Source organism: Vipera berus, assembly GCF_964194415.1.
Source record: "Vipera berus genome assembly, chromosome: 4".
Lineage (NCBI taxonomy): Eukaryota > Metazoa > Chordata > Lepidosauria > Squamata > Viperidae > Vipera > Vipera berus.
In genome coordinates, this window is record NC_138206.1 from 22138114 (window position 1) to 22260009 (window position 121896).

The window sequence follows — 121896 nt, forward strand, 5'->3', positions numbered from 1 at the left end:
CTTCTTTCTTCTATTTACTATCTAAATCCTTGAAAAGATCCCCAAAGCAAGAAAACCTCCAGAAGTGAAGGGAGGAGACTATATCCTCATTCCCTTACAGATGGAAGCGGCGAATTAATATTAAAGGAGGGAGGAAATATATTAAAATTTGATTTAAAATACTTCAGTCTGGACAAATTTAGGAACTAAAAAACTGTCAAGATTATACCCTAAACATTTTTGGGTGGAATTGTAAAAATATATAACAAAAATAACTTTTTGATTGAAAGAAAAACTGAAAAAAGAAATAACTGCTGACATCTAGTGGAGACTCAGAGAATAGAACACTAACAATAAGGACTCAGAAATTGGCAGAGTGCCAAGAAACAAAGAAAAAGTTGTTCCTTTGAATTGCAAATAACCTTGAAGACAGCTGGGAACAAAGGAAGAGCCAGCTATAAGATTAAAAAGTGTTTGAAAGAAAAAAAACACACACCTGGACTGTTGCTTAAATCTAAGAAGTGTTTATGGAAAAGAAAAACCTTGGGTTTCTGGCTAATCTTTTAGAGGAGAATCTGTAGGAAGGATTTATAGTGGCTTAACATACTGAACTGTAATTTTGACTGACTGATAAATTGACTTTTGAATTAAAACATTGATGAAAGATTATTTGAAGGGGGGAGACAACATGGATATCACATACGTATCTAAAAATGACAGGATGCCACATTCAATATTTTCTCCTGAAGGATGTAGCCTGGAAAATCAAGGGCCTCCAGAAGCAATACTTCAAGGCAAGATAAATACTTTCTAGGAGGAAATATATGACAATAGACTCAAACCACAAGGAAATCCGAAGCAACTTTGATGATTTAAATAAGCATATTTCCAATCTAAATTTACAATTAAAAAACACCCAGGGAATAACAACAAAGGCACAAATAAATCAGACAGCAGACTACAAATTAGAAGAGTATGATCAAATTGATGAAACAACAAAGGAAAAGAATTACAATTTGACAAACAGGAAAAAAATCTTCAAGGTTCTGATATAACAAGAAAAGTGGAATCATCAGGAGAACCATCTAAGTTTGGGAGATAGAAAGTATTTATCTTACTTACTTCATCTTTTGTATTCCCAACAACATTTGTAAAAATACAGGAACTGCTGGGTAGGCGGATTACATCCTTGGAAAATTACTTGGCAAAAGAAGTAGACCAGAGACAGATACAAGAGATTTGACTTGCCCTAGTAGATGGACTATTACATGAATAAACATTTGTTTGAATATGACTAAAAGAATAGAGAATTTTGAACACAAAGGGGCCTTATAATAAGAAGGATAATAGATTTAAGTAATATAGTATATTTTATAATATATGAAATGTTAAAATAGTAGGTTGATGTAACTTTTATTAATATATAAGTGAAATAAAATGATTAAGAGGATGTTATATCTAGATATTATAAGATAGATAAAAAGCATAGTATTTTTATAATGTATGATATAAAATATTGGGAGGATGTACCTAAATGGGAAAATTTGGACAGTTAGATGACTAATTTGAAGAAATTATGACTGATAAGAATTGGATTGAATATAAGGGAATTTAAGTGAACAAAAATTATAAAAATGGGATGTATGCTGAACTAATGAGATGATGGTTATGAGAATAATATAAGCTGAAAATATGTTACATGGAGAGATTATTATCATTTATATAAATTTTAAAAATGCCTATATCTAATCATTTATATATTGAAAATATTAAGAATTATATTTTGGCTAAAGTTGAAGAAGGAGAATACAAACGGGAGAAGGGAAGATCAAAGGAATGTATCATTAATTAATATATTAATTATGGAATTATCAAATTTAATTATTATTGATTTTTAATTACTTATTATTGTCCTTTTTTTCTTGTTAAAATATAAACCAAGACAACACGCTGTACACCAGGCACTGGAGATAGTTATAGTTAAAAACTAATAAAATATCTATAAAAAAAATAAAGTATCCATGGTACGATAAAATCAAAACAGTATAAGAATAAACAAAAAGTCAAGAATAGAGCAAGCCAAAAAAAATCATTAGAGAAGGCCTGATCTAATTAGAATATTGTCTAGAACAGTTCTCTTTGAGGATCTTTCTAAATGCAGTCAGGAAAAAGGCCAGACCAATGTCCATGAGGAAGCAGCTCCTCCTGGTATGAGTTCTCTATTTCCCCAGCTTGGTCCTCCAAAACTGATGAGTGGGGCATGCAGGAATGAGTTAGGCTAGGAGGATAAACAGGGAAGAAGGAGAAGGAGGCTAATTGTCAGTTGTTCATAGTGTTTCTATTGGCTGCAGAAATGTTTGCCTCTCTGTATTTAGAGCTGTTCCAAATTTGTCATTGGCACATTGGATGTGTCAAATGGGGGTTTAAGATTCTTCAGTCGCTCCTGTTGTAGTTTCCACTCTGGGGGTTTCTACCAACTTTGGGGGCTAGCAGGGAGGTGAGAAAAAAGATCCTGTGTTTGATCTTGTCGTCTTCCAGTAACTAATGAGATCATCTGAAAATGGAACTGTAACACTGTATGTCTACAACAGCAGTTGTAGATGTACTACAAGCTTTCTCTGAGAAGGATTGAAAAATCCTTGATCTGAAATATCAAGAAGGAAGATTTCAAGAAAAAAAGAAAAGTTATTTTTTTTCTGTCACAATGAAAAGTTAAGTGGGATACTAAAGTCTGCACTTTATCACCAATAAAATGGAGGACAAAAATAAGAGAGGATTGATGCATTCTGTGTGACACCTTTTTGTTTTCTTTTAGGAATCCGCATGAGCCTTCCTGGCAGCCTTAAACTGAGTGCCTTTTCTCTAATGTTTATGAATGGAATGCTGCCTGGATCTCAGTGGTACTGCTTCAGAAACAGCTGAAATAAATTGACAGCATTTGAAAGCTCTTTGGCAGTTGGATTTACAATAAAGCAGCTGTATGAGAAGATTTCAAGGAGCAACGTGGTCAAAGACCAGAGGCAGCTAACTACGTGTTGTTCCTCATTCAGACATAGTTTGATGGATTGAACACACAGCTAAGGAGATTATGTAATGAAAAGCGGTAGAATAGTCTTCTGAATATATGATCTAACAGCAGATGTGTGACAGGAATTTGTCCTTTATTATGTTGGCAAAAGGAAGCATTTGATAGGATTTGCAACAAGCTGCGTTGAATCCCTGTGAATGTGCCAAGAATCCTAGCACTGCAGAGAATCCTTTTTAAGAAATATGAACATTTCTGTTTTGTCTATACTTATTTATTGTGAACTTGGAAACATCATCTAGTGTCACAGTTCAGTATTGCCTAAGTTTATATGGAAAAACACATTGTAGAAAATGGAAAGCAGTGCTCAAGAGCCTTTTGCACCTCTTTATAGGGCAGCTCTCTGATGTTTATCTTGAACTAAATCTCGGTGGGTTCATTGCTGCCTACTCTGGAGGTAAAATAACTCCAATTTTCAATGAATATTTCTCCTACAAATAACTGCTGTTACATGCTGGTGTTTGACAGATTTTCATAATTCAGAAAAATGTCATTTATTTCAGTAAGAATGTTTTGTTAGTTATACCAGGCATTTATTATGTCAGTGAAATTTAAAGTGCTTTTTTATACATTTTTTAAAAAAGAAGTTTAAAATAAAGCCTGAAATTATAAAAGCATTTGGCCCTTTGGTCAGTGTCTGAGGATCCTAGGATTCCTTAAATTTCTTTCTTTCAAAAAAGAAGGCATTCAGGATCTGAAACTATCTGCCATTTCCAATCTTTTCCATGTCTCCAAACATGTAAAAAATATAGATCAGCAGTGGGACTATTAAAAAAAATTAGTTCTGCTCTTTAAAATAGTAGTCAAGAGAGCATTAGAATAGTTCTGGCACTTTGCAATCCTATTCCCTCCTACTTGTGGATAAAAATTGAATTCAATGGGATCTATTTTCTCAGTAGAAATCGATAAAATTGCAGTCTTAAAAGCTATACTTTTAAACCCACTAATACATAATTGAGGGAATACAATCTTATATATACTTATTTGAAATGTAAGGTCCATGAGAAAGTAGGATATAAGGTCAGACATGCAAGGCAGATAGGTATGCAAAGATCAGGGTACTATGTTAACATTATTATTGCAAAATTCATGTTTATATAATTTTTGCATGAGGAACCATATATTTATGTAAACTTTGTAAATAAACTGACATGCATTTCAGTATTCTGTAAAACTTTTGATAAAATATGTATAGAAATTTCACCTATGAAAGCTCTTTCCTAAATTAATTTTGTCATCTTTATCCATTATCGATGCTATCTATGGACAATGGTAATTTTGTATGTATAATTTACACTTTATATAATTAGATTACTCACCAGCCCACATATTAAAAATGAAGAAGTATAAATTATGTATAATATACTGTTCCTAAAACGTTTAATTCAACTAAATTCATATTGATTATGTTGCCTATGTCAAACAGTGATATATGCAAAAAGATTGAATGATTAATTATGAGCCATCAAGTTAGTGTCAACTTGATGATCACATAGACCCTTACCGGTATGATCTGTCCCTACTATGTCCCTTCAAAACTTTCAGTGGTACAGCCATTACACCCTATTCTTCTCTTTCCTGCAATCTTTCCTAACATCATGGACTTATCAGGCGAGCTAGGTCTTTGTATAATGTTTCCAAAATATGATAGTTTGAGCCTGGCCATTTGTGTTTTAAACGGGAATTTTGGCTGACTTGTGTGATAAGTTCATTATTTTTTGGCTACTGATGTTTTCTCCTGAGTCTTCTCCAGCATTCAAAAACTTCAGTACTCTTCCCTTTGTGCTTATTCAAAGTCCAACTTTAGCCTGCATGATTCTGATCTTTGTAGGTCACAGCATCTCTCTCTATTTTTTCCCCTAAGGTTTCCATTGCTACCCTTTCATGTGCAAGTCTGGCATGTTGCTTTATTACTTTATAGGTGATGAGGGATCCAAAAATGTGAAAACTATTCTCCATTTCAGTATCTTCATTGTCAGTTCTAAGACAGATTGCTGTACTAGTTATTAGTTTGGTCTTCCTTCTATTTAATCTTCCCATTTTTTCACTGGGCTCGACTTTGATTATGAGAGCTTGCAGATCATTTTCAGCTATTAGAGTAGTGTAGAAAAGGTTACTGCTGTTTCTTCCTCCAAATTTTAAAACCATGCTCATCTTATTCCAGTCCAGCCTGCTTTATTCAGCCTAGAGTTGCCTCTTAGCAAGATGGGCAGCATATAGGTTTAATCAATCAATAAATGTAAGTTAAATAAATTAGGAGAAAATATACACTTTGTCTCACTCCTTTGCCAACCTGGAGCCAGTCTGTTTTGCCCTGTTCCTTGCAAATTTGGCTTCCTGTTCTAAGTATAGGTTTCACGTAAGGGCAATGAGATGTTCTTGAATTTTCCCAAGCATGTTCCACACTATGAGAAGGTCAATGCAACTGAAAACATGGTGGTATCCATGAAATACTTGCTAACTTCTTTTTGGTATTCTTTGGTTTTATCAATTATCAATAATAATGTCTCTTGCTCCTCAGCCTTTTTTAAAACCAGCTTCAGCGTCTGGCCTTTTGCTTTTCATGTAGGTTTCTAATTTGTGTTGATTCTGTCTTCATTACTGTCTTAGCTATATTCTTCCCTACTATGTAAGCAACATTGTTCCTTGTTTTTCATGTCCCAGGTGATCAACAGGATGACCTTTTGGCTGAAAGTATCCAATTTTAGCCCATTTCAGTTCACTAATGTCTAAAGTGCCAATGTGTAGTTGATTAATTTCATCATTCACTGTATTGAGCTTTCCCACATTTATGCTTCTTATATTCTGCGTGCCCATTGCAACTCTGTCTTTGGGGCTTCAAGTTACAATTGTTACAACTGGACATCCAGCATGTTTTAATCTAACCAAGTCATATACAGCATCAATACTCCAAAAAAAAAGTCTCCCAGTAGCTTTTTCAGTGCATCTGACACGAGAAGCCCATAATTTGGCATTATTTTTTTAATCACTTTACCTGGTCTATCCAGGTGATTTTCTTAGTCAAACACAGGAATAGCTTAACATTGCCCAGTATGAAATTATACCTTTTACGTGACTTTTTAAAGGTGTATAAAATTAAATTTAAGAAAATAAATCCTTGCTACCCAACATAGGTGCCTTCTTACTTTAGCTGAGCAACTAGGCTTATCTTTATGCCTTGGGTGATCCATTTGGGATCCAGTGTATACTTTTGGTGCCCACTGTCAGCAGTGCTCTCTGCCACTGTGAAAGGGAAGAATAGCAGGGCTGGGAAACAGGTAGAAAGGGGGGAACAAAAACATATACTGACATAGACTTCTTTCAAACAAAATAGATTTTTAGTAGTTTATATGTAGAAACACAAAAGTGTGACTTGCAGCCTTGTGTACATGTTTATATATTTTTCTATTTGTTAATAAATATTCAAATAATATATGTACATCTTTTTGTCCATGAATATGGGATGCGTCAAGTTATTTTAAAACAGTGACATATCAGATGCTGTGCTACTTTGTGCTGCAACTTAGATTAACATCATTGTGGTTATAGATGAAACATGGATGAATATTTACTCTGGATGAATATCTGAGCAACTCCTCTTTCTTAAGCGCCTTAATTCTAGTCAAGCCATAAATTTGTGATCATGAGCGATAGCATAATTTTTAGAGTTTAGCATGGAAGCTGCTTGTGAACATAAGGTGAGAAGTAATTCTGACCCGAGTGCCTCAAAGATTTGCCAGTTGAGTTGAACAGGACAGAAAAGGGTTGGAATAACCAGAGAACAGCCACAGAAAGCACATTACCTAAATAGCTGCTGAGCATTAAGGGAATTCAGCAAGGGGCCGGCAGTGAAAGGGAGTCCCAAGCATTTTTCTATCATACTGAAGAGTGGCATTCAGCTAATTTGAAAATTCATAGACTCTACGTGTGCAGCAAGTGCAAGTTCTGCTGGTGCTTTAAAAATAAATACGAGAACAAGAAGTTTTATTAAACCAAATAAGGCAGCTACTTCAAGAGGTATTAACTGGGATGACCCTGTTGATTACTGGCTCAGAGAAAGAGGCAGGGGTGGGGGGGTTGCGATTGACTGGATGGAGAGCCCCCTACTCAAGAAGAGGAAGGAGAAGCACTGCTGCCACTGGTTAACGCCGGGAATCATCAACAGGTTGCCTCCAATGAGGAACAGCTGCCGCCCCCACCCGATCTGCTGTCATGAAAGGCAGAGAGAGAGAGAGAGAGAGAGAGAGAGAGAGAGAGAGAGAGAGAGAGAGAGAGAGAGGAAGCTCAGAGGAGGTCAACAAGGCTGCTGACACTGTTTTGCACTGAAATCTTGTCTTGCCCTTTGGGTTGTCTCCAACAGTTGGTGCTGCAGGTTTACTACTGATACTTAGGGTGTCGACTTGTTCATTTCAGAGCCAGGTCAGATTTTCCTGTAAAGGAATGTGTCTGAGTGTGTGTAAAAAATTTTGGCCACGTAGTCCCATGATGACCTGTCTTCTCCTCCAAAAGAAGCTTGACTACAGGTGGGAACATGAACATGGCACATCTCTGCAATTCTCTGAAGCAGCTGGGAATATTCATCAATGGATGGTAATCTTACAATCCCTGAAACAGACGCAGCTGCTTTAAAGGGCTGGAGGAAAATGCCCCATTTTTCCTCTCAAGTGCTTAAAGCTCCATTTGAAGATTGAATCCAAAGTATTGCACAATCCTATAAATTACAATTTTCTCTATATACAGAAAATACATTTTATCTTTTAGGGAAAAAATCAGATGATATTAAATTATATGAATGGACTTGAATATGAAAGCTATGCTGAAGTTGTCAACTAAGCCTGTATCACTTAAGCATATATATTTTTTATCCTGGAAAATGTGAAGTTGCTACATTATCTAGAGCCAGTTTGATGTAGTGGTTAAAGGCAAAGGCTAGAAACAAGTAGACTGTGAGTTCTAGACCTGCCTTAAGCATGAAATCCATCTGGATGGCTTTGAGCCAATCACTCTCTCTCAGCCCAACTCATCTCACAGGGTGGTAGTTGTAGGGAAAATAGGAGGAAAGAATATTAGGTATGTTCACTGCCTTGACTTACTTATAAAGTAACGGAGGTAGGAAATAAAATAAAAATAGTCATTATTAGTTTGTGAATGTGCCATAAGTACAATTTTTGCCTGTGTTGGGGGCATTATATGGCAAAGTTAAAACCCTTAATTTCTCTTTGAGCACTCACTCCAGTAGATTAAATTACTTTATCTTCCTCCTTTTCTGAGCTTCATTGTGGAGTGAGGATTACATTACAACCTGAAGCACATTCCAGTTCATTTTTTTAAAAAAGACAAAAACAAAACCCTTATTGGCTCCAGTGTGCGCTGTTGTTGAAAGAATGGGACTGGTATACTCACATAACAAGGGAGCACAATGCAGGCCTGTGTTAATAGGGTTCAAGTTAATCCTCCTTGGTTTTAGCAGCAGTGCTGGCGAAACTGTCCTTGGCTTTACAACACACTTTTGATTATATTTTGCAAGATGAAACGCTTGCAAAAGGATTGCCAGAGGTCCTACTGTGTTTCACAGCAGTAGTAAAGAATGAGACGAGAGAATATGCTCAGCAATAGCATGGGTAAGAACGAAGAGGCAACTGACAGGATAAATGGTAAAGATTTCACTCCAGTTTTATTCTGACAGCTTTGTCCTTTCACAGGTTGTGAAGTAAAGCTTGGAATTTATATCTGCACAATATTTTAAATGGAACAGATACTTTAAATACTCTCAGTGCTTCTCAACCTCAGCTACTTTCAGATGTGTAGACCGACTCCAAGAATTCCTCAGCCAGCGTGGGAATTCTGGGAGCTGAAATCCACAATCTTAAAATAGCTGAGGTTGAAAAACACTGTTCCACCTGAAACCAGGAGATGAAGATCATGACTGCCATCATGAGCATCTGGTGGAAATGATGGAGATACTGTAGATTTTATAGATGACATTGTCTTCCCCTCTTGCTTTATGGTTACTTTTTATTTATCCAGAGATTCCAGATACATAGAGGCAAGTGAAGAATTATAGTCCAACTCTTATTGTTTACTTTATAAATGAAAGGCTGTATTCATACATCCATACACCGAAACTCTAGGGTGCTTTTTTTTAAATTAAAAATGTTTTAAGTAAACTTAGAGGTCACCTAATTCCAAATAGTGGGCAATTTACACTTTAATAAGTAAAGAACAATAAAATAAAAAAGGAAATGTCACACCCATCTCAAAAAAAAACCACAACAACAACCCAAGCACATTCCACCAAAGAAATAACAACTTACCTCCAGTTCTGGGAGAACATCCAGATTTTCAAAGCATTTTAGAACAAGGCTTTTCAACCAGTGGTACGGGTACCACCTGTGGTACATTGGCACCTGGCAGGTGGTACGTGACCATCCTAGAAAAGTGGTAGCAGGGGAGGGGAATGAGCTGAACCGGTGGCAGCACCACACAAGCCTGAGCGAGAGATAGCTGGAGCTGCAGAGCTGTCAGGGCTCAGCGGAAGCACGAGGATCAGCGTCAGACTCTAGCTGGAGCTCGGCGCTGATCCTGGTGCTTCTGCTGAGCGCAGAAGAAGCGCCGATCAGCTGAAATGTTGCAGCATCTCCAGGGTCTTGTGATTTACATTCAGATGCTTGGCAACTGATTCATATTTATGATGGTCACAGTGTCCCAGGGTCATGTGAAGTGACCAAAACCTGCTACAACCACCCAGCAGACGGGGGGGGGGGGAATAAAAACCAAACACCTTCCACACACCCCACCCCCACTGCCAATCCTCAACAGAAATGCTCACAACAATGAAAACCTCAGACAGGAGGAAGAGTGCTGCCGGGCAAGCAGGCAGGTGTCTTGCTCGACTGTGGCTTGGGGGGCACTTTTTTCAGTGCCATTGTAACTCAAAACAGTCACTAAGCGAACTGTTGTAAATCGAGGACTACCTGTACTTCACTTTTTTTTTCTTTTTTTTGGTCATCAGGTTTTTGACACCTTGCTAGGCGACTGGTGGTACTTGGATGTTGCCATATCCTAAAAGTGGTACAATGGGTGAAAAGGTTGAAAAGCCCTGTTTTAGAAGTCCTAATAGAGTATGATCCCACCCCACGCAGCAGGCAATGTAATAAAGTGTCCTACCAAGATCTCACTAAGTGACATCATTTAGTTGAAGAGTATCCTCTCTACTTGATCCTACTATGACATCGTAATAGGTCTATGGTGCCTCCCCCCCACCCATGTGCTTCTCTCCAAATATTTGTAATACTGGTACTTTTACCAGATTGGCAAGGAGAATTTTTCCCTTCATGCTCATGCATGCTATGTGAATGTGTGATTTTCTTATCTTATCCCCTGATTATCAAGGCTTAAGCATTCAGACTGATGTTGTCATTGCTTCTGAATCCGAAAGACCCTTTGACCCAGCCTTTCTGGGCTGGGAACAGAGCAGCACAATGTTTTAGGATTGTAATCAATTCTACAACCAGTGGGACCCTAACCATGTCAATTGGAAATTATGAGGAGAGTAATTACAAACATAACAGCCATTTTGGTATAGAGGCTAGAAACCAGGAGATTGTGTGGCATGAAGCCAGCTGGGTGACCTTGAGCCAGTCGCTGTCTCTATTAATCATAAGAAGGCAATAGGAAACCACTTCCACAAAATGATGCCAAGAATACTATTATTGGGGCTTTTCCAGGAGACTGGCTCATAGGCACATCTATATGTGCCCTAAACTAAAGGATTTGAGTCAGACTCTTCCTGGGAAAAATAACTCCCCTGATTATTTTCTTGAAGGAGCTTTGTCCATATAGGCACAGTCTGAGATTTTTTTCAGAATCCATTTCCAATGTATGAGCCTACAGTCACTCTCATTTTGTCCTCAAACCTTTTGCACAAGGTGTGCAGGTTGATTATTTCTGAAGAACATGCTGTGGCCAGTTTCAGGTATCAAACTTAGTTTTTCTTTATTAAGACATTTTTAAAAATAAATTACAATTGTCTGGGGCTTGCATACATAGCTAGTACTTAATGAACTATGGTTCACTTCCTAAATTGGGGAGGATGTGTCTTTATGGATAATTGCTTCAGTCTGAGAGGAGATACCATTTGTACTCCTAAAAGTGACCATTGCATCTACCTCCAAAGAGACAGAGATATTCTTCTCTCATAGACAATTTTATATCATTTATTCACAGTATTAGCATTCTGTTTTAATTGTACCTTTTAACTGTAAAGACTTCCAGGACAGTTTGATTGGTGGCTTCATTACAGCCTATCTTTGATGCCTTTACTGAAAAGCAGGTTATAAACTGCTATAAGTAAGGCAGCTCTGCCAGATGCAGAGTATTTGAAGGAAGAGTGTTGAGTATAAACCAAGAAAATGAGCTGAAGTCCATTCATTGTTTCCTAATCTTTCAAATGATGTTGTTTTGTCACTAAGAGCTTTAAAATGATTTGGCTCTTTTGGAGTCAATATATACTGGCAGAAGTGGGTGCAGGGTATGGTAAAAAAAAGTTGAGATGGTGGTCACAATAGTGCAATTGATGCCTATTTTTTATGTGTGATTCATTTACTGTAATTTACTGGCATTTACTGTAATTTACCAGCTGGATATTTTTAATATCTTATTACTCAATGGAGTTGCTTCTTCTTAACACTGGTATCCTTAATAATTGAGTCTCAAGGCTGCAAGACAGAGCAAAACATCTAAATGGATCAACAATATATTCAAACTTTCCTGACTTCCTGCTTGCAGAAAAGGAACTCAAAACATGCAGAAAAGGCATCTCAAAAAGACCATGTAAAGCTGCCTTGTTTGCTACTAGCTTTAAATATGCCACCAATCCCATTTTTCTGCTTTAAAGGCCTATCAATTCTTTTTCTCTTTCTACCCATCTCCTCAATACTTAATTCCAAGGATGTCCAAACATTTGCGGCACAGCTGTTACAAAAAAGGATTGTCTATTCTCTTTTGCTTTCTGCTTATGCTATAAAGCATTGGTTACACATATAAATATCAAACATATAATTTCTTCCAGCTCGTCCAGAAGATGAATATCTTCTACAATCATGCATTACTTCATATGCAGCCTTTACACATGAATTGCAAGGATGCTTAAGATACATTATTGCTTTTGTGCAACAAATAGGATATTACCTATTCTGTTTCACAATTTTTATATACATACATGGTGCAGCCAAAGCTAGAATCCAAAGATCTGCTTTGCACTTTCTCAAAATCTGTTGGAATTTTTATACTTGTTTATTTAAATTGCAGATTCCTTCTGCTGTATCATAGTAGTCTGTTTGAAATTCTTCTACATTTTAAATATTTATTATTTATTTATTATTTATTTGATTTATATACTGCCCTTCTCCCGAAGGACTCAGGGCAGTGTACAGGGCAATAAAATACCAAAAAATACAATACAAAAATTGAAAACAGATTAAACAATTAAAAAACCCATCACCCATCAGACCAGGCCAGCTTGTTCAAATAAGTGAGTTTTTAGATCACGTCGGAAGGAGCGAAGGTCAGGAGCCATCCGGAGCTCCACCAGTAGATGATTCCAGAGGTCTGGCACGCCCACAGAGAACACCCTCCCCCTGGGGGTCACCCGTCGACATTCTCTGACCGGTGGCACCCTGAGGAGGCCCTCTCTGTGGGAGCATACTGGGCGAAGGGAAGTTGACGCCGGCCGCAGGTGCTCCCTTCAGACGTTTTGCTGTCTGAATTGACACTGTTGTCCTGGAGGGGGATAAATGAAATCTGTCCAGAGTTGCATTGTGGAGTGAGATGGGTGGCATATAAATTTATTAAATTAAATGAAGCCACAAGTTCCTTTAGATGTGTTTGAATTCCATCCACTGGCAATGCTGTTTTTCACTGCATCTAAACAGTACAATTATACAATTGCATTTTATTGTAATACTGCCTGTATTGCTGTACCATCATTTGGAGACATTTCTGAGACATTTCTTGAAAACAACAATTCTGTTTTCTGGAAAAGCAAGCTCAACATATACATTGCTTCATTCAACATTTTACAATTATTTAAGCAACCCAATGAAGTGCATGCAAAGTGCACATCCCAATAAATCTTTGTAATGAGGTGTCATACCAGGATAATACCTTTTCAACAAGCCTCAGGATGTGGCACTTGGCTTCTCAGGTGAGCAGATTAACATTTGGGTGTCATATCAAAGTTAAGCACCCCTGATAATTCAAAAGGAAAGAGGGAATTAGGATCTTTCTTAAATTTATTGCAATTGTAACCTGTTATTCTTGTTGGAGCAGCCTTCAACCATCAATCAGCAGTGAGAGAAGAAGCTGTTACTTCAAAAGACCAGTTTATCAACAACTCTTCTACTTCAAAAAGAATCTTGGGCAACGTGTTTTATTTAATCTCTCTTATTTAATCAATAGAACTAGTTTGGCAATAATGGTGCATAGACTTCATAGGCTTGTGATGCTTACAGTGTTGCTTCTCACTTAGGATCTGCTAATAAAGCTGTTGCAGATATTAAGATTTCTGTGTAATATTTGCTATGCAGAGCTTTTGGTGCTGACAAAAAATAATTTGCAAATGAAGAGACAAAATGGAACAATATGCAAGAATTACAATTACAGAATAGAATAGCACAATTAAGAAAAAAATCTAGCAGCAATCTGCTTAAATAATTAGATGTTATCATAAAATGCACAGTAATAGAAACAGTGATGTGGTCTATGTTTCCAGAAATGGGAATGTTATGCTAATCCAGCTCACTGTTAAACGTATTTTGTGGTGAGCTAACATTCCTCCAAGTGGAATGGAGGTTTTGTTTTGTTTTGTTTTTTGTTTTTAGAATATTAAGCTAGTCGGGTAAAAAGATCATATGGTATTTATTCATGTTTTTCAAACTTAACACCTATAAGATGTGTAGACTTCAACTCCCAGAATTCTTCTTGGAAGTCCCCCTCCCCAGCAGTTTCAAATTGATTCCCGTCAGTCTATATAGCAAACTTCTGCTGAAAATACATTCTAGCTTCCTTTCCTCTTATATACCAAAAGATAGCCAGCCATCCTGAAATAGAACAAGGGACCTAGAATATCCATGAGGACTAAGTACTGGCAGCCTGAAATTAAGGAGAAACTTCCTATGAGTGAGAACAATTAACCAGTGGAACAGTTTGCCTCCCAGAAGTTGTGGGTGCTTCATCACTGGAGGTTTTTAAGAAGAGACTGGACAGTCATTTGTCTGGAATGGTGTAGGGTCTCTTGCTTGGGCAGGGGGTTGGACAAGAAGACCTCCAAGGTCCCTTCCAGCTCTATTCTGCTTGATTGACTGTTGTGTGTTAAAATTCAACCTACTATTTGGATCCCCTTTACAGGTCCTGATACCAGGCAACAACCATTAACAAACCGAAGGAAGCAGCTGAGACTTTAGAGTAGGGGTGTCAAACTGACGGCCCTGGGCCGGATGTGTCATGCGCAGGCCACACCCACCCTGGCTCCGCAAAGGCAAAAAATGTCGCGATACGTCACAATATGTCACATGACATGATTGAGTTTGACACCCGTGCTTTAGAGTAAGATTTTCCACAATGCACATATCCCAATTGTTAATATTCAGCACAATGTACCTTAATTAAGAACTGGTGTAACAATACAAGTTTTAAAAGGACCATGTATGCTGATTGAGTCCCTTTCATAAATGTTTAGATGTTATTCACATTTTACATACTTATATATATATTATGGGGATGCGGTGGCTCAGTGGGTTAGGATGCTGAGCTTGTCAATCAGAAGGTCGGCAGTTTGGCGGGTCAAATCCCGAGTGCCACGTAGCAGAGTGAGCGTCTGTTACTCGTCCCAGCTTCTGCCAACCTAGCAGTTTGAAAGCACATAAAAATGCAAGTAGAAAAATAGGGACCACTATGGTGGGAAGGTAACAGCGTTCCGTGCGCCTTTGGCATCTAGTGATGCCAGCCACATGGCCACGGAGACGTCCTCGGACAAGTGCTGGCTCTTCGACTTTGAAACGGAGATGAGCACCGGCCCCTAGAGTTGGAAACGACTAGCACTCATGTGCGGGGGAACCTTTACCTTTTTATATATTATATGTGTGAGAAAGAATGACACAGTGTGTTTTTAAAATCTTCAGAAAGCCAAGGGTGGTGTAGAAGATGTTGAATGATAATTTTTCCCAGCATCTGCCATGGTGGGTAATGGCGAAAAGAGATGGGAACTAATATTCTCAGTCTCTTTTTCTTCCTTCCTGCCTATTTCAAAACTTAAAATATTTGAAGTAAAATATGTTCAAATGACTCACCTGAAATGTTATATCGTATATGTCAAATCTTAAATCCTTAGTTTTTGACATATCTCGATTCCTTTTTGATTCACAGGTAATAACCAAATGGAGTTTGCAGAATCTGTTCCCTTTCATTTCAGTTCAACTCATAAACTCTAATGAAATATTTCCAGATAGTGGAGATATGTAATTATTTCACTGACAAGGTCAAAGAAAATGACAGCATTTTGCAAAATAAGAGGGGAATGGGATTTTGAACAGGCAACAATTAATTTGGAGCAAAACAGCAGTAGATCTTTGCCCATTCACATTGTATCTCCTAGAGCTCTTTAAAGGGTCTGGCATCTTGGCTAAAGGCATCACCTTTGAACTAAGGTATGGCTTGAATTTAAATGTTCCTCATTAAACAGGATTGGACATGCCCCTTCAGAGTGATGCCCCCCCTCCTTTACACTGAAAGGATGCACTAGTGAAAATTATAGTATTTTGTAGGACAATAAATGTTACTCACTCATTGTGGGAAGCCAGAGGTTCTTCATCTTTATTTAGAAGATAGGAATAGCATCTTAACCAATAGTAAGAGTTGTCCTTGGAAAATATCATTCCTTTTCTCTGACATTTACCATTTTCCCCAAGTATTGGTATTTAGATTCTGTTTCCTGGATGCCTATGGTCTGTTTCTTTTTTAAAATTGCTGCTTGTTAGCCCTACATGGCATTAGGCCTGGTTACTTGAGGGAGTGCCTCTTTCTCATAGCATCCTGTAGGGTTGGCTCACTCTAAGTTCATCTATGGGGGCCATTGGAAGGGTCCCTTCTCTGTTACAGCAATTACCTTCTAGGTATTCTTAGGTTCCCCAAAATCCAGCTGGCCCTCCACTCTACTGTTGTGTAGCTGAGAAGATCTGGCTCTTCACCCAGGCTCTTTAGCAAAGAACAGTGTCCATGAGTCATAAAAGAGCCAAGGTTGCCTACCCCTGCACTAGTGCATCCTTTCAGTGTGAAGGAGGGGGGGCATCAAGCCATACCTTAGTTCAAAGGTGATGCCTTCAGCCAAGATGCCAGACCCTAAGCTGATTAGAATCATTCCTCTCTCAAGGCATACATGCTATAAGCTTTATTACACTTGCAATCCTTCATCTTTATCTTTTAAGTTTTATTTACTTTACAGATAGTCTTCAACTTATAACTGTTCATTTAGTATAGTTCAAAGTTACAATGGCACTAAAAAAATGACTTGTGACTGTTTTTCACACTTATGGCCATTGCAGCATCCCCGTGATCACATGATCAAAATTGAGATGCTTGGCAACTGACTCATATTTATGACGGTTGCAGTGGTCATGTGATCACCTTTTGCAACCTTCTGACAATCAAAGTCAATGGGGAAGTCAGATTCACTTAACAACCAGGTTACTAACTGAACAACGACAGTGATTTTACTTAATACCTGTGACAAGAAAGATCTAACTGGGACAAAACTGCAACTGTTTAGAATATTAAAGGTAAGGTAAAGGTTCCCCCACACATGCGTGCTAGTCGTTTCCGACTCTAGGGGCCGGTGCTCATCTCCATTTCAAAGCCGAAGAGCCAGCGCTTGTCCGAGGACGTCTCCGTGGTCATGTGGCCGGCATGACTAGACGCCAAAGGCGCACGGAACGCTGTTACCTTCCCACCGTAGTGGTCCCTATTTGTCTACTTGCATTTTTACGTGCTTTCAAACTGCTAGGTTGGCAGAAGCTGGGACGAGTAACAGGCGCTTACTCTGCTACGTGGCACTCGGGATTCGACCCGCGAAACTGCCGACCCTTCTGATCGACAAGCTCAGCGTCCTAACCCACTGAGCCACCGGCTGCTAAGTCTTTGAACAAGAGAAAGCAAGACAGAATATAAATTGTGTAGTTCAGGTATAAAGAATGACCATAGGTTCAACTACTCTGTGTCTACGAACTATACATCAAATGCTCTGCTTTTGATGTGCAGAAAGTAATCCTGCCTCTCCCCCACAAATTCAGTTCCCATAATCCAATGAAAAAAGTTTCAGTACAGTAACATCAAATGGAACATAGGTCTTCATAAAAAAAAACACAGCTTGTAGCATGTATGCCTTGAGAGAGGAATGATTCTAATCTGCAGAGATTAAAAAAAAAAGCTGATTCCAGCTTAGAGGGCAACTCATTCATCTCAGCCACGGACTGAGACATATCATAAGGCAAACTATAAAACATTAACTGTGCTTCAAGAGGATGAAAAGGTGTGTTTGCAAAACACAGCTGTGTTTTATTTACCTAGTTCGGTGGACCCCATTCCTCTTCCTTTACATTCAGTTTATTCAAAAGAATCCAGAAGACAGCCCGGCTAAAGGGGCAGAAGGTAAATGTAAATACCTTTGAAGCTTTTGGTTCTGCTTCCCACCCCACCCCTCTGGATTTATCAGTAAGCCCTAGTCATGAGGAGTTAAAACAGGAAAGGTATAATTACTCTTCTGTCTCTATAATCCATCTCACTCAAGGTGCAATTGGTTTCTACTGTGTGGCATGTAAATTGCTAGTTACAGAGGTTTTAAAAAGTGATCACATCAAAGACTTCTCCTTAAAGGGATTCCTTCGAAATTAGAACAAGAATGAAATTATTCTTATTTATTTAAAGGCAGAACTAGATGTGATGAGTAGCTGTTCTGGGGGGGCAGGGAGGCCGGAGGGGAAAGAAAGAAATCTAGAGCAGTAATGGGCAATTTTCTTGCACCCAAATTAGGCGAAGCTAGTTTTTTTTCTTAAAAACAAACAAACAAACTGATATAATCAGTTGTTATCGTGTCCCCCAAAATCAGAGAGGCCAATGTTTTCTTCACATGGAGATAGAGGTCAGAGGATTTAAGAAGCAAAATGTGTGCCTTAAGTGGCCTAGTGATGTTGACCATCATCCAGCATCTCTTTGCTCCAAACTGCTGGGGATCAGAATTTTTTTAAGGATAAAATAGGGATTTGAAGCTTCTGCAAGGGTATAGAATTCCCTCTTATCTCTTTTCCCCCTCCACACCCCCAAACCCATGAAGACAAATATTCGACTGGGGATAGTTGGGAGGTGCTACAAAATGAAGATTCAAATTACTATTTATGGGCAGTTTATGGATTTGAAACAAGAAAATTCTGAAAGTATCAGGGGCAGACATTGGAATACCCTTCCAGTTGATTCACTGCTATCTTGGTTTGTTCCTTTTTAATTTCACAGTTATCATTAACGTCTAAAAGCATGAATGATTCATAGAGACCTTGCTGTCCTTTGATCATGGTTGTTTTCCTGCAGATGTTTCATTACCCTACCAAGTAACGTCTTCAGTGTTAGAATGGAGTGGGGTTTGCCCTAGAGCCAGAAGTAGAAAAAAAATATTCAGAATAATGGATCTCATCAACCTCTGCCTTACCATCTATTTTCAGGTTGATGGATAAATATATCAAGAATATATCAGGAACACCCATGGCATCCCTACTTTTAGGAATCATAACTGTAATACGTTGTCTAGGAACTATAGCACTCCCCCAAACATACGACCAAAAGTATGGATCTGCTATAAGTTAAAAAAGGGACAACTAGAGAAACAATCAACAAACGACCATCTTGCTAAAAAAAAGTGCCCCAAATCTCATGTGTTCATCAAATAATAATAATAATAATAATAATAATAATAATAATAATAATAATAATAATAATAATAATAATAATAATAATAATAATAATAATAATAATAATAATAATAATAATAATAATAATAATAATAATAATAATAATAATAATAATAATAATAATAATAATAATAATAATAATAATAATAATAATAATAATAATAATAAATCTTATGAAATTTCAGCAATCTCATTCTTGAACCTTTATAGAATCTTAAATAAGAATATCAACATGTCATATGAGAATACTAAATTCTGGTAAGTTTGTCGTATTTCAGGGTTTTTTAAAGTTTAAAAATGGGTTTCAGAGTTGTCATCCAGGGATATCACAAATATTTTGGTACTCTATGAGTGGTGTTTATGCCATAAACTGTGGTTTGTAATTGACAGTGGTTGAGTTCACAAAACAAACTAAGTCTAAACAAATAAGCATTTTTCTTCTTTAACAAAAGAGGTTGTTGCTTGAGTTTTCCATATTTCCAGCAATCAAACCACATGTGTAACTTTATTTCAGATTTCCAGCTGAATAGAGAACACGACAAAAAAATTTTTAAAGGAAAATTCACAGTGAATGCTTCACTATTTCAAATTTTATGACCACCTATCTCATTGTGATGATTATGTGCAGCTGATAGTTAAAATTTATGTTGACATTTCAATCTTTATTTATTCAACTGAACTATTTTCTTTCCCCCAAGGAAATCTATAATGCAACTATTTCTCAACTTACAACCATGTGTTTAACGACTCTTCAAAGTTACAACAGCACTGAAAAGGTGACTTACAATTGGTCCTCACACTTACAACCTTTCAAGTAACTGCAGTTATATGATCAAAAATCAGGTGCTTGGCTGAATTTATTTATTTATTTATTTATTGATGATTTATTTATTAATTGATGATGGTTGCAGCAGCCCAGAGACATGTGATCAACATTTTCAACCAGCTTCTGACAAGCCAACTTCTGACCAGCAAAGTCAATGAGGAAGCCAAATTTGCTTAATGAGCACGTGATTAATTTAACTGCAGCAATTCACTTAACTGCCAAAAATGTTGTAAAACCAGGCACAATTCACTTAACAACTGCCTTGCTTAGCAACATAAATTCTGACTTCAATTGTCATAAGTCAAGGACTACCTCTATTTTTTTTTTATTTTAATTCCATTTATATCCCACCCTTCTCCGAAGACTCAGGGCGGCTTACAAGCTTGGCAGTAGCCTTCATTCTATGTATATGCCTGCTTATTAGGGCTTTCACACACACCCCAAGCGGCATTATTACAAAGTCAGCTTAATTGCCCCCAACAATCTGGGCCCTCATTTTACCTACCTCGGAAGGATGGAAGGCTGAGTCAACCTTGAGACTGGTGGGATGCGAACCTGCACTAATTGCAGGCAGCTGGTGTTAATGTAGTAACGTTGCAAAGGACAGTGTTTGCCTCGCAATTCAGTGCCACTTAAAAAGGTATGGTTGATTTTCGAATGGAGCTGTATCGATTCTAAAATTATTTTTCAAACTGGAAAATCAACTAAATGAAGAGATTAAATGTAGCAGACCAAAGCCAGCTAACTTGGTCTCCTGTTATTCCTTATTCTGCAAACACACAAACACATGCTTGATTTATGTTCTTTCTCACAGACTATTCACAAAGACATAAAGCTAAGCAGCTGTTTAAATTTTTGCTCCATCTTTGCCTTTTGTTCCAGTGTTTAACAATAATCACTACCACCACCAGTTGGGTAGCTTCAAAGCTTTAAGCAAGAAAGAGGGGGAGAGGAAAAAAAAATCAAAGCTTTTCTAAAACTAAAAGAGCTGCAACTATTTTGAATGATTCATGAACCATAATATCCGTCCACATGTTTTTTACTTTTAGTACAGAGTGACCATATCAACCAATCTGGATCAACACATCAGCAAAGAAATAATTCTTCACAGTCCAGAACTGGTTGCCCTATATATTTATTACAAAAAAAGCTCTGAACTCTGTTGCTATCTGTCATGCTTCTCTGAAGGTTCTCTATTATGAAATCCTGCTGGACGATGGAGGGTTTTGTTCATAAAATCAACAAAATAAGCATCAAGCTTTGATGTTATTCCTTCAATCACACTCGTTTTTTTCTATCAGTGTTTCTTCCAAGAAGCTCTGAGAACATTCAATTAAGCTAATGTTCAAAGAAGGCAATATGCTGTGATCGAATACAATTTTCAGATTCTAAGCAGAATGAAGAACAGTATAAAAATGTGTTAAATGCATAAATACAACCACAGAAAAGATAATCAAATCAGTCATAGTCTAATTCAGCCCAGTTCTCATCTCTTCCAGGATCCAATTAGCATTGTATAATTGGCTCTGTTTATATGCTGAAATTAATAAAGGAGAAGTCTGCCTTCAATTCTTGATCTTGGGAACTGGCAAACCTATTGAACCTTTCAGAGTATGCCTATTAGTAACCTGGGTAAACTATGTAATTTATTTTTTGTTTAGCATAATGAGCAAACCAGGTCACTCTGTGTTGTTCAGCAAAACATGCTTAATCAAATCCTGGTTTAGTATGTTGTATAAACTTAGCCAAAATAATGCTCAGTACAAAGCCTGGATAGAAGCTTGCTGAGGCCCATAACCATCAGTTAAAAGTTAATTTTTGTAGTTATAAAAAGTCTGATTTTTTTGCACCATCAAGGCAGAAAACAAGTGGCAGCATTTATAGGGACCTAAGTAGTTATGCCTCCAAGTAGCAATAGTGTTTAGACTTATATACCACCCCATAGCACTTTAGAGCTGTCTCTGGGTAGTTCACAATGTTGAAACATTATTTATTTATTTTATTTATTTATTTATTTATTTATTTATTTGTTCTTATATACCGCCCTTCTCCCGAGGGACTCGGGGCGGTGTACAGAGTAAGGTAGGTATACAGATTGAACAATAGTGAAAAACAATAGTAAAAACAACTGAGACCCCAAGAGCTATCAGGCCAGGCCGGACTGCTGGAACAGGTAAGTTTTTAAATCACGCCGGAAGGTGCGGAGGTCGGGGGCCATCCGGATTTCGGTAGGCAAGCAGTTCCAGAGGGCTGGCGCACCCACTGAGAATGCCCTCCCCCTGGGGGCCACCAGCCGACATTCCTTGAGCGGTGGCACCCTGAGGAGGCCCTCTCTGTGGGAGCGCACAGGACGGAGGGGTGTTGACGTTGGCAGAAGGTGCTCCCGTAGGTAGTCTGGACCCATGCCATGTAGGGCTTTGTATGTCATTGTTAGCACCTTGAATTTCACTCGGAAGGCAGCCGGAAGCCAGTGCAGCTCACGGAGGAGAGGTGTGATATGGGAGTATCGGGAGGCCCCCAAAAGTGTCCGTGCAGCTGCACTTTGCACCAGTTGAAGCTTCCGAGTGGCTCTCAAGGGCAGCCCCATGTAGAGAGCGTTACAGTAGTCTAGGCAAGAGGTCACAAGTGCATGGGTGACTGTACGTAAGGCATCCAGGTCCAGATAAGGTCGTAGTTGGCGCACTAGTCGAACCCGTGAGAAGGCCCCCTTGGTCACAGCTCCTATGTGATCTTCCAGGGATAGCTGCGAGTCTAGGAGGACACCCAGGTTGCGGGCCCTATCAACAGGGGGTAATAACTCATCCCCGATGTTAAGGGATGGAATGATCTGAGTATCCTGGCTTGCCGGTACGTACAGCCATTCAGTCTTGTCCGGGTTGAGTTGAAGCCTGTTCCTCCCCATCCATTCCCGGACCGCTTTCAGGCAGCGGGACATCACGTCGAGGGCATCACTGATGCTGTTTGGAGTTGAGATGAAAAGCTGGGTGTCAGCATACTGATGGTACCCTACTCCAAAACCACGAATGATCTCACCCAGCGGTTTCATGTAGATGTTGAACAGGAGAGGCGAGAGGACCGACCCCTGAGGGACTCCGCAAACGAGAGGCCTCGGGGTCGACCTCTGTCCCCCTGCCAGCACCGACTGCGAGCGACCCTGGAGAAAGGAGGAGAACCACCGCAGAACCGTGCCTCCCACTCCCAGTCCCCTGAGGCGCCGCAGCAAGATACCATGGTCTATGGTATCGAAAGCCGCCGAAAGGTCTAATAAGACTAGGACAGAGGAATGGCCCCTGTCCCGGGCTCTCCAGAGATCATTCATCAGAGCGACCAATGCCGTCTCCGTGCTGTAGCCCGGCCTGAAGCCCGATTGGCACGGGTCTAGATAAACCGCTTCATCCAGGACCTGAGGAAGCTGATGCGCCACCACGCTCTCAACAACCTTCGCAAGGAAGCGAAGGTTGGAGACTGGACGAAAGTTATTCAATGAGGTTGGGTCCAAGGTGGGCTTCTTGAGGAGAGGTCTCACCACCGCCTCCTTCAAGGCGGTGGGGAAGTGACCCTCACTCAGAGAAGCAGAGATGACCGCCAGAAACCAGCCTCGTGTCCCCTCTCGAGCTGCATAAGCCAGCCAGGAAGGGCACGGGTCCAGTAAGCATGTGGAGGAGCTCAACCTCCTCATAATCCTGTCCACTTCCTTCGGAGTCACAGGATCAAATTCCTCCCAGATGACGTCGACAAGACTGTCCATGTCCTGTTCCTCCAACTCTGCCCAGTTGGAGTCCAGGCCGGTTCGAATCCGAGCATTTTTATCCAACAGATATTGACCGAATTCCTCGGCTCGACCCTGTAAGGGTTCCTCCCTCACCTCTTGGTTCAGTAGGGAGCGAGTCACTCTGAACAAGGCAGCCGGGCGATTATCTGCGGATGCGATGAGGGTGGAAAAGTAGTTGGATTTCGCCACCCTTATCGCTGCGAGATAAGACCTGGTGAGGATTCTTAGTCGCAATCGGTCGGATTCGGATCGACTGGATCTCCAACGGCTCTCTAGGCCCCGTCTCCGACGCTTCATCTCCCAGAGCTCCGTGGTGAACCATGGGGCTCGCTGGGATCTGCGCCGGGTCAGGGACCGCAGGGGTACAACTCGGTCCAGAGCCTCCGTGGCTGCCCTTTCCCAGGCTTCCACTAAGGCGTCCGCCGAGCTGTGAGCAGGGAGTGCATGTGGGTTCCCAAGCGCTGCCTGGAACCTATCAGGGTCCATTAGGCGCCTAGGGCGGTACCATCTGGTTGGCACCGTGCACCCACGGCGGGGGGTGGCAAAGGGGAAGTCTAGCCATAGGTGATGATCGGTCCATGACAGGGGCGTAACGGTCGTGGCGCCCCCACCGATATCATCACGCCACCGTCCAGACAAGAACACCAAGTCGGGGGTGTGGCCTCCCTCATGAGTCGGTCCAGAAATTATTTGCGACAGGTCCATGGCCGCCATGGAAGCCATGAACTCCCGAGCTAGTTCGGACGATCCTCCCAGGGACGGTAGGTTAAAGTCGCCCAAGACCATGAGTTTTGGGAATTCAACCACCAACCCTGAGAGGACATCGAGTAGCTTGGGCAGGGCTGCCGCTGCACGATTAGGTGGTAGGTACGCCAGCAGCAGGCCCAACTGCGCCCCTGGGCCGTATCTCAGAAGGAGAGACTCACACCCGGCTATCTGAGGGACGGTGGTCTCTCGCGGGCTAAGGGTCTCCCTGATGATTACTGCCACTCCTCCGCCCCTCCCATGGGCCCGAGGCTGGTGCAGCACCTGGAAACCTGGCGGGCAGAGGTCAACCAGAGGGACACCACCCTCTGGGCCCAGCCAGGTTTCCGTGATGCAAGCCAGGTCCGCGTGCTCACTCTCCATTAGGTCACGAACAAGGTGAGCCTTGTTAGCTACGGACCTGGCATTTAGGTAGACCAGCCTGAGCATAGGAGGCTGCACACCTTCGCTCCCGGGTCCTCGGGGGAAGTACAGAGGGTCGGAGCGTCTCACCGCTTGTACAGAGCGGAGATGACTCTCCCGGTGACGATACGGGAGATCAATTTGCATATTGCCCCCAACAATCTGGGTCCCCAGTTTACCGACCTCAGAAAGATGGAAGGCTGAATCAACTTTGAACCCCAATGGGATAGATTTCCAGGCTGGGGGCAGAGTTTGCTTGCAAACTGCACTTTAACCACTGCACCAACAGGGCTCTGCTGTGCTGTGCTGCCTCATTGTGGCAGGTTTGTGTTCCCAAGAAGGATCAGTGAAAAACATCAGGAGCCTTAAGCTAAAAGTATATATTCCCAGTAGGGTCACCTGAGGCCATCCTAATACTGAGGAACAGCAGTATCGGGAGATCTTGGAGGCAGATGATCACTTTAGTGACAATGGCAAAAAGCATCAGTGAATATTGTTTAGAGAAGGCAATAATAAAGCACTATATTTTTACACCCCTTCATGGATTACTGCCTTGTCGTGGCGAAGGGGCTTGCGTAATTCAATGAAGCTATGAGCTATGCCGTGCAGGGCCACCCAAGACGGACAGGTCATAGCAGAGAGTTCTGACAAAACGTGATCCACTGGAGAAGGAAATGGCAACCCACTCCAGTATCTTTGCCATGAAAACCCTATGGACAGTACCAAAAGGCAAAACGATATGACGCTGGAAGATGAGCCCCTCAGGTCAGAAGGCGTCCAATATGCTACTGGGGAAGAGCAGAGGGCTAGTACTAGTAGCGCCAGAAAGAATGAAGCGACTGGGCCAAAGCCGAAAGGACGCTCAGCTGTGGATGTGTCTGGTGGTGAAAGGAAAGTCCGATGCTGTAAAGATTTTTTCTCCATAGGAACCTGGAATGTAAGATCCATGAATCAAGGAAAGCTGGACGTGGTCAAACAAGAAATGACAAGACTGAACATCGACATCTTAGGTATCAGCGAACTAAAATGGACAGGAATGGGTGAATTTAATTCAGATGACCATCAGGTATACTACTGCGGGCAAGAATCCCTCAGAAGAAATGGAGTAGCCTTCATAGTCAATAAAAGAGTAGGAAAAGCAATACTGGGATACAATCCTCAAAATGACAGAATGATCTCAGTTCGAATCCAAGGCAAACCATTCAATATCACAGTAGTCCAAGTCTATGCCCCAACCACCAGTGCTGAAGAGGATGAAATTGACCGGTTCTATGAAGCCCTACAGCACCTTATAGAACTAACACCAAAAAATGATGTCCTTATCATCATGGGGGATTGGAATGCTAAAGTAGGAAGCCAAAAGATAACTGGAATAACAGGCAAGTTTGGCCTTGGAGTACAAAATGAAGCAGGGCACAGGCTGATAGAATTTTGTCAAGAGAATACGATGGTCATAGCAAACACTCTTTTCCAACAACCCAAGAGACGGCTCTACACATGGACATCACCAGACGGTCAACACAGAAATCAGATTGACTATATGCTCTGCAGCCAAAGATGGAGAAGCTCTATACAGTCAGTAAAAACAAGACCAGGAGCTGACTGTGGCTCAGACCATGAGCTTCTCCTTGCAAAGTTTAAGCTTAAACTGAAGAAAGTAGGGAAAAGCACTAGGCCACTCAGGTATGAATTAAATCATATCCCTGTTGAATATACAGTAGAGGTGACAAATAGATTTAAGGAATTAGATCTGATAGACAGAGTGCCTGAAGAACTATGGACAGAGGTTCGCGACATTGTACAACAGGTAGCAACCAAAACCATCCTAAAGAAAAAGAAATGCAAGAAAGCAAAATGGCTGTCTGAGGAAGCTTTGCAAATAGCTAAGGAAAGGAGGGAAGCGAAAGGCAAGGGAGAAAAACATACATATGCCCAATTGAATGCAGAATTCCAGAGAATAGCTAGAAGAGATAAGAATGCCTTCTTAAATGAACAGTGCAAAGAAATAGAAGAAAACAATAGAATAGGGAGGACCAGAGATCTTTTCAAGAAAATTGGACAGATGAAGGGAACGTTTAATGCAAAAATGGGCATGATAAAGGACCAAAATGGCAGGGACCTAACAGAGGCAGAAGAGATTAAGAAGAGGTGGCAAAATTACACAGAAGAACTATACAAGAATGAGCTTAATGTCCCTGATAATCACAATGAGGTGGTCACTGACCTCGAGCCAGACATCCTAGAATGTGAAGTGAAGTGGGCCTTAGAAAAGCTGAGCAACAACAAAGCTAGTGGAGGTGACAGTATTCCAGCTGAGCTATTCAAAATCTTAAAAGACAGTGCAGTAAAAGTGCTACACTCAATTTGCCAGCAAATTTGGAAAACTCAACAGTGGCCACAGGATTGGAAAAGATCAGTTTACATTCCAATTCCAAAGAAAGGCAGTGCCAAAGAATGTTCAAACTATCGCACCATTGCACTCATTTCTCATGCTAGTAAAGTCATGCTTAAAATCCTACAAGCTAGACTTCAGCAGTATGTGGATCGAGAACTACCAGAAGTACAGGCAGGATTTCGAAGAGGCAGAGGAACTAGAGATCAAATTGCCAACATACGCTGGATCAAGGAGAAAGCTAGGGAGTTCCAGAAAAACATCTACTTCTGCTTCATTGACTATGCTAAAGCCTTTGATTGTGTGGATCATAACAAACTGTGGCAAGTTCTTAAAGAGATGGGAGTACCAGACCATCTTATTTGTTTCTTGAGAAACCTATATGCGGGTCAAGAAGCAACAGTGAGAACTGGACATGGAACCACTGATTGGTTCAAAATTGGGAAAGGAGTCCGGCAAGGCTGTATACTGTCGCCCTGCCTATTTAACTTATATGCAGAGCACATCATGAGAAAGGCAGGCTAGATGAATCAAAAGTTGGAATTAAGATTGCCGGAAGAAATATCAACAACCTTAGATACGCAGATGATACCACTCTAATGGCAGAAAGTGAAGAAGAACTAAAGAGCCTCTTGTTGCGGGTGAAGAAGGAGAGTGCAAAAGTTGGGTTGAAACTTAACATTAAGAAAACCAAGATCATGGCATCTGGCCCTCTCAATTCCTGGCAAATAGATGGGGAAGAAATGGAGGTAGTGACAGATTTTATTTTCCTGGGCTCCAAGATCACTGCAGATGGGGACTGTAGCCAAGAAATTAACAGACGCTTGCTCCTGGGGAGGAAAGCCATGGCAAATCTAGACAGCACACTAAAAAGCAGAGACATCACCCTGTCAACAAAAGTGCGTATAGTCAAGGCTATGGTCTTCCCAGTTGCAATGTATGGCAGTGAAAGTTGGACCATAAGAAAGGCTGAGCGCCAAAGAATTGAGGCCTTTGAACTATGGTGCTGGAGAAGACTCCTGCGAGTCCCTTGGACTGCAAGGCGATCAAACCGGTCAGTCCTAGAGGAGATCAATCCTGACTGCTCTTTAGAAGGCCAGATCCTGAAGCTAAAACTCAAATACTTTGGCCACCTAATGAGAAGGAAGGACTCACTGGAGAAGAGCCTAATGCTGGGAAAGATCGAGGGCAATAGAAGAAGGGGACGACAGAGAATGAGGTGGCTGGATGGAGTCACTGAAGCAGTAGGCGTGAGCTTAAATGGACTCCAGAAGATGGTAGAGGACAGGAAGGCCTGGAGGAATGTTGTCCATAGGGTCGCGATGGGTCGGACACGACTTCGCAGCTAACAACAACAAATATTTTTACAAGAAAACCATATAGATAGAAAAATCTAAAATGATTGACAATATAATGTCAGATGATGGGCCCTTCAGGTCAGATGGCACTCAACATAAACTCAATATGAGCATGAATTCCACATGAACTCATCAGAACCATTTTGGTGTAGTGTGTGTGTGTGTGTGTGTGTGTATTGTTGTTCTGTCATCCGCAGCTATTACCAGCTTACCAGATGCTACACCAGTATGAATCATCATGCAGGATGACTGAGAGAATGAACCAACGACCACCTCCCCCCCACACGAACAAGGTAATAGAGAGGATCGTAACCTCTCATCAACGGATGCATTGGTATAGCAAGAGTTAATGAAAAGGCAGACTGAACCCATGGACAGCAGGAGAGGACATTTGACCAATGGGAATAGTGATGCCAGCACCAGAGAAGAACAACCGGCTGAGACGGCAGCAGCACATACAGAAATATCAGACGAGCAGCGGGATGACTGCACGTGGCAGGACAAACGCTCCTGGCAGGTGGAGCGAGCGGAGACAGGCAGTGGCCAAAACAGATGTCAGCAAGTCCAACAGAAATAGGAACGATGCAATTGATTACGGGAGGGCAGGGGCCAAACAGACCCGTAACACGCTCATTAACTAAACTACTGGCTTCACAGAGACTATAAGAACTTGTTTCCCAATCCTGGCTTACACTCTGACGATGTCAGCAGGTGCTGACGAAAGCTCAGTTTTAATACATTTTTAGTCTTGGTGATCCTTGTTTCTAGTTTTAAATATGAATATACCCAAGACTCACAATTTCAGGACTATTTTCTCTCTCTCTCTCTCTCTCTCTCTCTCTCTCTGTGTGTGTGTGTGTGTGTGTGTGTGTGTGTGTGTGTGCATGTGTGTCTTTGTCTGTCTGTATATATATAGAGAGACAGACACAGAGAGACAGATCATAGTATTGAGGAAGACCTGAGGATCCTTTGGAGTACTAGTGGTATTCATGAGGTGGCTAGATGAATGCCTTTGTTATTGATGTTGCCATACGGGAAAAGACAATCCAAAACTACAAAGATGGAATTACAATGGGAGCATAAAATATAGCAAATATGAACATGGGAAAGCTCACACAGTCAAATGAAACAACTATGCCTTAGGCATCAGGGAATTGAGATGGAAGGGATCAGGCACTGATCAGTCAGAATCAAACAGTTCAAACAGGATCAGTCAGAAGTCAGTTTATTACTTAGGATAAGAAAAACAAAGCAGAAATTGAAAAAGGCAATCCCTTAGGTAATCTGGTCCCAAACTATGTAGGGCAACTGCTGGCCCGAGGGCCGGATGTGTCATCAGGAAACCATGCCCACCCCAGTGCTGGCAATGGAGAAAAAGCTCTGATACATCGTGTGACATCACGGACGTTGCGAGTTTCCAAATGCTCTTCAGGGGCAACCCATGTAGAGTGTGTTGCAATAGTCTAAACAAGAGGTTACAAGAGGATGAGTTTATCACCCATCATTTTCCAAGTGCAGGAAGAGGCTGGCTAGTATTGCTTTTGTCATTATGGTAACATTATTTACTGCATACTAAATCTAAAATGATGAATTTAAAATGAATTGTACTTTTCATAAAAACCTTCTACTCAAAGAAAATACAATAGGTTTCCCAGAGTTACAGTTAGAGCCAAATTAAGTGCAAAGCATTAATGTGCTTGACTAATTGCATGACTTCCTGGCATTGTGACGGAAGCAAGCATGCATGGACACTTCTATTTAAAAAAAACAACAACAGGATCAGGATGGCAAAGAACTGCATCAATGTGCTTGAAAAAGGAGTGCCCTGCGTACATTGTTAGAAATGGAAAGGAGCCCCTGAATGACAAGCTGTAAAAACATACTTGTAAAGCTTAGAAAAGGCTTTAAGGGACAAAGTTATGTGCCTCGGGCACTCACAGAGCTTGCACTGAAAAGCTCCAGAGAAAAACGATGGCTACTTCTTATTGCAATGAGTGATCCAGACAGCATTCACCTTCTAGCCTGCAACTCAAAAGAAAAACAAAATATTTAATATTAATTTCGTTCACTCTTTCTACTCCTGGATACTTTAACAGTGCAATTTGGCCTTCAGTGTTAAATTTCCTCCTTGCTTTCCTCATTTTCATCCCCTGACCTATATACTCTGGAGTAGAACAGTGAAGAAAAATCAAATGCAAGACTTAAAACAGGGGTCCCCAACCCCCGATCTGTGGACCAGCACTAATCTGCAGCATGCCAGAAACCGGGCTGCACAAACAAGCAAAGTCCTATCTGCAGGATGCAGGCAGCAAGCAAAACCACACCCCCTCCGATCCATGGAAGAACCTCTCTCCACGGAACTGATCCCTGGTGCTCAAAAGGTTGGGGGCCACTGACTTAAAGAGAACTTCAAATACACAAAAGTGCTTTCTGAGCCCAGCAACCTGATTTAATCAATTTAGGCATAATCATTTTGAATCTTGGGCACCTAACTCAGTTGCAAGAAAAATAGCATTAAACATATTTAAATATATGTGCAATTCTTTAAATATTTGATGTACTCTGCAGCAAGAATTTCATTAGTAATACAGAAACACTCAAACACTTTTTCCCTTGCATTCCTTGCATTTAAAGCATTCTTTTCCTTTATTCTCCTTCATGAAACTGCCGGATGAGATTCTGTATTTTCATCCTATTGTATCTTTCTTGTTCAAGACATGGTCTTTTGGTGACCTGGGAATTATGAACGCTTTCATGTTAATGATTCATTTTTGTGATGGATGGCAAAGTAGCTGAGGAAAGGTTAAGACATGCAAAGGTTCAGAGGAGTCAAAAGGTTCAGAGTTTGTCCAAAGCTGCATAAAAGGGATCAGTCACTCCCTTTGTTATGCAGCAGTGAGAGTTGAGGAACATAACTGGAAGTTCATCGTAGTAGGAATGGGATAATTAAGAAAGAAATGTATGTGATAAGAGAAGAATGAATGATGATGGAACACAAAAGTGGATGACCAGTATGAAAGAAGCACATTCAGATGATTTAATCATACAGAAGAGCTGAACCCTTGGACCATAAAACAAATATATGAAAGAAGAGAAAACAGAATGAGAGTAAGGGAAATATAGAAAAAGTCATGGTTGGATAGAGTTGATGAAATTCTTAAAAAAAATAACAAGAAATCTAAAGAACAAAAGGCCAATACAAAGTGGAATATGATATATGATAAAGTGGAATATGATATATGATAAAGTGGAATATGATAAATGATAGTGTTTACATAAACTATATTAAGGTATATTTCTTTTCTCTTATCTTTACTTTCTTTTGCTTACTACCACTTAAATTTGTACATGGCATCTTGGTGGTGGGTATGTATGTAACCTGCCTGAGGTACTGAGGATTTATTTCTCCTTTTTCTGAACACTTGTGGGGGAAGCAGTTATTTTAGTATACGTATATTCAAATAAAAATAATTCCAAATATGTGAATGCTGCATCAAACATGCTTAAGTTCTTATCTTTCTATAAAGAAAAAAAAACATTTTACTTTTCAAGTAAACCATTTATTTTATACACACATTTTTACAAATGCCAATTAGACAGAACTTCTATGTACACTGTTAATACATCCAAAAACTTTCAAAATATTCTTCTCTGTTATTCAGAATCCATAAAGAATGTTTCAAAGTCTTGATCTAAGTCTGAAACAAGGGCATCCACAAAGTCTTCCACGGATGGTTGCTTCTGTAGCATACCTAGGAAATATCAAAGGGAGATACTCAAAATTAACAGAATGTTTCTTCTAAATACCTGATAAAAAAATAACCATAACTGAAAGAACAATAAGCCCCACCACAGTGAATTGCCCTTACAAAGCTGTCCAGAACCTGTGCCCTGAAACATGGAATGGGTGAATTGAATTGGAAATGCCAAATTATCAACAATTAGCACTTTATTCCCCAAACAGTAATAAGGAATACAATCTACTATTTTCAAAAGAAATGTTAAGAAAATATAAGTCTTTCCTTCCTCTTGAACTATCCATTCTTCCTCCATATATTTATCTGGCAATTTTCTAGAGACATGCAGTATTCAGGTCCAAATCTGAAAAGCATGTGTTGGATTTGCTGTCATTCCTCCATCCCTCTCCCCAGATTTCTATGGCTGTTCATCTCATGGCAGTAACTCTGGACAGCATACAAAGTTTAAAACAACAATTTAAATAATCCAAATTGTAAATGATGAAATCGCAAACAGCAAGTCCAATTTATAGCAACGCAACATTAACCAGCAGAGATCAAACGTCTGGAGGAAGAGATGGGTTTTTAACACCATGTGTTGTGAAAAACTAAGACTGTCGGGGCCATCCATTGTTTTCAGAGACATGTTCTTCTACAGAACTACCACAAAGAAGGCATGACTCCTAAGTCCAACAAGATGACATTGTCTCATGGAAGGGACATGGAGCAGGCCTTACCTGTTAAATCGGGTGGGCAGGTGGCGACCTGCTAATAGATGTTTAAAAGAAGCTATGCCTTTTCTGGGCTTAAAAATATACATTAGATTGAAAGAGACAATAAAGAATACTTTTAGGAATACCATACAAGTCTGCAATCCTCATTCATGTTCACAAGGTGAACAAACTACCTCAATAGTTCTTTTGTGCTCATCAGTCACTTTTGTATTCAATCTACATTCCTTCAGCAGTAATTCATTTTTAACCTATCCGTTCTTGTTTTACCATGCACACTTCACCCCACTGCATTCAACATTTCTCTTGACATATTCCACTCTTCTATATGACTAAGTGGGCAGAAGTACATTCTTATAGACAACTATTTTCATTTCTTCTGGCAAACATTCATTCTTTTCTACAGACTACATACCACCCACATCTGCACATCAGTTTTTTTCATCTGTTTCTCGTCTTCCATAAACGTTCCCGCCAAAGGACACAGGTTCATTTATTCACTGTAGTTTCCTGCCATTTATAATTTGCAATACTTCGCCCCATTTCAAGCAAAGCTACTATGCTCCTTGATATATTTCTAATCCGATATAGAGAGTCCTCAACTTATGACAATTAAGCCCAAAAGCTTGTAAGCCGCCCTGAGTCTTCGGAGAAGGGCGGGATATAAATGGAATTAAAATAAAAATAAAAAAATAAAAAAAATTTCCATGCTAAGCAAGACAGTTAAGTGAGTTCTGCCCCATTTTATGACCTTTTCTTGTCACAATTATTAAGCAAATCACTGCAGTTGTTTAGTGAATCATGTGATTGTTAAGGCTTCCCCCCCCCCCCCCCCGACTTTGCTTATCAGAAGCTGGCTGGGAAGGTTACAAAGGGTGATCATATGATCCCGGGACAGTGAGACATTCATAAATACATGCCAAGTTGCCAAGCACCTCAATTTCAATAAATAAATAATTTGAACTCAAAGCGATACTGCAGCAGTCCAAAGTGTGAAAACTGGTCATATGTCACTTTTCAGTGCTGCCGTAACTTCGATCACTTCGGGAAAGGGCGATATACAAATCCAATTAAATAAATAAACAAATAGTTGTAAGTCAAGGACTACCTGTATATTCTTCCTTCTGTCATGCCCTAATTAAGGAGGAATATTGCAGGTATGTACCCAGGATACAAACGGAAAGCACTTCCCAGAAATATTTTTTTTAATTTTATTTTAATTCCATTTATATCCCGCCCTTCTCCGAAGACTCAGGGCGGCTTACAAGCTTAGCAGTAGCCTTCATTCTATGTATATGCCTGCTTATTAGGGCTTTCACACACACCCCAAGCGGCATTATTACAAAGTCAGCTTAATTGCCCCCAACAATCTGGGTCCTCATTTTACCTACCTCGGAAGGATGGAAGGCTGAGTCAACCTTGAGCCTGGTGGGACTCGAACCTGCACTAATTGCAGGCAGCTGGTGTTACTTAAGGAGGCATTAGCCCACTGCTCCACCAATATCTCATTGTATATTAATATCTCATTGTATATTAATATAATTAAGACTGCAAATAATTTCATCTTTAATACTATGATCAATGTATAATTAATATAGTCATACTGTTAAATAATTGGACGGTATAATTTCTGCTACTTCTCTTTCAATCCTTTTTGACGCCTCAGTCAAACATTTATGTTCTAGTAAGAGGGAGGAGAGCCAGCTGGTGTAGTGGTTAAAGACCCTGGGCAAGAAAATGGGAGCCAAAAGTTCTAGTTCCACGCTAGGCACAATGCCCACAGGGTGACCTTGGGCCAGTCACCATCTCCCAGTCCTAGGTATGTGGCAATGGCAAACAACTTCTGAAATCTCACCAGGAAAGCCGCAGGGCCTAGTCCAGTTGTTTGCCAGGAATCAAGATAGGTATGGAGACACGCCTGTCCCTACACCCCTCCCCTGCCCTCCCCCAGAAAAGGTAAGAGAGAAAATGGCCCTGCCACTCAATGATGTTTATCTTCACTGATTCCACCACTTTTTGTATGTTGGGTGGGCAAAGGTCACATACAGAACAAATTCCCTCAAGTTACTGGCATGAGGTTTTGATACACAAAATAACTTAGAAAGAACATTTCTGGGACTGCCTTTTGTGGGGAAAAAAGAGGGCTTTTCCCTAAAAAAAAAAACCAGGCTAGCAGGATCAGCAAAGACACTCTCAGAACAGATCATCCAACCTGAAGGCTGTAGCATCTCTTTTCTTTGCCTTAATTGCTACCTGGCTTGGAAGCATTTTTAGTCACGCCAAGTGTGGGCAGAGCTTATTCAAAACAGCCTTCACACTAATGCTGCCGGTGTCTATCCTCATCTCAGTGATACCAAAATGGTGAATGGTGTGTTGTGACATCATGATGCAATCTCCATTCTTTTATACTTGTTTAAATTGTACATAAGAGGCATAATTTGCATTGAGACATGTATTTTGTCACTTGCTTCCTGCACGTACCTATGACTAATACATAACACATAACACTAAGAAAAGGTAGCTTGCAGAATATTGTTCTCAAATTTTGTTGCGTCCAGAGATAGCATTTCCCAAGTGTAATTTTAAGTTTAACTTAATTTAAATTGCTTTTCTGCTTTTCTAGCAGAGAATGCTGGGCAAAGATGCACTGGTCTTTCTGGTTTAAACAATCAATGATGATTCAGAACATCTGCTCTTTTATATATAGAAGGAAAAGACACAGCCTAACACACACAAGCATGCCTTTCTTATGTCATTAACATTTTAAAAGTTACATTAGGAAAATTCCAATATTGTTTAACATTAGAGAAACAAACTTTATAAAAACATTGCTTCTCTCTGATGTGAATCATTCCTTTAGAACTGCCAACATAAATATAACTTTAGTACACAATTTAGAGTAGTAGTACCTAGTAAATCGCTCAATATGGCTCGGATATTTGGTTTTCTTTCTCCTTTTCTTCTTCTCCTAATAGTAATACTACAGAATACTTTTAGCCAAACTGAAATATTCCACTGAAGCTTTAATATATATCTGCAACAGTCAACTATCTTGAATATGCATTTTTGTGTGTATAATAGTAGTTCCCAAAAAGAAAAAAAGAAACATTGGGGTGAGGATCTCCATGCAACTTGAAGCCTATAACATCCTGAAGATGTTTTAAAGGATAAATAGTAAAAATAAAATAAATGTAGCTAAATATTTTTTACTTTTAAACATTATTTTGGAAATTGGAATATATGTATTATTTTTTCTATTCTAGAATCAATTGGAGGAAAAGCCTTTGGACAAGCACAATGATAAATGTCCTCCTGTGCCACCCAAAAAAGCCATTAAATTCAGATCAACACTCAGACTCAAATCCCACCTCAGCTTGCAAGTTTAGAAGTAAAAGCCATCTCCAATATGGGAATAAAAAGGTCACTGAATGTACCATCTCCCCAAACCACCCCCAGCCCTTGAACATACCAAACTTAATGGATAGCTCATCTATCATTCTTGTTTTGACCCTCTGGGGCTTTTTTAAAATATATATATATATATATATAAAGTACTATTTTCAGGGCTTTTTTCCTCATAGAATGCTCAGAGTGGAGTTCCAGCACCTTTTTTGGATAGAACCTTGTAGGGTAGGCAAGGCGGGTTGTATGACATGTGTGAGTTCCGGCACCTTTTTCTTTTACAAAAAAAGCACTGACTATTTTATTATATGTTTTATCAAACCTAAAATGATACAATGAGGTCAAAGACTGAAAACCTACAGTACCCAAGAGCCATATTAACAAAATCCTTTTTCTCACGAAAAGAACTAAGTATTTCCCTCAAATACAAACTAAGGGCAAGACCATATCACCAGATCTTGGGGGGAGAAGGGAGAAGGTATTCTTCATGTTTCCTGTCTGAGCCCCAAGGATGAAATGACTGCAACAACATACTCCTTTTTGAGATATGTTGTAAATGGTGGGTGGTGCTGGATTTAAAAACAGAGCTGCCACTTATATTTTTGTAAGCTAATGTATTTGTGCTAATCGTTTCCAAATCTATAGTAATTCATCCCAAATCTACAGGAACTCTAGGGATCACTTTCACTGAAGTCCACTTCCACATTAAAACATTAATGGTTAACCATGCCTTTCCTGCCCCCACCCCCCGACCCCCGAGCTTCAACCACCTGCAAATTGCATTCATCAAACATTGCAGTAAAAGGCTGCTATCTCATTATTTGGAAATTTTGTAATTATGCTGGTTCCACTACTTTGGTTAAGTTACTACTTACTGCTGCTTAATTGCTAAGCTAAAATATCCATGACATCTTCTAAATGACACATACCTTTTAAGTAAACATTGAACTAACCTGCACTTACTAAGTAACATTCTGGGTATCAAAATATCCACCAGTAATTGACTATAGAGTATAGAAGTAAAGAGCTATGCCCAACAAATAGCCACATTTTATTTTATTTCTGAATTTATATCCCTTGTCCTGGCTTCACTGTGGTAAAAGGCATTATGTTCCCGCCCTTGATAAGGAAGGGAAAAACAATTACACTAATTATGGCACTAATACCGAATACCATAAAAAATGAGAAAAATTAGAATGATGCTAGAAAATTACAGTATGCTATTCCTAACAACAACAACCGAAAGCATCTAAAGATTGTCTCTGAAGAATAAGAATCGATGGCTATAACTTATGTTCATAAGGTTTTTTAAAAAAATACATAATAGAAATCATGTTGAATTACAAACCACAGCCATTCCTAAAAGTTACTGAGGGAAAGTACTGTCAGAAGCAATAAAAGGGTAACAATATTTATATTACCTTGAACCATGAGCATTGGTTCTTTGCCACCACCGTGTGCCAGCATTTCTTTCCGATAACGTTCACCCATTGCTCTGAAGGAAGAGATAGCATTATGGTTCCCATTATCTGCAATCACAACCAGTTCAATTTCATGTCACACCTCTCTCCAGGTTCCTCACTAAACTATCAAGAAACAAAATATCTAATTATTTAGATTTTACATTCAAAAAACACACTTAACCAAAGCACAAGAGCACTCACTAAATAAATTTATAGAGCACAGTAAGCAAATTATAACAATTTAGTGGTGCCCTGGAAACATCCAGAATAAATTAATGAAGAGCAATGGCAGCTCTCAGTGTTCCTGACCAGTTGACATGATTATAACTGATGGCAGTTGTACTTGAAGAAGAAACGAAGCATCACAGATTGTGCACTTTGGGCCCATGGGATTAATGAGGAGTGGATAGCTCACACATGGAACTTGATATGGGCATTATATATAGGTGAGCCAACATGTTTATTTATTTATTTATTTATTTGTTTTATATACCGCCCTTCTCCCGGAGGACTCAGGGCGGTGTACAGAGCAATAAAGTAAGAATACAATAAAGCAATAAAGTGAGAAAATTTTAAAACCCAAATCCATCAGGCCAGGCCGGCTTGTTGGAATAGATAAGTTTTTAGATCACGCCGGAAGGAGCGAATGTCGGGGGCCATCCGGATTTCAGCTGGTAAGCGGTTCCAAAGGATTGGCGCACCCACCGAGAATGCTCTCACCCTGGGGGTCACCAGCCGACATTCTCTGACCGGTGGCACCCTGAGGAGGCCCTCTCTGTGGGAGTGCACAGGACGGAGGGATGTTGACGCTGGCAGTAGGTGCTCCCGTAGGTAATCCGGACCCACGCCATGTAGGGCTTTGTATGTCATCACTAGCACCTTGAATTTCACCTGGAAGGCAACTGGAAGCCAGTGCAGCTCACGGAGCAGAGGTGTAATATGGGAGTATCGGGAGACCCCCAAAAGCACTCGTGCAGCTGCACTCTGCACCAGCTGAAGCTTCCGAGTGGTTCTCAAGGGAAGCCCCATGTAAAGAGTGTTGCAGTAGTCAAGACGAGAGGTCACAAGTGCATGGGTGACTGTACGCAAGGCATCCAGGTCCAGATAGGGTCGCAGCTGGCGCACCAGACGAACCTTGGCGAAGGCCCCTCTAGTCACAGCTCCTATATGATCTTCTAAGGAGAGCTGTGAATCTAAGAGGACACCCAGATTGCGAGCCTTATCTACGGGGGGTAATAACTCGCCCCCGATATTTAGAGATGGAATACTCTGAATATCCTGACATGCCAGTATGTACAGCCATTCAGTCTTGTCCGGGTTGAGTTGAAGCCTGTTCCTCCCCATCCATTCCCGGACCGCTTCCAGGCAACGGGACATCACGTCGAGGGCATCACTGATGTGGTTTGGGGTCGAGATGAAAAGCTGGGTGTCATCAGCATACTGATGATAACCCACTCCAAAACCACGGATGATCTCACCTAGCGGCTTCATATAGATGTTAAACAGGAGAGGTGAGAGGACCGACCCCTGAGGAACTCCATAAATGAGAGGCCTCGGGGTCGATCTCTGGCCACCCGCCGACACCCACTGTGAACTCTCCAGAAGGTAGGAGGAGAACCACTGAAGAACAGTGCCTCCCACTCCCAATCTCCTGAGACGCCGCAGTAAGATACCATGGTCGATGGTATCAAAAGCCGCAGAGAGGTCTAATAGGACTAGGACAGAGGAATGACCCCTGTCCCGAGCCCGCCAGAGATCATTCATCAGAGCGACCAATGCCGTTTCCGTGCTGTGTCCGGGCCTGAAACCCGATTGGTATGGGTCTAGATAATCAGTATCTTCAAGGAACAGAGGAAGCTGATGCGCCACTACGCTCTCAACAACCTTCGCAAGAAAGTGAAGGTTGGAGACCGGGCGAAAGTTGTTTAAAACAGCTGGGTCCAGGGAAGGCTTTTTGAGGAGGGGTCTCACCACCGCTTCTTTCAAGGCTGTGGGGAAACTGCCCTCTTTTAATGAAGCAGTTACCACTGCATGGATACAGCCTCGTGTCCCATCCCGAGCCGCATAAACCAGCCAGGAGGGGCACGGGTCCAATAAGGATGTAGTGGAGCTTAGCTTCCTCATGATCCTTTCTACCTCGTCCAGAGTCACAGGATCGATGTTATCTGGACAGGTTAAGTATCTGTACTGTACAAGAGATAAAATGATATTATCATATGGAAAAGTCCTCCTGCTCAGTACAGGAATCCAAATCAAAGCATCTCAGGTGGCTGAGAAGCCTTCATTAATTCTCTGGGAGTTTGTTTCCACTCTGCTCTTACTGTTCAGAAGTTTTTTCTAATCCACTTTTCTGCAATTTTAATACATTATACTGTGTCTTAGACTCTGGAAGTTGAAGAAGAGGTCCTGACCACCTTCTAGATGACATCCTTTCATATATCTTCCTCATTAGTCAAGTCTAAATATATTCATGTCCTTCAATCATCCTTGCAAGCTTCACTTTCCAGTTCTCTGATCATCCTTGTTGCTTCCTCTGAATATGGTTCCAGTTTGTTTGAATTCTTCTTAAAAGTACATTACCCAGAACTGGCATCTGGCCCTCTCAATTCCTGGCAAATAGATGGGGAAGAAATGGAGGTAGTGACAGATTTTATTTTCCTGGGCTCCAAGATCACTGCAGATGGGGACTGTAGCCAAGAAATTAAAAGACGCTTGCTCCTGGGGAGGAAAGCCATGACAAATCTAGACAGCACACTAAAAAGCAGAGACATCACCCTGTCAACAAAAGTGCGTATAGTCAAGGCTATGGTCTTCCCAGTTGCAATGTATGGCAGTGAAAGTTGGACCATAAGAAAGGCTGAGCGCCAAAGAATTGAGGCCTTTGAACTATGGTGCTGGAGAAGACTCCTGCGAGTCCCTTGGACTGCAAGGCGATCAAACCGGTCAGTCCTAGAGGAGATCAATCCTGACTGCTCTTTAGAAGGCCAGATCCTGAAGCTAAAACTCAAATACTTTGGCCACCTAATGAGAAGGAAGGACTCACTGGAGAAAAGCCTAATGCTGGGAAAGATCGAGGGCAATAGAAAAAAGGGACGACAGAGAATGAGGTGGCTGGATGGAGTCACTGAAGCAGTAGGCGTGAGCTTAAATGGACTCCAGAAGATGGTAGAGGACAGAAAGGCCTGGAGGAATGTTGTCCATAGGGTCGCGATGGGTCGGACACGACTTCGCAGCTAACAACAACAACCCAGAACTGAACATCAGATTTAAGCTGTAACTTGATCATGAAAGAATATAGTAGAACTATAACTTCTCATGCTTTGGAAACTATGCATTATACTTCTATTGATGCACCTTCAAATTATATTTGCTTTCATTTGCAGCTACAATATGCTGCTGATTTGTATTCAGTGTGCAATCACTGAACAGACCAAGGCTTCTTCCCCTCAGGAACTACAAATCAAACCAGGTATCTTTTCTTAGTAAGGGAACTGCTGATGGCTATCACAAATCCTTAATCTTTTAACTTTTAAAAGTAAAGGCAATGTCCTTAACTGCCTGCTCCATTGTACGCTGCATAATTACAAAGTTTATTTCTATTTACAGCAGGAAAAACAGACAGAACTGATTAAGCCACTGTGTCCCCTACTTTAAGAAGGCCAACTTGAGCACAGATGCAGTGATAGATCTTCTCTATGGCTGCCCCATTCTTCAGAACACATAACTCCACGCGACCTAAAAACATATCTGTTTAAGCAATCCGGTCTGGTCTGACGGGTTCTGTTGTAATTATTGTTTTAAGGTAACTATCTTCTGCATTTAGGCAAAACTAGGGTTTAATTTGTTTTCAATATCTGTATTTGTGCATTCTGTTATTTATGTCACTGTTCACCGCCCTGAGTCCTCAGGGAGAAGGGCGGTATACAAATCAAATAAATAAATAAAATATGCTTGGCCCCTTCCTTCCCTGCATTCCATAAGAAACTAAAGAGAATTTTATTCCTTTGGTTCTGGGTTACCTTTATAGGTATATCCATTTATTGTTTTTGTTCTTTTTGTAAACTTTCCAGAATCTCCGTGGACCGGACGATCAAAAAATATTTTAAATAAACTGCCGATGATTAAATTTGCATCATTCAAAATAGCACAAATGAGATTTTCAGTTTAATTCATTTCTCAGCAGATGTGCACAGCAGAAGAATCCTATCACATCCTATATGTCTGCATACACCAGCTGAAGTTCCAAAGTGTTTTTCTTCTTAGATTTCTCCCGTATCCAGAGGCATAATGCATCTGGGCATGTATATAAACCAATGCCACAATAGGTCCCCATCTCAACTCAACTTACAATAAATGCTTTACTCCTGGGTTTGATAAAAAATATTGTAACAAGAAAAATAAGAGCAGTATAGATGAAACAGTTCAATGATATCTGGAGGTTAATCAACATTTCTCTTTTAAAAAGTGCAGTGGTCTGCATTTTACTTCATACCTGTTGAATGGATCCTGTGCAAAGCACTGCTTCCATACCATAGATGATACAGCCCTAGACATGAGATAGGAATAGTACTTAGCACCATAACCCACAAGATGGCTGAATCGGAGTTGCCAGGCCTGCACAAGAAACAGAGTTTAAAAGGAGGAAATGGTAAATCTCAATTGTTTTTTGTTCTGAAACTAAAGTAACCATTTATAAGTCACACATATGTGCATACTGTATGCCAGTCACTCTTAAACTAATTATTTTTATACAAAAATCGCTTTGCAAGTTAGAGATGCCATTGTGTTTTTATCTTCTTTGCAGATAAATGAAATGCTGCAAATACAAAAAACTTACAGTAGAGGTAGATCTTTGCTACCATTCAAAGAACAACCTCCTACTTATCCAAATACAAACATGGAAATAAATTATTGTCAGCCCTTCAAAGTAGGCCAGGTCAGGGAAGACACCTCTCAAGGATTATGGAAATTCTATTTTATCACTAAGGGATGTGGTGGCTCAGTGGGTTAGGACGCTGAGCTTGTCGATCAGAAGGTCGGCAGTTTGGCGGGTAGAATCCTGAGTGCTGCGTAGCAGAGTGAGCGCCTGTTACTCGTCCCAGCTTCTGCCAACCTAGCAGTTCGAAAGCACGTAAAAAAAAGCAAGTACAAAAATAGGGACCACTACGGTGGGAAGGTAACAGCGTTACGTGCGCCTTTGGCGTCTAGTCATGCCGGCCACATGACCACAGAGACGTCCTCAGACAAGCGCTGGCTCTTCAGCTTTGAAACGGAGATGAGCACCGGCCCCTAGAGTTGGAAACGACTAGCACGCATGTGCGGGGGAACCTTTACCTTTATCACTGTAGGTTATAAAACCAGAATCTTGAAAACGTGCCAGAGTTTTCCTCTACTTCCTCTTATAGAAAACGAAATCATGGCTTCCTTCTTTCCCAGGACTGAATTAGTACTTTCTCTTACAGGAAATCTTTCTATTCCTCTACAAATGTCTATCTGTTAATTTTAATAATTTTAATATTGTCTGTAATGGATTAATTCTCTGTTTCTCTTTTAAATACTGCTAATACCATTTCTGAGCAGGGTTTAAAAAGCCAGTAAGATATTTCTAGGACAGTGTCTCTCAACGTTGGTAATTTTAAGATGTGTGTTCATGCTGGCTGGAGATTCTGGGAGTTGAAGTCAATACAACTTAATGTTGACAAGATTGAAAAACACTGCTGTAGGGGAAAAAGGTCAACTTGTTCGTATTTATGATGGTTGCAGTGTCTTCAGGTCACCTTTTGCAACTTTCTGACAAGCAAAGTCAATAGGGAAGCCAAATTCACTTAACAACTACGTTACTAACTTAACAACTGCAATGATTCATTTAACAATTGTGGCAAGAAAGGCCATAAAATGGAGCAAACTCATTTAACAAATGTCTCACTTAGCAACATAAATTTTGGACTCAATTGTGGTCGTAGGTTGAGGACTACCTGCACACACCTATTGTATGCACCAGTACTAGCTAATTAATCAGGTTTTCTTTTTGTAAAATAGAAAAATAGTTAATCAAAAGATTGTTATTTTGATGGAATGCAGCACCATCCCATTATTTGGAAGTTATTCTCAATATTTCCAAATAAACTAGCACTCTATTCTGTCATGAAATTCTATCATTTTTCTCAAATAGGCATTGGTCTTGTTTTTATAAAATGCTTGTTCTTATAAAATAAAGTGTTCCTTATGTTCTACCAACAAACAACTATTCTTTCTATAATTGCTTGCAGGCTGCCTGCAACATAAAATGAAGACATTAAATAAGAAGCATATTTTAGCTTTCAAATTAAAATCAGCATTTTTTCTCCCCACGTAACTTTCCTAAATCATTGTCTGATAATGTTTTCAGCTTCAACTTAGATTATTCCACTGGAACAGCAAAAATATTTTGGCAGCAGTCTGTATACATTTCCTCCATTTACCTAGTCTCTTTCCCATAATACAAAACACAGAGAACATTTAAAATGAAGCAACAGGGTACACTATGTAAAGGTTTTCTAAAGTTTTGGTCTACAATAGTGTTTTTCACCTGAGGATTTAATGTTTCAATAGAGGAGAATGAGGTTTAATGTTTGCTATATTGTTTGAACAGAACCGTTTTTTCTCCTGATTATGAATTAATTCCAAAATGGACTAACAAAATCGTGAAGGAATACTTTTTTTACAACTTCAGATTTCCCCCTCCCCCAGAAGTCTGCTAATGAGACAATTATTTTGATTTTCCAGGAAGTGGTTTTCAAATGTTCCTCTTTGAGGAAGCCACTCTTGCTTGAGAACAACTATAAAGCAATGGACCACTGCTCAAGTTGAGCCTTGCCATCATCCCAAGTAAACTGACTAGACCAGGGATAGGCAACCTTGGCTCTTTTATGACTCATGGACTTCAACTCCCAGAATTCCTGAGTCAATTCTGGGAGTTGAAGTCCATGAGTCATAAAAGAGCCAAGGTTGCCTACCCCTGGACTAGACAAAGCTCAACCTGGCAGATTAATAAATTCCTTTCATTTTAGTTTAACCTTCCAAGAATACAAGACCATTATTTTGTCTTCAAAAATTTCATATAACGTTGGAGCAGCACTAGGGCTGATGAAGCTGAAGGTAGCAGTGGACATGTTGGCTCTGCATTCTCACACACCTTTTTCCTTACTTTTTATTTTACATACATGTTCTCTTTCTCTGCAAGAAAAATGTGTGTGAATGTTTGTAAGAAATATCCTTAACACCTCCACACTGGGCACTTCAAGCTCCACACTTTTATGCTCAAAATGAAAATCTTCAAACCACTAGTGTTAACCTAACAGAATGAACAAGGGGCAATTTTAAAACAAAAGCAGCAATATAACAACATAAAACTAGATTAGGCTAAGAATTTTAGCTTACAATTTTGTTTTTCAGTGCCTTATTACATGCCTTTGAGATGCCTTATGTCTAAGAATATTTACCCATGCAGTAAGGCTCTATTATTTTTATCGTTTTAAGTTCATGCAGTTACAAAATGTATCGCCATTCAAAATAGCAAGTGAAGCATATGTGGTTTAATGCTGAAAGAACGGTAAGCCACTATTAATATTTTCACCAAATTCCTATTTAAAAAAGACGTCCATAATAACTAAGAAAACAGAATCTTTTTAAATATAAAGAATAAAAGTAAGACAAACAAATCCTCACAAAAATATGAAGTTTTCTTCTTGACAAGGAACAATATGATCGATTTGCTATTTTGTTAGTCTAGTGCAGGGGTAGGCAACCTCGGCTCTTTTATGACTCATGGACTTCAACTCCCAGAATTCCTGAGTCAGAATAGCTGACTCAGGAATTCTGGGAGTTTATTTATTTATTTATTTAGATTTATATACCGCCCTTTCCCGAAGGACTCAGGGCGGTTTACAGGGTATTTAAAAGAAAATCCATACAAATGTTAAAACAATTTAAAAAGATTAAATGAAACCCTGAGAGAAAATAAAAACCCCAGTTAAAATTAAAAATTAAAAATTCTCAGCCTGGGCCAGAGAGCTCGAAGAGCCAGGTCTTCAGGTCCCGGCGGAATGAATGGAGGTCGGGGGCAGTCCTAAGCTCCGTGGGCAGCTGGTTCCAAAGGGCAGGCGCGCCCATTTATATAATAGTAAAGTTTAGTTAGTTGCCTGTCTCCTTAGAACACCAATACAGTGTCATTTCAATGGCTATAGAACCTATGTTAGTGATAATGCACTAGTAAAAATTTGTTGAATTAAGATTTGAGCCTGGATTATAGAAAGACTTCCATTTACAAATAATATTCCAAATGCATGTCATATACAGAAGCAGGTATATATGTATCTAGTCCAGCATTTTCCAAACTCCATGAAAGTCATGTATGCTGTTTTGTGAAAAACTGTAACAAATGAGATGAATCATATCAGAGATACATGCTTTGGAGAAGTGAACCAAGGCATAGGGTATAAAAGCAAGATAAATTATAAAAAAATAAATTGTAAAAGGCTCAGAATTATTTCCAAAGAGAATTAAGACTTTGAAGATAGAGAAAAATTGACTTTTAAGTCATCTTGTTAAGAAAAAATTAACACCTGAGGCCCTAAAACTCAACTTTCTATACAGTATGTTCAACAGATCCCAAATTATAGTCACTGCTTCCAACTCTACTGCTGAATAAAACACTAGCATTTTATGATCTAGAAAACAAAATGGCCTGTTGCAAGTTGTTCCTCTTTCTAATTTTATGATAGCCTTGTGAAGCCTGGCATTAGAAATTATTTAAGTGTTCTTTTTGTGTAGTTAGAAGTCTGACATGTTTTTTGTTTGTACCCATTCATTGTGAATAAGCAATTCTTTGTGTTAACTATGACTTTTGAAATCTAGTTTTTAAAATTACATTATGCAGAGTAACAAAAAGAACATGTAATAACTTGAGGATGAAAGAAATATTTATCCTCAGGACATATAATAGTGAACAAGGTTCTGTGGTTGCATATTTGTAGACATTGATTTAATGCGTATTTTTAGGCTTAGATTTAAAGTAATTTTTTACTCAGTGCTATTTAGACATACTTCATAATCTTCTGGTCATTAACATTATTGCCTTTTAATAATGCAAACTTATGATTACCCAAAATAAATTTCACTATGAGACTCAATCCCAGGTGTAGGGAATTATAACCTAAAATCATATATAAAAATATAAAAATAATAGATGGAACTCAAAAATAGAATGTAAAAGAAGAGTTTAAAAGACCCGTGACATTTTGAAAAGTGAGTCAAGTAAGAGATTAAAGGTTTCCATTTATAACGCTTCTCTGCTTTTATTAGCAACTCATAAATAAACCAAGTAGGACAAGAGACATAAATATTTTTGTAGTAGTTTATACTGGAAAAGAGGAAAGGAATTTCACATGCAGTTAAGCACTTAGCTGTTTTTAGAAAGATACCATATGGGTCTTGAATACAGAAATATACCAGCCATTATGGAGCACAGGACTGACATAACAACCAGTTGTTGGGATTTGAAAATCTTCACTGTAATTACTGAGACTAGTTATCAATATGTCCATTAGATCTCAATGGAACTTAATTTTGTTAATTCAGTAGGCTACCATTTGCCATGTGAGTCTGGGCATCTTAGAAAAATAGTGACACCCACCTGGGTCAGGAATTGGAAGCTGGACCCATGTACTATCTATGCTGTGCTGTGGTGGCAGAGTGGTTATAATGCAGTATTGCAGGCTAATTCTGCTGACTGCCAGCAGTTTGATCCTGACTGGCTCAAGATTGACTCAGCCTTCCATCCTTCCAAGGTCAGTAAAATGAGAATCCAAATTGTTGGAGGCAATATGCTGATTCTGTAAACTGCTTACTAGTACTATGAACTATGAAGTGGTATATAAGTTGAACTGCTACTGCTATTGCTCTGCTAATTTAATGGATCTGTTTTTAGTGTGGCTGCAGTTTTGTTTTCCGCTTTCTATGCCTTAATATTTTTAATAACGTTAACCGCCCAGAGATATGACTTTAAGACGACAGTCATGTAACTTGAATTAATAAATAATAAGTTTTAAAAGGTAAAAAAAACACCACCCACTAAAACAATGAAAATATCTTGTGCTCGAAGCAGCTCATACATCCGTAACAAATCAAACCAAATAAATTAGGTTCCCTTAACTTCCTGACCCAATGCTGGGGGAAAATCCAATTCTTCAATGCCTTACAAAAGACAGGCAAAAGTAGAGACCTCTGGGTCTCTCTGTACGAAACCTAGATGTGTCTATTTAGGAGTAAGCTTTACTAAACTCAGGGTGATTTACAGTGCGAATATACAGCATTGCAATATTAACACGATGGCGTTATCGGTAATGTACCTGTTTAGATACAGAAATGAAAAGCTCTTCTTTGAAAAGAAGCCATCAAGATTTCGAAATTAATGTTAAATTTATGAAATGACCCCTATGAAGCAGCCACCACAGAGTTTTTACAGAACATTGCACAAGGAGGCCTATCCCACATTCACTTCATTATCTGTTTTCTTCAAGCTGGTTTTACCATGTATAATTGTAAGATGACCCTGTTCAAAGCACACACACTTAACTAAAGCAGTAAATGACAAGCATTCCAAAACATAGTGTTATTTTCAAAACTGATTCAAAAATGTAAGGTTTTGAATTTCTGTTCCTGTAAACTGAATTGATAACAATGTAGATTTGATTCTAAAATAGCCCACCTGCTTTTTTATAAAACATTAACAACTCAAAACAAACAAACAAAAAAACCCTATGAGATTACATGTAATTCTAAAAGGTTCTTTCATTGGTGCATGTCAGACTATATCTCTCTGGATATTCTATGAAGTGTACATTAGAATGCAAGAGAATAACATTTATCCTGTGTTCCCTCTCCTTGAAATGTCTGTAGCATCCCAAGTGGTTCCCATTAACTATGATAGGAATGGGAATGCACTAAAAGTAAAACCACAGAATGGGGAAAGTCAGACAGTTCTTGAAATCCTAATTATGAGCATTTTAGGAAAATATATTCATTAAGAAATCATTACAAAATGCTTAATAGGATGTTGAATATGCCACTAAAAGAAAATACCTTTGGCGGTTAATATGAAATGACAATTGCTAACCTTTATTTTTCTTAATTTATGAGATATGCTACTCACAGTGTCAGGAACATATGGCAATCCATAAAATTTCTCTTGAGTTTCCTTTAAAATCTCTGTGGTTGACTTTTTTAAAGGATGTTTCCCATGGTATATTTGATCCAAGACAGCATAAAAAACCTAGACAAATATATTGATAGAAATCAAATGCAGAAATCAACACACACATCCACACGCACAAACATACAGCATTCAGAATGATTAACCAGACTTGGAGCAAAATTTTAAAAAATAAGGCTACAGTAGATGTACTTTTTGGTTCTTCTTCAAGAACAATCATATCGAACAACTTAAATTTACAATTATTTTGTTGATGCATTCAAGTTTTCAAAACCGTCTACTTTTATGGGACTGTTAAGTTTGATCTTTAAATGATAGCATACTTTTGCATAAAATATGTGTTTCTTCACATGCCTGTACACTCTTAAGACTACAAAAATTTTACCCTGCTAGAATTGATGGATAAAACTTCTGTTATTTTATATAACTGAAATAAATTATGGAATGATTTCTGAAATTAAGATTAAACTACATGTTACAGACATTTAGCTTACACATTTAGCTTAACACTGACTTAACTACACCCAGATATTTAAAATAAATCTAAGTAACCAATTATTAGCTCCAAGCTCTGTGAAAGTTGGCAGAACATTACAACCTGCCTTTGTTGGGACAAGTCATTTTGCTGGACACCTTTTTATTTTTTTGCTCCTAGTGTCTGGGAGGCTATTAAATGTATCTGAGAACTTTTTTGATTGCTTTTTTTTGAGGTGGGGGAAACAAAACTTAATACTTTGGAGTGATTCAAATATACTTTTGAAATATGTATGACTTTTAATATAAAAATTAAACAGCAGTCCATCCATCTGCCTAATCTAGAAATTACTTCTCTGATGTTAAAAATAAAAAAATAAGCACCTTTATCATTATGGATTTGGTATTCTACATTTCCCTAGTCCAACTATGGATTTGGAAGAGAAATGAAGTGGAAATAGCGAAGAATTTAAAAGTATAATTATCTAAGCCTTGATATCCTGCAGTGACTTGGAAGAGACAGGCATGTAACCACAAATACGTTTCAGATTGTCCTTGTTCTTTGCAGGTTGAAGTGGATGACCTGTCAAAGCAAAAACATTGAATGTTTTTGCTTTGACATTAATCCTCCCGCAATTTCCAATGAAAGCTTATGTCAAAAGAACTGTCTCTTTGCCAAAAAAAAGTTTTTATGACTGTACCATTATTACTCTTGCCCTCAAGGCAGTAAGGGCCAATGCCTTTCAGAACGGACTATTTTAAAGATAGCATATCTAGAGGACCAGGAGTCAGCATCTTCATTGCGACTTTAGGACGCCAGATGTGTTCCTTGACTGGTCAAATTCCTGCTACGTGTCGTCGTCATCATTGTCATCCTGTATTTTTTTCCCCAGGGGTGGGGTCCACTTTTCAGGTCAACAAGCACCATCTTGCCATCTTGATGGCATCATCTGATCCCTGCTATGTATATTGGGGGGAAAAGGCAGCCCAAGCATAGATACTTGCTCCCACCTTTTAAACTCTATCAGAGGTTCTCTAAAGGCAGTGCTTTGGGAACATTTGCAAATTTGAGCAAGATCCCCTCCTTCCCTTTAAAGTTAATGCTTCTTTAAAGTTGCTCACAAAAATAAGAATCATTTCATGTTGTCATCAACCTAATTACATGAAGCAAACTGAAGAGATTATTTGAGCAAAGTTAATCTCCAAACAACCACCACTAGCAGAGTTAATGAGTTGGTTTTCATGGCTTGGTTTTCACTCAATACCGGATGAATTGACTAAAATGTGGAGTATGTGTTAGCTAATAAATCATGCATCATTTTTTTTACCAAGTAGTATTACATTTAGTTAAATGGAACAAGTAAAAAGGGAGTTATTTTGATGTGATTTCCATCCCTACTGAGCTTGTAAAAATATTTTTTTACTGCTTAATCTCCTCAAAAGTTAACCTAAAGGTTTTTTCATTATACATGAATACACATGAAAAGTATTTTCATAAAAGAATATTTGATGAAACCTGTATTCAGTATTTTGTTGCAAATAAAACAAACTCTCCTTAAAATGAAAATAATGGAAGATGGAAAAAAGTTAAGATTATGTGACATAAATTAACCTTAAATAGACCAAATTAGAAAGGAAATAAATTAGATTTTTATTTAAAAACATGCATTCATATAAATTATGGTTAGGATAAAATAGGTTCATTTACTATAAATTTGTTCTAATTTACACATTGTTGTATACAACCCAGATTCACTTCTGATGAAATTTGATAAACACACAAATAAATAAAATGTAAACATTTCTAAAGGATTATATCAGTCCTGTTTAATTTTTAATTTTGTAAAACAACAAAGTTAGATTAACAAACCATGTAAATCCCCTCCTGCAATGAAAACAACCCGTTTCCTCTCCTCCACAGATTATATTATAAACTGGTGGTTTCCAAGACACTTTACTTAAGGGGCAAACAAACGAAGCTTCAACGCATTATATGACTACTTATTTGTAGCCCACTTTTATTATTTTTACAAATAACTCAAGGAACATACCTAACATGCCTACCTCCTATTTTCCCCACAACAACCCTGTGAGGTGAGGTGAGCACAGAGAGACCAACTGGCCCAAATTCATTCAGCTGGCTTTCATTCCTAAGACAGGACTTGAACTTACAGCCTTTTGTAAATAATTTTGAATTAAGGAAGATTTTTATATACAAAGACACTGCAATAAAGCTATATACTATTGGCATTATTTCATCAAAATGCCTGCTGCAATTTCTCATTAGCAACCAAGACCTTTATTCAGATTATGTCACTTATTATGTAGTGAATTAAGAGAGATATAGAAAGCCAGTGTAACTCTTTATACTCTTTACACCCTTAAGGGGGTGTAACAGATTAGTAATTTTAAGTAAAGATAGATGATAGATAGATAGATAGATAGATAGATAGATAGATAGATAGATAGATAGATAGATAGATAGACAGATAGACAGATAGACAGATAGACAGACATTAAAATCATAGACTATGTTAAAATAAGATTTTTTAAATACTCCAGTGTTGTTAAGATGTTGCACAAACTCTACATTAATCAATTACATCTTACAATTTAAGACTAGTGGACTAATCTAAGCTTTGTTACAACTTCTAAATATATTTAACTTCGCTTTGAATCAATTAACATACCTGAAGTTGCATATCAGCAGCAGCACATACTTTTTTAGATTCACAGAGTCTTGATACCATGTTTTTAGGTAGCGGCTTTAACAGAAAAAGAGAAGAAAAAGAGAACAGGTTTCAAACAATTTTGATATAAGATTAACAAAAAATAAATGCTAATAAAGGTAGGTTTATAAAATATCCTTAAGCTAAGAAGGAACAAAGTCTGGGTTTCTAATTGTTCTTTATAAAGAGATGCTTAGTTTAGCCCCACCTTGTTACCTGCTTATTACTGAAAGAGAAGTATTAGAACAAGTGGAAACACAGCCAAAAGCACTGGAGAACAGAGAACTAAAAAAGATCAAAAACATATATATACTAAATGTTAGGGTTGCATTGCAACCTGAGATGCTAAATTTCATTAAACCATATATCTTTTCAAAATATATAAACTAGCAGTGTGCATGTCAATGTCTGCAAAGATCCCGATGCCTTTTACTGAGGGAAATGATGTCTTCTTTGGCAAAATGGATGGCTAAATGGTGGAGGCATGGCTCAATGTCTACAATAAAATAAAATAACTTTGCATTTAAAAAGTAAATCTGATGTAGATTTTAATTTTAATTGGGGACCGTTCTTGAATTACAATCTTATGCATGGAATCATAACACATAAACATTGGGTTTTGGACTTTGTATTTTAATGTAATGTAAAATTTAAAATACTGATTCAATATCTTTTTTTGCTATCTATAGTCTTTTTTTAATGATTTGAACTATCTTAACCAAGCATTTTTAACTTAAAGCTCAACAGAAGACTACATTTTCCAGGTGCAGCCTGCTACTTCCTAGCCCATATAATCCTGCCTAATAAACTGAAAGCTTTTCTTAGCTTCTACAAAATCTTGGTAAATCTTCAATCACACCACAAACTTTACATGTGAAATATATACAATACACTAAAGCAATACAAAGAGCAGGTCTGGTGTTGTGGCTAGAAATTGGTTGACGGTGAATTCCAGTCCCACCTTTGGCACAAGACCAGCTGGGCAACTCTTTCAGTCCTCTGAAGGAGGCAGTGGCAAACCACGTCTAAAAATATTGCCAGAAAAACCAAGGGTCATTTATAACATGCAGTGTAAGACAGACAGCTTAAAGACTAGCAGAGTATGGAGCCTTGGTGGAGCAGTGGGCTAATGCCTCCTTAAGTAACACCAGCTGCCTGCAGGTTCGCATCCCACCAGGCTCAAGGTTGACTCAGCCTTCCATCCTTCCGAGGTAGGTAAAATGAGGACCCAGATTGTTGGGGGCAATAAGCTGACTTTGTAATAATGCCGCTTGGGGGGGTGTATGAAAGCCCTAATAAGCAGGCATATACATAGAATGAAGGCTACTGTTAAGCTTGTAAGCCGCCCTGAGTCTTCGGAGAAGGGCGGGATATAAATAGAATTAAAATAAATAAATAAATAAAATAAGTATATTCATGATCCCCAATCAGCTGTGAGAAAATATGGCAAAAACTCCTTAATCTCATAACACCATAAGACAGATTCAAAATCAATTTCAACTGGGAAAGTACTTGCGTCTTAGAGCAAGCCAAATAAAAAATGCTAGGGAATTCCTGGAAGCCTAGCATTCAGACAAATCAGCCGTTATTAGACACATAGAGATACCTACCTTTACACAGCATTCAAAAGACAATAAAAAAGGAAGGAAACAAAAAAGACTAAAATATATCCCTTCCAGTATTCAGATAAGCAGGGATCCATACCAGGCAAACTACCAGGCAGAAAACAAATCAAGGAACTACAAAGAAGGAAACTACTTGGCTTGTTTTGCCAAAAACTGTATGGAAACTGTATGTGTGTATGTTCTGCCCAGAAACTTGTATGTAAACAGGGAGCAAACCCCACACTCATTTGCAGTGATAATGCTACCTAATTGGGTAATGAAACAGCTGTAATAAACAACCAAATTCAGAGAGTACCAAGGACTCCACAGTTGCCAAAATAACTGCAGGGACTAGTCCAGGCAGTTGCCAGGAGTCAGTAGTAACTTAAAGGTACACACACAAACACACACACCCCAATATACTAAAGTCTACACCAATTATTATATCTGGTGAATAAAACAAATCAGCTGCATAAAAGCTATTCAACACAAAAAAAATAATAATTAAAGAGATCCTGGAAGTGAAAAATAGATAAGACATGTTCCTAAACGTAAAGGCTTTTCCGCATAGTAGTCATTCAGGCAAGATTATAATTTTCCCATCCAAAAACAGTCATATAATTATAAAAATTTAGGAACATTAAATAAGCAACACTGTAATTTTCTATAGCACCATTTAACCAATACACATTTGTTCCATACAGTAGTAATGCAACTATTCTGGGCCTTATTCCCCAGATATGGATCCTTTGATTAGGGTCAGACTTTTTAATTAAAAAAATAGCTCTCTTCTCCCTTCCAAACTGTAAAGAACATAAACATACTCAAAAAACACAGACTTCCATGTCAGACCACACACAGTCCTAATTAACACCATACAGATGAAAGCTAAACAAATGGACACAATATTTTCTTCCTAGCTCTTCTAATAAAAGAAAGTAGCTGATAATTACTACTTTACCACTTAATCTTTTACTCCTCTGGGCTCCAGAACTATAGTCCATAATGATGCAGTGGTATGCAATGATTAAACAAGGAGGATGTGGCAGTAAATATGGAGAACAGGCCTAAATTAAATACACATACAATACTGCATCATTGTATTACAATCTACATCTTCACTCACACTGCAACATAAGTATGCTCAACACAAGAAGGGCTACAAGAGGTTCTAAATATTTTTGTTTTCTTGTAAAAGGAGGTTCACTAGGCATTTTTGGCCTAGCAGTTCCTAAAAGTAGGTAAATACAACCTTAGATGAACAACAACACCTGACATATTATACCATGTTATTTATTTTTTCAAAAAGAAAGCCAAAATGGAGAAGCCACATGTAAAAACTAACCAAATGTTATGATTCAATAGCTTATAGAACAACCTTTAGCAGCAATAACTTGAAGTAATCATTTTCTGTAGGACTTTATCAGTCTTTTCACATTGTTGGGGAGGAATTTTGCCCTACTCTTCTTTTACATGGCTTCAGTTCATTGTGGAGTTGTTGGTGCTTTCTGAGCTTAGATGTTTGCATGAAAACATTTCATTACTCAACAACTTAACATCATCAGTGAGAGTCTCAATCTTGCACTTATGTTACCTAGTTGGGTAAAGAAACATTTTCAAGCAAACAACTAAGCTCAGAGAGCACCCAACTGCCCACTCCAACTCTGAACTACATGTATTCTCTTCTTTCATGATTTTGTTAAAAACTAAAAGGAGCTCTATTATAACATGAAAGATATGTGCAAGTACCATGTTAAATTAAAGAAGATTGCCAATTCCATGATTTGATCTTGAACATATACCTACCACTTTTTAGAACATAACAACAACAACAACAATTCTCCCCTTCAGGTATGCTGGATTTAATTCCAAAATAGCAGTGGCACTGGGTTAGGGAAGCTGACATTTTAATTCACCTGCAAAGCACTCAGCTGGGGGGGACAATGCCTTAAAATAGTTTTTATGTTCAATTGTTCATTGTGCTGTTCATACTTGCTTTTTATATCAGCTTTCCCCCCCAAAAAAAGGTGTTAATTTTTTTTAAAAAATGCAGTAGTGATCTCCAGTTTGTTATCTGAGTATCTTCTCAGTTGCCTATTTGATTTGAACAGCCATATGTTTTGCAAAAATAAGTAGTGAATGAGTGCACAAGGTGAAATGGTTATGCAAGGCAATTTGAATTTGTCTTGTATTATTCAGAATAACAGAGTTGGAAGGGACCTTGAAGGTCATTTAATCCAACCCCCTGCTCAGGTAGGAAACCCTATACCATTTCAGACAAATGGCTGTCCAGTCTCTTCTTAAAGATTTCCAGTGTTGGAGCATTCATAGCTTCTGGAAGCAGTTGTTCCACTGATTAATTGTTCTGTCAGGAAATTTCTCCTTAGTTCTAGGTTGCTTCTCTCTTTGGTTAGTTTCCACCCGTTGTTTCTTGTCCTGCCTTCAAGTGCTTTGGAGAAAAGCTTGACTCCCTCTTTTTTTGTGGCAACCCCTTAAATATTTTAACACTGCTATCATGTCACCCCTCGTCCTTCTCTTCATTAAACTAGATATACTCAATTCCAACAACAGTTCCTTATATGTTTAGCCTCCAGTCCCCTCATCTTTGTTGCTCTTCTCTGCACTCTTTCAAGAGTCTCAACATCTTTTTTTTACATCATGGTGACCAAAACTGGATGCAGTATTCCAAGTGTGGCCTTACCAAGGCATTGTAAAGTGGTATTAACACGTCACATGATCTTGATTCTATCCCTCTGTTAATGCAGCCTAGCACTGTGTTGGCTTTTTTGGCAGCTGCAGCACATTGCTGGCTCATATTTAAGTGATTGTTCACTAGGACTCCGAGATCCCTCTCACAGTTACTACTGTTGAGCAAGGTACCACCTATATAGTACCCATGCATTTGGTTTTTCTTGCCTAAATGTAGAGCCTTACTTTTTTCATAAATGAATTTCATTTTGTTAGATAGTGCCCAATGTTCAAGTCTGTCAAGATCCTCCTGTATCTTAAGCCTGTCTTCTGGAGTGTTGGCTATTCCTGCCAGCTTGGTGTCAATTGCAATAAATTTAAGAAAGATCCTAATTCCCTATTTTCTCTTGAATTATCAGGGGTGCTTAACTTTGATATGACACCCAAATGTTGATCTGCTCACCTGAGAAGCCAAGTGCCACATCCTGAGGCTTGTTGAAAAGTTATTATCCTGGTATGACACCTCATTACAAAGATTTATTGGGATGTGCGCTTTGCATGCACTTCATTGGGTTGTTTTAATCATTGAATTTCATTTTGTTAGATAGTGCCCAATGTTCAAGTCTGTCAAGATCCTTCTGTATCTTAAGCCTATCTTTTGGAGTGCTGGCTATTCCTGTCAGCTTGGTGTCGTCTGCAAATCTGATGAGTTCCCCATCTATCCCCTCATTCAAATCGTTGATGAAGATGTTGAAGAGCACTGGGCCTAGAACAGAGCACTGGGGCACTGCACTACACACTTCCCTCCATGTAGATACAGTTCCTTTGAGGACCACACGCTGGGTACGACTGGTCAGCTAGCTATGAATCCAACTGACAGTGATGCTGTCTAACCCACATTTTTCTATCTTATCAAGTAGTAGTTTGTGGTCTACTTTATCAAGTGCCTTACTGAAGTCCAAGTAAATTATATCCACAGCAATCCTCTGGTCCACTAATTTTGTCACTTGGTCAAAGAATGCAATAAGATTTGTCTGGCATGATCTGTTTTTGACAAACCCATGTTGGCTTTTGGTAATGACTTTGTTTGCCTCTAGGTGTTCACTGATTCGTTGTTTGATTATCTTTTCCAGAATCTTCCCAGGTATTGAGGTCAGGCTGATAGGTCTGTAGCATCAGGAATTGCTTTGAAATCCTGAACCTCTAATGGAAACAAAGTCCAGTTGCTCTTTGAAAAAGCACCTTTGTGACAACCATAACCTACAAAGATCAGAGTTATGCATGCCATCCCCTGTGACGTTCTATGGAAGTGAAAGTTGGACATTGACAAAGCAGCATAGGAAGAATATTGACACTTTTGAACTTTTCAGTTGGAAGAGACTCCTGAGAATACTGAGGACAACCAAAAAAATTTGATTTTTTGAATCTATGACATAAACAATTTAATAACTTCTTTTAAAATATACTTTCAAAAACAAAAGAAAAGAAGTACATTTTATCTGCCGATTTTTTGAATGCAACGACTTTTGGGGAGGAATTTCATTAAACGTTTGCAATGTTTTACCAAGGACTTCAATATAAATTGTTGTAAAGGAAATGTAACTAAACTGAATGATATGAAGAGAGAAGAAGTGTTACTAGTTGGCACTAATTATTACCCAGTGAAAACTTATTGGCAAGAGATTCAGAATAGAAAACAATATTTATTTACAAAATGCATAACTTATTATAGAATTCATCAGCCAAAATTATAAGGTAGCAATTAGCATAAGATGATCTTAAAACAAAAGATCAGAGAATAGTTGTTGTTGTTAGCTTCGAAGTCATGTCCGACCCATTGTGACCCCATGGACAATGTTCCTCCAGGCCTTCCTGTCCTCTACCATCTTCTGGAGTCCATTTAAACTCACACCTACTGCTTCAGTGACTCCATCCAGCCACCTCATTCTCTGTTGTCCCTTTCTTCTCTTGCCCTCAATCTTTCCCAGCATTAGGCTCTTCTCCAGTGAGTCCTTCCTTCTCATTAGGTGGCCAAAGTATTTGAGTTTCAACTTCAGGATCTGGCCATCTAAAGAGCAGTCAGGGTTGATCGCCTCTAGGACTGACCGGTTTGATCGCCTTGCAGTCCCTTGCAGTCCAAGGGACTCGCAGGAGTCTTCTCCAGCACCATAGTTCAAAGGCCTCAATTCTTTGGCGCTCAGCCTTTCTTATGGTCCAGCTTTCACAGCCATATGTTGCAACTGGGAAGACCATAGCCTTGACTGTAGGCAGTTTTGTTTGCAGGGTGATGTCTCTACTTTTTACTGTGCTGTCTAGATTTGCCATGGCTTTCCTCCCCAGGAGCAAGCGTCTTTTAATTTCTTGGCTACAGTCCCCATCTGTGGTGATCTTGGAGCCCAGGAAAATAAAATCTGTCACTACCTCCATTTCTTCCCCATCTGTTTACCAGGAATTGAGAGGGCCAGACGCCATGATCTTGGTTTTCTTAATATGCCTTATTAATAACAAGCAGATTTTATAAGTAAATGAAACCTTCATATTCAGAGACAGGAGATCTATGAGTATGCAAGGAGACATACCACAGAAGATGCTTTTCTTTGCTGCCTTTAGAGGTGGAAAAAAAGAATTGATTTCTGATATAATCCAACATCTTCTTTCATTTTAAATGTCCTTTTGACTGGTTATGGCTGGTCTGGCCTGACGGGGGATTATGGGTTTTAATTTGTCGTTTTAGATTTGTATTACTGTTCTTAACTGGGCATGGGTTTAATCTTTTTTAATTTTTGTATTGTCTTTTTTATATATGCCCTGTGAACCGCCCTGAGTCCCTACCAAGGAGAAGGGCGGTATACAAATTAAATAAAACTAAACTAAACTAAACTAAACTAAACTATGGTACACGAAACATTTAAAACAGATTTTTCCATTTGCACATTTGACATCTCCCCACTGAAGTATTATTATTTTTTTTTACTAACAAACTAAAAACACTGGGAAACTTTTCACAGCAGTACATGGGTTTATTTTATGGAGCTCTAATTCTTAGCAGAGCATCAGTCAAATTGGCTTTCCCAATGTAACTTGCATTTTTCACAGTTTTGTATTTTAACTGTTTCAGATCACATTCCCCCCACCCCAAAAGGGTTTTGAACTGTCAAATGTCATCCTGTTTAAGACAGGACAAAATAGCAGAACCCTGCTAATTGATATTTTGGTAAACCACAATCCCACAAAGACACTGAATAGAAACTCAGGTTTGCAATTCCCTGGAGCAAATGGAGGGAGTTCTTTGTTAATGGGAAATGGGCAACATAAATAAATAATTTACCTCTGTGCCACACAGTCTTTAGGATATTTACAAGGAAGAAATACTGTATTATCCTAGCACAGTTGAAACACCATATTACTCCTGAGATCAGAGCTTCAGCGTCAGAGCAACCTAGAACTAAGGAGAAACTTCCTGACAGTTAGAACAATTAACCAGTGGAACAACCTGCCTCCAGAGGTGGTGAATGCTCCAACACTGGAGGTTTTTAAGAAGAGACTGGACAGCCATTTGCCTGAAATGGTATAGGGTTTCCTGCCTGAGCAGGGGGTTGGACTAGATGACCTCCAAGGTCCCTTCCAACAACAACTTCTTCTTCTTCTTCTTCTTCTTCTTCTTCTTCTTCTTCTTCTTCTTCTTCTTCTTCTTCTTCTTCTTCTTCTTCTTCTTCTTATTCTTATTCTTATTCTTATTATTATTATTATTATTATTATTATTATTATTATTATTATTATTATTATTATTATTATTATTATTATTATTATTATTATCCATACCCTTTTATGGCAAAACCACATTTATATTCATCCTGTTGTATGTGAAAATTATAGAACAACTTATTTGGAAGTCATGCATATTTAAAAATTGGTAGACGGCAACATGTAAATATGCAGTTGTTGCAAATTATATCTATTTACAGTTTTGACTGACAGAAGGCCTTTAAACATAAGAAAAAGTTTGTATATGAAGCACCTCTGATTATAATTTATTTATTTCAACAAGCTTTGAGCCAAGATACCTCAAATAGACAACTTACAAAATTTGGAACTCATGACTCCCATGGCACTGAAACTTGACAAGGTTCAGCATTGCCATTTCAAGACCGCCCTGCTGCTGCATTCAACCACGGTTACGTAATAATCATTTCCAATCATCTGTAACAGCTTCCTCACGACAATGGGGAAACCAGGGGGAAGGTTAAATCTGATTAGGAATGCTGATGCTCCCTACCATCTTCCCATAAGGAAAGTGGGGAGGCTGACAGGACATTGCAAGTCCAAGTAAGTGGCTGTTACCTGGTGGGGGAGGGAGCAAAGGAGTAAGAAGTCCAGCAAGGTCAGGGAGGGTGACCAAGAGGTGCAGTAAGGATCAGGAAGGGTGCAGAAGAATGCACCGCAACTTAGAAAGGGCGCACAAAAGTGGGATCAGAGGAGGCTGTGGTGAAGGGAGGGTGTGCAGGGTGGAAGACTGGAGGAGGATGCATAGCGGGGTAGAACCTATCCACACAACTTGCAACCTTTGCTGCCAGCTTCCTCATTTTCATTGTCCCTGCAAACCTCCTAAAAGCAAAGTCAGTGGGGGAGCCAGTAGCAAATCTGAAATGGCTTTTGCTCTCACGGCTTTTTTTGCCTGCTCATGGTCATTCTGCTGATCTACTTAGATAAGTAAATATCTCTGAAACAATGACCTAACTGAAACAATGACCCAATAAGTCATGGGTTTTCTAGTTATACTTAAGGCTAGAACTTCTAAATACCTGCTAAAAATGAACAGAAAAAGTATCATGGTAAAGATTTATGACTCTTTCAAAATGTCAGCATACCTATTACAGAAACAATCCAGTAGACATTAATTGCTAATCATGAATTTAGATTACGAGAGGCAACATGGCTTTTATTTATAGAACCAGTGACAAATTAGAGGAAGGTGAGCCTAAATCTGGAGTACTGTGTACAGTTTCGAGCACTACATTTCCAGGAGGATATTAACAGATTAGAACAGATTTGGAACACGGTGATGAAAATGATACAGAACTTGAGGACATGACCTATCTGGACAGGCTGAAGGAACTTGGGATATTTAATACGGAGAAAGAAGACGAGGGGACAGATGGGGAACTCATCAAATTTGCAGACGACACCAAGCTGGCAGGAATAGCCAACACTCCAGAAGACAGGCTTAAGATACAGGAGGATCTGGACAGACTCGAACACTGGGCGCTATCTAACAAAAGGAAATTCAATGGTGAAAAAAGTAAGGCTCTACATTTAGGCAGGAAAAACGAAATGCACAGGTATAGTATAGATCAGGGGTCAGCAACCTGAAACAGTGAAAGAGCTACTCGGAACTGGTTCCCTCACAAAAGGAAAAACTGGGAGCCGCAAAAAATGTGTGCACATGTGCGTACATGCGCACATGTGCAGAACAGGGTTTGACTGAAGAGTGGAGCCAAGGCGAGATATGCACCTACCCTGCATATTTGAATTGATTGGTTGAACTTTTTTAGTCCCACTTTTTTTTGGGGGGACTGCACATGGCAGAGGACTGGGAGCCGCAGGAGATGGCTGAAAGAGCCGCATGCGGCTCCAGAGCCGCGGGTTGCAGACCTGTGGTATAGATGGTGCCTTGCTCAATGGTAGTGACTGTGAGAGGGATCTCGGAGTCCTAGTGGACAATCACTTAAATATGAGCCAGCAATGTGCTGCAGCTGCCAAAAAAGGCAATACAATGCTAGGCTGCATTAACAGAGGGATAGAATCAAGATCACGTGAAGTATTAATACCACTTTACAATGCCTTGGTAAGGCCACACTTGGAATACTGCATCCAGTTTTGATCACCACGATGTAAAAAAGATGTTGAGACTCTAGAAAGAGTGCAGAGAAGAGCAACCAAGATGATCAAGGGACTGGAGGCTAAAACATACAGAGAACAGTTACTGGAATTGGGTATGTGTAGTTTAATGAAGAGAAGGGTGAGGGGTGACATGATATCAGTGTTCCAATATCTCAGGGGCTGCCACAAAGAAGAGGGAGTCAAGCTATTCTCCAAAGCACCTGAAGGCAGGACAAGAAGCAATGGATGGAAACCAGTCAAGGAGAGAAGCAACCTAGAACTAAGGAGAAACTTCCTGACAGTTAAAACAATTAACCAGTGGAACAACCTGCCTCCAGAAGTGGTGAATGCTCCAACACTGGAAATTTTTAAGAAGAGACTGGACAGCCATTTGTCTGAAATGGTATAGGGTTTCCTGCCTGGGCAGGGGGTTGGGCTAGATGACCTCCAAGGTCCCTTCCAACTTTATTATTATTAGAAGACTGAAGGGAGACATACTATCAGTGTTCAGCTAATAAATGGGTACTATAGGGCAGGGCTTTTCAACCTTTTCACCCATTTTACCACTTTAGGATATGGCAACATTCGAGTTCCACCAGTCGCCTAGCAAGGTGTCAAAAACTTGATGACCCCCCAAAAAAGGAAAAAAGTGATGAAGTATAGATAGTCCTCGGCTTACAACAGTTCGCTTAGTGACTGTTCAAAGTTACAATGGCACTGAAAAAGTGCCCCCCAAGCCACAGCTGACCAAGACACTTGCCTGCCTGCCCGGTGGCGCTCTTCCTCCTGTCCGAGGTTTTCATTGTTGTGAGCATTTCTGTTGAGGATTGGCAGTGGGGGTGGGGTGGGGTATGTTTGGTTTTTATTCCCTCCCCCCATCTGTTGGGTGGTTGCAGCAGGTTTTGGTCACTTCACATGACCCTGGGACACTGTGACCGTCATAAATCTGAATCAGTTGCCAAGCATCTGAATGTAAATCACAAGACCCCGGAGATGCTGCAACATTCCAGCTGATCGGCGCTTCTTCTGGGCTCAGCAGCAGTGCCAGGATCAGCGCCGAGCTCCAGCTGGAGCCTGGCGCTGATCCGGACACTTCCATTGAGCCCTCACAGCCCTGAAGAAGCACTGATCCTGGCGCTTCCGCCGAACCCTGACAGCCCTGCAGCTCACTCAGGCTTGTGCGGTGCTGCCACCGGTTCAGCTCATTCCCCTCCCCTGCTACCACTTTTCTAGGATGGCCGCGTACCACCTGCCAGGTACCCGTACCACTGGTTGAAAAGCCCTATATACTAAGTAATGTATAGCTTATACTGCATAGGTATATACAGGTTATAAAATTACGAATAGTCCAAAGGAAGTAGAATTCCTAATATATAATTATCAGTGGATTGATATGTGGATTGCATTGATAGTTATTGTCTTAAATGACTAGATAATTTCAAACACATTACAGAAATTCACAGTGTTTCTGAAAATCTTTAGGGCAGAATAACTTGAAAGGTCCTCACCCTGTAGAATTTAGTAAGAAATATGACAAACCATTAGTGAGAAAAGAAAGCTGCCCTTGGAATTTCCTCAGTTTGATCTAGCAAGGCAAGTCTTATGTAAAAGAAGATATACAGACTAGACTTTTATTGAGAAGTAAAAGTTGTTTTAAAAAGCACTATTTACTGAGAGTTTTCACATAATTCTTTTGTTTAAGGAAATTTCACTTCTTAGTTCTACTTTTTTTTTGGTTCCATAACCAAGAATCTTTGATGAAAAGCTTTTTGCATAAATTTTTGTAAAACTGACATAATTAGGAGCACTAAATCAATGCAACACTTTTCAGTGAGCATAACTAATGAAGAAAAAAGCAAGCATGTTTTTGGCTCCACTTCTAAGAGATTGAAAACAAGATTTTCCTAAAACAAGATAGATTGTAAGCAAGCCACATTATCATAACAAACAACAGGTTTGTACTCAGATTCTGATTACACATATTTATATTTAAAATTACAAAGTATGAAACATTTAAACAATCATTATTTTTAAAATAATTCAAATTTTTTTAAAAAAAATATGCACAAGAGGCAAATATTTAAAATCATTAAAACAAAAAAGCAGTTTCAGGAATCAATCTTAATCCTACCATCCTGTCTATTAATCAAGTCAAAATTAAAGTTGACTCAATTGCTTCCTGGTGCACAGCAAGTTTATGTCAATCAATTTCCACAAAGATCAGACTTGGGAATATGTAAGAAATGGGTTCTAAATGCTTGGCTCCAAATTTGTGAATTAAAAAGAAACAAATTCTGTTAAGGCATTTGAAAAAAATAAGAGATGGCAGCTGGTAAACAATAAAGCTGCAAAATGAATCTATGGACCTACTTCAAAGAAAGCATGTTTACCATTACTCTGTACAAATAATTCCTGGATGCATTTTTCTTTCAACTCACAATTCAATTTCATAATTCCAGAAAGTGATTAAAAAGTTAAATTTCCTTTGCAACAGAAATATCTATGTGATATTAATGTTAAATGCTTAGGTTCTGGAATATTTTTAATTTAGTAAGCAGTGTTGTATAAGCAAAACACTTCCAAAAACTGTTGGAAATAAACCTGCATGTACTCAAAGACTATGTGGAACATTTCTGCTCCAAAGTAGGAAAGGGGTTTTTGAAGGGCATGGGCACTGATTTTATACTTCCTCATATCTCCTTAGAGAAGCTGTGTCTTTTTATGGATTTGGCTTTGTAGCGCTGCAATCCCAGGAAAATATGTATTGTGAGATATGGAGACACTGGCAGCCTGCCCATGCTGACTCTGAAGCATCTTGACACATACTGTCAGCACTTCCTTACTTCAAACACATTCTTGGGAAAATATGCAGCTGTTTTAAAAGGATGCCAATAGTTGTGGCATGCATGCCCAGATCCCTTCTGGAACACCTTTTTTGCTCTATATATCAAGTGCTGCACCTTCATGTACACCAGACATGTCAAACACAAGGCCTGGGGGCCGGATCCGGCCCATGAAGTGGTTTCATGCGGCCCGTGAAGCCATCCTGGAAACAGTGAGGGAACGGCCCCCACAGCCTTGGCCCTGGCCCAGAGACCCTTCTTCTGCCAGAGACCCTCAGATCTGTCCCACTCCTGCCCAGGCCCCCATAGGCACCCTTGATGCGAACGATGTAGAGCTGGCCACGCCCACCCAGTAGGCCATACGCACTCTAGCCACACCCACCCAGTAGGCCACACCCACCCAGGCCATACCCACCCGGCCCCCTGAGGGCAACCGCAATGCTGATGTGGCCCTCAATGAAATTGAGTTTGACACCCCTGATGTACACAAGCAGATCTACTGAAACCTCCTGAAGAACAATCATTCCAACCTAATTTTTCAGCTGAATTTTATAAAAATAGTCTTTGACCTACAAACTATTCAAGGTTACGATGGCACTGAATAAATGGTCATAATTAGCAGTAGTTATGTTCTGGGCGCTTGGCAACCAACTCACACTTAGATGCAATCCTGCTTTATGACCATATGGTTTGGTGACAGAAATTCCATTTTCAACTGCCACCGTAAGTTCAGGACTACCTGAATGTCTGTCTGATCCTGATAAATAAGGAAAGTCTGCTATAAATTGAATTGAATTTATTGAATTTAGATCCCTACCCTATTAATGTTTTGAAAAATCTTATAGTACATAAAAAGCTAAGATAATACTGATTTGTAACAGTCTGTTTTACGAAGAGTTTTTAAAAAGACAGACTCAACAACTACACTTCTGTTTGTATAATGGTTAATGTGAGAGGTGGTGGTGAGAAGTGAAGAGAATAAAATACTTTTTCACTTAACATTATGTAATTGGAATGATTTAGGAAAAAAATGTTTTCCTACCTGACCCGTTTTATAGTGTCTTGCAAATTGGTTCACCACTCGGTAATCATTTGCAAAGTATTCCATTAAGATAGAAGGAACTTCAGCAAAGTCAGTAGAACACCTTGTACCTATAGAAAATGACATAAAAAATTGATTCACAGGAAGCTAAAAAAAATTATTTTTTTCTGTCTCAAAACTTTTCTCCACTTTCTGTTTTGCTGCAATAACTCATTGTCATGTAAATATTTCATTTTATAATATCATTCGACTTATTGGCAGGAAAGCTAAATTTATACAGTACTCCTACATATTTTCAGCAAATCACAAAGTAAAACAAAATATTAGAACAACCGGGTGAGGCACCTTATGAAGCTGTGAATCACCCCTTTTATAAACTTATGCCAGGCTGCAGCAAATCTGGTCAAATGTCTAATTGCCTTAACTCTATGCTTTCTTAAAATATCAAACTATGCCTGAGAATTTAATCCTGTCTGCAAATATTATCATCCCCATCTGTTTAATGACATCACATATCTAACATTCATATTGTTTCCTTTATTGTTTAAGATGTCAATCATTTAAAAAACAAGTTTTTTGGTTTGCTGCTTCTTTTCAACTATTTCGAGACATCTGATAATGAAATAATTTCTTCTTATTTCAAAAGTCATTCCACAAATCAAGCTTTTCCTCTATTATACTTGCCTATGTGCTTCAAGCCTTTCCAGAGTGCCGGTTTCTGGAGCAGCAAAGACAGAATCAGTTATTTTTCAAAAATTGTACCTAAAACTTCCTCAGAAAAGTTGCTTTTTGGAGAGGGAGACTCAAAAGACACAGCATAATAACTTCAAGATGTTATTTCCATCTTGGCTAAGAGAATCATTGTGGCCGGTGGTCTACATGGGCTATAGATTTGATTCTACCCATACTGAATGTGTGTCAATACACTGTGTAATTCTTTGTTAGTGTGATACAGGACTTCTAAGATAATCCCTAGGTTGCACTTGAAAGGGTGTCATGTTGGCCAAAATGTGTCTGAAGAGTCCAGTACTGTTCTTACTATTATCAGAAATATGATTACAGCTGGTAATCTAGTTTAAACCTTAACCATCTTACTAAAAAGTATGTGAAAGACTAACGGTAGGATGGCTGGCAAAGTTCAGTATCTATGACACCATATGGTGAAAATGTATCACATGGAAGACTGAGATTCATGAGTAAAAGCTAAGGCATGAATTAACGAAAGAAACAAAAATGCACTCAGCATGTGCCTGTGACCCTCCTCAACAGTTTTAAAGAGGGGTGTGGACAACTATTGGTCTGAAAGGGTCTCCTGTTTGAGCAGGGGGCTGGACTAGAACAGGGATCCCCAACCCCCGGGCTGTGGACCGGCAGCCGTCCAGGGCACACCAAAAACTAGGCTGCACAAATAAGCGAAGCCCCATCTGCGCACATACAGGATGCAGGCAGCGTGCGAAATCATGCCCTCCCGTCCCCTGGTCTGTGGAAAATTCTCCACAGAACCAGTCCCTGGTGGCCAAAAGCTTTGGGCCGCTGGACTAGAAGACCTCCAAGGTACCTTCCAACTCTGTTATTCTGTTAAGAGAATGGAGAAAGGGATATAGGTTTGAATAAAGATGGCCTGTTCCTGTGGAGTTGATTGATAAATGCCATGTAGGAAAATAAAGGTGGATAAGGAAAAAATGCATGTAAGAGAATAACAATAGCAAAAATGAAGTGAAAGATACTGGATAAGGCACAGTGAAAAAGATAGCTGTAAAGAATATAACGTGCAAGCAGCAGACAAGCATGTGAAGCTCCATTTATGCAAGCAGCAGGCACACACACGAAACCATCCCCTTCCCCTCGCTGCCACTGCTGGTCCGTGGAGCCAGAAAGGTTGGGGACTGCTGATCTAGGAGACTAAATTAAATACTTGCGATTGCACATGACAGTGTTCAAAGGAGACCACCATTAGGAAAACATTTTTAACAACAGGGTTGCAAGGAAAAAAGCGTATTCCCCCAAAAGAACATTGCTACTCATTTAGAGTTGGCAAAACACTACATGGACAAGCCAAGCAAATACTGGAAGATTGTTCTGTGGATGGAGAAAACCAAAACGGAATGTTTTGGCTTGAATGAACTTACCTGGATTTATTTAATAAATAAGACTATATGTTAGTTGACTCATGATGGTGCAGTGGTTAGAATGCAGTATTGCAGGCTAACTCTGCCCACTGCCAGGAGTTTGATCCTGACCGGCTCAAGGTTGACTCAGACTTCCATCCTTCTGAGGTTGGTAAAATGAGGACCCAGATTGTTGGGGGCAATATACTCACACTGTAAACCACTTAGAGCACAGGTATCAAACTTGCGACGTCACGTGACGTGTTGCGACGTATCACAACTTTTTTCCCCATTGCTGGCAATGGGGTGGGTGTGGTTTTGGCGTGAAAAATTTGGCTCGCGGGCTGGCAGTTTGACACCCCTGACTTAGAGAGTGCTATAAAGCACTATGAAGCAGTATATAAGTCTAAGTGCCATATAGTTATTAGTTCATTTTGACAGCTCTCTGCTACTAAACCTATTTTTAAAAGTTTTGAAAGTGGATGCATTTGTTTTGTTTCCACATCAAAACATGTTTCCATTCATGAAGACCTTTATATACAGTATCCCCTAATAAAAAGCTATGAGTGACTAAAAAAGAATTGTGCAGACCTGGTTTGTGTCTTATTCAGACTACATATTGGTTTTTGTTGCATATAAAAAATAATTTCCTTGTTTAATACTGCCTTCTAATCTATTTAACATGATCTTCTGTGTTAGATGCAAACTGAGGAATCACAGAAGATCATGTTAAATAGATTAGAAGGCAGTATTAAACAAGGAAATTATTTTTATATGCAACAAAAACCAATATGTTGTGTACATATCATAAAATACTTGGCTTTTAATACTGATTGCTTACCCGTGACATGTTGATAACGTGTTCTTCCCAGCATGGAATGCATAGCATGTCCCATTTCATGGAAGAGATTCTCCATCATTCCAGGAGTGAGCAACGTTGGTGAACCTTTACTGGATTGAGGTAAACTTAGCATAATGACAACAACAGGAAGTTGATATTCTCCATTTTCTTGCAGTCTACCTCCACGGATTGTAAAGTGACAATCCTATATTTAAAAAAAAACGACACAAACACACTCACACAACCACTCTCTATCAGAAATATTCGATATTTTGCCATCTTAACATATGAAAGTAATACTAGCACAATTTGTAAGAGTCACAAACTGCTCATAATTATAGCATTATCTAAAATTTTAATTTTTGAAATATATCAAAACTGATGAAGTACTTTTATGGACTTGACTAAGCAAAACAAGGCCTTTTGCAGCACTCAATCTTCTACATATTTTTAAATTTCTTTTCTAGTTTACTTATACTTTTAACTGAACCCCAAATCCCTGAATTCAACTGAAAATTTGAATGAAACTTAGTGCACACCTGCCAACTAATACTTAGTGTGTTGTCTGGGCTTTGGGAGATCACATTTTCTGTAGATGATGTGTTAGTTTTGAAGGATTATGGAAATTCCTATCTCCACTAAGCATTTCATTCCAATAGTACCTGAGAATTTCCTAAAGTGCCTTTTGGGAAGGTATGGGGACTTCTGGAACAAAGGAACGAGAAAAGCTCCTTCCATGAGCTTTCTCTCAGTCACAGATCCTAAAATGTAAGGCAGTGTAATTTTATACTTTTAAACATACTCACCAAACCCAGAAAGCAATACCTTTGCATAGAACTGTACTATCAGATCTAAGAATGGGACCTGATATGTATATTAATGCTTAACGCAATGTTCCAAAATGGCCAAGACCAAGCAAGAAATATCTAAGATGATAGTGTTATTAAAACATGTAATTAATACAGATATAATTTTATATCTAATGTAATCTAATCTAACCATCTTTAAAGGAAAAAACAGTTTCCAAACATATTCATTCTGATTTGGAAAAAGTATACAGTTTTAATGATTACCATTCTTTTTCAGTTGTGAGAACATCCTCCAGGTATTACTGAATTACAATTCCCATCAACCCAAACCAACCAATAATTATGAAGAATTATGAAAGTTATAGTTCAGCTACATCTGAAGAGACATAGATTCCTACCTGATATAATAGAATTAGTTGAGATGTCTATTTTTCTGTCCTTAAAATATTCAAAGTTGAATGAATATATAAAGAATAATGTTATTAATTCCAACGTGGTTTTTGTGTTGTGATTCAGCGTCCGCCTGTGATACCGGAAGCTGAGTCTGATGATTCTGAAGAGGAGGAGGGGTTTGGAGAGCCTTTGATGTCAAAGGGAGGCTCTGATGCACTGCAGGACTCTCAGCCTGGCCCCTCCCGTCATGTTCCTCATCAGACTCAGCCATGTGAGCACGAGGTATTGGACGTAGATGATTCACAGCTGGATCTATTCAGGGACGCTAGGAGCAGGAGGCAATCCAGCAGAATAGAACAGAGAAAGGCAATGAGGCAACTTGGTGAGAGGAGAAGGCAATGAGAAGCCACACCTTGGGACTGCTGATAAAAGGGGAAGGTGTGGGAGGTGCTGGTTGCTGAAGGCAACCGTTTGAAGATCTTCTGTTAGAGTCCTGGTCTGTTATTCCTGTTTAACTCTTGTTTGAACTTTTGGTTTAACTTTTGTTTGAACTTTTGATTTCTTTATAAATAAATCTGGTTGGGTTTTTCCAGCCTGTAGACTATAAAAAGGGGTTGTCCCTGACATTCAAACAGGGCCAGTCGTAGGCTGGAACAGAACATTTTGTTTCAATCACAGAATGTTGTCATTTACAAAAGGCTTACTGGATACTGCTATTTGAAATAGGGTTTGGGTTTCAAATGCCAGTATTTGTTTCTGATACAACACGAAGGAAAAAGAAACTCATGCTCCATTGATCAATCAGAATATGGAAAAGTAAGCTATCTCCTTGGATATGACTCAAGACAAGGGTCCCCAGCCCCTGGTCCATGGACTGGTACCAGTCCACGGCATGCCAGAAATTGGGCTGCGCAAACAAGCAAAGCCCAATCTGCAGGATGCAGGTACCACATGAAACCACGCCCCTTCCAGTCTATGGAAAACCACTCTTTGCGGAATCGATTCTTGGTTGGGGGCCACTGCCTTAAGAGAATATAGCCAGTGGCCAAAATATTCTCTATGCACTAAAATGAAGAAAGGACTTTTAATTGTGTGACATTATTATCACAAAAGAGCTAAACATTAAAGCATTCTTTCCCTAAAAGCCCCAAGTAATGGGTTTTGTCATTCCCTCATTTAAGGCTATGTTACATGTTTTATTAAGTTGTTCCCAAAACAATGGTCACTGAAAGTTGTCATCTTTTCAGGCCGTAATTTAGGAACTGGTCACCCTGGCAATTCTGGATATCCGAGGTGGGACAGAAGGAATTTGCAAATATCTACTTCTAATGCAGGAGACATCAAAAAAGGTAAGTAGTGTACTCTGATTCTCGATCATCTGCACTATTTTTGTATTCTTAAGCATGTTATTATTGCATAAATACAAAAAAATACTTGGATTTAAGTAAGATTTTTTTTTTACCAAATGTACTTTTAATGGCATATCCTTAATTTGCTCTGAATAATCAAATAAGTTTTATATTTTACCATGAATTAATTTTTGGAGGGTGAGGATAAGACAAATTCAAAGTGATCATTGATGTTAGAGAGTTACCTGATGAGGCTTGTCTGGCCTTTGAAAAAAGTCACAGTAAATATATCCCAATAATCCTTCTTGTTCATGGACAACTGCCTAAAAATAAAATGTGAAAGTTGAAAAATTGGCCACGTGGTGAACACTGATAATTTCATACCAAAATCTAAATATAAAAACTGCCTAACTGCATTCCACATTTTATTTTCATCTAATAATGGAGGCAGTTTGAAGACAGAATCAGTCTGAATTAGTTTTGTCATATTATTTATTTATTTATTAATTTAATTTGTATACCGCCCTTCTCCCGAAGGACTCAGGGCGGTGAACAGGGCAATACATAATAAAAAACAAGATACAAAAATTAAAAAGTAATTAAACAGCAATGCCCGTAATAAATTAATACAGATTAAAAAGTTAAGGTCAATTTATAAAACCCAACCCCATCCCATCAGGCCAGGCCAGCTTGTTCAAAAAGGTGGGTTTTAAGATCGCGCCGGAAGGAGCGGAGATCAGGTGCCATCCGGAGCTCGACCGGAAGATGGTTCCATAAATCCGGCGCGCCCACAGAGAACGCCCTCCCCCTGGGGGCCACCAGTCGGCATTCTTTGACCGGTGGCACCCTGAGGAGGCCCTCTCTGTGGGAGCGTACTGAGCATTTAGTGCAGTCCTAGCTGTTCTCAGAAATCATCTTAGTGATTGCTATAGCTTAAGGTCTACAAATGCACATAAACTAGTAAATCTGACTTACTTTTTCCTCAATCACAGATTTAACACTGAGTTTAATTTCTCCTAAGTCCTACTTAACTCAAATAAATTATGACTGATGAAATAGAATTTCAGCAAGAATAAAGCAGAACTAATTTAGCATAGGTTCAACTCAAGTAGTATAATCAAAGCTTTAAATAGATAAAGATTATTATTGTTATTCCTACTTAAAAGATGTAGTATATTTATTCCTTTTGTCTCTTAACTTCAAAACATTTAGAAATTAAATCTCTTACCAGTTTACGAACATCTTCACACCACACTTCTCCATTCTCAGGCTGTTCAGCATAGAGAGAGATTCCGAGAAGCTTATTGAACAAAATGTTCAGTCCATCCATACATGCCCCAAGAGAGAAAAAGGGACAATATAGGGCTGGTTCAATATTATACCTAAAACATCCAAAAAGAATGTGTGTTACAAAAGAACATGAGGCTGTCCCACCTAAATATCTCACCAACTAGGTGACTTTGGGTCAGTCACTCTCTCTCAATTCAACCCACTTCACAGAGTTCTTGTTGTGGGTGAAATAGGAGGTAGAAAGTGTATTAGATATGTTCATTGCCTTGAATTGTTAATAAAGGTAGGATACAAATAAATAAAATAAAAATAAAATAAACTATCCCATATATATTGATACATGTACATGCATTTGCTAGCAAGACTGGAATTTTATGAAAATTGCTGAGCTTCGGCCCCCAAATGTAAATTATGTACAAAAAAGACATTTTAGACAGTTTGTATTTCCACTGGTCTTTATGCTTATTTGAATCACATCGATGGACATTCCTTCTGAAGCAAGGAAACGCAACAACCTATTAACATCATGCTGGACGTTACCACTGGGTGTGAGAAGTGAGAACAGCTGGATAGACTCATCACAACATCTTGTTTTAAGCATGATGTCAGATCAGAATAGTTACACAAAACCCAATAAGCACAGTAGAGTCTACAAATATATTTGGTTGTCAATGTATTGATTGTGCCATACGAAGTAAGAAGACTTGATTATAGGAAACTGAAAGTGTTGAGAATATAGCAAACAATGTAAGGACATGGTAACATGTACAAAAGATAGGCAGAGGACTGGCAGAGGCATCTATAAAGACCAACTGGCAGTCAGAAAATATGATGAAAACTTTTTAATTTCACAAAATTTGGACAGATTCAACCACAGTTTCAACTGGCAATCTGATATTTTAGATCAAGCCAAATCCAAAAATGCTAGGGGATTCCTGGAAGCTTTGCATTCAGACATATCATTTATCACTAGACACATAAACTCCATTTAAAAGTTATAATCAAATGCCTTTAAAAAAAAATTATGTGGCAGCCCATGTTACTTGCCTAATTCCAGCTGGCTAATAAACCAGTTCATAAGAAAAATATATAATCCCTGTGATCAAAACAAAAGGCATAGTCAAATTAATCAAATACATGTGGGTCATTTGGCAAATGCTTCTTAGGAGCCTTAACTATTCCCAAAATACTGAGCAGAGTAATCTTTTCCACCTTCTATCTAATGTTCCTGCTTATCTTTACCTTTCTTTTGGGGCTTGCAGGCCTTACAAAAGAACTATGAACTACAGCTATCCATTAAGCTTTGGAGAGCCATCTGAAGCCTGGAAGCATTTCAAGAATCAAAGTGACATTCAAGCCTTGCTACAGCATGCCAGCTTCCTAATATAATGTAATTATTGTTGATAGGATAGGTGTATTGTATTATATTGTAATGCATTATATTGTAATATATTGTTTGCTCTTTAGAGCAGATTTTGCAATTTACATCAGAAGTAACATTAGACTAATATATCACATAACCAACTGAATAGAAAACAATAAATGAAAGAGGACATTGATTTATTTGAACTGAAATCCTGATTCATATTAAAAGGAACAGTCTGTGGGATCAGTGAAGGTTTCTGAAGAGGAAAGAATCCAAGGATTTCAGTTTGGCTCAATAACATTTTTATAGGCAAGAAGTCAGGTCAACTGGTTCCATGAAGTAAATAAAGTTTGTTCATTATTATTCATGAACAACATGATTCAAACATTAAAGACTGCTTCTAAAGAGCAATAATTTCAGTGGGCCATGATAAACAATTATTTCTAAGCCTGTATGCTTTCAGTGGTCTAAACAAAATACAGACATATAAAATTACTCTCAATTAGTCTGTACATTTGGAGAAAATATGTTGTGTATGACTGCCATCAACTTCACTAAATGGGTTTTTGATAGCCTTAATTATGAAAATTATTATATTTAAATATCTATTATAAATTATTCAGCTGAAATTTCATGTGGCATTCATTCACCGCAGTTTGCAAGCCAAAAGATTCTGTACTGTGTTGTCAAGAAAAAAAAATAAACCTTTAGATAAAGGCTTCCACTGAGTGGTGATTTGCCAGAGATCCTGTCATTTTGTCTACACTTTTGAGGATGGGAGGTTCCTCAACATATTTTCTCTAGAGGTCTTGATCATACAGTCAATTTTGCCTCGTGTTAGGCTAAAATACTGGATTTAACTCACAATCACCCATGGCTTTGTGGTTAGGGCACATTTTGAAGCAATCTACAGTATATATATATATATATGTGTGTGTGTGTGTGTCTGTGTGTCTCTCTCTGTCTCTCTGTCTCTCTCTCTCTCTCTGTATGTATATATATATATATATATATATATATATATATATATATATATATATATATATATATATATATATATATATATATATATATATATATATATATATATATATATATATATATATATATATATATACATACATACATACATACATACATACATTTCATGAACTCTCTTCTCTCTCTTCAGATTGCACTCTTAAGCTGTCTTAATAGATCATCAAAGTCTAAGGTTTTTAACCTGCAATATTTCCTGTGTAGCATCCATATGTGTGTACATGTGTATGTGTATTTTTCCTCATTTATAAACAAAATCTGAATATATTTTTCAAAATTCATAGAAATGCATACATAGCCAGTATTTTAACAGTTAAAATAATACAGACCATCCAAAATTGATCACTTAGACCTGCAGTGTGCCTTCAACCAAGTTTAATTTGAGGTTGGAGACTTCTAAATTATCAAACATAGGAAATCCCACTGAGCTTCATGGGATTTATTCCCAAACATACAATTACAACCTTAGTAATAAATATAGTCAATCAAAGCCTGGTGAATTGTACCCTTAAGCACAATTTTGCAACTAAGACTGGAAATTAAGTTCATGCATAGCCCAATCCTATGCATGTTAATTCATGATTATGTCTTAGTACCTCCTGCAGGACTTATTGCCAAATATCTATTTACAGGATTGGAGTCTTATAGAAGCCTGAGCATGTTTTAACTAAAATTACGTACCGTGCTAATAAATTACACTCTAAAATCTAATAGAAGAGAGAATACGTAGTTCAGAGTTCAAGTGTCTTTGGTGCTCTCTGGGCTTGGTTGTTTGCTTGCAGATGTTTCATTACCCAACTAGGTAATATCATGAGTGCTAGTGAGTGTGGAGTTTGCTCCCTGTTTGTATACAATAGCTTGCCCTGCCAGTATTTGTGGGGTGTGGGGTTTTTCTCCTTGTAGTTCCTTGATTAAAATATTATTTTCAGCTTGTTTGTTTATCTGGTGTTAATCTCTACTTATCGGAGTATTGGCTGCTGGAGATGATGTGTTCTGATCTTTTTGTTTCCTTCTGAACTTTTTTAGTGTGTATTTTGAATGGCATGTAAATTTGGTTTATCTCTAAGTGTCTATGGATGGCTGATTTGTCTGAATGTCAAACTTCCAAGAATTCCCTAGCATTTTTGTTTAGCTAGGATTAGGACTAGGATTCTTAGTTTTTCTGTTGAAATTATTGATGAATCGGTCTATGTGTTGGGAGATTAAGGAGTTTTCATTGTGTCTGGGTTCAAATTCTAGAGCCTCAAACTGCCTGTTGATGGTACAAGAAAATACACCTTAATTAATTAGAGATGGTCTAGCAATTTTTTTAATATATGCAAAGCAAACTTATTTCTCCCAAGAGCTGTATTTTTTAAAATGACATTTATTATTTTAATCCCATTACTTTATCTTATATGCTACTCTGAAAACTCAAAGCAGTGTACAATTACAGTATTATATTAAAATACACAAAATTGTATAACCTTAAACAACAAGAGGTCCCTGATGTGTCACTATCTGGGCAACAAAATTTTTCAGATACCTCAAAATGTGTCTCTGAAGAACCATGTTACGTAGTTTTTCAAAAATATAGTGCTGAGGGGATTTTAATATATAGAGAGTAAAAGCAATTATGTATCACAGAGTATTATTTTAAAAAATACAATTCCGAGTAGAATGCAAATCACACTGCTACTGTGAGATAGTAAATATAAAAGACTGTTCATCCAAAATAAAATTTTACAGCTGTGGGGGGGAAAAATGAGTTATATTTAGGCAAGAACTCCCCCTAGTGTTGAAGTATCTGAAAATGCTAATTACGGTTATCATAAAGCTAGGCTGGGGTAGACAACCTTGGCTCTTTTATGACTCGTGGACTTCAACTCCCAGAATTTCTGAGCCAGCCTGGCTCAGGAATTCTGGGACTTGAAGTCCATGAGTCATAAAAGAGCCAAGGTTGCCTACCCCTGAGCTAGGCTGAAAAATTTTGCTGTGTCCAATAATGTTTCCTTTCCCTTCCAAACTAATTCACTGCAATTATAGGATCCTCTGTATTGACTCTGAAGATAACTAAAGTGATTATTGGAAGATTTCTCTGTTCTTTGGTTTAAGATTCCAATTTAAGGTACTGACATGGTAAAATATCTTATTTGGGCATGAAGAACCCCAAAAGGAGTTATTAGGGAGTAAACCTAATCTTTCATGCCTTAATAATAACTAAAAAAACCTAGAGAGTTAACAGATGGGGCCAATGCTTACCTCTCAGCACGTAAGACACCACTAAGGTATGGGTGATCCCAAGGCATTAATTTCTGAAAATGAAAGAAACTAAATCTTGAAACACTAGCAGAGTATTTTAGCAGGTATCATATCGAGGGTTAAGTTACTATGAATGATATTTTAATCTACTGTACATAGGGTTGTATTTATGAAAGCTTTAACCATATTATTTTTTCAAATACACATGCTATTTTATTATTAGGGCTGTATAATTAAAGTATTAAAAATACAAAAACAAAGGCAAAAAGGAAAAAGACAATGATCCAGTTAATTTTATAAAATATGTATAATTTCTCAAGTCTGATTTTATTCTTCTCAACCTTATATCAACCCTGAACAGGTTTAACTTAAGATACCGTATTATATTTTCTATCTATTTGTAATGTTGAAAGCAGTATCTGCCTCTCGGCATTTTATTTCTTAAAAAATATTAATCCTAAAACCAAAAATTGAAATGACATGAATAAAAACAAAGTTCTATCAAGTCAATTTATTGTTGGAATTATTGAAATAAAATTTAAAATTAGATAAGTTACATGGGAAAAAATGCATCACTTACTGATTTGAAAGGATATAGTTTCATTTTCATACCTTCCATCATTTCAAAATCCTTTTGAGTGCTACAAAACAATTTTATAATTAGTTTTTTTAAAAAATTCTTTACGTAACTCAAGCAAAAACTGAATAAAACTTAATCAGAGATACATATATTCTTCATTTTTCTGGCCTTTTCCAATAACATAATAGTACTAAAAAAATATTGGGAATATTTTCTTCTCCCCATTATTAGAAAATAATTAAAAGTGTTTAATATTTTAATTAAGGTTTGAAAAAGAAAATAAAAAGAATGAGGATATTTTAATTCCTATTATATTATGAAATTACAATTACAAAATGATTTTTGCCCTGAAACAAAATGAATTTGCTATCTGAATAAAATTAAATGAAAAAAGACTCACCGACTGAATAATTTATCTGAAAGCTTTGTAAGAAACTGCATTACTGTCTCTAAAAAAAAAGAGAAACTTTTAAGAAATAACACAACTGTAGATTTTACATAAAATATATTTACTAAATGCCTATAATTAAAACCTGAATTAAAATCACACTGAAAAGGCTGAATATATTAGTAATCAGTTATATTAGTAATCAATTTAGCTATAAACAATGCTAAAACTGAAAATATATTGCTGTGTAAATCCAAGTCTCTGAAGATAACGATGAAATGGTGTTTGTTTTTTTGAGCCTTGTGGAGAAATAAAATGGGCAAATTTAATAAGCAAGTAATATTTAACACTGAATGCAAGATGAAAACCTGGGTATGGTAATCCTCACTTGCCAACTACCTCATTCAGCGACTGCTTGAAGTTGCAACGGTGCTGTTCCCTTTTAGCCTGGCATCAGACATGATTCTTCCAGGGAATAGGAAACGTAAACCCTAACCTCTAGGGCAGGGGTCAGCAACCTGAAACAGTGAAAGAGCCACTCGGAACCGGTTCCCTCACAAAAAGAAAAACTGGGACCCGCAAAAAAATGTGTGCACATGCGCGTACATGTGCGCATGCGCAGAACAGGGTTTGACTGAAGAGTGGAGCCAAGGCGAGATGTGCACCTACCCTGCATATTTGAATTGATTGGTTGAACTTTTTTAGTCCCACTTATTTATTTTTTTTTGGACTGCACATGGCAGAGGACTGGGAGCCGCAGGAGACGGCTGAAAGAGCCGTATGCGGCTCCGGAGCCGTGGGTTGCAGACCTGTGCTCTAGGGAGAAAAGGTATTAACCCTGTCACATGATTGTCATTTACAGTTAGTACATGTCCTGTGCTTGACCTAGGTTTATCCCCCTTGCAGAGCAGAGATTGGAGAGGAAAGAATGTAAGCACACTGTAGATAATACACACCGAAAGCATTGCAGTGGCATTTGTTAGCACACTATACAAACAAACTGGTATATTTCTTATTCTGCGAAGCGGGGAGAGAGAAAAAAAGCAATTTCTGAAAGCAATCTCTTCTGTGTTTGACCCGCTACCTCCCCTCTGTAAAGAAGAGAAGGAAGGGATTACTAAATAAGTAGGCACACAATAGTGCATATACTAGGCTGTTTGTGCAATGTGCTCATGACTGCTAGTCCCAGTGCATTGCTTCTGATGTGTTTTTCCCTTGTGGGTTTGCTTACTCTTTTTTAATCCCTTTCTCTCTAATGAACGTAATATGTAATTCCCTTCTTGTTAATTATCCCAGCTTCAGGATGAGCATTCCAAAGGGCAGGGAAGTAGTGTGATTATTATTGTCAATTTTAGAGCTAGAAAGGACTGTGGTAGAGTTAACATATGTTTTGCTTAGGGACAGAGTTGCCAGTGCCAATTGTGGTTACTAAACTGGACTACCTGTATTAGTACGTAAACCCAAACATGGAAACTTCAGCATTAAACTAGACTATTCACTGAAATCTATACAGACAAACAGCAATTTCAATGTGTATCAGAAATCATTGCAATAATAATAATCAACAATAAAAGAAGAAAAGTGCTTCCATTTAATGATTTTCCTGACACTTCTTTCTTTGGAATTTTTTTCCTGTAAAGATCAAATTAACCTACTGTGTTGATCATATTGTGGCAAAATGAAAATCTACTCTAGCAAAAATTTTATTTTTTAAAAAAATAAAATCCCGCAAACTTTTAGAAGATTACAAAATGTAATCATTATATTTCTAGCAAAACGTTGGTCCTAATTCTGTGCAGTACTCTGTATAACTAGCACTGGCTCTCATGTCTTCCTTCTCCTTCAGTGCAAAGATGCATTTATTTACCTGGGGTTTGGGTCATTGTTCCTTGAAGAGCTCGGTGAGCAAATGTATCATAGCCAACTAACTGGGCCAGAGTATTTCTACTGGCAAGCAATTCATCTAAACATTGTAGTTGCTTAACATTCGGGTATAGAAAAACTTTGTAGGCAACTTCACGTACCTAGAGTTAACAACAATGAAAACAACGAATAAAGTTATATAAAGTAGCATAATTAAAACTAAAATAAATGATAATAAATAAAACATTGATAGTTAAACTACCATCACCATATGTGTTTTATAATAAAAGACTTTTATAATAGAGGAACTCCCCAAAAAATAGACATAAGCAGGTTACAAACAAGCCCTTAATTTATTGACCTCAGTATCAGACTTCAGGTGCCATGGCTGTTTGTTCTCCTTCTCTGATAATGAACTGGTTCGCTAGTGATAATATGAAAAGACTGATCATTGTTCCATATTACAAACTAACAATATTTTTATGAATGTATCTTGTCCTTTTCCTCTTTTTTGTACATATCATATCACACGGTCTTTTAAACTACACCTAATTTGTGACATTGCCTAATTTGGTGGATTCAGGACAGCAAAAGAACCAATAACAACACAAGCCCTTAAACAACATACTCAAGTCTTCACCTACTATTGCTCACTATTCTCCACTCTTTCCCAATGCTAAAATACTCCTTGTAAGTATCGCTAAAAAAACCATCCCTTTCTGGTTGCTTTTCTTCCACAGACATACACCTTCCCTCACGTGTATCACAGCACAGCTTTTTATAGTCAGCTTTGCTGTACTGGTGAGAAGGCTTAAAGCAGGGGTCTTCAAACTTGGCCCTTTGATGTCTTGTGGACTTCAACTCCCAGAATTCCTCAGCCAGGTGTGCCTCACTTGGGAATTCTGGGAGTTGAAGTCCACAAATCATAAAAGGGCCAAGTTTGAAGACTCTTGGCTTAAAGCAGACATGCCAAACTTGCGATGTCACGTGACGTCACGCAACGTATTGGAGCTTTTTTGTCATTGCCGGCAATGGGGTGGGCATGGTTTCTTCATGATGCATCTGGCCCGTGGGCTGGCAGTTTCACCCTTGGCTTAAAGGGTCTGCAGAGAACACAGATGCTAGCAATTTTCTGGGCTAGCCTGCTCTCTCATAGGTCATCAGAAGATATAGCCAAGGGAAAAGAGCTGGAGTTGACAGGAAAGGGTTAATAACCACCTTTTCTTCCTAGATGGAAAGGTTACGCTTCCTGTCCCAAATGAGGAATCATTTTCCAGTCACATATGATGCAAGGCTAAAACAGAATGCTCTGAACTGCAACTGATTGCTCCAATTTCTAAACCTGAACTTCTGGTGGGGGATTCTGTATAATTAAGCCTCAACCAAATTCTCAGAACCAGCAGGATGGCTTCCATCATTGAGTTTAATACATACTTCCTAAAGTTTCAATGCCTGATTAATCTATTTTATTCCTGTGCCTGAGATTCAGGATAGCTCTCCAATCTCCATCTCCAAAAACCAGAAAGAAAGAAAAAACAACCCAGCAGGGATTACCTCTTCTGCGGTATAAAATTCTGTTGTATTCCTATGCTTACGTTCTGCTTTGTCCCTTAATTCTGGAATTCTCCTTTTTCTTGGAGGCAGGAGATGGAAAAAAAAACCCTATCATTCAGCTTTCCTGTATATTCTAGCTCATTCTTGTAAATTAAGAATACCCCCACCAGGCCAAATCTTTACACCGATTTATTCTGCAGGATTGTATGTGGTTGTAGTGGAGTTTCTCAAATCACATGCCCATTTGGGAAGTAATGGCATTTTGGATCTTGCTTCCTTTGCCTCACTACTGAGTGGGTGCTTTGGCTATTAAGGTTGGCAGCCCCAGACATAAGCATCTTTGTCTGCTTTCTATTAGAAAGAAGGCAGAGGTTTCAATTTTTGATAGGGAAAGAAAATGCAGGAGTTCTTTGTTTGCAATTGTTTGTTTTTTCCTTCCTTGCTTCCCTTGTCCTTCAAAATATCTCCATATTCATCATCCTCTAACTCACCAAACTACACTCTGCTAGCATAAGAAGAAACCTAGTGGCTCTGGGTTCTTGATTTACTGTTGTTTACTGTTAGCTTGTTTGTTTGAGTTGGTAGTTCCTTGATTGGGGTGTTGTTTCTTGATTATTGTCTAATATTAATCTTGGTGTTAATCTCATTTGGATGTTGATTGCTGGTTTTGGACTTTTTATTTCCTTTTTAAATTTTTGTCTCTTTTGAATGGCATGTAGATGTTGTTGATCTCGATGTGCCTGTTGATGGCCGATTTATAAACAACAGCCTAATCAAGGAATCACCAAGACCACTCCTACCAATGCTGACAGAGTAAGCCATTAGTATATAAAATGACAGCACTCCCTCTAGCACTGATGACACAGCCTAGTTTGGTAATGAAATGCCTGCAAGAAAACAACCAAGCTCAAAAAGCACCAAGGATCCCACAAAAAGAAGACTTCTAGTTAGAAATGGTGGGGTTAAATGTTTTCTTTTGGCTTCACTTCTGGAGACTGAAAATTGAATTTTTCTTCCACTTACTACTGATTCTTCCACAAATCTAATATGTGGAGATTATAATAATAAAATAAAGGGAGGAGGATAATTAGCAGCATCTTTTGCTTTTACCGTATTTTCCAGCGTATAAGACGACTGGGCGTATAAGACGACCCCCTACATTTCCTGTTAAATTATAGGGTTTGGGCTATACTCGCCGTATAAGACTACCCCTCTTCCAACGCACACCAAATAAAAATTAAAAAACATCAGATTTGATTTTAATATGGTAATTTTAATTCAAATGCTTATGACATGCAGGTGCTTAGTAGGAAAACTGTCACTTATAAACATAAGGCTGTTTGTCATCAAACATGTAAACATAAAACAGTGCAAGTGGATTAAACTATAATAATAATAATAATAATAATAATAATAACAAAATAATAATAATAATAATAATAATAATAATAATAATAATAATAATAATAATAATAATAATAAGAAGAAGAAGAAGAAGAAGAAGAAGTAGTAGTAGTTGGAGGGGACCTTGGAGGTCATCTAGTCCAACCCCCTGCTAAGGCAGGAAACCCTATACCATTTCAGACAAATGGCTGTCCAGTCTCTTCTTAAAAACTTCCAGTGTTGGAGCATTCACCACTTCTGGAGGCAGGTTGTTCCACTGGTTAATTGTTCTAACTGTCAGGAAGTTTCTCCTTAGTTCTAGGTTGCTTCTCTCCTTGACTAGTTTCCATCCATTGCTTCTTGTCCTGCTTTCAGGTGCTTTGGAGAATAGCTTGGCTCCCTCTGCTTTGTGGCAGCCCCTGAGATATTGGCTCACTGCTATCATGTCACCCCTCACCCTTCTCTTTGTTAAACTTGTTGTTGTTGTTGTTGTTAGTTGCGTCCGACCCATCGCGACCCTATGGACAATGTTCCTCCAGGCCTTCCTGTCCTCTACCATCTTCTGGAGTCCATTTAAGCTCACGCCTACTGCTTCAGTGACTCCATCCAGCCACCTCATTCTCTGTCGTCCCCTTCTTCTATTGCCCTCAATCTTTCCCAGCATTAGGCTCTTCTCCAGTGAGTCCTTCCTTCTCATTAGGTGGCCAAAGTATTTGAGTTTTAGCTTCAGGATCTGGCCGTCTAAAGAGCAGTCAGGGTTGATCTCCTCTAGGACTGACTGGTTTGATCGCCTTGCAGTCCAAGGGACTCGCAGGAGTCTTCTCCAGCACCATAGTTCAAAGGCTTCAATTCTTTGGCGCTCAGCCTTTCTTATGGTCCAGCTTTCACTGCCATACATTGCAACTGGGAAGACCATAGCCTTGACTATACGCACTTTTGTTGACAGGGTGATGTCTCTGCTTTTTAGTGTGCTGTCTAGATTTGCCATGGCTTTCCTCCCCAGGAGCAGGCGTCTTTTAATTTCTTGGCTACAGTCCCCATTTGCAGTGATCTTGGAGCCCAGGAAAATAAAATCTGTCACTACCTCCATTTCTTCCCCATCTATTTGCCAGGAATTGAGAGGGCCAGATGCCATGATCTTGGTTTTCTTAATGTTTAGTTTCAACCCAAGTTTTGCACTCTCCTTCTTCACCCGCAACAAGAGGCTCTTTAGTTCCTCTTCACTTTCTGCCATTAGAGTGGTATCATCTGCATATCTTAGGTTGTTGATGTTTCTTCCGGCAATCTTAATTCCAAATTTTGATTCATCTAGCCCTGCCTTTCTCATGATGTGCTCTGCATATAAGTTAAATAGGCAAGGCGACAGTATACAGCCTTGCCGGACTCCTTTCCCAATTTTGAACCAATCAGTGGTTCCGTGTCCAGTTCTCACTGTTGCTTCTTGGCTCACATATAGGTTTCTCAAGAGACAAATAAGATGGTCTGGTATGCCCATCTCTTTAAGAACTTGCCACAGTTTGTTATGATCCACACAATCAAAGGCTTTAGCATAGTCAATGAAGCAGAAGTAAATGTTTTTCTGGAACTCTCTAGCTTTCTCCATGATCCAGCGTATGTTAGCAATTTGATCTCTAGTTCCTCTGCCTCTTCGAAATCCTGCCTGTACTTCTGGTAGTTCTCGATCCACATACTGCTGGAGTCTAGCTTGTAGGAGTTTAAGCATAACTTTACTAGCATGAGAAATGAGTGCAATGGTGCGATAGTTTGAACATTCTTTGGCACTGCCTTTCTTTGCAATTGGAATGTAAACTGATCTTTTCCAATCCTGTGGCCACTGTTGAGTTTTCCAAATTTGCTGGCAAATTGAGTGTAGCACTTTTACTGCATCGTCTTTTAAGATTTTGAATAGCTCAGCTGGAATACTGTCACCTCCACTAGCTTTGTTGTTGCTCAGCTTTTCTAAGGCCCACTTCACTTCACATTCTAGGATGTCTGGCTCGAGGTCAGTGACCACCTCATTGTGATTATCAGGGACGTTAAGCTCATTCTTGTATAGTTCTTCTGTGTAATTTTGCCACCTCTTCTTAATCTCTTCTGCCTCTGTTAGGTCCCTGCCATTTTGGTCCTTTATCATGCCCATTTTTGCATGAAACGTTCCCTTCATCTCTCCAATTTTCTTGAAAAGATCTCTGGTCCTCCCTATTCTATTGTTTTCTTCTATTACTTTGCATTGTTCATTTAAGAAGGCATTCTTATCTCTTCTAGCTATTCTTTGGAATTCTGCATTTAATTGGGCATATCTTTCTTTTTCTCCCTTGCCTTTCGCTTCCCTCCTTTCCTCAGCTATTTGCAAAGCTTCCTCAGACAGCCATTTTGCTTTCTTGCATTTCTTTTTCTTTGGGATGGTTTTGGTTGCTACCTGTTGTACAATGTTGCGAACCTCTGTCCATAGTTCTTCAGGCACTCTGTCTATCAGATCTAATTCTTTAAATCTATTTGTCACCTCTACTGTATATTCAACAGGGATATGATTTAATTCATACCTGACTGGCCTAGCGCTTTTCCCTACTTTCTTTAATTTAAGCCTAAACTTTGCAACAAGAAGCTCATGGTCTGAGCCACAGTCAGCTCCTGGTCTTGTTTTTACTGACTGTATAGAGCTTCTCCATCTTTGGCTGCAGAGCATATAGTCAATCTGATTTCTGTGTTGACCGTCTGGTGATGTCCATGTGTAAAGCCGTCTCTTGGGTTGTTGGAAAAGAGTGTTTGCTATGACCATCTTATTCTCTTGACAAAATTCTATCAGCCTGTGCCCTGCTTCATTTTGTACTCCAAGGCCAAACTTGCCTGTTATTCCAGTTATCTTTTGGCTTCCTACTTTAGCATTCCAATCCCCCATGATGATAAGGACATCATTTTTGGGTGTTAGTTCTATAAGGTGCTGTAGGGCTTCATAGAACCGGTCAATTTCATCCTCTTCAGCACTGGTGGTTGGGGCATAGACTTGGACTACTGTGATATTGAATGGTTTGCCTTGGATTCGAACTGAGATCATTCTGTCATTTTGAGGGTTGTATCCCAGTATTGCTTTTCCTACTCTTTTATTGACTATGAAGGCTACTCCATTTCTTCTGAGGGATTCTTGCCCGTAGTAGTATACCTGATGGTCATCTGAATTAAATTCACCCATTCCTGTCCATTTTAGTTCGCTGATACCTAAGATGTCGATGTCTAGTCTTGTCATCTCTTGTTTGACCACGTCCAGCTTTCCTTGATTCATGGATCTTACATTCCAGGTTCCTATGGAGAAAGAATCTTTACAGCATCGGACTTTCCTTTCACCACCAGACATATCCACAGCTGAGCGTCCTTTCGGCTTTGGCCCAGTCGCTTCATTCTTTCTGGCGCTACTAGTACTAGCCCTCTGCTCTTCCCCAGTAGCATATTGGACGCCTTCCGACCTGAGGGGCTCATCTTCCAGCGTCATATCGTTTTGCCTTTTGGTACTGTCCATAGGGTTTTCATGGCAAAGATACTGGAGTGGTTTGCCATTTCCTTCTCCAGTGGATCACGTTTTGTCAGAACTCTCTGCTATGACCTTTCCGTCTTGGGTGGCCCTGCACGGCATAGCTCATAGCTTCATTGAATTACGCATTGAATTGGGTATGTGTTAAACTACACATACCCAATTCCAGCAACCGTTCCCTATTTTCCTAATTCACTTTTCCTAATTCACTCTAAAGCTTTCCCTGCGCAGAGCCTTACGTAAAACCAGCTGCCTGCAATTAGTGCAGGTTCGCATCCCACCAGGCTCAAGGTTGACTCAGCTTTCCATCCTTCCAAGGTAGGTAAAATGAGGACCCAGATTGTTGGAGGCAATAAGCTGACTTTGTAATAATGCTGCTTGGGGGTGTGTGAAAGCCCTAATAAACAGGCATATACACAGAATGAAGGCTATTGCTAAGCACATTGATTTGTGCTTTAAATTGTAAGCCACCCTGAGTCTTCGGAGAAGGGCAGGATATAAATGGGATTTTTTTTTAAAAAAAAAGACCAAATGGGAGATCCGCTCCAGGTTTTCCAGCCAGCCCGCCCAGTTCCTGAGTCAAATGTGTCCTTAGAGCTAAGCCGCTGCTCTGGCTGCTGCCTTTCCCACCTGCCTTTCAAGTTGGGATATACTACAGCTGCTCTTCAAATTTAGAAAGAAAGATGCCCAGACCCCAGCCTGTAAAAAATCACAGACTGCAGCTTCTTCTCCAATTGGTCCTGCTTTCCCTGCGCAGACTAAATGGGAGATCCGCTCCAGTTTTCCAGCCAGCCCTGTCCCTAAATTTTCAGCACCCAGCGTATAAGACGACCCCTGACTTTTGAGAAGATTTTCATGGGTTAAAAAGTAGTCTTATACGCCGGAAACTACGGTATGACTTTTCTAATCATAAAATTGAACCCGCCACCCTATCCACGTTATACCCTGTAACGGATGTAAATTTAAAAACAGTTTGCAGCTCACCATATGTAATCTGAATATGCCTGACTTCAAATTACAAAAAATCCTTCCTTCCTGGTTCTACTACTTGGATTATTTATTTTGCTCCATTTTAAAATGGTACTCTGTAAAGATGACCACTTATAAAGGTACTCATATATATATTGTTAAACAATCATACAAACCGTATTGGGCTATAATATACTTTATGCATACATACCAAATCATCTGGACTGTCTGCATTGAGACAACTGATTTGGGCAAAATTGCCTTCAACTGCAAAGTTATGGCGAATGTGTTCTGGTAACACGTGCTTTTCAATCTTGTTTGGAAGATGAGACCCCAGGAGAAATTCGTTACATAAATCCAAAATTTTGACATTAAGATTTACTGCATTTCTGCGCTGCAAATAAGGAAAAAAAATAAAATAGGTGTTTTTTTTTTGAAGAATCAATATATTAAAATGTTTACAGAAAAGACTGAAAATAGTAGCATCCATAAATCCCCGTTGAGATTAGTACTATGTGCCAGTTGATGGCCGATTTGTAAACAATAGCCTAATCAAGGAACCACCAATGCTGACAGGGCAAGCCACTAGTACATAAAATGAGTGCAAACCCCACTCCCTTCTAGCACTGATGACATTGCCTAGTTTGGTAATGAAATGTCTGCAAGAAAACAACCAAGCTCAGAAAGCATAATATTTAGCTTATCTACACAAGACAACTTATGGATTCAACTGGTTTCCAGCAAGTTTGGGATATAACACGTGTGTTGCAAGAACTGCAGCATCTGTTAATAGTTATCAGGTCTAATTCAAAGTGATGATTATTACCTATAGACTGCTTTATGGCTTGGGTTCTCATGATTTCCAGGACTTTGTACTCCAGGCAATATGCGCACTCAAGTTGGTCAAAAAAATGAGGAAATGTTTCTTGGTGGCAACACTGTCACTCTGAAACTGCTTGCCTCCCATGTTGTAACCCAGCGGTCCCCAACCTTTCCAGCTTGGCAACCCAGCCTGGCGTGGGGGGTAGGGAACATGTGAGTCGCAGGCCCACACAAAGCTCCATTCACATGCACATGCTCTTCACTTGCGCAAATGGAGCTTTGCACACAAGTGGAGGATGCTTGCACTCGTGCATGAAGCTCTACTCAAGTCAGTGGAGACCACTTGAACAGATTACCCAGAGTCACCTTGTGATGAGATGGGCAGCAAATAAATTTAATAAATAAGATAAGTAAATAAATAAAGTCAGGATTGCCCCACTCTATCAAAAGTTTAAAATTTATTTGCAGGTTGACTAGTATGAAACATTCCAAATGGGGCAGATGGCAGTATGAAGGTACACAACATAATGTTTGTTTTTAATTGGCTGTTTTTTAATTATTGAAAGCCACCTAGTTAAAAGAATATGTGGCATCAAAATGACTGCCTACTTGCAATATTTAATTTCTGTAAGTAATAAATACCTGTTCTTCATTCAAATGAATACCACTGATCTCAAAATCAAACATGAAAAGTTCTGCCACTCGCCTGAAAGAATAAAATTCCATTGACAGAAAATAATGTCAGATGAATAATACTATAAACCAAATGTTACAGATCAAATACTAAGAGGTGAATTTAAGACATGCAGGTACAAAAATTATTCAGTTCAACAAAGCTTACAAAAAGGTAAACAGCTACATTCGGATAGTCCTCAACTTACAACCGTTTGCTTAGTGACTGTTTGAAGTTACAACAGCACTGAAAAAAGTGACTTATGAAAAGTTTTTCACACTCATGACCATTGCAGCATCCCCATGGTCATGTAATTTACATTTGGATGCTTGACAACTGACTCACATTTATAACCCTAACCTTCTGACAATCAAAGTCAATGGAGAAACCAGATTCACTTAACAACCGTGTTACTGATTTTATAACTGCAGTGATTCACTTAACAAATGTGGCAAGAAAAGTCGTAAAATGGGGCAAAACTCACTTAACAAATTTTTCATTTAGCAATATAAATTTTTGGATCAATTGTGGTCGTAATTTGAGCACTACCTATACTGCAGCCTACTTGTTTCTTTATTCACAGTATCATATGAAAGACAAAAATGTGTACAATTTGTGGAATTATTTAATTACTGTAACTGATAGAAATTCATTTAAAATTAAGACACAAGCCCCTTCAGTTTTATGACTGTATATTTAGAAATACGTCACAGTAAGTAAATATTACTTGTTTTTAAGTTAGCGTGCAACCTTAGTTATCAGGAGAATTATATAGTTACTAGAGAAATACTGCAAATAGATGCCAGATACCTAAGATAGCACTTACAACAATATTATTATTTATAATTTATTGATTGACAGATGATGCTGGAAACAAATGATCATATATAAATATCCACCTTTTAGACAACGGAATATCCTCCTTTATATGTCTTAGTTAATAGGACAATTAAGTAATTTGAATTCAAAATAGAAGAGATTATTCAGAGCACACATAAGCACACAGAACCTTTCATCTATTAGTTCTTCCTTAAATTAATCATTTTCCCTGTGATTCCATGATGATCCCAGGAAAAGCTTTTTAAGAAGTTGACAGCAGGTATGACACACTTACCCACAATCAGAATCACTTTTTCCTCTTCAAAATCAAGACTGCTGCATGTTTTATCCTATTCAGTTACAACCTGTAGCATAAGCTAGATCTGCCAAAAACTAAAGGCAACCTTGTAGATCAAACTAAACACATTATTTCATTTGATCTGTGTATACATGCACATATATGTCTATAATTTCCTTCTCTTGTTGACCAAATTTTTATACTAGGTTGAATGTAGTCTTAGTTAACTATGGTAAGAAGCATACAGGAAAAAGAATACAAAAACAAAAATGCCAATTATGCCTCTAGGAAAAAGAAAGAAAGAAAAGAAACAGAATTAAGCCAAAACAGAAACTAAAAATAATTTAAGCAGTCCAGAATAATCATGAATGCCAAATATGATGAACAAGAGGCAATTTTTCAAAGGTTTCTTTGCAATCAGAATTGAAAGTAGGTTTTGAAAGGACATTAAATGATGCCGCTGAAGAAAGGAACAGCTATCAAAGGAGAAAAGTGGAGATAATAGAGATATCAATGCAAATAACGCTTGCAAATATCATATTCTGCTGTTTTGTAAAAATTCTTCCAAGATTGGAAGAAATAATGCACTCATAGATATTATACAGTCTGAAACAAGTTCACAATATGTTCCACAGTAACATGTGTGCTGATCTAGTGGAATATAGTATTCCATATTCTCTTTGAATATTACAGGAAAATTCTTACTGTAAAAATTAAAATATACCTTGTTTGAGGGTCAAGAGAATCCATAACATCTTTATCAATTAACAATCTTCTCAGACTCTGACATAAATCTACATTTGTGTTTAATCTAGAAATATAAAAAATAGATATAGTCAGTATTACATTTACAATTAGGTATTACCAGTTTCTGTATTTCTGTCATGTTTTATAAACTTATTCAACTTCTGAAAAAGTTATCCCAAACACAGCCAGCAGAAAGACAGCAAAAGCAATTTACATCACAAATATGCTTTTTTCAGTATAACCCAAGATATGTAAGTAACTTATTAAAATGATAAACAAGGCAACAGGAAATATAATCCTAGAGTGATTCTAATTTTAGATGTTAACATGGAATTACCATATTTTATGCACTCACATTTTACAGAACATCTGCATGATATTTTCATCCAATTATTCAATTACTGCCTTCCTGTGTTTTCTCTGTGATTTTTCCATTTTTTTTAAAGGCGGGAGAAAGTATGGCTTTTTGGGGGGCAGGGGCAAGAAAACAGAATGTAAAGGATATAGATCACTTTACATTTTGTCAAAATTTTTTGGGGGGTTAGGGAGGAGGGAGGGTTCTTTTCTTGGTTGTTCGGACGAGGGGGGCAGTCCAACAACCTCTGTTCAGGCTAGTGCTGAGGCGGATCGCGGGGGGGAGGAGCGGGAGTCGGTCGCTTCTGGGGCTCCAGGGCCAGTCGTGGGACTATCCATCCCCACGACGATAGGGAATGGCAGCAGGTGTAGGAACAGAGGGCCGTATCGATCTCAGGGAAGGCCTCTCCGCTGCTTACAAGCGGTGAGGCACTCCGACCCTCTGGTTCCGCCCCGAGGTCCCGGGAGTGAGGACGTGCAGCCTCCTGAGCTCCGGCTGGTGTACTTGAATGCCAGGTCAGTCGTTAACAAGGCTCCTCTCGTCCGTGACTTGGTCGAGGGTGAGCAGGCAGACCTGGCTTGCATCACGGAAACTTGGCTGGGCCCAGAGGGCGGCATTCCTCTGGTTGATCTTTGCCCACCAGGTTTCCGGGTGCTGCACCGGCCTCGGGCTCAGGGTAGGGGTGGGGGAGTGGCTGTTGTTATGAGGGAGACCTTGTGTCCACGGGAGGCCACCGTTCCCCAGATAGTCGGGTGTGAGTCTCTCTTTTTGAGATGCGGCCCTGGTGCGCAGTTGGGCTTGCTGCTGGTGTACCTTTCGCCCAGTCACGCAGCAGCAGCCCTGCCTGAGCTGCTCGATGTCCTCTCTGGGCTGGTGGTTGAGTTCCCGAAACTTATAGTTTTGGGGGACTTCAACCTACCATCGCTGGGAGGATCATCTGAGTTGGCTCGGGAGTTCATGGCTTCCATGACGGCCATGGACCTGACGCAAGTAATTTCGGGACCGACTCATGAGGGAGGCCACACCCTTGACCTAGTTTTCTTGTCTGGACGGTGGTTAGATGATCTTGGTGGGGGCTCTCCAATTATTATGCCCCTGTCATGGACCGATCATCATCTCCTGCGGCTGGTCTTCCGTTTTGCCACCCCCCGCCGTGGGTGTTTGGAACCAATTAAATGGTACCGCCCCAGACGCTTAATGGATCCCCAGAGGTTCCAGGCGGCGCTGGGGTCCCCACCTGCCTCCCTTGCTCACAGCTCGGCAGATGCCTTAGTGGAAGCCTGGGAAAGGACGGCCACTGAGGCTCTTGACCGAGTTGTACCCCTGCGGCCCCTGACCCGGTGCAGATCCCGTCGAGCTCCATGGTTCTCTGCGGAGCTCCGGGAGATGAAGCGTCGGAGACGGGGCCTAGAGAGCGGTTGGAGGTCCAGCCGATCCGAATCCGACCGATTGCGACTAAGAGCCTACATTAGGTCTTATCTCGCTGCGATAAGGGAGGCGAGGTCTAACCACTTCGCCACCCTTATCGCATCCGCAGATAATCGCCCGGCCGCCCTGTTTAGGGTGACTCGCTCCCTCCTAAATCAGGAGGTGAGGGAGGATCCCTTGCAGGGTCGTGCCGAGGAGTTTAACCAACATCTGTCGGACAAAATCGCTCGGATTCGGACCGGTCTGGACTCTGACTGGGCAGAGTCTGACGATCAGGACACGGGCGGTCTTGTCGATATCACCTGGGAGGAGTTTGATTCTGTGACTCCGGAGGAAGTGGACAGGATCATGGGGAGGCTGAGCACCACCACATGTTTATTGGACCCGTGCCCTTCCTGGCTGGTCTATGCAGCCCGGGAGAGGACACGCAGCTGGTTCCAGGCAGTTATATCGGCTGCTCTGAGTGAGGGTAGCTTCCCCGCCGTCTTGAAGGAGGCGGTGGTGAGGCCTCTCCTCAAGAAGCCTGCCTTGGACCCAGCTGTATTGAACAACTTTCGTCCTGTCTCCAACCTTCGCTTTCTTGCGAAGGTTGTTGAGAGTGTGGTGGCGCATCAGCTCCCTCTGGTCCTGGATGAAGCGGATTATCTAGACCCGTACCAATCGGGTTTCAGGCCCGGGCACAGCACGGAGACGGCATTGGTCGCGCTGGTGAATGATCTCTGGAGGGCTCGGGACAGGGGATATTCCTCTGTTCTAGTCCTATTAGACCTCTCGGCGGCTTTCAATACCATCGACCATGGTATCTTGCTGCGGCGTCTCAGGGGACTGGGAGTGGGAGGCACAGTCTTACAGTGGTTCTCCTCCTATCTCCAGGGACGTTCGCAGTCGGTGTTGGCAGGAGGGCAGAGGTCGACCGCGAGGTCTCTCATTTGTGGAGTTCCTCAGGGGTCGCTCCTCTCGCCTCTCCTGTTCAACATCTACATGAAACCGCTGGGTGAGATCATTCGTGGCTTTGGAGTTGGGTATCATCAGTACGCTGATGATACCCAACTTTTCCTTTCGACCCCAAACCACCCCAGTGATGCCCTCAACGTGATGTCCCGTTGCCTGGAGGCGGTTCGGGTCTGGATGGGGAGGAACAGACTTCAACTCAACCCCGACAAGACTGAGTGGCTTTGCATACCTTCATCCCGGGTTTATTCGGACATTCCACCTCTGGCTATGGGGGGTGAACTATTACCCCCCGTAGATAGGGCTCGCAACTTGGGAGTCCTCCTAGATTCACGGCTCACCTTGGAAGACCATATAGGAGCTGTGACTAGGGGGGCCTTCGCCCAGGTTCGCCTGGTGCGCCAGTTGCGGCCCTATCTTAGCCGGGATGATTTGTGCACGGTCACTCATGCGCTCGTGTCCTCTCGTCTGGACTACTGCAACGCTCTCTACATGGGGCTGCCCTTGAGGACCACCCAGAAGCTCCAACTGGTACAGAATGCAGCCGCGAGAGTTGTGTTGGGAGTCTCCCGATACTCCCACGTTACACCTCTGCTCCGTGAGCTGCATTGGTTGCCAGTTGTCTTCCGGGTGAGATTCAAGGTACTGGTAACGGTGTTCAAAGCCCTTCATGGCATGGGGCCGGAGTACCTTAGGGAACATCTGCTGCCGGCATCAAGCTCCCTGCGCCCTGTGCGTTCCCACAGAGAGGGCCTCCTCAGGGTGCCACCGATCAGAGAATGTCGATTGGTGGCCCCCAGGGGGAGATCCTTCTCTGTGGGCGCTCCAGAGCTGTGGAATCAGCTACCGGTAGAGCTCCGGATGGCGCCCGATCTTCGCTCCTTTCGTCGAGATCTCAAGACGTTTTTGTTTGTACAAGCCGGCCTAGCCTGATGGAGATCGGTGGGGTTGTTTTATTTTTGGTGTCTTAATTTTATCTTGGGGTTTTTAGAATTGTATTCCTATTGTTTTAACTTGGGCAATCATTTAATCTCTTTTTAATGTTTGTATTTGGTATTTTATTCTGCCCTGTGAACCGCCCTGAGTCCTCAGGGAGAAGGGCGGTATATAAATATTATTAAATTAAATTAAATTAAAATTACATCACTTGTTTCCCCCTTTTCCTCTCTCTCCCTGGGTTGGGTTTCAGTAAACCAGTATACATGTAATGGTACAGCAGAAGTGTGCAACTTAGAGGTCTGTTTCATGTATGACATTAAGGCAGGGGTGTCAAACTCAATTTCACTGAGGGCCGCATCAGCATTGCGGTTGCCCTCAAGGGGCCAGGTGGGTATGGCCAGGGTGGGCGTGGCCTACTGGGTGGGCGTGGCTAGAGTGCGTATGGCCTACTGGGTGGGCGTGGCCAGCTCTACATCGTTCGCATCATGGGGGCCTGGGCAGGAGTGGGACAGATCTGAGGGTCTCTGGCAGAAGGAGGGCCTCTGGGCCAGGGCCAAGGCAGTGGGGGCCGTTCCCTCACTGTTTCCAGGATGGCTTCGTGGGCCACATGAAACCACTTTGTGTGCCGGATCCGGCCCCCGGGCCTTGTGTTTGACATGTCTGCATTAAGGCATAATGGATTGTTTCACATATTGCAAAAAATAAATCATATTTGTTGCCAACCACTATGTGTGAACAATCTAAGAAATGATTAATCTGACTTATAGCCACTCAACATTTTTTCAATTGGTGAATGTAGTTTCAAGAAACATATGTTAGCTCTTATAATTCATTATAAAGACTTATAGTTTCGCCATGGCTTTTCTTTAGGAATATTTTTTTTCCTAGTAGACCAGACTTTACTTCATGGGAATAAATAAGAATACCTTGCATTGATTAGTGACTAATAGAGGCACACATTCTACCTTGAGTCAACCTCGATGATTATGGAATACAGTAAGAAATGGTATAAGGATATTTCCTGCTGTATTGCCAGGCACAAGCAATCAGAACCACTCATGAATAGATTCAGGCTGTAACTTTATTGTTTATCACCTATGTTGTAAGAATCTCACCAGACTGCTTGCCTTCCCCTGGGAAATGACCAGACAAGGCTTCATATTTCGGGGAAAGTTATGCTTATGCTGTTTGTGACTGTGCAATGGCTCCAAACTAGGCCTTTGCTATATCACCTCTCTGCAATCTAGCTGGCAATTCCCTAATAAATTTATCTGTCCTAATATTAAGTAGGTTTGACTCTGCTTAGCACTTTTTAAAACTCAGCCAATGTTGTTAGGTGCTATTTTCCTGCTATCGAGTTATTGATCACTACAGCGCAGATTAACCAGGCAAACCAGCTTTCCTCAATCTGAGCACCTTTCAGCTACACAGACCTCAATTCCAAGAATTCTCAAATAATAGCCAGGCTGGCTGGAAATATGGGGAGCAGAAGTTCATACATCTAAAAGGTAACTGTGGAAGGATGATACAAACTTTAAAATATTAAATAAAGCATACTTTTCTACCATTGTACCAATGCTTCTGCAGGCTTCCTCAGCGGCATCTCTAAAAGCAAGATCAGGATGGGCTATTTTCACAAAGTCCGCCTGTTATAGTAAAAAATATGAAAGCACAAAAAGATGAGAAAATATTGCATTAGCAGTTGCAGAAAAACAGAAAAGCTTGCTAACTGCATAAATATTATACATGATTTGAAATATTCATAAATATGTATGTTTTCAAAGAGCTATTAATTAAAATTACTCCTACCTTAACAGTTCTCTAACACAGTTGAAGAATATATATATATATATATATATATATATATATATATATATATATATATATATATATATATATATATATATATATATATATATATATATATATATATATACCGTATATACTTGAGTATAAGCCAAATTTTTCAGCCCACTTTTTGGGCTGAAAAATTCCACTTCGGCTTATACTCCAGTGAACAAAAAAACTTACCGAGGACTTGTGCGCGGCCGAGGCTTTGGTGCTTCCGGGATCGCGCGCACCTCTCCCAAGCCACCGCTGTCCGGAGACCTGCCGAAGTTTGCGGAGGTTTGGGGAGGTGCGCGCGCACCTCCCCAAACCTCCCCAAACGTCGGCAGGTCTCCGGACCTCCGCGCCCTGCCTGCCTGCTTCTTTCCGCTGCCTGGCTGCCCTACGATGTAACCCGCTTCATGATCGAGTGCGACGCCTGCAAGGACTGGTTTCACGGCAGGTAACACAAAGCGATCGGGCCTTTCCTCCCCCCCTTTCCCTCCCCCCTCCCGCTCTAGGGCAGAGATCCCCTTCCTGCCGTGAAACCAGTCCTTGCAGGCGTCGCACTCGATCATGAAGCGGGTTACATCGTAGGGCAGCCAGGCAGCGGAAAGAAGCAGGCAGGCAGGGCGCGGAGGTCCGGAGACCTGCCGACGTTTGGGGAGGTTTGGGGAGGTGCGCGCGCACCTCCCCAAACTTCGGCAGGTCTCCGGACGGCGGCGGCTTGGTAGAGGTGCGCGCGATCCCGGAAGCACCAAAGCCTCGGCCGCGCGCAAGTCCTCGGTAAGCTCCGGGCGGTCACTTGCTTCGCGTCTCCTGAGGGAAGGGGGGGCGACTGGAGCGGGCGTGTTTCCTCGCCTGCTGGGCGCCGCGATTTGCCCGGGGAATGCGCGGGCCCCGAATGGCAGCGTGGAGCGAGGAAGCGGACAGCCAGGGCTTCCCCGAGAGCCGCGGCCACACAGGGTATTCCTGTGTATTCAGGCTTGCAAAATGGCGGATCGAGCCTCTGCTGGCGGCAGAGGCTTGCAGAGTGCGGATCCAGCCTCCGCCGGCGGCGGAGGCTTGCAGAACGGCGGATCCCAGCCTCGGCTTATACTTGAGTCAATAACTTTTTCCAGTTTTTGGGGGTAAAATTAGGGGTCTCGGCTTATACTCGAGTCGGCTTATACTCAAGTATATACGATATATATATATATATATATATATATATATATATATATATATATATATATATATATATATATATATATATATATATATATATATATATATATATATATATATGGATCTTTGGTTATTCGGGTTCATGACAGTTTCAAATATGGATTGTATACAAGATCAAGAAATGGTTCAACTACTGTCAAACGACTGCTTGACAGCATATACATGCAATGGATAAGTTGCAATGTATCTGTGTGTATTATTAAAAAAATCTGAGAAAGAAATTCTGGAAAAATGTTATAGAGGACGATCTTTATGGGCCCACTAGTGAAAACCATGTCACATGGAAGACTGAAACTTGGAATGTAAGAGAAATAAAAAAATGACAAAGAGCATGAATAATGAATAATGAGATGTGTTGTGCGTTTGTGAAATTAAAAGGGGAATTAAATAACAGATTGAATGAAGACAGTATGAAATGGAATAGAGTAGGTCATTTCATACAAAGCATTGTAGAGATTAATCTTCCAACAAAAAGGGATGGGAAATAAGACATAAGGAGAGCAAAGTGAAAACTGCTTGAAATACAGTATCTGGCATTACACTAATAGAAAGAATTAAAATAATATTCTAGGTAGAACAATGGAATAAGAACAATAATACATAGAAGAGATGGTGTCAGGACCCACCTCAATCCACATCTTAGGAAATAAGAACTCTTGGATGCAAGTTTAGTCCAAAAAGGAAAATGTTTACTAGGATGGAATCGATTGTGGGAATACAAGACGGAATCTAACAAAGTTACATTTCAATCCTATATAAAACATTCCCATTTCAGCCCCTCCCCTCATCCATTTGGTCAGGCTCTCATCAGTTGCTAGGTGTCAGGTCCTTCCATGGGAAAGGGAACTCTCCTTGGTTTTATGGTTATTGCTTTCCTTTTCAGTTGTAAATGAAGATACAATCCAGACCTGTCTGTCCCCCTCCCTCCCCCAGTTAAAACATCCCCTGTTGTTTGAAAATCGCTTTAGTAACCATCCTCTCCCCCCCCCTCGGAGAGATGGCAGAATCCCCAGAAATAGCACGTTGTTCTACCTATACAATTATGAAATGTGATATAAATGGATTCTGACATTCGGCTCTCCTTTCAGAAAAAAGATGAGTCCATCTGTGGGGAAAGAAAACATATAAATGTTAGCCTGGTTTGTTTGGATATTCTGTATGAAACCTCTTAAGCAACTTAGGTGCTTTAACATGGAGTTTGTTAACCCACTCATTTTCTGAGGAGGGGAGGTGTTTCCATGCCACTAAATATTGTATCGTTCCATGGTGTTTTCTGGAATCTAAGATTTCTTTCACTTCAAAATGTTGTTCTCCTTCCACCATGATGGGGGTGGGGGTGGGATTTTTGCTCGTAGTGGTGATTGTTGTTCTCTCTTTAATAGACTGCAGTGGAAGGTTGGGTGTATTCGTCTAAGATTTTTGGGTAGTTCTAATTCAACTGTTACTGGGTTTATGATTCTTTTAATTGGAAAGGGTCCAATATATTTTGGTCCTAGTTTTTTACAGGGTTGGAGTGATTTCAGGTATTTTGTGGATAAATATACCATCTCTCCTACCCTAAATGGTGTGGGATCGGTTCTTTTTTTGTCTGCCTGTGTCTTGTATGCTTTTCTGGCATCTTCCAACGCTTTCCTAACGATTGGCCATGTATTTTGTAATTGAGCAATCCATTCCTTCAGATCAGGGATAACCGGTTCTTTTGGGGTTAGTTCTGGTATTGGGTTGAAACTCTGGCCTGTAGCTACTTGAAAAGGAGTGTAACCTGTGCTTGAGTGGACTGCATTATTATATGCTACTTCTGCAAAAGGCAGTAGGTCCGTCCAGTCGGACTGCTGAAAATTAATATAGCATCTCAGATATTGTTCAAGTATATTATTAAGTCTTTCAGAAGCTCCGTCTGTCTGAGGATGGTGACTAGATGACAATCCTTGGGTGGTTCCTAAGACGGATAAAATTCTTTCCAAAATGCCGACGTAAATTGCACCCCTCTGTCAGATATGATGCGTTGTGGTACCCCGTGCAATCTGTAAATATGCTGTACAAAAAGTTTTGCTAATGCTTTTGCGGTCGGGATTTTTTGGCAAGGTATGAAATGTACTTGCTTAGAGAACAGATCTGTGACAGTCCAGACTACGGTGTTTCCATTACTTTCTGGCAGTTCTACGATAAAATCCATGGCTATTTCTTTCCATGGGGCTGAGGGGTTTGCCACCGGTTGTAACAGACCTGGTGGTTTCCCTTGCAGTCTTTTGGCCATCGCGCAAATTTGACAGTTACCCACATAGCTTTCTATGTCCTTTTTCATAGATGGCCACCAAAATTGCCTTTTAGTTAAGTGTAAGGTTTTTACAAAGCCAAAGTGTCCTGCTGATTTTGTATCATGGCACAGTTGCATGAAATTGATTCTCTGTGTGGCAGGTATATATAGCTTCTCCCCCACCCATGGCAGTCCATCTTTAATTGTGCACACATGTTTATTTTTCTGGAACCATTCATCACTTTCCAAAGATTTCCTGAATTCTATTCCAGTTTGGCTATCTACCTTCGGCTTCATTTTTTCTTGTGCCCTGGTGGTGACTGGTGCTGCCAGTTGTTGTTCCGGTACAAGTGGTTTAAAGTCAGTAACTCTTGTGCTGTTATATTGGGGCATGCGGGATAATGCATCTGCCAGGAAGTTCTTTCCCCCCGGTAAGTGTTTGAGAGTGAAATTGAATCGGTGAAAATGTTGGGACCAGCGGGCTTGCTTAGAAGTGAGCTTCCTGGGCGTTTTTAGTGCTTCCAAATTTTTGTGGTCTGTCCAGACCTGGCAAGGTATTTTATTTCCTTCTAAAAATTGGCGCCATGTTAGTAATGCCCACCTCAACGAGAATGCCTCTTTTTCCCATATTGGCCAGCGTTGTTCTGTTTCTGTGAGTTTTCTGGATGTGTATGCGCATGGTTGCAATGTCCCCCCATCATTTTCTTGTAATAGTACGGCTCCTACCGCTACATCACTCGCATCTGCCTGTATTACAAAAGGTTTGTCGGGATCTGGGTGTTTTAGGACAGGTTCAGCAGAAAAAAGTCTCTTTAGTCTCTCAAATGCTGCTTGACATTCCATTGACCATTTCAGAGGCTGGCTGGGTTTCACGGGTGACCCCCCCCTTCGTGAGGGGCATGGCTATTTGGCCAAATGCGGGGATGAATTGGCGGTAGAAGTTTGCAAACCCCAGGAAACTTTGCAATTGCTTCCGTGTGCGGGGCGGTGCCCACTCTAGTACTGCCCTGACCTTCTCAGGGTCCATTTCGATGCCCTCTGGAGATATGCGATATCCCAGGTAGTCGATTTTTTCCTGATGGAATTCACACTTCGATAATTTAGCATATAAGTGGGCAGCTCGCAACTTCTTCAGGACTGCTCTGACTAGTTTGATATGTTCCTCTTTGGTTTCTGTGAAGATAAGGATGTCATCGAGGTAAACCAGGACCCCCTTATATAGGTGCTCTCTCAGCACGTCATTGATTAATTGCATAAAGACTGCGGGGGCCCCTTGCAGTCCGAATGGCAATACTTTGAATTGATAGCACCCCATTGGGCAGTTGAATGCAGTCTTCCATTCGTCTCCTTCCTTAATCCTAATACGGTAGTATGCTTCCCTCAGGTCTAGTTTGGTAAAAATCTTTCCTTTCGATAGGTGGGATAACATATCCTTCATTAGGGGAAGGGGGTACAGATTACATTCACTAATTGTGTTCAAATTTCTATAATCCACAACCAAGCGAAAAGACCCATCCTTCTTCTCCCTGAACAGAACCGGGGCGGCCACTTTGGGTTTGGCAGGCTCAATAAATCCTCTTTCTAAGTTTTTCTTTATGAATCTCTCCATTTCTGCCATTTCCCTTGGGCTCATGGCATACATCCTGGGTTTTGGGAGTTTTGCCCCAGGTTTGAATTCTATGGTGCAGTCTGTGGGGCGGTGGGGGGGAAGCTCATCTGCTCTTTCCTCACTGAAAACCTCAGCCAGGTCCCTGTATTCCTCCGGTATCTCTGGTAATCCCTTCTCTTTCCCCACTGCTGCTGTCTCCTCCCTCTGGGTTGGGGGGGTGCTTTTGGGGTCTAAGTTCTTCTGCCCCCCCTTTGGGAAATTGAGTTCTGCTGTCCTCCAGTTTATCCCGGGGTTCCATTTCTTCAGCCATTCCAGTCCTAGGATCATTGGGCATTCCATGCCTGGGGCCACTATAAACGTTATGTCCTCCTCATGGGGCCCCAGTGATAGGTGGATTGGTAAAGTGGCTAGGGTGGCTGGTCCTCCCCCTGCTATTGTCCCATCTAATTGACTAAAAGAGATTGGTTGTTTTAGCCTCCTCACTGGGATGCTCAATCTCTCCACCAGCGTTGGGCTGATAAGGCAGCGGATGCACCCAGAGTCTATCAGAGCTTTTATTTTGGCTGCTTCAGGCATAGGGGAAGCTAATATAGTCACTGTCTTAAGTATGGGTGGAAGGGGTCCACTTACCAATGGTTCTCCCTCTGAGCTGTCTTCCGAGTTGTCCACCGTCCCTGCGGTGCAGGCCGGAGTCCAGTCCCAGTTCCTGGCAGGAATTGTGGACTCTACAGCCTCTGTCCCCTTCATGGAAGATTCTTTTGTGTTGCCTTGGGGCTTCCCCGGCTTCTTGGAGGATGATGCCTCTGGTTTTCGTGGGGGGGCTTTTGAACGACATTCTGCAGCACGGTGGCCCTCTCTCCCGCAGTTGAAGCAACCTGTTGATTTTTTGGCTGTGGCTGGTGGTTTTTCCCCCTCGCGTGTTTGCTCGGGTGGCAGGCGGCCCCATGGTTTTCCTCTGCGGTGTCTCTTCAGTAGGTCTATTTCCACTTCCTCCGCCAGGATGTACCAGTCGTCGAGGTGGGGTGGGTCTCCTCGAGGCAGGCAAGCGTCATACAGGTCGTAGTTCAGACCGTCTTTGAAGTGGCTAAGGAGGATGTCTTCTGGCCAGTTCAGCTTGCTGGCAATGGCTCGGAATTCTTGGGTATAATCAGCCACTGCTCGCCTGCCCTGCCTCACCGTTTTGATTCTCTCCCGGGCCTTACAGTCAGCCAAAGGATCCTCGAACCGCCGCCTCAAAGATGACATGAATCGGTTGAAGTCGTTGAGTTCTGGGGCGTTGGAGTCATGCAAGTTCACCACCCAGTCTGCAGCCGTCCCATCCAAGGCAGATTGCACAATTCGGATGCGTGTTTTGTCACTGGGGATGTCCCGTCCGTACTCTTCCATGTAGCTGAGGACTTGGGTTAGGAAAAATCCCAGTCGTGATGGCTCCCCCTTGAATTTGACTTCCAGGGGCGGGAGTCTTTGGCTGGAGCGTTGTCTGCGCCATGGCCGGTATCGCTCCTCATCCTGGTCCCCATCTGTGGTTCTGGGGGGGGGGTACTGCTGAGGCAGCAATTCCTGTTCCATTGGACGGCCCCGGGGTTTCAGGTGTTGGATCCCCTCCGTTACCTTTCCAGTTGCGTCCCCAGGCGCTGCCTCGATTGCAATTCTCAGCTCTCTCCTCCCTCAGTGAACTCAGGGTTGCTTTCATCAGATCAATGGCCTTTTCCAGGATCCGCTCCTCCTCGCTGGCGTGCAGGGAACTCTCCATCTCTTGCCTCCATTCCGGTTGGTGGTTACTACGCCTCAGGGTCGTTTCTCCCGAAGCCTTTTCCCACTCACTTTTCCTTCCAACGCCCATCGACCACCGGGGTTTTCGGTCGTACTGCTCCACCGCTTCTTCCCCGGGGGAATATGCTGCTTCAGCTTCCCATCGTCTCTGGGATTCCATTTGGGGGGAAGACTCCCCCTCCATGGGGCTTCCCTCCTCTCTTGCTTCGTCGCCAGACATTGTATTTGTTGCAAAGTCCCCCGGTAAGGTTTTCCCTTCCAGGTTGACTCTTAAAGCAGATTCCGTCTACTGTCAGGACCCACCTCAATCCACATCTTAGGAAATAAGAACTCTTGGATGCAAGTTTAGTCCAAAAAGGGAAATGTTTACTAGGATGGAATCGATTGTGGGAATACAAGACGGAATCTAACAAAGTTACATTTCAATCCTATATAAAACATTCCCATTACAGCCCCTCCCCTCATCCATTTGGTCAGGCTCTCATCAGTTGCTAGGTGTCAGGTCCTTCCATGGGAAAGGGAACTCTCCTTGGTTTTATGGTTATTGCTTTCCTTTTCAGTTGTAAATGAAGATACAATCCAGACCTGTCTGTCCCCCTCCCTCCCCCAGTTAAAACATCCCCTGTTGTTTGAAAATCGCTTTAGTAACCATCCTCTCCCCCCCCCTCGGAGAGATGGCAGAATCCCCAGAAATAGCACGTTGTTCTACCTATACAATTATGAAATGTGATATAAATGGATTCTGACAGATGGATTACTAAAAATGACGATAAGAGAAAGTGACTGAATAATGTGTCCAGCAAAAAAACATGCAAAGAATATCATCAAAAGAGCAAGGAGTGGTTAAGATTAAAAGAGGCACAGAATATGCAAAACAATTTTGCCGAAAATAGAAACATTGTTTTAAGAGTAAAATTGAAATAAATGCTATGTTAGTGTCCAAGAAAAAAGTTATAAAAACAAGCCATAAATGCTGTGAAACTGCTGAAAAAAAGGTAACCCTGAAGCTATAGAATAGATGGTGTAATTAGAGGGATGTTAGTTGTTAAGTGTTAAAATACAGATATGGCCTGCTTCTAGAGTAGCAATGTGATGTGTACATTGGTGTCTCAAGCCTGGAAGAATGCCATTATTCTTACCTAGTACAAAGGGAAGAGTAGCAAGATGAATGCAAAAACTACATGGAAATTAATTTAAGAATGCCTGGAAGGTCTTTTCTACTCTTTCAATTTTTACTGATCTGCTTACAAATTTAATAATGTGTAAAATTTGAAAACCGTCATGCAACTTTTTTGAATCTGAGAGCATCAGATTTTTGCTCTCTTCCAGCAGATCATTCAGAAATGTATGAATGTAATGAAAAAAATGCTTGCATATTGAGAGTCTATAGCAGGGGTCCCCAACCCCAGGTCTGTGGACTGGCACCAGCCCACAACATGCCAGAAACCAGTCCATGCAAACAAGAGAAGCCCCATCTGCGGGATGCAGACAACAAGCGAAACTATGCCCCTCCAGTCCGTGAAAAAATCTCTCTACACAGAACCGGTCCCTGGTGCCCAAAAGGTTGAGGGCCACTGGTCAATAGTAAAGAAAAAGGAGTTATATATTAGCAATAAGGCTTGCATGAGAGATATGGAATGCTTAAAGAATTATTCAGCATTATCCTAGTAGTGCCTCTGGAGCAGAGACTTCCATTTTGACAGCCAGTTTGGTCTAGTAATTAAGGCACCAGGTTAGAGTTCTAGTCTCATCTCAGACATGAAAGATAACTTTGGGCCAGCCACTTTCTCAGCCCATAATATCAGATTCAGACAACAACCCAGTCAGTCAATTCTTGTTGCAACTAATCACTACTTGGTTGATACCTACCCACCCCCCAAAAGTGAACCTTGCACTTGTAGGGAAATGCTAGGAAGAAACTAACTATTCAGAACTAAGAAGAAAATATATATTATGGATATATTATGTCCCTTTGGTAATGTTGATTAAAAAATAGCAGAGTAAACAATATGCAATATAGAACAAATGGTTCAGACTGTGCAGAAGAGCAGTCTGCTGATTGATCTACTTACTATATGAAAGATATGTAAGGAGAAACAAAAGTATGTTTAAAATAAGTAAATACAGAGTGGGAATGGTATATTTAAGGACTATGTGTGGAAAACCAGGATGGTCAAAAATAGATGGGTGCCGAATTAAACTGGACTGAAAACACGTGAATGATCGCTGTGCAAGAACTACATTGAGGTAATTTGATTGCATAGAAAAAAATGAATGAAGCCTTCCACAGAAGCATAGGTTTGTACACTAATTTATGATTATAGTTCATATTACATTTCAGAAAGTTACAGAATTCAAATTCAGTTAGAAATATAGCAGTGTCAATGGATTAACAAAACACAATTTCAAAGATCTAGTATTGTCTTACCAGATCTGCTACTCTACATAAAGCATCAGAGAGCTGATCAAAAACCATCACAATCTCTTTCCCAGGAGGTGTAATGCATGCTTTTTGGACCAGTCGTTCTGCTTCTTGCAATGAGTGTTTTTGAGCTTCTTGAAATCCTTCTGGACAGTTAAGTTCTGGTACACCAAACAGACCCTAAAACATAGAAAAGAACTTTACCAACGTATATTTTTAATGTAATATTCTATTTTACAATAATTGAATATGGTGAACCAAAATCCTACTGATAATGTAATTTTGCCAGATAAATAAGCTTTACAGTAATATGAATCAAAGTCATAATTACATTAAATACAACTTCTTTGCACATTTTCCTGAGTTCTCAATCAATTTTGATTTGGAGCCTAAATTACTTTTTCAGCATCTAATTCTGAAAAATTAGAGTTTGTTAATTTGGAGTATCCCAGTAAACTTCACAGAAATCTTTTCCAGGAAAACTAGTCCTCATAACCCCAATCCAAAGGTCAGAATGATCAGACTCTATCATGTCTGGAGTGTTGAAATACAAGCCAATACAGATTTATGCTCAAATGAATACAGCAAAAAAACCCACTGCAAAAGAGAAACTAGAAACAAAAATTAAAATAAGCAAGAAAATGGTAAGAGAACACCTATCCGACCTTGACAAATATAAATGACCAGGACCCAACAGATTACATCCCAGAGTTCTGAAACAGCTGGCAGATGTTATCTCAGAACCACTGCACCACATCTTTCAAAAATCCTGGAGCACCGGGGAAGTACCTGAGGATTGGAAAAGGGCTGATGTGGTTCCCATCTTCAAGAAAGGAAGAAAAAAAACAGACCCAGGAAACTATAGATCAATCATTCTAACATCAATACCTGGGAAGATCCTGGAAAAGATCATCAAAAAATAGATCTGTGAACAAAAAAGTTATAACTAGTTGCCAGCACGAGTTTGTTAAAAACAGATCACGCCAAACCAATCTTACTTAATTCTTCGATAAAGTGACTAATTAGACCAGCGAAATACTGTGGACGTAGTATACTTAGACTTCAGTAAGGCATTTGATAAAGTAGACCACAACCTACTCATTGGTAAGCTAGAAAAAGGTGGAATAGACAACATCACCACCAGATGGATCTGTAGCTGGCTGGCAAACCATACTCAACAAGTAGTCCTCAATGGCACCAAATCCGCATGCAGAGAAGTAAGCAGCGGGGTACCACAAGGTTCCGTCTTAGGCCTAGTACTCTTCAATAACTTCATCAATGACTTAGATGAGGGAATTGAACGGGAACTCATCAAATTTGCAGATGACACCAAACTGGCAGGAGTAGCCAATGCCCCAGAAGACAAACTCAGAATCCAAAAAGATCTTGACAAACTCGAACAACGGGCCCTGTTCAACAAAATGAGTTTCAATGTGGAGAAAAGCAAAGTTTTACATTTAGGCAGGAAAAAATCAAAGGTACAAGAACAGACTGGGCAAGACCTGGCTTAAAAACAGTAACTGTGAGAGGGACCTTGGAGTCCTAGTGGATGATCATTTGACCAAGAGCCAACAATGTGCAGCAGCAGCCAAAAAAGTTAATACAATCCTGGGTTGTATAAACAGAGGCATAGAATCAAAATCACGCGAGGTATTATTACTGCTTTATAAAACCCTGGTAAGACCACACCTGGAATACTGTGGCCAATCACAAAAAAGATGATCAAAGTCTGGACACTAAAACATGAAGAATGGCTGCATGACTTGGGTCTGGCTAGCCTAAAGAAAAGAAGAAATAGGGGAGACATGATAGCAGTATTCCAGTATTTGAGGGGATGCCACAAAGAAGAGGGGGTCACGTTATTCACTAAAGCACCAGAGGGCAGGACAAGAAACAATGGTTGGAAACTAATCAAAGAGAGAAGCAGCTTGGAATTAAGGAGAAACTTCCTAACAGTGAGGACAATTAACCAGTGGAATAGCTTGCCCCCAGAAATAGTGGACGCTCCATCACTGGAGATTTTTAAACACAGGCTAGACTATTCACAAATAGGAATTAAAATTGAAATCTGCAAATCAGTTTGTCTCCCATTCTCAGATAACATTCTACATTTATAGACTGCAGAATCCAATCAGCAATCAAATAGCAGGAAAGCAATACAGAAAAACCCCTTCATGGATTACTGCCTTGTCGTGGCGAAGGGGCTTGCGTAATTCAATGAAGCTATGAGCTATGCCGTGCAGGGCCACCCAAGACGGACAGGTCATAGCAGAGAGTTCTGACAAAACGTGATCCACTGGAGAAGGAAATGGCAACCCACTCCAGTATCTTTGCCATGAAAACCCTATGGACAGTACCAAAAGGCAAAACGATATGGCGCTGGAAGATGAGCCCCTCAGGTCGGAAGGCGTCCAATATGCTACTGGGGAAGAGCAGAGGGCTAGTACTAGTAGCGCCAGAAAGAATGAAGCGACTGGGCCAAAGCCGAAAGGACGCTCAGCTGTGGATGTGTCTGGTGGTGAAAGGAAAGTCCGATGCTGTAAAGATTTTTTTTCCATAGGAACCTGGAATGTAAGATCCATGAATCAAGGAAAGCTGGACGTGGTCAAACAAGAGATGACAAGACTGAACATCGACATCTTAGGTATCAGCGAACTAAAATGGACAGGAATGGGTGAATTTAATTCAGATGACCATCAAGTATATTATTGCGGGCAAGAATCCCTCAGAAGAAATGGAGTAGCCTTCATAGTCAATAAAAGAGTAGGAAAAGCAATACTGGGATACAATCCTCAAAATGACAGAATGATCTCAGGCTTCGTCTCAATCCTGCCAAGACTGAGTGGCTGTGCATAACGGCATCTCAGGTTAACCAGACTATTCCATCTTTAACGATGGGGGGTGAGGTGTTACCCCCCCATTGATAAGGCTTGCAACTTGGGTGTCCTCCTGGATTCGCGGCTCAGTTTTGAAGACCATATAGGAGCCGTGACCAGGGGGGCTTTTGCCCAGTTTGGCCTGGTGCGCCAGTTGCGACCCTATCTGGACCGAGATGCCCTACGCACAGTCACTCATGCGCTCGTGACTTCGCGTTTAAACTATTGCAATGCTCTCTACATGGGGCTGCCCTTGAGGACCACTCGGAGGCTTCAGCTGGTGCAGAATGTGGCCGCGCGAGTTGTGATGGGGGTTTCCCGATACTCCCATGTAACGCCTCTTCTCCACAAGCTGCATTGGCTTCCAGTTGCCCTCTGGGTGAGATTCAAGGTGCTGGTGATGACCCATAGAGCCCTAAATGGCATGGGTCCGGACTATCTTTGGGAGCACCTGCTGCCAGCATCAACTTCCCATTGTCCTGTGCGCTCCCACAGGGAGGGCCTCCTCAGGGTGCTGCTGGTCAGGGAGTGCCGGCTGGCGGCCCCCAGGGGGAGAGCGTTCTCGGTGGGCGTGCCTGCCCTTTGGAATCAGCTGCCTGTGGAACTCCGGATGGCCCCTGACCTTTGCTCGTTTCGCCGGGACCTAAAAACTTGGCTATTCGAGCTTGCCGGCCTGGACTGAGGGTTTTGGGTTAAGGTTTTAATTTTAAATATTTTGGGGCTATTTAATTTAATTTAATTTTAACTTGTATATATTGTACTGTTTTAATTTGCCCTGTAAACCGCCCTAAGTCCCTCCGGGAAAGGGCGGTGTATGTGTGTGTGTGTGTGTGTGTGTATATATATATATATATATATATATATATATATATATATATATATATATATATATATATATATATATATATATATATATATATATATATATATATATATATATATATATATATATATATATATATATGTTTTCTGAGGTTTTCGCGGGTGTTTGTATGTGGATCTTTGGTCATTCAGGTTTTTTCCCGCGTATAATTGAAGGTGTAGGAGCAACGTTTCGACGGAATCCCATCCGTCATCCTCAGGCTGGTGGCTTCAGCTTCCTTCTTCTGGGAGAAGCATGTGGTATATAAATATAAATATATATATATATATAAATAAATAAAATATTACAGTAGTCCAAGTCTATGCCCCAACCACCAGTGCTGAAGAGGATGAAATTGACCGGTTCTATGAAGCCCTACAGCACCTTATAGAACTAACACCAAAAAATGATGTCCTTATCATCATGGGGGATTGGAATGCTAAAGTAGGAAGCCAAAAGATAAGCGGAATAACAGGCAAGTTTGGCCTTGGGAGTACAAAATGAAGCAGGGCACAGGTTGATAGAATTTTGTCAAGAGAATACGATGGTCATAGCAAACACTCTTTCCCAACAACCCAAGAGATGGCTCTACACATGGACATCACCAGACAGTCAACACAGAAATCAGATTGACTATGTGCTCTGCAGCCAAAGGTGGAGAAGCTCTATACAGTCAGTAAAAACAAGACCAGGAGCTGACTGTGGCTCAGACCATGAGCTTCTCATTGCAAAGTTTAGGCTTAAACTGAAGAAAGTAGGGAAAAGCACAAGGCCACTCAGGTATGAATTAAATCATATCCCGGTTGAATATACAGTAGAGGTGACAAATAGATTTAAGGAATTAGATTTGATAGAGTGCCTGAAGAACTATGAACAGAGGTTCGCAACATTGTACAACAGGTAGCATCCAAAACCATCCCAAAGAAAAAGAAATGCAAGAAAGCAAAATGGCTGTCTGAGGAAGCTTTGCAAATAGCTGAGGAAAGGAGGAAAGCGAAAGGCAAGAGAGAAAAAGAAGGATATGCCCAATTGAATGCAGAATTCCAGAGAATAGCTAGAAGAGATAAGAATGCCTTCTTAAATGAACAGTGCAAAGAAATAGAAGAAAACAATAGAATAGGGAGGACCAGAGATCTCTTCAAGAAAATTGGAGAGATGAAGGGAACATTTAATGCAAAAATGGGCATGATAAAGGACCAAAACGGCAGGGACCTAACAGAGGCAGAAGAGATTAAGAAGAGGTGGCAAAATTACACAGAAGAACTATACAAGAATGAGCTTAATGTCCCTGATAATCCCAATGAGGTGGTCACTGACCTCGAGCCAGACATCCTAGAATGTGAAGTGAAGTGGGCCTTAGAAAAGCTGAGCAACAACAAAGCTAGTGGAGGTGACAGTATCCCAGCTGAGCTATTCAAAATCTTAAAAGACGATGCAGTAAAAGTGCTACACTCAATTTGCCAGCAAATTTGGAAAACTCAACAGTGGCCACAGGATTGGAAAAGATCAGTTTACATTCCAATTGCAAAGAAAGGCAGTGCCAAAGAATGTTCAAACTATCACACCATTGCACTCATTTCTCATGCTAGTAAAGTTATGCTTAAAATCCTACAAGCTAGACTCCAGCAGTATGTGGATCGAGAACTACCAGATGTACAAGCCGGATTTCGAAGAGGCAGAGGAACTAGAGATCAAATTGCTAACATACGCTGGATCATGGAGAAAGCTAGAGAGTTCCAGAAAAACATCTACTTCTGCTTCATTGACTATGCTAAAGCCTTTGATTGTGTGGATCATAACAAACTGTGGCAAGTCCTTAAAGAGATGGGCGTACCAGACCATCTTATTTGTCTCTTGAGAAACCTATATGCGGGCCAAGAAGCAACAGTGAGAACTGGACACGGAACCACTGATTGGTTCAAAATTGGGAAAGGAGTCTGGCAAGGCTGTATACTGTCGCCTTGCCTATTTAACTTATATGCAGAGCACATCATGAGAAAGGCAGGGCTAGATGAATCAAAAGTTGGAATTAAGATTGCCGGAAGAAATATCAACAACCTAAGATATGCAGATGATACCACTCTAATGGCAGAAAGTGAAAAAGAACTAAAGAGCCTCTTGCTGCGGGTAAAGAAGGAGAGTGCAAAACTTGAGTTGAAACTTAATATTAAGGAAACCAAGATCATGGCATCCGGCCCTCTCAATTCCTGGCAAATAGATGGGGAAGAAATGGAGGTAGTGATAGATTTTATTTTCCTGGGCTCCAAGATCATTGCAGATGGTGACTGTAGCCAAGAAATTCAAAGAAGCTTGCTCCTCGGGAGGAAAGCCATGGCAAATCTAGACAGCACACTAAAAAGCAGAGACATCACCCTGTCAACAAAAGTGCGTATAGTCAAGGCTATGGTCTTCCCAGTTGCAATGTATGGCAGTGAAAGTTGGACCATAAAAAAGGCTGAGCGCCAAAGAATTGGGGCCTTTGAACTTTGGTGCTGGAGAAGACTCCTGCAAGTCCCTTGGACTGCAAGGCGATCAAACCGGTCATTCCTAGAAGAGATCAACCCTGACTGCAAAGCACCCAAATGGTGAAACATGTAATTGTGTGAAAGCTGTGATGGTCATAAGTGCTATAATAAGTTTGAACAGCTGCTAAATAGAGCAGTCATTAACTAAGGACTACCAATACTGTACTATGAAGCTAACCACCTAACTGGGCTCCCAAAACACAGCAGTGGAAAATGTGATAGGTTAATTTAGATTTTAATGTGTCCTATATCCAATCATTAAGCTCCAAGTTGATGTTGAGAAAAGACAGTAACAAAGGGCAGAAAACCAGCAGTAACGACTCTGAGCAGTAACTAAAGGGAAAATATTTTGTCCCACATATTCCAAAGATCTGAACTGAGATTTCTGGAGAAAGTGAAGGAAATGATTAACATTTTTCCTCTCTTGAAATGAGTACATGTGTGGGATAAATGTACTTTTGCCATTCACAAATATGTAACTTTGGATTTTTTCCCCTAAGTAAATAAATAAACAAATATAATCTTTTTCACTAATTAGTTTAATTGACCTAATTTATTTAGTTTATTTAGTTTTAGCACTTATGTGGAGAAAGGGTTTCTAAAGGGCTCACACTTTTAAGGAGAAACTGCCGGCTTGAAAGCGCTATTATAAGACTTGTAAAGTAAAGGGTGATAGTAGTATACTGTCATGCATTGTTTCAATTTAGCTTTCCCCAGTGCTGAGAACCACAGCCTAGTCTCTATCCAGAACCACAAAATGGTCTTTAGCATCCTCGAGCAACCTGGGCCACCTCCAGAAGGGATTTTTAATTCTCAGAATCCACTAACATGACTAATACCAAGAATTAAAGCCCACAGGTCTGCAGAGATTCAGATTGGGGTAGGCTGTTTTACATTTCAGAAAGGCAGATTCCAGTGCACCTTTGTTGTTGTTGTTAGCTTCGAAGTCATGTCCTACCCATCGCGACCCTATGGACAATGTTCCTCCAGGCCTTCCTGTCCTCTACCATCTTCTGGAGTCCATTTAAGCTCACGCCTACTGCTTCAGTGACTCCATCCAGCCACCTCATTCTCTGTCGTCCCGTTCTTCTATTGCTCTCAATCTTTCCCAGCATTAAGCTCTTCTCCAGTGAGTCCTTCCTTCTCATTAGGTGGCCAAAGTATTTGAGTTTTAGCTTCAGGATCTGGCCTTCTAAAGAGCAGTCAAGATTGATATCCTCTAGGACTGACCGGTTTGATCGCCTTGCAGTCCAAGGGACTTGCAGGAGTCTTCTCCAGCACCAAAGTTCAAAGGCCTCAATTCTTTGGCGCTCAGCCTTTCTTATGGTCCAACTTTCACAGCCATACATTGCAACTGGGAAGACCATAGCCTTTACTATACGCACTTTTGTTGGCAGGGTGATGTCTCTGCTTTTTAGTGTGCTGTCTAGATTTGACATGGCTTTCCTCTCCAGAAGCAAGCGTCTTTTAATTTCTTGGCTGCAGTCCCCATCTGCAGTGATCTTGGAGCCCAGGAACATAAAATCTGTCATTACCTCCATTTCTTCCCCATCTATTTGCCAGGAATTGAGAGGGCAGGATGCCATGATCTTGGTTTTCTTAATGTTGAGTTTCAAGCCAAGTTTTGCACTCTCCTTCTTCACCTGCAACAAGAGGCTCTTTAGTTCTTCTTCACTTTCTGCCATTAGAGTGGTAGCCAGTGCACCTTAGGAAGAACTTTATAAACCAAGTGCAATCCATTGTCCTAGGAGATGATATGTCAGGAGAGCTTTTGTTCTTCACTCAGCAGATTGAGCTTCGCTGGCCTAAAAACTAACAAATGGTAAGTTCTCGTCCTGCCTTAGCTATGAAAGCCCACTGGGTGACTTTGGGCCAGTCATAATCTCTCAGAACCCACCCCACAGTAGACAGGTAATAACAGTTCAGAGTTATTAAAGATCAATACTAATTCAAAAGCACTAAAATAATAACAAACATGTATATCTGCCTGTCTGAGGTCTCTGGAAAAGACTTAATAGGTAGACAAAAATGCCAAATCCAGCCTGAACCTCTAAGGAATTCCTCTGCGAGGAATCATGTTCTGAACACAGTATCCCCAACTTTTATAATAATAGTAACCATTAAACAACATCTGCCTATCCTAAATCCTTGGGAATAGGTGCATAATAACAACAACAACAATAAAGTTGGAAGGACCTTGGAGGTCATCTAGTCCAACCAATCAAATCCAGTCTAAACATGTGGCTGAAAAAAAAACCAATAAATAATAATGTGCTCTTCCAGCTCTTTAATACAGCAACAACAACAACAACATCCCGGTTCCACCTCGGTGAACGCAGCATTCCCCACGTACATAATCCCCTGCCATGGCAGGGCTGGGGCAAAGGATTACGGAAGCTGTAATCCAGCTCATTTGGAAGAAAACTGCTGAGTCTCTTGCAATATAAAAGCCAAGGATATTCTGGCCGTTTCCGCTCCTATCTCACTCCCAAGCCCGGCTCTCACCGTTTTCTGCCCCACCGCCAGCCGCTGCTGTTGGGCATTGAAGGCGGCGCCCACCGGGGACCAGCTGGTGCTGACCCATTTCTTCGTGCCGCCGCCGAGCCGGCCCAGCCTCGCTTGCTTCAGGCAACCCGAGGTCCTGCGCGCCACTCGGTGCCATCCAGCCCACATGGTAGCCAGGGGACTGCTCGCCTCGGAGACGCACCGCTCCAAAACGGCCAAGCGGTTCCGGATCGCCGGGACTGCCTCTTCCGCGCGGCCCGGCCGTGAGAAAGAGCGTCGGTGCAACCCGTTTTCCCCCGCCCTCCAGCGGTTTTGCTCTGCCTCGCGCGCTCTTTAAGGCACCTTCAATAGCAGAGGTCTTCAAACTCGGCCCTTTTATGACTCATGGACTTCAACTCCCAGAATTCCTCAGCCAGGCACGCTGGCTGAGGAATTCTGGGAATTGAAGTCCATGAGTCATAAAAGGGCCGAGTTTGAAGACCCCTGTTCAATAGGAATAGGACGGACTTCAACTCCCAGAATTCCCCAGCCAAGTAGTAGCAAATGCAGAATCCTGCAGAGGAGTGCGCTATTTACGGCAAGGCTGGGTGATTTATTATTTTGTTTTAGAAGATACAGGTAGTCTTTGACTTACAGCAGTTCGTTTAGTGACCATTCAAAGTTACAATGGCACTGAAAAATGTGACTTATGATGGTTATTCACAACCTTATTTGCAACCCATGATCATGTGATCAAAATCTAGATGTTTGGCAACTGGTTTATATTTATGATGGTTGCTGTATCCTAAAGTCATGTGATCCCTTTTTGTGACCTGACAAGCAAAGCCAATGGGGTTGCCAGATTCACTTAATAACCAGGTTACAAACTTATCAACTGCAGTGTTTCACTTAACAACTGTGGCAAGGAAGGTCATAAAATGGGGCAAAACTCAAACAAATGTCTCACTTAGCAATAGAAATTTTGGGCTCAATTGTGGTTGTAAGTCAAGTACTACCTGTACCTGGTTTTCAACTACCTAACACCAGAAACAACTATTGATAGTTGTTTTTCCCCCCAGCAATAATGTAGTTTTCCCAAGTCTCATGAGACTTTGGCTGTTACCTGGACACACCTATACTATTTTCTTTTACAACACAGATTTTGTTTTCCCATCTTTTTGTTCTGGGGAATTTTTCCCCCCCAGTCTATCAGGAATAATAATAACAATAACAACAATCACCATAATAAAGCAGCTTCATCTTTTAGTCTTAATCAGCAAAAGTCCAATAAAAATAACTATTTAACTTTAAACAAGTAAATCAATTTTATCTTTCTTTATTTTCTTTTACACAGGATCTTGTCATTTTCTCTAAAAATACAAAAAAGAGAGAGATTCCATGTCTTATATTTATAAACAAATCTTCAAAATCTTTGAAAGATGAATTTCAATTATATTCTATATCTTCTTTTAAGCCCATTTTTATAGTGTCAGACATTCTAAAGAGAAAGTTCTTGATGCATTGTGCCAAATATCCTTAAATTCTTTATTTATTAGTCGGTCTTCAGCTTTAATTATAAACTTTAATTCTTTCTGGTTGCCTCTAGTAAATACAGTAGTCCTCGACTTAACAACATTTCATTTAATGACTGTTTACAATGGCATTGAAAAAAATGGCTTATGACCATTTTTCACACATATGACCATTGCAGCATCCTCATGGTAACGTGATCAAAATTCAGACACTTGACAGCGGACTCATATTTATGATGGTTGCATGTCGTGGGGTCATGTGATCACCTTTTTGCAACTTTCTGACAAGCAAAGTCAATGGGAAAACCAGATTCACTTAGCAACTGTATTACTAACTTAACAAACGCAGTGATTCGCTTAACAACTGATGCAGAAAGGTCATAAAATGGAGCAAAACTCAACAAATGTTTTGCTTAACAACAGAAATTTTGGGCTCAATTGAGGTAAGTTGAGGACTACCTGTAGCCTTCAGGGTCTCTTATTATATATTTTTCTCACTAGAACATTTTCACAGGAAGAGATCTTACATTTAAACTCAAAATCTTCATATATTTTTAATAAAATTTTAAACTACAGGAAGTATTCTTACAATTTTTTCAAAGTCTCATTTCCAGTGAATCTCTCCCCTTACCTGTTTAAAAACTTTCCAGAATCAACATTCTAATCACCCTTTTGCTTTTTATTTCCTGGTTTATTTCTGATTTTGTTTTTTGCCTTTCTCAGATCCCAAACAATCACAAAACTCCAAGGCAATAGTAAGTAAAAATTTAAATAATTCAATTTTTTTTCCAGGCTAGGCATAATTATTTCTCTTTTTTGCATGACAGACCCTGCCTTTTTCTAATATACGGTACTCAGGAAAGCATGGTTAAAATAAATCATGATTTAATGCACTATGTGATCAAGGAATCACTTGTTTTAAAGTCTACACTGAGGACAGTAGGAATGAAAAATAAAAGAAACCCAAGATTATTTGTTCAACAAAATTTGTTGATTTTTTTTTTGCTTTATTTAAACATATTTAGGCATAAATATATATTAGTGGATTTTGTGATTTTATTAATCTAAAAATATTTTTACGAAGTTAAAACAAGTTTACTTGATTAAAACAATAACAACAAGGACAAGATAATTCTTCTATCTTGTGATTCAAAGAATTATGTAAGATATTAGAATTTTGTATTAGAGTTGGTGCAATTGTAGATATTCTTTTTTTAAAAAAATAGCAAAAATATGTTAGGAACCATATAAACAAAGTAATGCACAAGTGGTATTCAGCATCATTCTGCAAAAAAATGCCTGGGAGTTCTTGATTTGGCTTCATGAATTTTGATGGAAACTTCATGTGAAAACTAAGCTGTGTCATATGTGACATATTCAAAACCAAGCAATCAGCTTATATGCTGGAGGGGACAGATGCTGGTGCTTCTGAGGTACTGAATAGAAGAAAGCCACTGAAGACAGTGTCATCATCTGGATCTGCATACAATCCGTTATAAGTCTCTCCTCCATAAGACTGCAGCCATATCCGATCCCCTTTCTGAAGTTCCAGGATGATTCCTCCAGAGGCCTGGTCTTCGGCCCCTTGGTACATATCTGCAGTGTGGAGCATCCTGTGCTCGTTTTTAACTAGAGCTACTCTCATATTCCTTGAAAAAACAGTGATGTGGTAGGTAAAATAATAGACCCCAGGGATTTGGCAGGTGAACACTCCGGTTTCTGTGCTATAATGGCTGAAGCTGTTGTATAAGACTTTATCAAATTTGATGGGAACATTGAGTGGAGGAAATTTAGCGGTGAGGCCCACACTGAAAGCACTTTTGCCAATAACTGGGGTACTGCCAAGATTTCCTTTTTCACCCCGTTCTCCCTTCCAACCCCTTTCTCCCTGATTGCCTTTACTGCCCTTTGGTCCGGGGCCCCCTATCTCTCCTTTAGGACCCACATGGCCTTTTGGACCCACAGGTCCCCTTAATCCTATTTCACCTTGAATTCCAATTTCTCCTTTATCTCCTTTGGGGCCAATTGGCCCAAGGTCCCCTTTTATCCCTTTCCTTCCTTGTGGTCCTAGCTCCCCCTGTTGACCTTTGTCCCCTACCGGTCCAGGAATTCCTTTTGGCCCAAATTTCCCAGGCCAGCCTCGTTCTCCTTTATCACCTTTGTTCCCTTTTTCTTCAACTCTGCCGTCAGCCCCTAAATGAAAAGGAAAGACCTTGCAGTTAATCTTTTACAGAGTTGTGAAAGCATCTGTCATCTGAGGGATGAAAGTATAAATCCAAGATAACGGAAAGAGACATTTATTATTTCTGTATTATCTAACACAAAACCAAGAGCAGATGAGGTGAGACTACCTCTGATTTTTCAGGAGAAGAAGGAAAAAGCAGAAGAGGACGCTAGGTTCCCCCAGGCAAACATATGAAATGAGAGAGTCTCAGATTATATCAGAATGAACAAGTTTGGAGAACTGGGGTCTTTGGAGTCTTCCTCCAGAAAGTGTGGGGGTTTTTTTCCTTCTAAAACCTCTTAACACCATTAGGCCTGCTGGAGCTGGCCAGAAACCATATCCAAGTTTTGACCAAGTTACGTTTTGTACTCCAGCCTAAGGTCAAATGGCAAAAAATGATGTAATCTGTTTCCACAGTGACTGTGCTTAATGTAATGTTATGGCTTAACAGAAAAGTACATACACTGCTTTAAAGAGTTTGAGACAGGTGACAAGTTCCTGCTTCTGTAAGCATAAAAGTGCTTTTCTAGAACTAAATCTAAAACACTGGAGAACTATACCCTTGGTCCATGATAAATGAAATTATGTGCTGAAGGCACTACCAGTAGAAGAGTACAGAATTAAGCAGGAACATCACAATCCTGTCAGGAGATCAAATATGCTCTCATGGAAGGTGCTGTGTTTGAATGGCCAAACTGGAACAAAAAGTCTTCATCAACGCTACATGCTAAGCCTTTCCAGGCTGCAGTGGTACTCCAGTAACTGTCAAGACATCACACCAAAACTGACGTGTTGCATTTTCTTCACACAGAGTGAGAAACTTACAGGCCTCATCAGCTTTCCTCAATCTGGTCCCTGCCTAAATTGACTATTTCTGGAGGACATCAGACTAGGGAAGGCTGATAGATCCCATTTTTCTGGCTTTTTATAAAATGTTGTAAACGTACATGATGGTTGTCAGTTGTTTTGGGAATATTGCTGCTCACTTGACTGGATTTTAAAATTGCATCTTATATAATTTGTCCATGAGGTTATAATAAATACTTTACATGAAAATGAATTATTATATGGCTATTTAATCAACAACTACCCTCTTTGTTTTCCTGAAACAAAGCACAGGGTATTGTATGTATTATGGTCAGCAGAAGATTACCAGTGGATAAGCATATTCTCATATTCTAAGTGAGACCAGCTTTGGCTCCTACCTTGTTCTCCCTTATTTCCATTGATGCCATCTCGGCCTGACTTTCCTGGATTTCCTGGCTCACCTAATAGTAGTAAAAGATAATGTTTGTTCATATAAATGAGATAACTTTCAGAATTTCAAACAGACACCTTCGTAATTCACTGGAGTATAAAGAAAAGGAGGAGCTACAGCACAGTCAGGCGTGCAAGATTTTGTTATTATAGCTTCTCTCTATAAAGTATAGTCCTAGAATTCCTGTGGAATTGATTTCTTTCATCTTTGTAAGAGGGCAGACATCAATGATTAAATGACAAAGAAAGTGAATAAAAGAAACAGACAACGCTTACTATCTCGTGTTTCAATCTAGCTAAAGCCATAATGAGATGATTTGGTTTGGGTTTAATGTGTAATGTCTTCTAAGGTATTGTACTTTCTTCATGATAGAATGAGTATCAGTTTGATACAAAGGATGAAATATTGGGCTAAGATTTGGGAGAACCATCAGTGGATATTTACTGGGTGGCAACACAGCCTGTCTTAAAAGGGTATTGTATGGCATAATTAAAGAATACCAGATATACTGTTCTAAATTCCTAGAGGAAAAAGCAGAATAGAACTCTAACAAATTGATTTAATAATGTTATGGTTTAGCATGTAATGTGAACTTAGGTAATGATAAAACATAGTTAAACAAACCATGGCTTAGCATGATGCCTGAATCAGGCCATTTTCTCCTTGGGTACTATTTAACATGCATATATGCTTAATTTTGTCACTGTCAGTGACTCTGTGTCAATGAGGTATCTCCTGCTTTTGTCAATGAGCCAATGCCTTGAATGGCAGTACTATAGCTCTAGTATGTATATTCAGTACGTTACATATGATGGACCTTTACTCCTTGTGAAGTTGTGACACTAAAATTTGGTTGACATTTATCAAGCCGTTAGATAGGGATTGTTGGTTTTATCACCTGGATGATTCTGCTGTTATGACAGGGAATAAGCTGCAGATTTCAGTCACACCCAATCATTCTTCGTTCTTTCCTTTCAAATGCATATTCAGCATTTGAAAACAAATGTAGCTTTCTCTTGATATAAATGACGGGCCACGTTTTTATAATATTTTCATTAACTATTTGGTATGACCTTCAGGAGTCAACAATCAGGCTGCAGATTACTATTACAGCTTTGGACAAAGATTGGAGTATTTATTACTGAGAATATGTTTTTATGCATGCTTCAGAAACATTGCTGAACATACAGTTCGTTGCAATAAAGCAATATGATACCTGTGTCTCCTTTTTCGCCCTTTGTTCCGTCTCGTCCATCTCGTCCTGGTAAGCCATTGTGTCCAGGGTTCCCAGGAATTCCAGGAAATCTTTCAACACAGCTGTTTGGCCTTGGCATTTCTTCTGTGCTGACTGCAACAACCAGCAAAAGAATCCAGAGTTTCATCCTATCGAATTTCAAATAGAAGAATCAATATATTGCTTTTTAAAAAAATAATCAGTAGTTACACTTTGCAAAGTAAATGCTAAACTTGAGTCATAAACAAATATTAGAGATGCAGTGACCATTATTCATAATCCTGGAAAAGATACTTTTAGTACATCATCCATGCCCAACTTGGTAACTTCTTGGTAGTGTCTTGAACTTGGAAATTCCCTTATCTCCCAGCCAATTTGATCAATAATATCAGCTTGAGGAAGGCTAGCATGGATAATATGGATCAATAATAGGTTTTGTGAAGGAGGCTGATAATCAGTTATTCTAACTAGTTTCCATTCAAGGCTTACCTTTACTTATTGCTGCCCAGATGGATGTTTTCAGACATATTGTACTTTCCTCCAATGGTTGTACATGAAGGAAAAATAAGGATAATCATTTAGTTGGTTACTAAGTTATAAAGAGTGTTATTCAGTCTTCAGAA

General features: G+C 40.0%; 2 protein-coding genes across 2 annotated transcripts; both read right to left on the minus strand.

Moving 5' to 3' along the window:
- Positions 1-32138: 32138 nt before the first annotated feature.
- On the minus strand, positions 32139-115225 carry MIPEP (mitochondrial intermediate peptidase). The gene is made up of 19 exons (XM_081326610.1): positions 115047-115225; positions 106285-106458; positions 96721-96809; positions 91468-91554; positions 89596-89659; positions 88343-88525; positions 80704-80860; positions 78849-78897; positions 78449-78509; positions 77869-77921; positions 73162-73315; positions 72179-72256; positions 69383-69587; positions 66434-66543; positions 52338-52412; positions 49114-49233; positions 42415-42536; positions 37881-37954; positions 32139-32341 (listed from the first exon to the last, which is right to left on the minus strand). The coding sequence occupies exons 1-19, from the start codon at positions 115212-115214 to the stop codon at positions 32244-32246; spliced, it is 2121 nt and encodes a 706-aa protein (XP_081182736.1). The 5' UTR covers positions 115215-115225; the 3' UTR covers positions 32139-32243.
- Positions 115226-117953: 2728 nt separating this feature from the next.
- On the minus strand, positions 117954-121421 carry LOC308668000 (uncharacterized protein; the record flags this gene model as incomplete). The annotated part of the gene is made up of 3 exons (XM_081327663.1): positions 117954-118750; positions 119987-120049; positions 121256-121421. The coding sequence occupies 3 exons, from the start codon at positions 121419-121421 to the stop codon at positions 117954-117956; spliced, it is 1026 nt and encodes a 341-aa protein (XP_081183789.1).
- Between the last annotated feature and the right edge of the window lie 475 nt (positions 121422-121896).

Coding starts and splice junctions, on each gene's coding strand:
- MIPEP (XM_081326610.1), bottom strand. CDS start 115,214: ATGTGGGCTGGATGGCACCGAGTGGCGCGCAGGACCTCGGGTTGCCTG. Junction 106,459..115,046: donor TGGCGGTGGGGCAGAAAACG/GTGAGAGCCGGG, acceptor TCTATGTTTTAG/GGTCTGTTTGGTGTACCAGA. Junction 49,234..52,337: donor CTGCTGATATGCAACTTCAG/GTATGTTAATTG, acceptor ATATTTGTCTAG/GTTTTTTATGCTGTCTTGGA.